The sequence below is a fragment of the Peromyscus californicus genome, unplaced genomic scaffold (genome assembly GCF_007827085.1).
Source record: "Peromyscus californicus insignis strain IS unplaced genomic scaffold, ASM782708v3 Scaffold_8__1_contigs__length_139910024, whole genome shotgun sequence".
NCBI classification, from domain to species: Eukaryota; Metazoa; Chordata; class Mammalia; order Rodentia; family Cricetidae; genus Peromyscus; species Peromyscus californicus.
In genome coordinates, this window is record NW_026294606.1 from 123,379,686 (window position 1) to 123,482,182 (window position 102,497).

General features: G+C 44.7%; 1 protein-coding gene and 1 long non-coding RNA gene across 5 annotated transcripts; both read right to left on the reverse strand.

Moving 5' to 3' along the window:
- Nucleotides 1-9,931: 9,931 nt before the first annotated feature.
- On the reverse strand, nt 9,932-73,961 carry Tent4b (terminal nucleotidyltransferase 4B). 4 transcript variants are annotated; one of them, XM_052728004.1, is made up of 13 exons: nt 73,606-73,713; nt 72,405-72,991; nt 28,819-28,942; nt 26,976-27,022; nt 25,361-25,481; nt 23,447-23,554; nt 21,659-21,787; nt 20,089-20,302; nt 18,501-18,627; nt 18,295-18,398; nt 18,005-18,192; nt 14,451-14,615; nt 9,932-12,523 (listed from the first exon to the last, which is right to left on the reverse strand). In XM_052728004.1, exons 2-13 carry the CDS (start codon nt 72,956-72,958, stop codon nt 12,347-12,349), a joined length of 2,058 nt encoding a protein of 685 aa, XP_052583964.1. In that variant the 5' UTR covers nt 72,959-72,991; nt 73,606-73,713; the 3' UTR covers nt 9,932-12,346. The 4 variants fall into 4 exon arrangements, with proteins under 4 accessions (XP_052583964.1, XP_052583966.1, XP_052583965.1 ...); XM_052728006.1 differs by lacking the exon at nt 72,405-72,991 and having other exon boundaries at nt 73,606-73,961; XM_052728005.1 differs by lacking the exon at nt 73,606-73,713 and having other exon boundaries at nt 18,005-18,051; nt 72,405-73,084.
- A 2,515-nt stretch (nt 73,962-76,476) lies between these two features.
- Nucleotides 76,477-88,188, reverse strand: LOC128102980 (uncharacterized). The gene is made up of 2 exons (XR_008215609.1): nt 81,733-88,188; nt 76,477-81,048 (listed from the first exon to the last, which is right to left on the reverse strand). It is a non-coding gene; the product is annotated as an uncharacterized LOC128102980 (long non-coding RNA).
- Between the last annotated feature and the right edge of the window lie 14,309 nt (nt 88,189-102,497).

Consider the following 102,497-nt stretch of genomic DNA (forward strand, 5'->3'; position numbering starts at 1 on the left):
CTCTAGCCCCTCGGATATGTTTTCTTAACAAGAAACATCTGGGAACAAAAAGAAAAGACTTAAGGAGGAAAAAACATGAAAGCAGAAATGAAACCACCTAGGAGGGTTAGAGACACAGAACAAAAAGCGAGAGGTGGAAAGGATGGAAGAAAAACAGACAACCAGAGGCTTTCTGTCCAGCTCACCCAATATTTGAACAAATGTGGAGTCCCCGGGAAAGCAGAAGGGATGGGAGTAAATGGGAATTCAGGATTTCCCAGTATCTGAAGGATGTGCCACGAACATTTAATGATGCAAAGACGTGTTACATTTGTTTGATTAAGTAAAATCCGCCTGCAGTCAGGAGGCTGAGTCAGCAACTCGCTGACAGGAAGTGGAAGGGAGGAGCCAGGGGAGAAGGGCTTTTAAGTGGGGACTGGGAGCAGGACAGGGGCTTTTTGGGAGAGGAGGTGAGCTACTTGCTATTTATCCTCTCTGAGAGGCAGAATTCCACCTCAACCTTCGAATCTTGAGTTCTTTAGAGGGACAGAGATTTAGGTAAGTTCTCTTGGTAGCTTTGAAAGAGTCGGTGCCTGAGGGAACAGAATCCCCTCAGGCTGCAGCCTTTGCAGCCCAACTGCTGCTGGTAGCCGTGGAGTTGCAGTTGCTGATTAGGACAGCCATGGCTTAAAAGGCAGCAACAGGCCGGGCGGTGGTGGCGCACGCCTTTAATCCCAGCACTCGGGAGGCAGAGCCAGGCGGATCTCTGTGAGTTCGAGGCCAGCCTGGTCTCCAAAGCGAGTACCAGGAAAGGCGCAAAGCTACACAGAGAAACCCTGTCTCGAAAAACCAAAAAAAAAAAAAAAAAAAAAAAAAAGGCAGCAACAGTTATAAAGAAAGACAACACCTACCAACGCTGAAAAAGATGTTTCAGACTCTGAACAGTGTTTCCCAGCCCAAAATTCTGTATCCGGCCAAACTATCAACTGAACACAAATGCAGAGCACTTTTCAGCTGTTGAGAGCATGTGCAGAGTTCCAGGAAGCTAGGTGGGCAGACACCCAGCAAAACCCTTGCAAAGAAGGAAACCCAGGAAACAGGATGAGCTGCAGAGTGGACAGGTGAAGGCCATTTCCCAGATGTAGAGGGATGTGAGATCAAGTGATGCCTGCAAGCCACATCAAGCACACCTGGGCCCAAGCCTCTGGCAGCTGAGGTGACTGACAAGCACCTGGTGCAGCTAAATAATTTGTGGTGGTTTCACACTGATGGGGCTCAATTACAAAACTAAAACTCCTGGAAAAATAAAAACACTTAGCCAGGCAGTGGTGGCACGCCTTTAATCCCAGCACTTGGGAGGCAAGCAGATGGACTCTCTGTGAGTTCAAGGCCAGCCTGGTCTAGAGGGAGTTCCAGGACAGCCAGCACTACATAGAGAAACCCTGTCTCCAAAACAAAAGAATAAAAATAAATAAATAAAAACACTTGTTCAGAAAAAGAAACCAGGGCTGAGGGTGTAGCTCAGCAGTATAGCATGTGATTCTATTGAGAGCTGCTGGTAGCAAAAGACCATTGGAGTATACAGCAGGTGACAACTAGTGTTCAGAAGGTCAACCCATTACAACCAAGGATTCTGTTGGAGGAAATCATCACACAAGGCGTTATGGAATTACTGCCTTTTGAGTGAACTGGCTGTCTCTTGTAAACTTCTTGTGCAATAACAGCTATGATTCTCCCCATTTACCGTGCATCTCCATGTAATGTGCACATGTAATCTCATGACTGCATCTCAGTCTTATGGGCACACATAACTGTGGATAGTCTAGAAGATGGTTTCTTATTTAACTGTACAAATTTTATGATTAGGAACATATGCTTCATAACTAGGTCTATTGTTCCATGTGGACTGTAGATATTTATAGGTCTTGTTCCCCATCCTTAGCCATTGACAAGGCAAAGTTGGCCAAAGTGTCCTTGTAGAACTTTCACAGAGTGGAATTGCAGGTATCAGGCCTTGTTGGATCAAAACCCTTCAGAAGAATTGTAGTGAACCAGAAGTGATAGAGCAGGTGTCTGGCCTTGGTATATCTTAGTCTTTCAAGAGATCAATAGCACCGATGTTGCCCTAAGCTTCCTCCACCGGCACCTCCCCACTCTGATTCAAAAAGCAATTAACACTTTGCATTTATTTCTACATCAGTTTTTAATGCAAGATTTTAGGTTCAGTAGACTAATTATGTATAGGTCCTGAGATTCAGATGACTAACAGAAAAAAGCTGTTAACTGACTAATCATGTCCAGATATTACCAATCACATAAAATAGTACACATATTCTTTATCTTTTCCTTAAATCTCTTTTTGGTTTAATTTCTTCCCTTGAAACCCTTGTAGCTATCCCTTTAAGAGATAGCCAGAACTTTTTACAACCTATAGCTGTGTCAGTCACCAATTAAGCTGACCAAGTCTTTGCCAAGTGTGACTCTTACAGAATCCTTGTCCCTGAGAGTTTGCATTGTAGTTTTTACTAACAAGTTGTTAATGAATGGGTATGTAATGTATGTATGTATGTATGTATGTATGTATGTATGTATGCATACATGCTTGGGGAAGAACAAAGGAAGAAGAACTAAGATAGAACAATGAGAGAACAGCAGAAGAAGGGACAGAGAGGAGCTAAGTATGAGAACTGCAAAGAGGCTGTGTAGAGAGAACTGATTTACAGGAATAAAGTGAATGGACTAAAGAGCTCTGTGTGCTTAGATTCATTTGAGATCCCTCAGATTAATTTCTTTGCCACTTGGTAGTGTCTATTTCGGACCCTGGGAGAAATCCACCGGCAGGTAGCAGTGGGGAATTCGATATGATTCCAAGCACAACATCCTGGATTTAATCCCCAGCCCCTATGTCCCATGCCCCAGTCACTTTATCACACAGCTCTGTTGGTAAGAACAGCATTTATAGTCATGGTATCGGAGACACTGAACACTGTGGTAAACAAACCACTAGAAGGAGGCATGGGCATTGGGGGATTTAAGGACACTGGGAAGTCAACAATTTCAAAACCTAAATACTGAGAAGTGGAAGAATCATGCCATTGAGAGGCAGCATAACACCCCCTCACTCCTAGCTAAAAAGAACTCGCCTAACTTTGGAAGTGGCTACCCCAGAAGTTAGGAAGACATTTAGAATGTGTCAGTGTTATGACAACACTGGTGCTCTGCCCCTAACTATTTACACTTTCTTGGCAGAACCCAAGACCCCCCACCTCTCCCTTGCCCGATGCCTCTCACTGGAGAAAAGGCTTTTCCTGCCTCCTTGCCTGTGGGGATGTCCTGAGTACTTAAGCCCAGTACTTGGAAGCACTGTTGTGTTGAAGTGGATTTTAAACAGAAAGGCCTGGTGCAATCCTCTTTATGGCATTTTGAAGAGTGCTCAAGAAAAGCCACATTCCTAGTGCCCTAAGTGCAAAGCTTGTCTGCAACCTAAGACAAGTGGTCAATCTTCTGAAAACTGATATACCATTTAGAGAGGCCACTTTTAATAAGCCCCTCCTTTCCTTTTAATGTTCACATTAAACATTAAGACATCTTTCTAGGGGCTGAAGAGATGGCTCTCAGGGGACCTGGATTCCCAACTCTTTAGGATGGCTCATAACCGTCTTTAACTCCAGGTTCCGGAGATCTGATGCCCTCTTCTGGCCTCTTTGAGCATTGCATGCACACAGTGCATAGACAAGACACAACTAAAATACATCTTTTATTTAAGAAAAAAAAGGGCACCGTTCTATTCATATCCATCCTTTGGGCAGTTCCTCTTTAATTCCACAACTCCAAAAAGGCATTACTTACCAGCTTTAGATGCACACTCTTATTTTAGAATGAACACTCTCCCTCCCTTCCTCCTCCTCCCCCTCCCCTCTCCCAGGTGGATTATTTCAGATCCCTAGTTCCTTGGGTTTTGAAATCATCTTTTTTTTTTTTTTTTTCTTTTTTGGTTTTTCGAGACAGGGTCTCTCTGTGTAGCTTTGCGCCTCTCCTGGAACTCACTTGGTAGCCCAGGCTGGCCTCGAACTCACAGAGATCTGCCTGGCTCTGCCTCCCGAGTGCTGGGATTAAAGGCGTGCGCCACCACCGCCCGGCGAAATCATCTTCTTAGACAGGGAATTGAAAACATTTTTCTTCAAAGGCAAAATGTTCCCAATTAAAAGCCAAAAAAAGTTGCATTCCTTAATCAAGCTGGTCAACCCAGACTGTCTCGCTCACTACCACAAGAGGCGTTGCAGCAGAAACTCCAGCAGCATGACTCAGGAGTGTGATCCAAGGAAAACGGCTTTTAAAATTTGTGCACCTAGAACTTAGAGATGACTCTCTGGAATTCCCCACAGCCAGGTTGGCTTTTATTCTTTTTCTCAGATTTGTCCCCAAAAACTCAGGTCAGTTCTGCCTCTCTCTGCTTCAAATAGCTGGAACCCAGTTATTCTGTCCCGGGAGCCCTTCCTCCTTCCCCTCATCAGCTTTGCCCAAAGCAAAGTTGATTTTCTTTCGTTTTAAGATTTGTTATGTATACAGTGTTCTGCCTGCATGTATGCCTGCAGGCCAGAAGAGGGCACCAGATCTCATTATAGATGGTTGGGAGCCACCATGTGGTTGCTGGGAATTGAACTCAGGACCTCTGGAAGAGCAGGCAGTACTCTTAACCGCTTAGCCATCTCTCCAGCTCCGGTTGATTTTTCTTAAAAGTGGAAAATGGCAAAAGGAACAGGGTGCTGCTCTGGGTGGCTGTGCTGCACTGTGACACTGAACTTCTAGGGAAGAATCACAAGATAGGCTGGGACATAGCGCAGCTGGCAGAGGGCTGGCCTACCATGCACAAAGCACTGGTGTGATCCCCAGCGACCAGCAAACTGGGTGTGGCCGAGAGTGCCCGAATCCCAGCATTCCAGTGATAGTACAAGGTCATCTTTTGATACATAGCAAGTTTGAGGCTAGCCTGGGCTACATAAGATCCTAGCTGGAAAAAAAAAAAAGATGAGAAACTTACCAAAGCAGCTTACAAATATTTTCTGGAAAGAATGTTAATACTGAAGCAGGTGTGGAGGTACACACCTATTATCCTGGCCCTGAGGAAATAAGGCAGTAAGACCCCAGTTCAAAGTCAGCCTAGCCCACACAGGAAGTCTGTGTGTGGAGAAAACAGAGGCCTTTTTATTTTCTCAGTAAACTTGGTTCAAGAGTGTCATCATTAAACAAGGTAAGTGCTGGGCATTGCACAGAAGCCCACTGGTGTCTTGGTGTCTGGGCATTTACCATTCTGATTTCCTAAAGCAACCTCCACCAGCCAGTGAGGACTAGTTCTGCACATGTGCAGACAGCATGGAGCTGTCTAACTGAAGAAACCCCCCAACAGACACTGATTTGGGTAAAAGCACCAAACTCAGCTTAGGCTGCACCCAATACTAAAACTTAGCTCTTGGATGGCTAAGCAGGACTAGGGAGTCAACGGCAAACTGATACTCGATTTAGATATTTACCTGTATTTCTTCACAATGGAACCTACACATGCATACATTCACTGTCTAGGTAGATGGTGGAATTGCCCTGTCATTTTCTGTGAGGATCAGCTGGAAAGTTGTTGGAAAGCTTTCCAGTTTTGCTTCCTCAGGAAGCTCTCGAGGGAGCAGAAGGAATCTGCTAGCACAGTTGGCTTCTCCCAGCCAGTCTACACACTGCTGAGCAGCTTGATGCCAATCAGCTTGGTTTTCTCAGTGGGGTCTGAGGCAGCCAAGGGACTGCTAGGTCCTAAAAAAACGGTTGATAACCCTGCCTCTCAGACAACCGTTTCTCTCCCTCCCTCCCTCCCTCCCTCTCTCAGGCTGTACCGAGACTCAAACCCTGGGCCTCCAGCATTCGAGACAAGTGGTCCATCATCGAGTCACATCCACAGCCTCCTTCCTCACTGTTCTGTCCAAACAGGCTGTGTACCTTGCTCTACCAAATCTACAGCAAAGTATTGCAATTCCTTGCTGCAGTAAGTTTACCGAGCAAGGTTAAGACTGGGCAGAGTGGGGCCTGCCTCTGATTCCAGCACTTGGGAAGTGGGTTCCAGGCCAACTAGGGCTACCTAGTGAGATAATATCTCAACAAAACAAAACACAAAAACCCAAAACTGGGCTATCTGCAAATAAATTCTGTTTCTAGCTTTGTACCAGTTATGTGGGCAGGGCTTGGAGCACCCTTCGCTGAAAGCATTTATAAGAAAAGTGAGTTTGACCATCACACCGTATGAGCAAGGCAATGTCCACTCTAAACAAGGCTGTATTTAGAATTTGTCTGAAGTAGCTAACCAGGTTTTACATGAAAGCTCATAGCAGCGGTTCTGAAGATAAATGAAAACACAAAGCCTTTATTAAACTGCAGATTGTGAATAAGCCCCGTGGGATGGGGTGTGTGTGCATAGAAGTGTAATTTATAAACTTTCAAGGTAAACAACTGACATCTTTGAAGACACTGTGAGCTTAGAAAAAGCTTCCAGGTGTGAAATCCACTCAGTTCTCCATCACTGGTGCCCAGTCACATGGCCTCAGGAAATGTCGAGATTTCATAAACCATTTGTATCAAATCTCTGTCTGGTAAATTCCTTAGTGCCTCTGCAGCGGTAACTAGACAAGACTGGAGAGTTGAGGACTCAGACCTCCAGCACCTCATGGGCGTCGGCGTTGCTGAACACTGAAGGCAATGCTATCGGAGAAGAAAATAAACAGAGCCCGTTAGACACAGACCCGCCGCACCGCACTTCTAAGCATGCGTCTACAGGATACACTACCGGAGAAAGATGTCCACCCCAGTGGCCTTTCCCACTCTACGTCCAGAAACAACACTGGCTGCTACATATTCTCCCCTCTCTAATGATGCACACAGGAGCAGCACCTCTTAACAGTCAGGAAAATGTGGAGAGTCGCAGAATTGCTGGACTTTCAATGACTTGAAATTCAGTGTAATGTAACAGAGGGAATCTTAAAAGCCAGAGACGGGCTGGAGAGACAGTTCAGCAGTTAAGAGCACTGGCTGCTCTGCCAAAGGTCCTGAGTTAGTTCAACTCCCAGCAACCACATAGTGGCTCACAACCATTTATAGTGGGATCTGATGCCCTCTTCTGGCATAAAGGTGTACATGCAGATAAAGCACTCATATACACAAATAAATAAATTAAAAAAAAAAAAAAGCCAGACACCAGGGTTAGAGACTAAGTTTCACAATGGTGAAAGTGATCTAGAAACCCAAGGAAAGAGGAAGCGGAGTTTGTACTCCAGTCCAAGAATGAGGGTGACAACTCAGGTTTGGGTACTAAGTCCTAGGAGACAAGCACTGCACCCCACTGGGTACTGGCTGCAGCATGCTTCTCCAAGCCCTCCCCCTCCCATCTAGGAACAACCATTATGAGCCCCACCATCTCCATAATCAAGGTCCTCCAGATTGCCTAACAGAGACCGTCTCCATCAAGCTGCAGGAACACAGTCCAGGGAGTGACAGAAAGAGGAACTGAATGGAAATGTATGTCCAGCTCAGACAAAAAAAAATTTCCCTTTTTAAAAACCTGAAATGTGGGGCTGAAGAGATGGCTCAGTGGTTAAGAGCACTGACTGCTCTTCCAGAGGTCCTGAGTTCAATTCCCAGCAACCACATGATGGCTCACAATCACCTGTAATGAGATCTGGTGCCCTCTTCTGGCCTGCAGGGACACATACAGGCAGAATACTGTATACATAATAAATAAATCTTTAAAAAAAAAAAACCTGAAATGTGAAAATAAAGCTACCAACTACCAATAAACATATTCACCGCAACACACAAGCTCGGAGAACCCTCCTGTTCCGCCCCCCAAAGTCGAGGACAGACTTAAGCCTCACCAGGGCAGCCAGCTGCGGCCACCTCTCTCTTGCCTCTTGTAGACCAGGGATTAGAGCAAACTCAGTAGATCACTTAAGCAGACGTGAGCCAAGCACATTCTCAAAAACAACAAAGCCCTGATTAGAGTGAAGTGAGCAAGGGTTAAATAACCAGGCCGTCTTAAGCAGGCATCCATGGAAAATCTGTCAGGTCTGAGCTATGAGCAATACTGAAGGGCATCCTCAAGTATGCTTGTCAACATTTGCTCCACCCAGGAACACTTTGACAAAAGGGCAGGAAACTACTCTGGAGCTCTTGAGGTTCAGAAGAGGCAAGAGGATAATACTCCCAAGGACCCTGCTCCTAGATGTACGCTGCATCTTCTCAGTATTCCACTAGATAACTGCTACTCGATGGAAATTACCACAGTGACTGTAACATGTGACTCAAGCAGCCCTACAGAAGCCTTGGCTCACAAACTGCTTCCTGTGGATGGTGCTTTCTCTTTAAGACTGTTTCAATAGCTGGGCAGAGGCACACACCCTTAGATCCAGAACTCGGGTGGCAGAGGCAGGAGGATCCCTTATCGATCCCGTTTCAAAACAACACAAAGATTGTCTTATGGGCTTGGAGATCATCAAGATAACATTTCAGTATCTATCAGTGAAACTGGGAACATCTAGTATCTTATTCTTAAAGTGAATTGTAGAAGAACCAATTCTCTATGAACAGTCTTCATTTCTGGGCAACACACAGAGACCAAGCAAACAGGATGAGAGAACTGAGCAGCTCCAAATGGCTCACCAGCCAAACTCCAGGACTGCAAAGGATAACCCAGGAACACAGCATAGTGGTAATTTCTAGATGGCACTCTTTCAGTGTATCACCACTCATCAGGAAGGGTACCCAAAGAACACGCCACAGCATCAGGGTCCTGCCTGCCCATTTCTACCTTTCTTCTGAATCTCTTGCCTTTCTGAAAGCCCCAAGTACTAGCCCAAAGGCTACTACACACAATTCATACCCACTATCACACAGCAGGGAATGAGAAGAGAACATAGGACACTGAACACTCCAGAGCAAAGAGTCCATTAAAATGCCCTTCCCAAACAGAGCAGTCACACACACCTTTAATGCTAGCACCTGGGAGCTTGAGGCAGGAGGATCTCGAGTCTGAGGCCAGCTGGACTACAGCCTGTCTTAACTTCCCAGTTAGAAATTCTAACTCCACCCCCCAGGACAGCATACCCCCATGATCCATGGCATTATCCAGGAATATCTGGGATGATTCACACAACCTAAATGTGAGAGAGGATCCCAAGTTAAACCAAGGTAAGACACCCTCAAAACAGGACAAACATATAATGTGGTCAATTGCTTAAGACGGGAGGGAACACACATAAAAACCAACACTCTAGGACTGGAATGATGACGCAGCAGTTAAAAGAGTGCTTGCTGCTCTAGCTGAGGACCCATGTTCAGTTCCCAGCACCCACAGAAACAGCTGCCACTCTAGCTCCAGGGCATCCATCACGCTCTTCTAGTCTCTGTGGGCTCCTGCACTTACAGGGTACACATAAATTCAAGCAGGTACTCACATAATCTTCTAAAAATATTTCAAAAGCTGAGATTCTATAGCTGAAGGCTAGACTTGAGAACTAAGTGTAGGCTCCTCAAACAAAAGACACTGGAGACCAGGAGCCATCCTGGGCACACTGTAACTCCAGTGAACAGAAACTTTCTTCCAGGATCAATTTACCCAGAGCACACTGGGTAAATGCCTCGCCACCCTCTACGGAGTGGTATTTAAATGTTCCTTATGACAGATAGGCACACAAACACGACCACCAGAGAATGTCACCACAGGGAGGCAGTATTTGTAAAATTCCCAAGAATGCCAACGAATGCTACTGACGATTCATGGGTATGGAAGGACCGACCAGAATGATGAAGATACATTTCTGAGATAACTACAAAAATCTTCATCAGAAGTACTGAAATTCAAAAAAGACAGATGGGAACCAAATACAAAGATAAAACGTACAAAACAAATGAACAGGCAAACTAAAAGTTCTTGAAAGTATTTTACTTCAGATTGAAAACTGAACAGCTTCCATACTGTTCATTCCAGATACACAGTATTCACGAATACAATGCTGGTCATCTGAGGAAATGGATACACACCTCAATTCTCCTTCATGCTTTTTCTTTTAGAAAGATACTGTTTACCAAAAAGAAACGTCAGCAGTACAGGAAAAACTATTTTCCCAATAAATTTACGAAAACCTAAGATTCCCAATGGAATCAAGATTATCTTCCCGCTACCACCACCTTAATATAATCACATGCTTATTAGACACTAATATTCCCACCCTAAGAGTACATTGACTTTCAACAATGAGGGTGACTCTTTAAAAAAACTTCAGTGTGGTAAATGTAACACGGATCTCTGCAGGTGTTAAGTGTCTGAAAGAGGCAGCTAATACTGGATTTAATATTATTTTATAAATAATTGTTCCCTTAGCAGTAAACATAAGTCTACACATTCACAAGCCCTACAAAATAAATACTGTGATTATGCACAATATGTTATGACAAACTAGTTTCAAAACAACAAAACTTCAACATCTTGATAAAAATTCTGATCAGAATAAAATGTGACTCTAAAATTTAAAACAGTCAAAATAATATCACATTTAAAATCTTCCACAGTTTACATAGTACTGTGAGTTTCCAGTTGTGGAACACATTTTCCCATTGTAAATTAAAATATGAACATATTGAAAATTGTTAATTTCAGCAATGACACTGGTTTTGGTCTGACTTTATAGCATTATTCTCATTACAGAAAGTTGCACTAAGTGTCCATTAATGGTCTGATTGGTCTTCAGTATTTCATAAGTGTATATAAAAGAAATCCCTAAAAGCCAACAGTACTTCACACATACATATACAAAGGAATCTCATCTCGGAAATGGCCGTACTGAACAGAGCCACACACACTGATGCTAGACACGAGGGCTTTCACCTCCCAAACCACTCTGGTAACAAGCACATACAATCCATTATGTTAAATATCCCACCTGAGTCTCAGACTCAGCAGGCGATGAGTAACAGGATTACACGTTTGCACTCACAGCTGACCACATCAAAAGTTACAGGATGATTAACACAAGCCTGGGTTTACAAAGTTGAATTAAAGACAGCAATTCCATTAACGGAGAGGATAAAGAATGGGATGACAGAAGTATTTGGTCTTAATAAGGCAATACAAAATCGATCCATTATCAAAGACCATTTAATTTTTAAAGATCGACAATACCAAAAGCATAAAGTGGAGTATAAGAAAATAGTTTTGTATAAGTGTGATTTAATTAAAGCTGTTTACAGTTACTCTCTCCCACAGCAGTAAGCATGGACTTAGAAAGGACGAGAGATGTCACAAGCACAGAGCACACAGGGTCAGAGGAACCAGCATGCGAGGTCTGGGGCTAGAGGTCGTCACACTGACAGGAGCAGCCCAGGCCCAGGGTGGCCTTCTGTGTCCTTTGGAAGAAGAGGGGAGGGAAAGAGACTGCGGAGGAAACACACACACACAGTCCTGCTACTGCCCAGTGCCCAAGAAGACAGCAGCACTTAGAGAACTGAGTTAATTCTCGGAGATGACGAGAGAATGTTCAGTGTATACACAAAGTACATAGTACATTTTTTTCTTTTTTACAAAATAAAATAAACATCATTTGCCACCATAAACCTTTTCTTTAGAGAGGAAAGAATTTCGCAGCAGGTCACACGGGTTCAATGAAGTCATTTCAATGCTGAGGAAAACGAATTGAGGAACAGAGCTAATCACTTCCCTGCGTATGAGTGTTAGAATGACAACTCAGATTATTCTTCAAACTAATCCTGAGAAAAAAATCTGTTTACAATTCAAACAGTAATGTTATGTAAAAAGTATTAACAAATCCACTATTACAAATATCAATTTCCTATATGGTCTTCTATATATACACACAATAAAATGGGAAATATATGCAAAATTATTTAAAAAAAAACATGCACAAATCACTTCCCCTCTTGGAATCTGACTTCCTATGAGATGCTCTTGTTGGCCTTCCCACCCATCTCCTTGAAACTGCTTTTTGTTCCTATCACCCTCCCCACACTGAGTACTAGTCCCTATAACTCTGCATAAAGCCAATGAGAAATACATTTATTTTACATTCAAGCTTTAAATCTTAAAATGACCCTGTTGTAGCACATGACTTATCAAAGAAGCAGCCTTTTCCCCTTTTTTGCTTGCTTTTTGTTTTTGCGGTTGTCAATCTTCATGATCCATTCCGTGGCGAGCTGGGAAAAAACGCAGTTGCTAAATCAACGTCTGAACAGTGTGAGGCTCCTGCGGTCCCAGGAGTCCCTGTGCAACTGTCCTGAGCACGAGATCATTGCACACAGAAGACAGTCCGTCGCACAGCGCCGACTATCTACAAAGGTCTGAGAGGGGCGCGTCCCTCTTGTGTTTCCTCTTTTTGCCATGGTAATACTGGGTATTGGATTTGCCTTGATGCTGTTTGCTTGCCATCAAGGCACCATGGCTTGTTTGGGCTGTACCTTGGAAGCCTTTGCTGGAAGAACGGAAGAGCCTTGCTGATCCATGCTGCAGAAGAAGAAAGCAGTGAGAAATACAGCACGGCTATACACTGGCAAACCTGAAGCAGGGCAGCTCTCAAAACTAGACACGGGCATGCACGCCACTTACCACGGACCTTTCTATCCCCCACCGCGTGTCTGCCAATTTGAGACAGTCTCACTGTCACCCTGGCTGGCCTGGAGCTTCCTCTGTAGTGCAGCTGGCCTCCAACTCTCAGAGATCCCCTGCCTCTACCTCCCAAGTGCTGGACTAAAGGGGTGCACCACCACTCTCGGCTACCACAGACTTTTTTAGAGGCTAGAAAAGGAGGTGAACTCTCTAAAGAAGAGACCACTAACTTCTCTTCCCGACAGCATGTGCACAACATGAAAGCTTCCCCAAGGATCCTACCACTCACACCACGTGCTAAGCTTCACGACCAGAAGAGGCTGTCAGACCTACACAGTTTACAGGCAGGTCAGGGGCAATGGCTGGCTGCTCCTTTCCTGTTCCCGATATCGGCCCTGTGGTTCCTACTGGCATTCTCTTGGACAGCCCTGTTACTATTCACGGCATCTGCATTTGGTGCCCATGCTAAGGCTGTGGATGTACAGTGGACTGGGCAAGTCAAATCACAGTGATGGGAACAGTCACCTCTACCACCAAGAAGCCTTTTCCCAGGGTCCCTGCTACATCTGTGGATGAAGAGAGAACTTACGCCAGAGACCAGTATCAAAAGCTTCTTCCCTTTGCCTCATTCATTACTTATGGCTAATTAGTAATACTGTTAGGCAACTGAAAATACTTAGAGTATCTCTGTGGCCTGTTAAAGTCAAAGCTAATGTTAATCAACTGAACCTGTCTCCCAGCTAATTGGCAAAGTAACAAGTATCAAGTAAGAACAAAGGACACGCTGTTTCTAGGGATGTGGTAGACATTCCAAGCCAGTGGACTTCAAGCACAGCCATGAGGACCATTTATCAGCCTGCTCTATGTTCAGCTACACCCTCAGACCCAACACAAATTTTTTATGCTCAATTTGTAAAAGGGGGGCTTGGCTGGCACCAAGGTCTTAAAAAGTCCTGCAGAGATCTATGTTACAACAGTATCTTACAAGGAACCTCAGGATATCTGATCCTAGAACAACTGCCATGCTTTGGAGGCAAATGACAAAAGAGTTTGTTCTTTAACAAAGAGATTTCTTTAAGATCATAATAGCCACTGTTCACAAGTAAGAAATTCTAACTATATGACGTGATATATGCTAGACCTTTTCTAAGTGTTCTAAGCATTTTTGTAATAATTAGCATTCATTAGAAATTTAAGACATACTATTTTTGTCATCATTTTATACATAAGGTAGGTAAAGAACTAAATCTATTCTGCAGATGGTAACACTCTGCAGACGTAACACACAGAGGGGTTAAATGGAATGTTCAAGGCCACAGTCCCCATAGCTGATGAGCAGGAATTTAAACTCAGGCCATCAACAACCTGACCCCATGCCATCAAACAGAGTATATACTATTCTGCCTTGTTATGATTTCTGCTTTTTCCAGTTGTATTTCATTGTTTGCTCTTATTATGCAAGAATTAAATTTTTGTTAATTAGGATACGTTTATGTGGTTTTAAATCCATAGAAACACAACTGTTATCTGATCTGTCCATATCCATCAGGATATGTTAACAAGTGTTGATAAAATATACCCTGTGAAATATGAGTGTTTAGTAAAGGCATGAGAATGTGTGGGTCTGATGGAGTTTTATGACACAGAAAGAAGCAATGCCCTGGGAAATTTAAGTTTATCAACTGCAGCACGTATAGACAGGATATCCATCCTTATTACAAATAATGCTTCAATAAATAAGCATTTTAAAATTGGAGGAAAAAAAAAAGAAATTCTACCTGTCTGACACTGACCACTAACAAGGACAAACACACATTCTGCTCACCTGTGATTTGTTGGTGCTGTTGGGTGTGTTAGTGGTTTGGGTGCTCTGCATTTTCCCAACTGTCTGTGAGACCTCCAAGGAGACATCCTGTGAGCCTACCCGATTGCCAGTGGGTGGACGGCAGAGCAGCTGTTTTGGGGTTTTGCATGGCGTTGCATCAGAATCCTAATACAAGTCACATGGGTTATATAGAGCAATATGTTAGTGACTTTCAATATTTAGTACTTATGCTGGGTACTCCAACTCAGTCCTCGTGCAAGCACTCTCACACTGAGTCACTTCCCCAATCCCTTCTCCAAACATCTGAATTGGCCTACTTTACCATGGGCTTTTATTTATGGCCAAGTCACCGACCACATCTAGCTAATTTGTTAATCAATTGTGAATGGGTCTACTTAAGTCCCAGTTGATGTGAGCTTTTATTTATAGTGAGTTACAGAACCATGGAAGACCACAATAAAGAGGGAGGGACTTAGGACCCAGGCATGGCCCAATACCGTCAATCAATCACAAGATGACAAGTTTAAGGGGTTCAATCTGAGCATCTACGATGCTGAGCCTTGTCTAAGCCCCACCTAGCTTCTTGACTGCTTTATGCTGGCACCCTCCCTGACATGTCAGAGTCCCAGCTCAGTCCCTAATCCCTCCCCTCTTCTCAAGGCAGTCTTCTACCTCCTTGAAGACTTCTACTACCTTCTTTCTACTCTTCTACCTCGAGTCTGTACCTTGCTGTAGGATATCTACCTTCATTTTCACTCCCTCTCCCAAAGGACCACTCCAGAACCCACAGACACAGGGAGATCCTGCACATGAATATTCATGACTCCATAATGATCTGCCACCATCCATCAACAATGTGAAATTATATCTTTCTTTTGCATTTTTTTCTTTGAGACATGGTCTTATTTAGCCCGGGCTGGTGGCCTCCAACTCACTATGCATTGGAGGATGTCCTTTAACTCCTGCTCCTGACTCTCCCGCCTCTACCCTCCCTAGTACTGGATTATAGGCTTGTACCACCAATGCAGTGCTGGAGACTGAACCCAGAGAGCATGTAAGTAAGCACTGTGCCTCCAAGACCCTCACAGAACTTCTGCAATCACATATTCAAGTCAAATCTCAAAGAAAAGGCAAACCCACCTTAAACTTTAATTAAGTAGATTTAAATTTTTTTGATTAAAAAAAAACTGCCGGGCAGTGGTGGCACACACCTTTAGTCTCAACACTCGGGAGGCAGAGCCAGATGGATCTCTGTGAGTTTGAGGCCAGCCTGGACTACAGAGCGAGATCCAGGATAGGCACCAAAACTACACAGAGAAACCCTGTCTCGGAAAAAAACAAAAACAACAAAAAATAACATAAAATGTAATTCACCACAATGCAGAAAGAAAGTGGATTAGAGGTTAGAGGAGAGGCTACTAAGTATCATGGGTATTTGTTTTTATTTTGTTTTCTGAGATAGCATCTCTCTACATATCCCTGGCTGTCCTCAAATTCACAAAAATCTGACTGCCTCTGCCTCCCAAGTGCTGGGACTGACACTATGTGCCACCACACATGGCTAGAAATATCCTTGAATTAAGAGTGAAAACAGCCGGGCGGTGGAGGTGCACACCTTCAATCTCAGCACTAGGGAGGCAGAGGCAGGTGGATCTCCATGAGTTCGAGGCCAGCCTGGTCTACAGAGTGAGTTCCAGGACAGCCAGGGCTACACAGAGAAACCCTGTCTCAAAAAAAACACAAAAAAACAAAAAACAACAATAACAACAACAAAAAAACAACCTACTAAACTGTAATTTAAAAAATATTTTAATTTTATATGTGTGTGTGTGTGTGTGTGTGTGTGTGTACATGCGTACCCCGAGAAGCCAGAAGAGGACCCTGACCCCTGGGAGCTGGAGCTACAGGCAGCTGTGAGCTGCTTAACATTGTTGCTGAGAACCCTGAGTTGTTCTCTTATTAAATGGTGAACTTTCTGACAGGCAAATTTTATCAATTAAAAATCCACTTAGGGAGCTCAAAAACAAGTGAAAATAAAAACAAGCTTAAGAAAGTCAAAGAATGGCAGTGGCACACGCCTTTAATCCCAGCACTTAGGTGGCAGAAGCAGGCGGATCTCGGGGTTCGCGGCCAGCCTGGTCTGCATAGTGAGTTCTAAGACAACACAGAGAGGACTGGAGAGATGGCTCAGAGGTTAAGAGCACTGACTGTCCTTCCGGAGGTCCTGAGTTCAATTCCCAGCAACCACATGGTAGCTCACAACCATCTGTAATGAGATCCAGTGCCCTCTTCTGGCATGCAGGCATACACGCAGGAAGAATACTGTATGCATAATAAATAAATAAATCTTTAAAAAAAAAAAAAAAAAAAGACAACACAGAGAAACCCTGTTTCCAGAGAGAAAAAAAAAAAACAAAAAAAGTGAAGGACCAAGAACAACAAAAAAGAATGTTTTATGCTGAGCAATGGGAAACCCTGTTTCAGAAAAAAAAAAAAAGTGAAAAAAGCCAAAAAAAAAAAAAAAAGTGAAGAAAGCCTTACAAATACTATCATACATCGTGTGATCGCTTTTCTGTGAACGCCTACAGTAAAGTATGTTGTTAGAAAATCCTTTAACAAGGGTGCCCTCTGGGGGTGACTGGGGACATTTTCTATCTATCTTATATTTCTGGGTAACACATGAGTGTGGGTGATAACTTAGTGAGACTATGACTAAGATTCCCTTTCAAAGAGACAAATAATCTACATTCACTCAACGATGTACACCAGTGAGGCTCAGGCGAAGGACGACAACACCTGCAATCTTCTTTGAAATGGATCAAGAAGATGCACTAATTAATGGACAGAGGGGTAGGAATATAATAAGTCAACTTCTTTTTAAACTTTATTTTATGTGCACTGGTGTGAGGGTGTTGGATCCCTTGGAACTGGAGTTATAGACAGTGCTCCTAACTGCTGAGCCATCTCTCCAGCCCATAATAAGTAATGTTAATGGAGCATGTAACGGCTAAAGATGTCACTAAAGTGCTTCTACTTTCACTATATTTTGAATTTTCTTTGTTTTGTTTTGTTTTTCCAGACAGGGTTTCTCTGTGTAGTTTTGGTGCCTGTCCTGGGTCTCGCTCTGTAGACCAGGCTGGCCTCGAACTCAGAGATCTGCCTGGCTCTGCCTCCCGAGTGCTGGGACTAAAGGCATGAGCCACCACTGCCCGGCTGAATTTTCTTTTTAAAAAATGTTGAGAAAAAGCCGGGCAGTGGTGGCGCATGCCTTTAATCCCAGCACTCGGGAGGCAGAGGCAGGTGGATCTTTGTGAGTTCGAGGCCAGCCTGGTCTACAGAGCGAGATCCAGGAAAGGCGCAAAGCTACACAGAGAAACTCTGTGTCAAAAAAACAAAACAAAACAAAACAAAAAAAAAAATGTTGAGAAAAAGCCCAAGAGTGAAAGCTATTGAAATTTCCCCTGGTGGGAAGGGAGCAATTCTCGCCTCTGAGTAGTTAACCCTACATGGAACAGGCAAGGCATCCAAGTGCGGGCTGCGTGTGTCACACTTACCACGTCACTAGAGCTGGACTGCGTGGCGGAGGAGGAGGACACTGGACCTGATGAAGAGTTTGAAGAGTGTTTACTAAGAGTTTCCGAGGCTTTACTTCTACATTTTCCAAGGGCTTCATTTTCTTCAGACAGATTATTATTACACTTATCTAACTGCTGAGTATCTACTATCAAGGGAACACCATTTCCTGAAAAAGTGGCAAAAGATTGGAAAACGTTTCTTCCCATTAAATACAATACAGAAAAAGCCCTAAGCCCCAGTCCATCATCAAGGAAAAGGTCTTACTCACCATTGCATGACGGCTCAGACCTATTCTGCAAGCCCCACTGTTTGGATATCCAATCTCTATACGTGGCGACTTCATCCGTCACTCTAATTATTCTACCTAATATGCTGCATGGGGTTGAAAAAACAAAACAGGTATGTACATTAGCTTAAAGACAAGAAGTGCCAACCCCTTTTGACACAACGGGCTGATCTGGGCTAGTCTTTTACCTCTCTGTTTCGTTGTTGGGATAGTACTTTGCAATCGGTGACACAGCATGACTCAATACCACATAGGCATAATCAAAGGCCTGTTTCACCTGCATGGCCCCATAGGAACTCCTTCCAACATCATTACCTTTAAAAGGAATGGATACAGAGAGAAGTGAGCCTGGCTGGTTAGTACGAACGAATGCTGATGAGCCTTTGTCAGAAGAGCAAGGGCACTGGCTGCCTGCATACGCGTTAGCCCAACAAGGATTCTCCTGCCACATATACAAACAAACAGCTGGCTAGTCCCTCAAAACAGAGCCACGCTAACCTGAAAACAGGGGGCTGGGAAGGCTGCTGTTTGCTTAGTTTTGTTTGGTTGTTCTTTGTCTACATACTTCCCACATCATAAGCAAATACATGTAACTTCTTTTAAGCCACCCCCAAAGCTGGCAAAGTAGAGAAGGGCTACACAAAATTAGAAAGCAGCAGTCAGGGGAACAGAAATAAAGAGCAATCTCCTGGTACCTGTCTGCCCACGCTCACTGCTACCTAAGGACTCCAGTCTTACCTCCCTAAAGCCTGGCTGACAGCTGGCTGGAATAACAGCCCACAGGCGTAAGACGCTACAAACTCACCCCCAAAGTAGAGTCCTCTCCTACTTGGCTTTAAAGGGGTCAAGTGGATTCTATCCACAACTTATCTGGAAGTCTGCAAAGTGTCCCCCACACCAGGGCGTGTGTTTGTTTATTTTAGTGTGGTAAGAAAATATTTTGAACAAAAAGTTAAGTATAATTAGAAATCATCCATTTTTCTTTTTGGTTGTTTCAAGACAGGGTTTCTCTGTGTAGCTCTGGCTGTCCTCAAACTCACAGATCCACCTGCCTCTGTCTCCCGAGGGCTGGGATTAAAAGAGTGCCAAACACCCTAATTGTCATGCTAGAAACCCCATCCAATGACTGAGGGATCTGGATGCAGAGATCCATGGCTAGGCCCCGGGTGGAGCTCTGGGAGTCCATTAGCGAGAAAGAGGAGGGTTTATATGAGCGAGAATTGTTGAGACCAAGGTTGGATAAAGCACAGGGACAAATAGCCAAATGAATGGAAACACATGAACTATGAACCAATGGCTGAGGGGCCCCCAACTGGATCAGGCCCTCTGAATGGGTGAGACAGTTGATTGGCTTGATCTGTTTGGGAGGCATCCAGGCAGTGGGACCGGGTCCTGTGCTCATTGCATGCGTTGGCTGTTTGAAACCTGGGGCTTATGCAGGGTCGCTTGGCTCGGCCTGGGAGGAGGGGACTGGACCTGCCTGGACTGAGTTTACCAGGCTGATCTCAGTCCTCGGGGGAGGCTTTGCCCTGGAAGAGGTGGGAACGGGGGGTAGGCTGGGGGGAAGGGGAGGGGGGCAGGAGCGGGAGAACAAGGGAATCCGTGGCTGATATGTAGAACTGAATTGTATTGTAAAATAAAATTAAAACAAATAAATAAATAAATAATAAAAAAGGCGTAAGTCTTTAAAAAAAAAAAAAAAAAGAGTGCACCATTACCGCCTGGCTATGACACCCTCCCTCTCTGAAGCCCCATACATTCACCTAATCTCAATACCTGGTTGTAAAGGATCTTCAATATAAAGCATTGATGGTCGGTAGCCATCAAGCATATTTTTCTGTACTTCGTCTTTGGCCACATAGGAACCACCATCCTTTATCCGGATGCCAGTCTTTAAGTAATTGAAGTGCCGTCCATATAATTCAAAAAACTCTATTAAGAGAACACCATAGTTTGTATTGGGGATGCACGCATCTTCCCTGGGATGTAACTAGAACAGAAAAAAGAGAGAAATTGTGTTTGACTTTTCTCTGTATATGAGGACAGGGATCTAAGTGAGATCCTAACTTCTATGAGTACTACTATTATCATCAAGACTTTGGTTTACAATTCCAGTTGACAGCTTTGCTGCTACAGAAACCACACAATGCCCTATGGGTACAGACCTGGCAGGCAAGGCTGACTGTGAACCACATCAGGGAATTCACCTTACTCAGCAGCCTGGATGTTGGCAACCTTTGCCAAGCAGGCAGAACTAGGACTCTTATCCAAATAGCAGGTCTCCATTATAGCTGAAATTCCATGGCTGACTGCTTTTAAAAATATTCTTATTTTTGGTGTGTGTGTTGTGCACGTGCATAGTAAGGACAGTATTTGATGAGAAGTGTCTTCCTAAACTTCCCACAATACCTATTCATTTACTAGTTTATTTTGGTTTTGGGGGGGACAAGATCTCACTACGTTGCCCTGGCTGTCCTGGAACTCACTCTATAGAACAGGCTGGCCTTGAACTCACAGAGATCCGCCTGCCACTACTCCCACCCAGCATAGCTATTTTTTGGGTGATAGTGCTAGGGAATTAAACCCAGACTTTATGCACAGTAGGCAAGTATATCATCAAGGAGTCATACCCCTAACTGTTTTCTAGCTCTTTTTGAAACAGGGTGTCACTGTACCTGGAGGTCACTTACTGGGCTACACAGGCTGGCTAGCGAGCCCCAGGGGTCTTCTTGTCTCCACTGCCTCTCTGGTGCTGGGATTACAGGTACCTGCTGCTGCATCGAACCCTTTATGTGGATGGACTCTAGGGGCCCAAACTCAGATCTTCATGGCAAGTACGTTACTGACTGAGGCATCTCCCAGCCCATTTATGTATGCCATTGTATGTGTGTGTGCTATATAGGGTATATATGTATATGCACGGTCAAGTGCATGTCCAAGTGCAGGTGCATGTGGGGGGTCAAAGGTCTGACATCAGCTGTCTTCCTTAATCACCTTCCATCTTATATTCCGACATAGGTCTTTCACTGGACCCAGAGCTTGCAGACTGGCTAGTCTAACTGGCCAGTATGATCCAGACAGCCCGGTATTTTTGGTTGTTATTATTATTTTAGCATTCCCTTATAGAAACCAGGGCAAATATTGCATGTTAACACACACAGTGAGAAGTCTCATCCTCTCTGCTAGGAACATTTAAATACTAATTTGTAAATTATACAAAGGCATCCAGTTTAAAGAGAAGCATTCTAAAAAATACTGATTTAAAATTTTCTTCCCAAATGTCTCTACAAGTACTTTATCTTTTTTTCTTCAGTGTACACTGGTATAGCACATCCATACAACTTACCTGAAGGAAACTGACTGCCATTAAAAAGAGACTATAAGAACCAATTCCACCTGTAAATACTTCATTAAGGTCCCTCTGTAATAAGAATTGTTTCAATACTAACACCAAGTATGGCAATACAGGATATTTCTGAAAGAGAAACAAATTACATTTTCAATGAATTCCTATATTATAATAACCCAAAGCATCACCAGGGCATAAAATGGTCCTTACATTACAAAATTTAGTAGATATACATAACAGATTCAATTTTCAAAGTAATCTTTTTAAGTAATGAAAGGCTTTCTCCTCATGGTGACATAAATAGCGGCCACATGCTCTCTGGACAGACACACAGACCATCTAACCATATGACCACGATCGCAGGACAGCCTCTTGTAAACAGATAACAGAAATAGCACAATGGCCAAAGCACTTTACTGAAGGCACTAAACCAATTGTGTGTAGGTGTCTCTCCACTGCACAGCAAGGCCCCTCAATTCATTCTGCAGCAGCCCAGAGCACAAACAGTCTGGCCTGCATCATCCACAGGGACAGATCACTGCCCAGGCCTTTTCTTCCTCCCTCTTTACAGAAGGTGGGTGGGGCTCTCGGAGCAGACAAATCTGATAGCTCACACACATCTCCAGAACTCTGAATGTTCTAGGCGGAGAACACAACACTTCCCAGAGCTGGTGGCTGCAACTTTTCATGTCACCTTCTATTGCTTGTTATTAAGCAAATGATGTTCAACTTCGAATTTCTTTTCATGGAAAGCTAGGCACATATACACAACCCTCCCGAAAGGGTCATGTGTGTCCTTCCTATCCTCTGTTCTTGTAAGCCTGACGGAAAGGAAAGGAAAAGGAAAAGGAAAAGGAAAAGGAAAAGGAAAAGGAAAAGGAAAAAAGGAAAAGGAAAAGGAAAAAAAAGAAAGGAAAAGGAAAAGGAAAAGGAAAAGGAAAAGGGAAGGGGAGGGAAGGGAAGGGAAGGGAAGGGAAGGGAAGGGAAGGGAAGGGAAGGGAAGGGAAGGGAAGGGAAGGGAAGGGAAGGGAAGGGAAGGGAAGGGAAGGAAAGGAAAGGAAAGGAAAGGAAAGGAAAGGAAAGGAAAGGAAAGGAAAGGAAAGGAAAGGAAAGGAAGCAGCGTCCCCCAGCAGGAAGCCATGGTGGGCACAACTGTGGTCGCAGCACTCCTAGAGGCTGAGGAAGGAGGATTACAAGCTTGAGGCCCGCTGCAGAGTAAGATCCTGCCTCAAAATAACAAACACATACACAGAAGAAATAACTAGGCCTGGAGAACTGCTAAAGAGCTGTGAGTGCAGAGACCAGATCCCAACACTTTCAGCTCTGGGGAAGCAGCAGCAGCTGTCTGGATATAGAAAATGTTCTTAAGATGATGCTGGCAACTTCTTTAGTTTGGAGCCAATTGAAAGAAACTAACATAACCTCAAGAGAAAATAACAAAAACTCACAGGCACCTCCTGACAAAGAATTTAGGATTAAAATCGAGAAAAGGCTCCCTAGGGAGGGTCTTAAGATGAACTTGGAGATTAAAAACGAACAAGAATCACCATGTAGCACCATCTCAGCCCCCATGTCACTCAGCCTAAGGATCCAGAGCAGCGATGGCCTTTAGAACTACCTCCAACCTTTCATAAGCCCATTAACCGGAAACACAAGAAATTCGAAGAGCCATCTGTCAGCAGCAGACACACATAAAGCCAAGCAAAGGACAGAGCACAGCAGACGCCCAAGACGAACTTAGGTTTCTTAAGAGCTTCACCACCCAGACTCCATCAAGGCTCTGACCTTGGTAAAGTCTTTAATGAGGTCCGCTGCTCTCACGCCATTCTGGACATTAAAGCTGATGTCAACTTTCACTTCAGTAAAAGAATCTGTTAATTTAATAATAGGAACCTAGAAAAAGAAGACAGAAAAGTTTAAAATAGTACCAAATTAAGTGATAAAATCAGGAGACAGAATGTTACCAGCTAGGTCTGTGCTCTCTACCCTTCTCATAAGACCACAAAAACATGAAGTGTTCTCAGGACCAAGCACCAGCCAACCGAGTGGGGTCAAAGTGCCGGACATCAAACCTGATTCCCAGGGCCCACAAAAAGAGAGAACTAACTCCACCAAGTTGTCCTTTGACCCCCACACTTACTTACACGGAATATGAATGTACATATGTGTGGGAGCACACACACATAGATACAAAGTAATGAATAAACTAATAAAAAGCATTAAGTACAATGAATTTTGTTTAAAAAAAAAATTGGTTATATTTTGAGACAGAGTCTCTCTAGGTAGTCCTGGCTGTCTTAGAACTCGCTGTGTAGATCAGCATGGCTTCAAAGTTAGAGAGATCCTCCTGCCCTGCCTCCTAAGTGCTGGGATTAAAAGCGTGTGACATTATGACTGACCTCAATAAAAAGTTTTAAGTAAAAAACATGATGATTAATATATGGTATTAAGACTTTTGTTTTTAATTAGTTAATTTAGTTTTTTGAGACAGGGCTTCTTTGTGTAGCCTTGGCTGTCCTGGAACTCAGAGAGATCTGCCTGCCTCTGCCTCCCGAGTACTGGGATTAAAGGTGTGCTCCACTGAAGCACTGTACATGCACTAGGCACTAGGAACTGGAACTGGGTCTCTAAATCAACAGCTTTTCATCAAGAAAAACTACAACAGTCAGGCAGTGGTGGCCGAACTCTGTGAGTGAATTCAAGGCCAGCCTGGTCTACAGAGTGAGTTCCAGGACAGCCAAGGCTACACAGAGAAACCCTGTCTCAAAAAAAAAAAAAAAAAAAAAAAAAAAAAAAAAAAAAAAAAGAAAAAAGAAAAGAAAAGAAAAAAGGAAAAACTAGAATAAGTACTCTGCTCTACAAAAACCTAATATGCAAAATTTCAGAACTTTCAAATGCATATGTCTGGTTCTAGCTGAGCTTCCATGGAAGGTCTTTAAAAGCCAGTCTATCTCTGTTTAAAGCATGACTTCAGAGGCTTGCAAAGATGTCTCAACAGGTAACAGCAGTTGCTCAGAAAACCCGAGTTTGGTTCCCAGCACCCCCATATCGTGGCTTACAACTGCCTATAACTCAGCTTCAGAGGATCTGAGTCCATCTGCTGGCTTCCTCCCACACATGGCAAACGTGTGCGTGTGTACGCGCGCGCACACACACACAAAATACATCTTTAAAAAAGGCCTTGATTTACAAGATACTAAATACAAAGTAAGAGAATATCATCTTCTGTGTAACTAGGAGCTACTTAACAGAAACCTGTATTTTAAAAAAATAATTTATTATTATTTTTTTATTTTTAGTGTTTTAGTGTTTTTCCTGCAAGTATGCCTATGTGAGGGTGCCAGATACCCTGGAACTGGAGTTACAGACAGTTGTGAGCTGCCATGTGGGTACTGGGAATTGAACCTGGGTCCTCTGGAAGAACAGCCAATGCTCTTAACTGCTGAGTCATCTCTCCAGCTCCCAGAAACCTCTCTTTTTTTACTAATGTATTTTTATACTGAAGTCTTGACAGTATTATGCATGGAAAATTGGCTATTATTTCTGAAAGAAATGTCTAGCCAGGACAAGTTACTTCATAGTCACTGTGACATTCGCAAAATGATTCACTGAGTCACATCCCAACTGTTCTAAGTAGACTGGAGTCTAAGTTTCTGGTGTAGGTACAAGACTTACAGAGAAACAACGCTAAGAACTTACCGTTGCTTTGTCTAGAACTTTCACGGAATCCTCGTCGGCGACTTTGTGTTTCCGAAGGGCTTCTTCCAGGGTCCAGAGAGGCAGGTTCTCCCATTTCCCAAACACCACCAGATCGATGTCACTGCATGTAGTGACACATGTGAGGGGTGTAGAAGCATCAACCGGCCCCATTCTAGCTGACAATCATGCCTAGCAACTTCACGTTGGCGCAATGAGAACCCATTCCCTCTGCCTCTGATGGCAACGGGTTTCCGAAGAAAACAGGGAGAGAAGTGGAGGGTGTGGAGTTTAGCAACCCCACCCTCTCAGCTATTTCTCAGAACTCGGGCCTCGGGACATGGGTAATGTTGACAGAAACAAAACCTCAAACACAGTAGTATCAGCACGTTTTCCCATAAAGCTTTTCTCGTATTAAACATGAGGTGTGTTGTCTCAACGAGAATGGAACTTATAAATAAATACTAAACTATATAAAATCTAGGTACCAAGCTTGCTCCCAAGGTGTAAATATATACACACTCACTTCCGATCTCCCTACTTTTGTGCCTTTTCCGTATCTAAATTATGATAACTGTTCTAATCATATATATGTGTGTTTATTTAATTTTTTTGAGACAGAGTCTCACCATGTAACTCTGGTTGGCCTGAAACTTGCTATGTGGACCAGGCTGACCTCAACTCTCAGAAGATTCACCTGCCTCTGCCTCCCAAATGCTGGGATTAAGGGCACGCACCACCACGCCTAGCCATACTTTTTTTTTTTCCATTTTTCTTTATTGAGAAATTTTCTATTCACTCTACATACCACCCACAGATCCCCCCTCCTCCCTCTGGCCATACTTTCTAAAGGAGTAATTATTTTAGGTTTTGTAGAAGCTTAGAGCCTAAATAAGGAAAAATATTAATGAACTGTAATATTTTATGGGTTTTGGAAGCCAAAAATAGCCCTGGAAAGAAGAGATATGGCTAAGATCCAACCACTGTAACATGATAACACACTCTAAGTTGAGGGAAGGTAGACTACACATCCACAGGGACAAGGTGGGTGTTCGTAGCCAATGTATTAAACAAGCCTTCATTAGAAGGTCTGAGATGGAACAAGGGCTCTAAGTTACATTCTGTAGTGGGATGCTGAGATCACAGATTGACTGAGTTCTTCGTTTAAAAAAAAAGATCTCTCCCCACTCATAGCACATGACAACCAGACATTTATCATGATACCTGGGACCCAGGCTAAGTCATGGGTTAAGTACTCATCTGCAGGGCTATCCATGTTAAAGTACGGAACTAACTGATTTCACTGCTACATGCTTTCTGCACAACCTAGCCTAGACAAATGGCTGGAAGTGACATTCTACTGTAAGGCAATTCAAATCAAGTATAAAATAATGAATTTGTTCCTAAATATTCCCCATTTTGCCAGGTGTGGTTGCATATATTTTAATTCCAGCACTCAGGAGGCAGCCTGGCCTACATAGCAAGCTCCAGAATAGCCAAGACTACGTAAAGAGACCCTGTCTCCAAAAAATAAATAAATAAATCCCCATTTCTAATCTGACATAGTCAATAGACAAAGTATACAGCAATCCTTTTAAAGTTTCATAAAAATACTAACCTAGTAGGTAAATACAGGCCAGTTTTAAAACTTCCAAATATCTGGACCTGGAACAGGGAAGGAAAAAAAGAGAGAGAAAAATATCACATTAAGGTGCCTATAAAGAAATGTATGTTCTGCCCTCTACTGGTGGATTTTTAAAACTGCAAGAGCTACCCCCTCCACCCCTTCCCAATCTAGGCTTTCCTAGAGTGGGGACACTGACTCACAGGCTGTCATTCAAAACATGGCATACAATCTAGCATAGAGACCTTGAGGCCATCAAGATGGTTCAGCAGTTAAGGAGGCTTGCTATGCAAGCCTGATCTCCAGAACCCATGTAAAGGTAGAAGAAAACGGACTCTTCAAAATTGTCCTCTGACCTCCACACATGCGCCTAAGCATATAAATCTATACATATGTACACATTATACACTTTAATAATAACGAAAAATCTTAAAACAGAGAAGTTTCAAAAGTAATGTTCCAGAGGCTAGCATTCCCTTACAAAACAAGGATGGTCACAAATCCTTAATTCTGTTCTCTCTGCAGGAGTCCTCTCATGAATTCAGAATGTTTCAGTTGCTGGCAACGTGCTGGTGTGTAGGCCAGCGCAACAGAATACCAGGAGCAGTCTCTGCAAGATCCTGACATGCAATCTCAACTGAGAAAAAAGTCCATCTCAGCCTACAGAGCACAGGGGAACTCAGGCAATTTTACACGTGTCTGTAAGTCCAGCCAAGGAAAATGTTAAACCATTCTGGTGAAAAAGACCTGGGAACCTAAGCACATCCTTGCATTCCTATTTGTATGAACACAACTGCCTCCCTTCGAAAGATGAAGGTTAAAAGACCAGGGCATCTTAACCTGGGCAAATCATTCCTTGCTGAAGGGACTGTGCTGTTCACTGCACATTTAGCGGCCTCCCTATCTACCCACTAGGTGTCAGCAGTGCTTACCAAATTCTGCCAGTCAGAGCCGGCTCACTGCTTATGCTCCACTCAGGGATCACAACCAGCAGGGGAGAAGCAACCACCCAGCTGCTCAGTGAAACTCCCACACCTCCCCTTTCTTCTCTCCCTACTGCCTCACGTGTGAGCCTGTCTTTTACCCTGGCTTCTCCTGTCACCCAAGGAGGGTCTAACAAAACTAAGACACACAAATAGAGTTACTCTTTGAACACATAGAATTCTAGAACAGACTTGCAAAGAAACCATAAAAAGTGAAGTATGGGTGCCAATAACGGGATATAAACACAAGCGGAGACCCAGGCAAAAGTTCTGTTCACTGACTGGGGGAATCACGAGAAGTTGGCCAGGGGAAGAAAGAGCGGTTCCCGATGACAGGCGCGCCCTCTCCTACATTTGCCTGAGACAGTCACCTCAAGCAGCACAAGAAATGCCTTCAGCTGTAAGCAAACTGCAATGTTTATACTGACAGGAGAGAATGAAGACGAAAGCCGGGCTTTTGGAACCCTCATCCAATAACCAACTGCCGTAATGAGTTAGAGATAGCTTTTCCTTATGTTAACCATCTAAACGGAGTCTACTTTTAGCAGGTGCTACTCAGAACTCCGAGAAAAATAAAGGGAAGGAAGGCATCCGACCCCGATGTCTAATGTTGGCCTTTAAATGTCATTTAACCAAAGCGAGGCATGGTACATGTCTGGGAAGCAGAAACAGGCTATTGCTATGAGTTCAAGGCCAATCAGGGGTATGACATGGTTGAGACCTTGTGGCAAAGTAAAAGAAAAGGAGGTAGACTAACTCTACAAAAGCACTTACACTGTGGGTGAGGTCTTATGTGAGACTGACTCTGTGGCAGGGCTTTGCCTGCAGCCCCAGGTCCCAGGACAAGTACTCACGTCAGCACTGGGCCAGAGCTCCTTAATCACACTCTCGATCCTGCTCACCACCTCCATCCGCATCTTCTCCTCCTCAGGCCTGGGAGACATGTACTCATAAAAGTCACTGATCTCTTCATGCAGACTGGAGAAAAAGCACAAAGCAAGTGTGAGCAGGCCAATCCAGCAGGAAGTCAGCTTCCTGAGTAATCTTAACAGTCTTAGAATTCAGCTGGTAGCCTTGCATTTGCAGATTTTTATTTACCTTCATTTTAATATTATAACTCACACTAAGATAAATGGTAAAGTACAGAATTTAATTGAAACCAAGTAAGAAATGCCCTGTGCAGTCCACTACTGTGGGCAATGTTTTGCTTTCCTTTTCTTTTTTAAGTAAAAACAAAGTCATGCAAGCCTGGTCTCAGACTCTGCAGCCACAAAGCAGGAAGGGAGGCCCTGAGCCCAGGCAACACAGGCAGCTTCCTGACCACCGCAGCTCTCCACAAGGAGAGGAAGAAAATCACGTCGATGGCATTTGTTTAAAAAATTGAGTGTCAAATGAACAAGCTGGTCAGTGAACACCAGTGCCTTGAGAAGAACAGCCGGCAGACGAGGGCTTTGAGAAGGAGCTGCAGGCTGCTGGAGACTGCAGTGTGCAAGGCAGGAAACCAAATGCGCAAGCACAGAGTGGACAGCACATCTGAACAGAGGTGCATTTGAAGGGGAAGGCAAATGCGCAAGCACAGAGTGGACAGCGCATCTGAACAGAGGTGCATTTGAAGGGGAAGGCAAATGCGCAAGCAGAGAGTGGACAGCACATCTGAACAGAGGTGCATTTGAAGGGGAAGGCAGGCTCTGGCAAACTAAGAAGTTCCGGCTGGGCTCAGGTAGGGCTCGGTAGTAGAGAGTGTGCTCCTGGCTGTTCAATGGTCTAGGTCCATCCCACAAGAACAGAAAGAAGGGAGGAAGAGAAAAGAAAGAGAAAGAGGAAGACAGAGGAGACAGAAGAGAAAGGGAGAGAGAAAGGGAAGGGAAATTAATTCAAGCTTCCCGCTGCAGCATCAGGGAAGTTGGGGAGGCCCTGACAGATGCATCACAAGGGAGGACCTAGGGGTGGTGGCAGGGCAGGAACTCTAGAAACATTGTCCATGCATAGACATCTGGCTGGGCCTTGTGGGGTAGGCAGGGGTGAGAGCTGAGGGTGAAGAAAGTACTGGGCAGGACCAAAGGACAAAGCGAGCTGGATGGCAGAACTGAATCCATGCTGTGCAGCAGAGGGCATGAAAGCAGCACTCCTTGCTTTCAAGTTCCGGAGACCCTAGAGAGTGAGTTACACTGGAGAAGGGAAGCGGGAAGAGACTCAGAGAGGGACCCACTCCACTTTCTCTGGGATTTAGAGGCGGGAGGTGGCCAAGGGTACCCTTGGGGTATTTGCAATTAGAAAGCCCATTTGGCTCCAGAGCAGGAAGACAGAAACTCAAGGAGACCAAAATTGGCTTTGAGGAAGGAAAAAAAACATCCCAACTTTTGCTGGCTGTAACTTTAACCTCATCAACATTGATGACTTTAAAAATGTGACCAACTGAGCAATCAACTTATTGTTCTTGTCTCTTTTGATGCCAAACAAACAAACAAACAAACAAACAAACAAAACCCAAGGGCTGGAGAGATGTCTCAGAGGTTAGGAGCAGTGGCTGTTCTTCCAGAGGTCCTGAGTTCAATTCCCAGCAACCACATGGTGGCTCACAACCATCTGTAATGAGATCTGGTGCCCTCTTCTTGCCTGCAGGGATACATGCAGGCAGACCACTGTATATGTAATAAATAAATCTTAAAAAAAAATAGAATAAGTCATAAAAAAAAACCCAAACCCCACCACCACCAAAACTAAGTCAAAAATTTTGAGTCTAGTGCAAGTCCTGCCCAAGAGCAGTCATGTCCCTGAACATGTGGCTCCAGTGCTTGATGCTCCCTAGACCATGTGTTCACATGCAGGAGCCAGAAGGAATGATAAACATGACCACATACTGCCTGTTTGCCATGTAATACTAAGTAATGTCTTGATTTTAAAACTCCCAAGGCCCCAATGAGGCAGGTGGATTTCTTTAAGTTTGAGGCAGCCAAAACTACATAGTGAAAGTATGTCTCATAAAATAAAACAAAAACTCCCAAGGGATATAATGAGATGGCTCAGCAGACAAGGGCATTTGCCGCCTAGCCGGACAATTTAAAGTCTTGAATTTGAACTCTACGATTCTCGTGGCGGAAGGAGAGAACTGACTCCTGCAAGTTGTCCTCTGACTTATACATGTGTATAATGGCAAGCACACAACTGTAATAAAACCATAAACTCCCAGCTCTTCTGAGGGAATCCAGAAAGCTATCCAAGGGAGCCCAGTCAGTGCTCCTTGGTGTGTTTCTGGAGGCCTTTGAACCTTCACCTTCTTTCAGGTTTCCAGCTTTCTGAAGTTTATCAAGGTCTACTACGTACAGACAACAGCTAGAAAGGAAAGCTTACACTCTTCCTCTACACAGGCCTCCAGCACAAAGGAAGCCCAAAGATAAACAGCAGAACACACAAGTTGCATCTCAGCTTACTTCACAGTGTGCTATAGATTATGAGTTTATCTGTAGCTCTGAGTGCTAAAGCAGTTAGTTCTCTGCAGAATACTAGCATCCTAGCCAATGTGGGGAGAACCCTGAAAATCAGACTACATCCACCCTCTAAAGGCTCCCTTACATATTTTCTAATTCAAATGCAGGCAAAAACATTAAGTCTACCTGCCAGTTCAAGTCTAAGTCAGAAGACGTGAGCCAGAATGGAGTCTGTTCTCTAAACACTTTTGAGTGTGTATACCAAGGTGTAGGATGAACAGGACTTGTCAACCCGAGCCTTGCCAAGCCATCTCTATCCAAGACCACAGAGAAAAACCTCATCCAGACAGGTTTTGTACAGAGTGCTAGTGGTCTATTCTGCAATGCTGCACAACAGACAGCTTTCAGACAGGGACCCGGGGTTCCTGTCACTACAAGTGACAATAAACTTGACAAGCACGAGGCAAAGGTCCCACAAAAGGGATTTCTGAACACAGTGAAAAGGTAGAGAAAATTCTAAAATTCGCATTCAGTGCTGGGATCCTGGGCTTTCTGCCAGCACATTAACTTGAAGGGAAGTTATTCAGGGTTCTACAAGTTTTAAGACAGGATTTCCCTGTGGGCTAGGCTGCAGTTTAGCGGTGAAGTGTTGGCCTAGCGCGTGATGTGCAGTGCCTGGATTGGATCCCAGCACTACAAAAGAAAAGACTGCACAGTACTAAGTACTCCACGAACTACCTTCTCCCTTCGGCTCCTAGCAGTCATTCTACTTATTTAAAGCGCTCAAAGAACCCAGGGCCCGGGCATGCTAGGCAAGAGCACTGAGCTACATGCCCTGCCACAGCTTTGTGTTTTCAAACAGGGTCTTCTTGTGCAGCCCAGGCAGGCCTTGAACGTGATATCCTGCTGTGTTAGCCTCCCAAGGGCTGGAACACCCATCTGTACTTCTATTACTGATGTGTTCCTGCCACATCAGAACAGATGAGGAGTAAGGAAAGGTAAAAGGCCAGGCTGTTAGAGCAAAGTGTTCCTGAACAGTAAGAAAAGGAGACCCATTTCAGGCCTGGTAGGGTCCTCTTACTTGTGCAAAGCACAAGTTTGTCTTTTTCTAGGCAACTAGTACATGCACAATGCATACAGTACTAATCTTCATACATTTTTCATGACTTTCAAGGCAGACTTTTCAGTACTATTGAAAGGCTCCTTGGCCTGCATGATTTAGCTACCACAGAATCACATGTATCTAGGTGCTACTGACTAAGTACTGTAGGGACTAAATTCCATCTCTGAAGTACCTATTCTTGGTGGGTACAAGCTTTGTACTCTGATGACAGAATAAAGGACAGAGCCAACCAAGTTCTGTAAGCTTTCTTTCCCATGCCAATGCAACTGCCTGCGTCTAGGACCATCCAACTATGCAGAGAAAACAACTGCTCCTGGGTTTGGATCACGGTCACAACAGGGAGCACTGCAGAGCACCACACACCCAGTGCTACAGTTCCTCACCTACAATGATAAACTATGGCTCTTGCAAGCTGAGCCCTCAACCAAGACTATGCTAGGCAACAATGCCCTAGCTATGAAAGTTACATATTTGGTCTCTGTCCCCGTTTCCTGAAATACAACCTTACAATCTTTGGAATCATCCAAGTATTATGTGCTTTTTTGTACTGATGACTGGCTGATGGTGGGCACTCCTTGGTTAGCATCATAGTGAGGACACTCACTGCAAAGACCAGGGTAATACAGGAGGCTCAGGGCTTCGTGTTCTACCCTGCCACCTGGACTTCAGGGAAAAGAGCAGAGTTGATTATGCCTCCTAGATAAAGCTTCTCACTCCCCAAAAGGCCTGGGTCCGGCAGCACTTGCAGATTGAACTCATTGGGCCTTCCCAGAAGGAGAGCAAGAGCCAGGAGGGCACACATCTCAACTCCTCTGGTTCAGAAGCTGGGGAGCCTCCAGACCATCCTGTGCATCCTTTAAAGAGGCTTTTACAATAAAGACAACCTAGTAAGTGTGTCTTTGAGTTCTCAGAGCCGCTCTAGGACACTACACTAAGGAAGTGGTCACAGGATCCCTAGTTTACAGTCAACAACCTGGAGCTTACAATTGGGCTGGGGCCACTGGTGATAGAGGTTCTGTTGCTATCCCTGGGTAAATAGTATCAGCAGGAACTAGGATGCAGGATGCCCAGCTGATGCCTGCTACAGAACTGGTAGTTTGCCTGGTGCAAATAGGAAACCCTACACATTTGGACCCAAGGTAGTCTCAGAAAGGTTTGAGAGGCCAGGAGAAATTGGGTCTAATGGTTCTACCCAAGTGTCATCCATTTGGTAACAGTATTTTCCTTGTACAAGTTAGAGTGGGCAAAGAATCACAGTCCGTTAGAAGGACACAGAATGTGCGAACACTGCAATAAAATGAGGTCTGATACGAACCCCGTCCAGGCTTCGTAAAGACAAGGACCTCATGCTACACGAAAGCACTGATTCTAGCTACCCGAGAACTATTAGTGACTAGGCTGAGTTAAGTCTAGGCTCAGAGCCACACTTTTGAGACGGGCACATGGAAAAGCACACACACTGCAGTGGGAATATGAATTACCACAATCCCTCCGAGGTTCATATCTTTTCCATCCCCACCCCCCACTCTCATCCTCCAGAAATATTCCACAGGGTTAAGGGTATAGGTACAAGGACGCAGAGCACAGTACTCAAAATCAGAAAGTGTTGTATTGATTTTTAACAAGGATCATGGTCTGCTAAGTGATACAAGTCTTAACACAGTCCTGAGATGTGTCTTCTTTACAGTCCCCATGGGATACGTGTGTATGCATATGTGTATGCTTCTCTTGGATATGTGTGCATTTCCCTGTTCCCACAAGATCTGTAACCTGCTATTAAAGTGTTTCAATTCAGCCAGTGACTTGGGAGAGAAGGGATTTACTTTTTTTAATGTTTACATTTATATGACCCATTTTTTTAAAAAAATGTACATGTTAATGGCATTGTATATTTTTAAAACTAAATCTTTATAACAAGGAAATATATCTATTAAAGAAAACATAGGAGAAAAATCAAATTATTCTAAGAATCTTACCCTGCAGACCAAAATGTTACACCTGTGTAACTGGAGAGCTCGAGCAATCACAGAAGGGATTCTGTGGTGAGATGGTGGGCAGCATGGCCACCAGGGGGCAGGGGACCCCAAACCCAGGCCTCAGTGACAGCACACTGGTACAGACACCACTGGCTAAGAAGTTGTGGTCGGCCTCACGCATGTTCATTGAGTGTCTGCTGGTGTCAGTTCTACACACTCAAACTCCAGACAAAGTTCCAGAATTACTACAACTGCTGTGGTATTCTCCTCCAAGGCGGAACTGACAGCTAACATCAGGGACTCACAGCTTTCTATACCATTTCATTTTTCTCAAATATCCCAAGACACTACAGAGAACTGAGCCATCGAGCCCTGCAGAAATCACAAAGCAATGTGAGTGACTCCAGCAAGCTCCCGAATTCAGGGTAGAAACAGAAACATAACCAACTCAGGAATTCCAGCTATCAGCTAGACACCTCTGCCAGGCTGTCACCTCAGATGCCACAGGACCTGAACCACAACTCGTCTTACTCCCAGTCCCAGCTGTCCCAGAACTTCCTTTCCCAGTCCACCTTTCTCCACACACCGATCTGACAGCTGAAGGCAGGCTGGTTGGTTTTCAGCAGAGGAATTTGGCCCAAGCACCTTGGACCACATGTCCTAGGCCCTCTCTCTTCCTCAAAGTAGCAATTTAAAGAACCTGAGCTTTATGCAGCCAGCCTGTGCTAGAGCAGGCACTTTACATGGCTTACCAGCCTAGGTCCCACCTGTAGAGTGAGGACAGCAAGAGTACAGATCTCGGGCAGCTTCTGACTGGACCTCTGTGTCAAATAAGACTTAACCCAAGGTTTACTGTTTACAGAGCACAAAGCAAACCCTCGGGAACTACGCTGTTACTACAACAGACAGTTTCCAAAGACAATTCAGCACAGGTGTAATTTAATGTGTGTACAGGTCTAATCCCAGTCACCATAATCTGTGGTTTTCTGTTTTTTTTTTTTTCAGTTTATTTTTTTTTTTTTACTGTGTATGGGTATTTTGCCTGCATGTCTGTGCACCACGTGCATACAGTATACTCAGAGACCAGAAGAGGGCATCTCAGATCTCTGGGGACTGAAGTTATAGATGGTTGTGAGCCACCATGTAGGTGCTGGAGAACACAGGTCCTCTGGAAGAGTGGCCGGTGCTCTTAAACCACTGAGCCACTGCTTTAGCCCCCACAATCTTTGTTTTCAAACTTTTGCTTGTTTCAAAGCTTTGGGGGAAGAAAAAAATGAAACAAAAATATTTAAAAGAATGAAAAATGGGAAAAAATATTAAAGAGAATGAGAAGAAAAGCCACAGGCCAGGAGTGGTGGTGCATGCTTTTAATCCCAACAGAGGCCAGTGGTTCTCTGTGAGTTCTAGGTTAGGGCTACACAGTGAGAATCTGTCTTTAAATAAACAAACAAATAATTAATTAAAAAACGGACATGCTCAAAGCATATAATCCAGCAATCCAGGGAGCTAAAAACATGCTCAAAAAAGCCTATACCAGGACATACACAGCAGGCTTTTCAGGCTGCCCAAACCTGGAAGCAGTCAACGTGTCTGTCAGCAGATGAACTGCACAGTCCAGTACATCCACACAAAGGAGTACTACCTAGCACCGGAAAGAAGTGAGCTACCAAATCAGGACCATGGTGGAGGATTCCAACATAAGACATCTTGGGAAAAGTCAAACTGAAGACAGGGAAAGAAGGACCAGTGGCTGCCAAGGGTTGAAAGACAGAGCAATGAAAACAATTCTATCTGATACTGTAACAGTGGATCCACCATTCCACAGAATGTGAAAAGTTCCCAGCAAATACTGACACATACCACAGCCCACTTGCTAACATGTCAATGCAGATTCAGTAACTGAACAAATGTGCCGTTCTGGTGAGGATGTCATGGTAGGGACTCAGGAGGGGCCAGGCCAGGGTTATACAGGAAATCTCTCTACCTTCCACTCAATTTTGCTATGGACTTGGTAAAGCTAAATATAAATTCTACAGAAAAAAAATTTTAAACTATATTTTCTTCCTTCCAATTATTCTTTCTTTCTCTTTCTTGACTAACACTCATTTGGGATTATTGTGAAAGACATGGAAGTACAATAGTGTACTTCCATGGATCCATTCCAAGACCCCAGCAGATACCTAAAACCATGGACGGGTGCATATGCCAAGTTTTGTGCTAGATACATACACCCATGATAAAGCAATTTACAAATTAGGCATAGTCAAAAAGCAAAATGGGGGCCGGGCGGTGGTGGCACACTAATCCCAGCACTCGGGAGGCAGGTGGATCTCTGTGAATTCAAGGCCAGTTTGATCTCCAAAGCGAGTTCCAGGAAAGACGCAAAGATACACAGAGAAACCCTGTCCCGAAAAACCAAAAAAAAAAAAAAAAAAAAAACACCAAAAAAAAAAAAAAGGTAAAATGGAGTAATTATACTAACACAAGTTATATGACTACAGTTTTCCCTCCTCCCCATCTCTTTCTCTGGAAATTTCTTTACTTAGCTGGGCATGCTGGCATATACCTACAATCCTCAAACTCAGAAGGTGGGGGGCAGAGGAGTCTTGAGTTTAAGGTCAGGCAGGAGACAGTCCTCTTTGGTTTTGTTTTGTTTTTTTGAGAGAGGGTCTCTCTATTATGTAGCTCTGGCTGTCCTTGAACTCACAAAGTCTGCCTGCCTCTGCTTCCCAAGTACAGACAGTCTTATTTAAGAAAAAAAAAAAATGTTTGTAGCCGGGCGGTGGTGGCGCACGCCTTTAATCCCAGCACCCGGGAGGCAGAGTCAGGCGGATCTCTGTGAGTTCGAGGCCAGCCTGGGCTACCAAGTGAGTTCCAGGAAAAGGCGCAAAGCTACACAGAGAAACCCTGTCTCGAAAAACCAAAAAAAAAAAAAAAAAAAAAAAAAAAAAGTTTGTAATTCTTACAAGGCTGAAATATAGCTTAGCAGAAGAACTAATCATAGCATGGTTAAGCTCCTCAGAACAGAAAACAAAATCAGTAACGCTTTTGATCTTTTCACTGTGTGGTTTCTCTTCAGCACACCCAGACTGTCAACATCACTCCTTACTGTGGCCATTTCTAAGTAAAATAAAGGTTACTTGGGGTTGCCCTAAGAGTCTGTGACCCAGACATTTGATATGGCAGCTAAGTGGCTATCTGCTGAGTAGTAGGCACAGTACGGACACACTGACAGAGGCATGGTCCAAGTCCTGCCCAGACAGAGCAATTTCAACATGCTATCACAGCAATGTACAATTAAAAATGTAGAAATTGGCCGGGCGGTGGTGGCGCACGCCTTTAATCCCAGCACTCGGGAGGCAGAGCCAGGCGGATCTCTGTGAGTTCGAGGCCAGCCTGGACTACCAAGTGAGTCCCAGGAAAGGCGCAAAAGCTACACAGAGAAACCCTGTCTCGGGAAAAAAAAAAAAAAATGTAGAAATTATTTCTAACATTTCCCAGCCAATGTTTTCATCTTGGCGGACCACAGAAGAGAGAGCACAGAAGAGGGAGAATACTATCATCTTTTCTCCTGGCTAAGTGTCTAGTACCCCATACAGAACAATCCATCTGTTTCTCAGCTACTGGGCACATACTGTTCCTTCTACACACACAATGGCCTATCCCCTACTTCCCTGATTCTACTACCAAACTCTTTCCTTAGGGAGACAGTTCTACTTCCAACTGGTCAACAAGATGTTGACAAGACTATACAACAAAACCTGCTGGAGGTTCTCGACAGGAACAGTCATGGGTGGTCCATTAGGGAAACATTCCTTGGTTGTGGCACAGGATAGGGCACAAAAACATAAGCTAAAGAACCAACAACTATCAGCAAAAGAAAGACCAGGAGAAGCAGAGCACATGAACTTCCTTTGGGGTCACCAAGGCAAGTATCACCCAAAGCTCTCCACTCAGGAACTGCCTCTAGTTTGCCTTTAAGTTTGTCAATTTCTTTCCCTTGTATCTGAGTATCTTGATTCATACACAAAATTTCTATTTTATACATAAACTCATTTACACTCACTTATGGGTTAAATCTTGGATTTTCTTTCCAGTCTATGGCTATATATGTTCTATATTCTTGGGCTTAAAGTATCCTTTAAAATTCTTACATGAATTGGGACTTGGAGAGACGGCTCAGTGGCTAACAGTACTTGTTGCTCTTGCAGAGGACCTGGGTTCAATTCCTAGCACCCTCATGGTCCACAGATACCTCTAATTCTAGTTCCAGGGGATCCAACTCCTCCTTCTGATCTCTTTGGGCACCAGGCATTCAACATGGTACATATACATGCATGCAGGCAAACATTCATACACATAAAAATAAGTGTATATATTAAAATAACTAAATAAAATTCCTATATAAATCTAGAGAGTTATCAATACAAAACCAATGAGCCCTGAGCTCACTCTTAGTTCCCACAATACTATTCTTCCTGTTTCTTCTCCCAGATGCTCTTTACAGTCATCTTAACAAGTTATTACCTATACTCCTGCACAAACTGGGATTTTGTTTATTTGAATTACATTAATTAACAAATTCATGAGTTGGTTTGACATCTTCCGTTTTAGTCATCTATTGTGAAGGTATTTTAATTTTAATTACAGTTACTTGGAGGGGGTTGTAGTAGCCAGTCCTTTCCTTCCATTATGTAGGTACCAGAACTGGACTCAGCAGCAAGTGCCTTAACCTGCTAAGCCATCTCACCAGCCTTCCTGCGACTTTCCTCACCTCCCAACTTCACTGCCAATTACCCAGGGCTGGGGAGGTTAGCGCACACGGAGAAAAGCTATGAATTTTACATACGTCTTTTATAACCAAACGGACAATTTTCCCGCTCTTTACACTGGTTAGATAGCTAAGGTCAAACAGCAGTGGTGACAGCAGAGGGGATACCCTGTCCTTTGATAGCAGTGGGGATAGCAGCACCCCCGTCCTCAGATAGCAGTGGGGATACCCCTGTCCTCTGATAGCAGTGGTGACAGCAGCACCCCCGTCCTCAGACAGCAGTTGTGCTGAAAAACTAAGGTTCACTCTCTAAGTGTGTGGCTTCCTCCAAAAGAAATTTCACAAACAAACCACAAATTTATTAACAAAAATATTTAAACTAAAACAGTAACCCACTACATTAATAGATCAATTTTTTCTTTCATATTCCCAATGAGATAGCATCCTTCTTTTTTTTTTATTTTTCAGGAGAGAACATAGCACTGGCTTCCTAGAACTTTTCTGTAGACCAAGCTGGCCTCAAACTCAGAGATCTGCCTGCTACTGCTTCCTAAACAAAGCATGTGCCACCAATGCCCCAAAAATGGCAAACAAAATATAAATAAAAACAACATATCTGATACTTTAATTGAACAACCAAATAAGCAGATGGGAGACATTTTTTCCCCTAAATATACACATTACTTAAAGATTTCCTACAATTCTGTGATTATCTTGGACCAAATTTCTCTTAAATAAGCATGCACATTTTACCATCTAATTTGTCCTAAATCTCGTCTATAGAAGGATTTTTATCTATACACAGTAACTTGTGAAGGCCTGTCTGCCCCCCTTCCTCTTTCCTCCTCTCCCCAGCATGGCCTGGCAGGATTAACACTGCAAAGGCTGTCTGCTGTGCCTACATCCCACACACACTATACGAAACGACTCCTCCTCGGCGAGCTCACACAAACAGCCAGCAGTCATTCTAACCTGAAAACAGGCTTAGACCTTTGAAACCCATGGGCAAAGGAAGAGATTCCTAGAAAGCTGTTACAGCTTCCTTCTGAAATCTCCCCCACAGGCTCATGTTTGAAATGCTTATTCCCCAGATGGTGGCACTATTTGGGTGGGTCTAACTAGCAGAAATGGGTACTAGGGCAGGCTTTTGTAGGCCCTGGAACCCCGCCATGCACCCCTGACAGAACTCTGCCATGCCTTTTCCTCTTCAGTTGTTTCTGTCAGGTTCTGTGGTCACAACAATGAGAAAATAACACAGCATGCTAAATGGAGCTGGGGGGCTATATTTTATTCTAGTTTTTATTTTTTGGAGACAGGGTCTTATGTAACCTAGTATCTTAGTTACTCTTCTATTGCTGTGAAGAGACACCACGACCAAGAAGAATTTATTAGGAGCTTGCTTACAGTTCCAGAAAGTGAGTCCATGTTCATCATGGTGGGAAGCATGGTGGCAGGCAGGCAGGCAGGCATGGCACTGGAGCAGTAATTAAGAGCTTACATCTTACTGGCAAGACGGAGGGAGAGAGAGAAACTGGGCCTGGCATGTGCTTTTGAAACTTCAAAGCCTACCCCCAGTAACATACCTACTACAACAAGGCCACATCTCCTAAAACTTCTAAACAGTCCACAAACTGGGAACCAAACATTCAAACCTATGAACCTACAGAGGCCATTCTCATTCCAACTACCAGACTCAGCTTCCAAGTACTGAGAATACAAGCATGTGCCACCACACTTGGCTTTATTTTTTACTTTATACTTTTAATACATACATATACATACATACACACATATATCTACACACATATGTATATATTATAAAAATTCTGCAAGCACTTAATAACTGAAGACACCCATAATAATGGCCTCATTCAGTCTTAGTAGTAGAAAATAAAAAATTTAAGTATTGCAGAATGTTCTTCTTCATGTGCTAAATTTTTTTTTTTTTTTTAAAGATTTATTTATTTATTATGTACACAGTGTTCTGCCTGCATGTGTCCCTGCAGGCCAGAAGAGGGCACCAGATCTTATTATAGATGGATGTGAGCCACCATGTGGGTGCTGGGAATTGAACTCAGGACCTCTAGAAGAGCAGTCAGTGTTCTTAACCTCTGAGCCATCTCTCCAGCCCTCATGTGCTAAAATTTTACTATTGATAAAAGTATGCTAAATAGGTAGGTATGAGTGCATACCTACAATTCTAGAAATAGAAGTGAGAGTATCAGGAGTTCGAGGTCACCCTCAGCTACATAGTGAGTTCAAGGCCAGCCTAACTACACGAGACCCTATCATAAAACAAAAAAACCCTCTGTGACTATGCTAGACCTAACTTAAAGTCAACCACTATCACTCAGAGCAGCTTGGGGATCTATATTTGTGCTCTGCTATTATTGGTTCATTTTATTACATCATTCTGACTTCTCCCTTCAGCTTCTGTTCTGCTCAACACAGTCACTAAACGGACAACAAACTCACAGAGTATCTGAGGTTTTCACGGAAGAATGAAACCCATAATTCTGATGCCGACTCCGAGAGCTACATGGAGAATAAGAATGCCTTCCACACTCCCGCCCGTGCTGTGCAGAGGCTGTGCCTGGACCAAGACTCCAGCTACGGAGGAGACTTCAGATTGTCCGTGGGCTCTTCCCTAGTCTCTGGTTCAATAATTCAAAAATATTCAATAAATATCCATAATGCTGTTAACACTCGGAAGACTCTGAAAAAGTTAATTTCTTTTTTTTTCCACATGGAGAGTTTATTATAATAGAGAGATAAAGAGGCAGAGAGACAGAGAGAGACAGCGACAGAGAGACAGAGAGAGAAAGGAAGAGAGAGAGACAGAGAGACAGAGAGACAGAGAGAGAGAGAGAGAGAGAGAGAGAGAGAGAGAGAGAGAAGAGAGAGAGAGGAAGAGAGGGGGGGTGCATACCTTGTGGGAGGAAAAGTGGAAGGAGAGAGAGGAAGGGAGTAAATTTCTTTCTTTCTTTCTTTCTTTCTTTTTTTTTTTTTTTTTCGAGACAAGGTTTCTCTGCCTCCTGAGTGCTGGGATTAAAGGTGTGTGCCACCACCGCCCAGTGCAAAAGTTAATTTCTAATCATAAGAACTTTTATGGGGACCAGTCCATTTCCTTAACACAGAAAGAATAAAAGAGAAATAGATCTTTAGAGATTTCCTCATAGCAACCTAACTATTAGGCTTCTCTGCACATCAGAAGCCCAGGTTCTCTGGCCTTTGAACTCCAAGATTTATAGCAGCAAACTCCTGAGCCTGCAAGGCCTTTGGTCTCAAACTGTCAGCTGCATCTTTGGTTCCCCAACTCTGAGACCTCTGGCCAAAGACAAAAGAGTTACAGAGTATCCACCTCCCGGCACCTCCGGCTTCTAGGCAGCCTGCTGTGGGATTTCTTCCGAACAAATCCCTGGTCTGTCTCTATCCTGTTGGTTCTGCTCGGTGGAACTCCTACTACAGACTTGGTACTGAGAGTGGGGTTGCTGCTATACATCTGCATAGGTGCAGGAACCCGGTAATGGGCAGGGGCTGCCCGAGGCTGGAGGCACTGGTTAAAAAACGCTTCGGCTGCTGCGAACCGAGCACTAAGAACAATTCTAGTGGGGCTTGGAGGACAAGAGCGGCAAGCAGCTCCACATCTACACCAGCCCTTTGACTCTGGACTTCTCAGCTCCAGAGAAAATGAAAGAAACCTCTGTTCTTCGGAAACACCTGTCTCTAGTGTGCTGTTACGGCATAAACAAGAAGACACCACCTCCCTTCATTTTCAGTCCCTGTGCGTGGAAGAAAGCCAGGAGGCTACGTCTACTGCCTGTCACTCCATACACGTCCAAGTCCTCCAAGATCTTCCTGGGCTCGCTCAGGCACAGGGCAATGAGAGTGTGTCTCCAAGACAGGTCCACCAAAGCAGCAATCATTTAGCAAGGTAGCCCCCAACCATCCTCCTTGTCCTTACAGACAGCCTTCCCCCCCCCCCCCCCCATCTATGTTCCACAAGGCACTTAATGGCAGGCAATGTGCTGAGCACTGTACCAGGTCTTGGTCCAATCGCATAAGCCTTGTTACATCAGATATACATCCCATCGGAAATTCCAGGGTCTTCTACTATGAACTTAGCTCTTTTTGCCATCAACTTGACTACTTAAGTACTGGGCCCTTTGCCTTAACCAGAAAATAAATCTCCAAAAGTTTTAACAAACCACATTCCTCACCACCACCAACATCCACTAATCCCTGTATAACATAAGTCATACAGCCCACAAGTTAAAAATGCTTTTACATTTTTAAATGGTTGAAAAGAAGTCAGAATTACACCAGGGCACAGGAATCTAATTTGGGCTGGAGAGTTGGCTCAGTCGTTAAGAGCACTGTTGTTGTTGCAAAGGACCCAGGTTTGATTCCCAGCACCCACCCAGAGGCTCACTACCTCCTCTGGCACCAAGTATGAATGTGGTGCACAGACACACATGCAGGCAAAACACTTACACACAAAAGAGTAAAAATAAACTTTAAAAAACGTTTTTTAGCCGGGCGGTGGTGGTGCACGCCTTTAATCCCAGCACTCGGGAGGCAGAGCCAGGCAGATCTCTGTGAGTTCGAGGCCAGCCTGGGCTACCAAGTGAGTTCCAGGAAAAGGCGCAAAGCTACACAGAGAAACTCTGTCTCGAAAAACCAAAAAAAATAAATAAATAAAAATAAAAAATAAAAAGTCTATATAATTCAAATTAAAGCATACATAAATAATGTTCCCAGAATACAATGCCCCTGACTCCTTTCCATTCTGTCTCCAGAGTGGAGCAGCTGACAGAGACCACAGGCCTGATAGAGAGTAACTACCGCCTCTACAGGTGACGTCCACTGACCCTGCAAACGTAATGTGGCCGAGCGATCAAGTTACACTGTGTGTGTACTTGGCCTGGGCTGCCTGATATCGGGAGTACAGACAGCCGGGGAGGAGAGCGGCGGTTGTCAGAAGTGCTGTAGTCACAACCGCCGACGTCCTCCGCACTCCCAAGGGTCTGTGGTACTGCTACTCAGCTATACATCAGACCTAAGATGCAGTCACATTTCACTAGAGGCTACTGGGATGACTTCTGAGAAAAGACAAACCAGGAAAGTGTTGACAAGGATGAGAGCAAACTGGAACCCTCGCATGCTGCTGCAGGGAACGTAAAATGGAACCGCAGCTGAGGACAAACTAACAAACTTAGAATTACACATAGGTACACACCCTAAAGAACTGAACACAGGACCCCGAAGAGATTTGTTCACAGCAGCTTTATTCATGATAGCCGGAGGCAGAGCGACATTAACTCAGACTATGAACGGACGGACGGACGGACGGAGGACAAGATGAATGAACCTTAAGCACATTGCTATGCAAAGTGAAATGAGCTGGATTCAAAAGGATAAATACTGCTTGAGCCCATTTATATGAGGTCCCCAGAGTAGTCAACTCTCAGGAACAGAGGTAACCAACAATCATGGCTACTGGGGCAAGGATGGGGGAAAAAACAACTGTGTTTAACTGTTAACAGTGATTCAGTTGGGGAAGATCATTTCTGGAGATGGACAACGGTGACAACACAAACTGTATGCCTTCAAATGGTTAGGTGCTGGAATTTTGTATAGTAAATATGTGGTGGTTTGAACAGGAATGGCACCCAGAGGCGGTTCATCTATTTCAATGCTTGGTCATCAGGGAGTGGAACTACTTGACGGGGATTAGGAAGCACGGTCTTGTTGGAGCAGGTGTGGCCTTACTGGAGGAAGTGTGTCACTGGGAGTGGGCTCTGGGGTTTCAAATACCCAAGCCAGACTCAGTCTCTCTCCTCTCCTCTCCTCTCCCTCTTCCCTCTCTCCCCCTCCCTCCCTCCCCCCCCCCCCCTTCCTTTCCCCCTGCTGCCTGGGGATCCAGATGTAGAACTCTCAGGTCCTCTCCAGCACCATGTCTGCCTTTGTCCCACCACACATCCCACTATGACAGTCATGGACTAAACTTGTGAAGCTGTAAGCCAGCCCCAATTAAATGTTTTCCTTTATAAGAGTTGTTGTGGTCAGGCGGGCGGTGGTGGCACACACCTTTAGTCCCAGCACTCAGGAGGCAGAGCCAGGCAGATCTCTGTGAGTTCGAGGCCAGCCTGGTCTACACAGTGAGTTCTAGAAAAGGCTCCAAAGCTACACAGAGAAACCCTGTCTTGAAATAACAAACAAACCAACCAAAAACAACAACAACAACAACAACAACAAAAGGAGTTGCTGTGGTCATAGTGGCTCTTCAGAGCAATAGAGCACTAAGACAATATATTTTATACATATTAATGTAATTAACTACAAGATTTGTCATTAATAAAATGTGATGTAGCCAACTAATGAATAAAAAAAGACATGCTACAACATCGATAAGCCTTGAACACACAAAGCCCACACACAATATAATTCTATTACATGAAATGTGAAGAACAAGGAAATCCACAGAGACAAAGAGCAGATTCTTGGTTGCCAGGGGCTGGAAAAGGGCAGAATTTCCATTTGGTGATAAATGTTCTGGAACTTGATAGTGGCAAGTGCCACACAACACTGTGATTGTACGTAAAGCCTCCCTGGTACCCAGGACTGAGACTAGCTTGGGCAACAAAGGCTCTATCTAAAATAATAAAAAATATAAAACCTAATTTTATAACTTACACACAAAACTGCCATCTGACCTGACAATTTTACTCCTAGATATGAATCCGAAGGAGCTGAAAGCTGAGATTCAAATATCTGTACATCAGTGTTCAGCATTATTCACAATAACCAAACAGTAGAAACAACCCAAATAGTGGGATGTGGTGGCACCTACCACCTTTAATCCCATCACTTTGGAGGCAGAGGCAGGTGGATCTCTGTGAGTTCTAGGGCAGTCTGGTCTACAAAATGAGTTCCAGGACAGCGTGGGCTATATATACACAAAAACCTTGCCTCAAAAGAAATTAAAAAAAAAAAAAGGAAAAAACGAAAACAACCCAAATATTTAAAAAGTAATGGATAATGGTGGGGCTTTGATAGAGCGTTTGCCTAGTGCATGCAAAGGTTCAATCCACAACACTTAAAAACAACCACCACCATCACCAAGGAAAAGGAAGAATACATCTTCATATACTCAGTACTCAATGGCATGGCATGGCATACTCATAAAAAGGACATTCTGATACACATGAGCAAACCTTTAAGTCTTTATGCTAAGTGGGAAAAGCCAGACACAAAAGGATAAATATCTCATGGTTCCACTTCCATGACAGACAAGAATAAGCACAATTTAGACACTGGGAGAAGGGGAAAGGACTGGAGAGGAATACTGTTCATTCAGTTGAACAGTTTCTATTGTGATGACAAAAAGTACTGTACACAGACAGTGGTGAAAGGTGCATAAGGGAGCTGGAGTTACGGCTCAGCAGTCAAGAGCACTGGCTGCTCTTCCAGAGGACCCAGGTTCAATTCCCTGTACCCACATGGCAGCTCAACCGTCCGTAACTCCAACCCCCTCGGACACTGCACATTCATGGTGAACGACATACATGCAAGGAGAACACGCATACACATAAAGTAAAATAAAAGTTAGAAAACAAAAGAAAAGAAAGTACAGGATATAAATGTGCTGAATGCCACTGGATGATATATTTAGCAAGTTAAAATCAGGCTGTGGAGACGGCTCGGTAGGTAAAGTACAGGTCATGCATGCCTGAGAACCAGAGTCCAGACTCCCCAGCACCCACTGAGACTTACATAATTCTACGCTGCCTTCCTGGAAGAACCAAGGCCATTGACTGCACCCCCAAGATCACTGCAAAAGGAGCCTTGGCCTTGGATTCTAAACCTGCTTCTGACACACATCTGTGCAGAAGGGTCCCTATACCTCCTTCAGCCTCGTTTTCTTCACCTTCACATGGACATGACGATATCTGTCTGCTTGAAGTGGCTTGAAGACAAGTGGCAGATGTCAGCATTCTGACCCAACCTGCAAAAGACCTTGTAAGCACCTGGGGCTCCATGCATTCCACCAGGCCTGGCAATACATGGACTTTAATTTCTATTCTGTAGCTCTACTTCTCAAATGAAGTTCTCATAAAACACAAAAATATCTAAGCGTTGTCTCACATAAATAAATTCCCTCAAGTTGTCCCCTGAACCATGTATCTGTGGTATATGTACATGAGAGCATGCGTGCGCTCTCTCTCTCTCTCTCTCTCTCTCTCTCTCTCTCTCTCTCTCTCTCTCTCACACACACACACACACACACACACACACACACACACACACACACACTTTTTAAAGCAAGAGAAACCACTACTGTAACGTCTGTAAGACAAGTCATGGCACATTCCTATGGAAAGCACCCCTGCTCTCCCTGTAGCAACAATCACCTCCTGGAAAGCAGGAGTGTACCACACAGTGTGTAGATAGATCTGAAAGCTGCAGTCCCTAAGGAGGGAAGAGGAGGAGAACATAAGTATAAAAAGGAACTGGAGCTCCTTAAATTCAGTGGTAGGTGCTCAAAATTCAATATGTTACTCTGTATCCTCACCACATGCTTGAACATTTTACTTATTTATTTTATGTTTATACTTGTATTGTGAGGGTGTCATATCCCTTGGAACTGGAGTTACAAACAATTTTGAGCTGCCATGTGGGTGCTGGGAATTGAACCTAGGTCCTCCGGAAGAAAAGTCAGTGCTCTTAACCACTGAGTCATCTCTCCAGTCCCCTCACCACATGCTTGAAATAGCTTAAGTAAAATTTTAAATGCGGCCTGATGTGGTGGTACATGTCTGTAATCCCAGCACTTTGGAGGCAGAGGCAGGAAGATGTCTGTGAATCAAGGTCACCCTGATCTACAAAGCAAGTTTCAGGCCAGCCAGAGCTACAATACTAAGACTCTTGTCGAAGAATAAACAGATTTTTGTTTGTTTGTTTGTTTTGTTTTTCCAGACAGGGTTTCTCTGTGTAGCTTTGCGCCTTTCCTGGAACTCACTCTGTAGCCCAGGCTGGCCTCAAACTCACAGAGATCCACCTGGCTCTGCCTCCCGAGTGCTGGGATTAAAGGCGTGTGCCACCACCGCCTGGCCATAAACAGATTTTTTTAAATGACTAAAAATTAGACCAGTGAGATGGTTCTCCAGGGCACCTCCACCAAAGCTAACAACCTGAGGCGGTTCCCTAAAACCCACACTGTAGGAGAGAACTGACTTCAGAACCTGTTTTCTGATCTCCATACATTCATTAGACACACACACACACACACACACACACACACACACACACACACACACACACTGTAAAAAAATAAAGTGTATTTTAAAAACTGACTAGGGACTGACGAGATGGCTCAGTGATTAAGAACACTGGTTGTTCTTGCACAGACTGAGGTTCGGTTCCCAGCAACCGTATGGTGGTTCACACCTGTCTCTAACTCCAGTTCCAGGGAATACAGTGCCCTCTTCTGGTCTCCAAAAACATCAGGCACACACACAGCACATTTACATACACTCAGGCAAAACATCCACACATAAACTAAAACAAATTAAAAAAAAAGACTAAAGAAAAAAATTGAAAAAAAGACTAAATATAAAGTTCATATAACAAGGAATTAAAACTGTTCTTAGAAAAAAAAACCAACAAACAAAACTAAAAGGAAAACAGAAAAAGGCAAATCAATAAAATTTAAAAATAAAACTGCCCTCAGGCATTCTAGTCAGTGGTTCTCAACCTGTGGGTCTCAACCCCTGGGGTTCAAATGACCTTTTCACAGGGGTCACCTAAGACCATCAGAAAACACCAATATTTACATTACGATTCATAGTTTCTTTCTTTCTTGTTTTTAAAGATTTATTATGTATACAGTGTTCTGCCTGCATGTATGCCTGTACGCCAGAAGAGGGCACCAGATCTCATTATAGATGGTTGCGAGCCAAAATGTGGTTGCAGGGAATTGAACTCAGGACCTCTGGGAGAGCAGTCAGTGCTCTTAACCTCTGAGCCATCTCTCTAGCCCCACCTCCCATCCCACTCCTTTTAATTAAAGCAGATGTGAGCATGGTGTATATTAATATCATAAGGAATTCAAAAGAGTACCAAAAAACCAAAGCAGGAATATCAATACCCCAAGACACCAGCCCAAAAATAACTGAAAACATATACAGGCATGAAATCCTGAATGAGAATGCTCCCAGACCTGTTTGTTATTCCTAATAGTCAAGAGCTGAAAACCTAAATACTGATCAATGAGTAGATAAACAAAATGCAACATATCCAAATGATGGATTGCTCAAGTGATACAATCTGAGTGAACTTTGAAAACATCCTAAATAAAAGAAACTAGACACAGAAGCACATGTAAGTACAACTCCATTAATATGAAATATACAGAACAGTCAAATCCATAGAGAAAGAATACTGACTGGTGGCTGGTTGCCTAGGGCTGGTGGTTTGGTGAGAAATGAAGAAGTGATTCTTTAAAAAAGGTTCATTTTGTAGGTGAGGGAAGTATTTCAAAACTTATTTTGGTGATGGTGGATAACTTATGAATATACTTATAAAACCACTGGAACTAGCCAGGCGGAGGTGTCTCACGCCTTTAACCCCCGTACTTGGGAGGCAGAGGCAGGCGGATCTGAGTTCAAGAGGAGCCTGGTCTACAGAGTGAGTTCCAGGACAGCCAGAGCTACACAGAGAGACCCTGTCTCAAAAACCCAAAAAGAAATAATCAATAATAATAATAATAATAATAATAAATCAATAATAAATCAATCACCCACTGGAACGGGAATACATAGTACCTACTTCAACGCTGTCATTTCAGGTAAATAAGCTCGTGGTCTAGCCAGTAAACAGACGGTGTGCAGACTACACCTTAACCTACCACCTTGTGTGCTAAGACATCAGTAAGATCCTGTATCTGACTAGTTTATGTCAACTTTACACAAGGCCAGAGTCCTTTTAGAAGAGGAAACCTCAATTAAGAACATGCACCCCTCACACTGGCCTCCAGGCAAGCCCTGAGCATCTTCTTAATGACTGATTGATGGGGAGGGCCCAGCTCACGGTGGCTGGGGCCACCCCTAGGCTGGTGGTCCTGGGTGCTGTAAAAAAGCACTCCTCTATGGTGGCTACATCAGCTCCTGCCTTTGCTGGAATAGCTGGAATAAACCCTTTCCTCCCCACATTGAGTTTGGTCATCATGTTTTATCACAGCAACAGAAACCCCAATCAAGACACCAGGACACTGCCACTCAATTCAAAGAAGTGTGTGTGTCAAGGGAATGAAGTACTTACACAAAGACAAATTAACTGTTATTTTATTTAACAGGCAAGTTGTTGCCGTTTCTGAAAATTTTAAAACTTTTGCAAACAACTTTATGCTAAAGCCCACGAGGTACTTAGATATCCCAGGATCACCACTAACTTAGGGTGTGGAGAGCTTTAAGGTGAGAACAACCTAATCAGAGTCCAGAAGTTTCCCTCCACGTCTCCAGGCAGCTGAGCTCTCTCCTGCACACTGCTGCTTTCACAGGATAAGATTCAATCACCCTCACAAGCTCAAAGCCCCTCTCAACCACTACCTCCCTCACCAAGAAACACTTATCGTCCTTACATTTACCCTGACCCCAAGAGCTCTGCTTCATTTTATGACAGATTATTCACTTCATTAAGACAGAGCTGTTAGTTTTGGAATTAACAAGCTCCTCATTCACTCATTCATTCATTCATGTTACCGAGGCCAGAACTCAGAGCCTGGTATACAGCAAACAAATGTTCTACCACTGACCTGTCCCCACCACCCCTTATCCAATACCTATACATGGGATCTTCTTGCCAAGGACAGACAACTTTCTAATTTGGTGGTACCAAGTACCCTATTTCTTCACCTTCAGATAAGGGTGATTAATTAATGAGAAAAATATAATATACTAGTAAAACTTCGAAGTAGAATGAACAGCCCAGGTAACTCACTCACATAGAGAAATACATACACATCAACAGCCCAGGAGGTAAAATCCGACAAGTACTACCCCAAGAAACAGAAAAAGTGAAATTCTACTCTTCATGGAAGGACAAGAGGCTCCCTCAGAGGCCCGAGTGCCAGCCCCACTCAATCACTGCTAGGCCTCACAATTTTACGGCAACATTCAAAAAGAAACCAACAAGCTTATTCTCAGCAACACAGACGGAATAGCTGAAAAGCAAATGCTTTGCATATTTCTAGAGCTTCATTTACAACAGACAAGAAGAAAGCAACTTAGATGTCCAACTGTAGGGATGCTTAAAGAACGGCACACTCATGGAGGCAAAGACACACACTCAATATTACATTTTTTTAAACTTTTTGCTTCATACTTGTTGATGTTTTGACACAATCAGTCCAACTACGATCACCGGCCAGCCATCTTCACATCACTACCCTAACCTAGCAGTTTAATAAAATTTCTAAGCTGGGTGGTAGCACACACTTTTAATCCCAGAACTTGGGAGGCAGAGGCAGGTGGATCTACAGTTCAAGGCCAGCCTGGTCTACAGAGTGAGTTCCAGAACAGCCATGGCTGTTACACAGAGAAACCCTGTCTCGGATAAACCATCCATCCATCCATCCATCCATCCATCCATCCATCCATACATACATACATACATACACCCATACATACATTTCTAAACTAGTACTCAACAAACCTGTGCTGGACCTGCAGACACAATTAGGATCTGAATGACCTGCCCTCCCCTACCCCCCAAAAAAATCAGTGAGATCTAGCAATTCCTGAGTGTCCCCTCACCTTCGTCATCTCTGGAGCACAAGCCAGCTACAAGGCACTTAACCTATTGAACATTTCAATGTTCAGCCCTGTTCTAGAAGCACAGAATGACACAAGGAGGCACACAGAATGGTCGCAGCAGCAGGTTAGGAACACAGAAAACACTTTAGCCCTAGCCCACAGGAAAGTGGTTAAACAAAGTATAGTACCACAGGCCCCAGCCACCCTGCCCCGGGACCTGCAGGGTTGCCTTTAGTGATTTCAGTTATCCACGGTCAGCTACAGTTTCAAAACTAAACAAGAAATTCCAGAAATAGGCAATTCCTAATTTTTAAATTTGTTGGCATTCTAATTAACAGTATCACTTTCTATAGTGGAGCGAGGGACATGCAGACGCCCTGCCCCAGGCTTACACTCCAACAGCCTTCAATACACCTAACACTGGTTACAACAGAAGAAAGAGTAGCTGCCCTCTCATCAAACAGCCTTTCAGTGAAAAGGTAGGAAGTCTTTGGCTTTGGGAAAGAAAAGAACATCTGCTTGCTTAACTTGCTAAGAGCGCTTGTCTGAAACTGTGAAGAAGGAAAGGAAACTTACGTGGTAAATACTTAGGTCAGGAAGGGGATTAGATTTGTGGACAGAAGACGTGACTAAGCAACATGTTCCCGGAGGTTGGAGATGCAGCTCAATGGCAGAATGACTGCCCAGCATGTAGGAGGCCCTGGGTTCAACTATGCACCAGATACCAGGGCCGGGAGCGAACACCTAAAACCTAGCGCTGCAGCGGGGGCGCAGCGGCATCAGAAGAACCAAGTCATTTCCTGCTACACAGCAAGTTTGAGGCTAGCCTCGAAACCTGAGAGCCTACCTGAAAGGGGCGGCGCGGGGGGTGGGGTGGGGATCTCAAAAGGAAGAAAGGAAAAAGGGAAAGGCATGGGGGGGATTGAAAGGAGGCCAAGAGAAGAGAAGAAAAAGAAGTTCCAAATGATGGCGGCATGCTACATCAGAAAAGCTGAGACAAAGGGATTTCTACAAAGACTCTCAGACAAGCCACTTACTGCAAGGGAGACATGGGCACAGAGATTCAGGAATAGGCTTGCACTGAACACTGGCTCGTTTTGATGTTTAAATTGTGTGTGTAGAGGGTATATACACAGGTGCCTGCTGAGGCCAGAAGTGTTGATCCCCCTGGAGCTGGAATTACAGGCATCTGTGAGTCATGCTACATGGGCACTGGGAACCAAACTTAGACCTTCCTCAAGAGCAGCAAGCATTCTTCATCTCCGAGCTTTTTCTTAACCCCAGTGTGTTGTCCTGAAAGGCATCACAGCATGGATGTGTGTGTATGTATGGATAGATGGATAGAAGAAAGCACGGAATATGGTATAGGGTTCAGCCATCAACTAGGGGTCTGAAAACCTAACCCCACGAGGGAGAACTACTGCACAGCCCTAAAACTGACCTCTACGGAGCATTCATACAACTTCCACACAGAAAAAAGAAAAAAATCTTTTAAGACAGGTTACATGTGTAGAAGTTTAAAAACACCACATATATAAATTATAAAATAACACCTTTCCTTTGGATTCTGTTCAGTTTACCTGGCAAGGCTCCTCAGAACAATGGAAACAATTACCACCTCCCACAAACAGGCCAGAACTTAGAATTCAGGTTATATAAGACTCCAATCTTTCCTTTTTCTGTTTCAAGTTTTTACAAAGACAATAAATTATAAAATGTATACATTTAATACATTTGAAGAAGTCTCCAGATCATCAACTATAGGTAGCTTATCTAACAGTCCATTAAGGAAATTCGAACCATGAGTCGAGATGGGTTGAACTGCTTAGTAAAGGAATTCAAGGCACATGGTAGTCAAGTGTAGACACCCAGGCACAACCTCCTCCTCTAACCTAGTGCCTCACTTCAAAGCAAGCCCAGCCAAAAGGAACAAAAGACCCAAGCCTTTGACGGCAGGACCTTGTTTTATTTCTCACTAGGTAGCTTTGGCTGCTTAGGACTTGCTTTGCAGACCAGGTCGGTCACAGATATCGCCTACCTCTGTCTGTCAAGTGCTGGGATTAAAGGCGTGCCCTGCCTAGAGACCAAAATTGAGAGAAATTTCACAATATAATCTCAAATTCCTCAATAAGCATTTTTACTTTAATTTTAAAAACCACAATGTTGAAGCCTGAACCAATCCACTTCATTAAGCCAGTCTCATTGCCCACATAAGTTTTGAAGTTGAAATCACTGGGTCTGCTCTTAGTACAGAAAAATGAGTGCTGAGGGGAAGTTACGGCATCCTGAGGTGGACTCCTGAGCGCCTACTCCCATCCCAGCTCCTGTCACAGCAATGAGTCTGAGTCACCTCAGCACACTGCGTGTTCTTGACAACTGCCTGTCTTTAGGATCTTTGAACGGCAGTTCTCAACCTGTGCCACATGGCTAGTTTACAGAATATGGTATCAGAACCACCAACTGTACACCACCTAGGTCAGTCTCCTAGGAGAGGGTTCCAGTCATCGATTTCTTGTGACTTAAAGACACCCGTTAACAGACACCACTACCTGCATGACTTCAGAAAAGGCCATGGGCATGGATGGAAACCCCAGATGTCTTGTTCAGGTTGACAGGACCAGATCCCCGTGGTTCAGCAGCAGCTGGGATGAAGCAGCCAGCTCCAGGGAAAAATTATCAGCTGCGGAACTTAGTGTGCAAAAATCACTTAACATCTCTGAGGCTTGTGTCACCTACTTTGGTGTTGTGTTTATTTGAAGAGCTGAGGATCAAACACAAGACCCCTTGAATGGTGAGCAAGCCATCTATCACAGCTATGCTCCACTGACACCTAAAGATCCTTCAGTCTCAGACTCTATAATGAGTCTACCCTGTGCCTAGGAAGAAGCAGAGCAGTGATAGCACACATGTGTTCTGCGGTATCAAACTCAGTCCAAACATGCAACTGTGTGCTACTTACCATACCACAAAATGTCCTAACTGAATGTAACAAGGTCTATCGAAACAATGACAGATGAAAATTAAATAATGCAAAATTTTGAGAGCTGGAAATGGAACTTAGTAGCAGAATGCTAGAGGTCCTGGATATCATCCCCAGTTATTCCCGTTCAGAAAATTGTTTATGCCAGATGGTAGTGGTAGCACACGCCTTTAATCCTAGCACTGGGAGGCAGAGGCAGGTGGATCTCTGAGTTTAAGGCCAGCTTTGTCTAAAAAGTAAGTTCCAGGACAGCCAGGGCTGTTACACAGAGAAACCCTGCCTCAAAAGAAAAAAAAAAAAAAGAATTTATTTTTTCATTTGTTGAGGTTTTTCAATACAGGGCGTCTTTGTGTAGGCTTGGCTGTCCTAGAACTAGCTCTGAAGACCAGACTGGTCTCAAAAATTAAATTTTTAAATAGTTTCTTTAAATGCTTTCCACTCTCCATACCATTCTGACCGTAAATAAATAAATACATCTGTCCAGGCTGGAGAGATGGCTCAGCAATTAAGATTACGTATTGCAGAGGACCTGAGTTCTGCTCCCAACCATATCAGCTGGCTCACAACTGTAACTGCCTGGAACACCATGAACACCAATACTCATGTACACACACATAAGACAAGAAACCTAAAAATATTTTTCAATCTTTCCCATTTTCAAAAATAATTATTATATGTGTGTGTGTGTGTGTGTGTATACACACACTATCTATAAAACAGAGTTTACCATTACAACCACTACTTCCCCCCAGTACTAGGACTTGAACACAGGACCCTGGGGATGCTAACCAAGTACTGTGCTATGAGCAGCACCTCCAGCTGTCAGCCATTTCTACGTCTGCAATTCTATGGCATTAAGTACACTCACTCACCTTGGGGTGTAACTGCTACCACTATCTACCTCCTGAACTTTTTAATATTCCCCAAGTGAAATGCTACGACTCATGATAACTCTATTTCCTCCTTCGCCCCCGCCTTCGGCAACAGTCCTGATTCCTGTCTGTGGGTTTCGCTGCCTAGGTGGTTCCTGTAATACGCCACGCTGTGCAATACCTGGCCCTTTGCATCTGGCTTTTTCATGCAGCGTAATTTCTGGCAGCATGTGCCAGAATTTCTCTTCTTTTTCAGTCTGAATAATATCCCACTGTATATCTACACCACATTGTTTATTAATTCACCCATCAATGGACCCATGGGATGCATCATTCTGATTTTTTAATCATTTGGCATTTTGAAGCTAAACAGACAAAAAAGAGAAACTGATATTGCTAGTATTTCTCAAGAAAAAAAAAAAGCCATTCGGCTATAAACCTTAACAAACAGGCTGGAGAGGTGGCTCATGGGTTAAGAGCACTAGCTGCTCTTGCAAAGGACCAGGGCTCAGTTCCCTGCACCCATGTGATGGCTCACAGGTATCCAAGGTTCCAAAGGATCTATCGCCCCCTTCTGGCCCCTGCAGGCACTGCATGGGCATGGTGCACAGACAGACATGCAGACAAAACACCTACAGCCATAAAATAAAAATACATTTTAAAATACACATGTTTTTATTAAAACAACAACATAAAAACAGTCAAATAAGCCATGGAATTAAACTAGAAATCATAACAGAAACACAGCTGGAAAATCCCAAAATACATACCTGAAGATTAAATATACCTCTAAAGTAACAGACAGGTTACAGAAGTCCTAAGAAATACTTCTAACTAAAAGTATCTAACTAGAAGTTTGATACTCCTAACTAAAGGAAAACATAACATCAAAAGTTGTAGGGTCCTGAAAAAATAAAGAAAACATTTACAGTAGTAAAGTATTAGAAGAGAAGATCTAAATAAACATCACAAATTTTATGTTTTCACTTAGGAAACTAGGAAATAATGGAGAAAATCAACGCAAAGTAAGTGGTAGAAAACAAATCTACAGTAGAAATCAGTGTCACTTCAGCAGCACATAGGCTAAGAATCAGAATGGAACAGAAGAGTAAGACCCCTATAAAAAATAATAAAGTAGAAATCAATGAAACTGAAAACAAATACAAATCAGAGAGGACAAAAACCTGATGAAAACTTATTCCGTAAAAAATATAAATAAAATCTATAAATTGAGCCAACAAGATAGCTCAGTGGGGCTGGCTGCACAAGCCTGATGTCCTGAGTTCAAAGCCCAGACCCGTGGTTAAAGGAGAAAACCAACTCCCCCTATAAGTTGTCCATCATCTTCACACGCATCGTACGGCACGCATGCACGCACGCATGCACACACAAACACATCATATATACACTATAATAATGGCTGCTATTTAAAAAAAAAAAAAGCTGGGAAGCCGGGCGTGGTGGGGCACACCTTTAATCCCAGCACTCGGAGGCAGAGGCAGGCAGATCTCTGTGAGTTCGAGGCCAGCCTGGGCTACAGAGTGAGTTCTAGCACAGACTCCAAAACTATACAGAGAAACCCTGTCTCAAAAAACCAAAAACCAAAACAAAACAAAAAAAAGCTGGTAAACATCTAGCCAAATTAGTGGAGAGAGGATATAAAAATTATTAAGAGAACTAGTTGCTTGTTTCCAGTACCTACATGGTTGCTTATAACCACCAGTGACTCCAGTTCCAGGAGACCTGATGCCTTCTTCTGGCCTCAAACACCAGGCACTCATCTAGTGCACAAACATTCACATACATAAAAATATTAAATTACTAATATTAACTAATAACTAATATTAACAGCTCAGCAGTTAAGAGCATATGGTGCTTTCAGTTCCCAGCCCCAGGTAAGGTGGCTCTGGACTGCCTGTGACTCCAGCTCCAGGGAACCCAACACTGTCTTCCAGACTCTGCAGACACAATACCCATCTTCACAAACCCATATATAAACACACATTCATATACATACAACTGAAAAATAAATAAATAAAGACGAAATGAAATGCAACTAATCAGCACTGGTCCTACAGCCATTAGTAAGTGTGTCATGAAGAACACTATCCACAGATTTATTAGGTTAAATGAAACATACTAATGCTACGAAGTCAACTTAAGTAAAATGCTAGGCATGGTGCTGCACATTTACAATATCAGTACTTAAGAGACTGAGGCAGGATAATTTATATGCAAGGTTAGTTCAAAATTCAAGAATAACATCCATTACAGCAACTAAGGAAGAAAAATTCTATAATCATATTAATACGCAAAAAAAGGCTAAACTAATATACCTTCACAAAAAAAAACCCCAGCAAACTAGAAAAGGGAAGTTCAACTTTATTTTTTAAAAAAAAAAAAAAAAAAAAAAAAAAAAAACAACCCAAATTAACAGTGTTAAATTGGATGCTTTCCTGCCATTAAAATTAAGAACAAGATGCCATGCAACAGTGACATGCCTTTAATCCCAGCACTCAGGAAGCAGAGGCAGGTGGATCTCTGAGTTCGAGGACAGCCTGGTCTACAGAGTGAGCTCCAGGACACAGAGAAAACAAAAAAAAAGACAAATAAACAAAAAGACAAAGACTCAAAAGCCAGCATAATACTAAAGGAGAACAGAGTGGGAGTACTAAGAGTTCTTCACCTCAGCCGTTAATGACATTAGGGAGCTGGGGCTGGGACAGTGCAGAGCATTCAAGAGGCCATGAGCTCAGTCCCTAGCACCACTGAGCCCTATAATCCTAGCACCTGGGAAGCTGGATCAGGAGGAGTAGAGTTCAGTTATATAGTGACCTCTAGGCTATCCTAGGATATTGATCCTGTTTCAATTAAAAAAAAAAAAAAAAGTACTGTGATAGTACTAAAAAAGAAAAAAAATAAACAAAATATAGCCAGAAACACACATACATATAGTTCACCAAAGTCTGACAAAGAAGCAAAGGCAATTCAGAGAACACAGGACAACCTTTCATTCCATCAATTAACAACAGAACAAGGGAGTCCCACTAGAAAGTGAGTCTGGAGTCGTTAAGACAGTACAGCGGGTAAGATGCTTACCACCAAGGATAACAACCAAACTTTGATCTCAGGACCTACAAGATGGAGAGATTCCTCCAAGTTATTCTCTGACCTCTACACATGTGCTCTGGCACATGGGCACACACACATACATGTGCACACAATAAATTAAAAAAATTTTTAAGATTCTAGGGAGCTTGGCATGGCAGCAAATGCCTTTTATCTCAGTACTCAGGAGGTAGTAGCAGGTGGATTTCTGTAAGTTCAAGGCCAGCCCGGTCTACAAAGTGAATTCCAGGACCGCTAGGGCTACACGGTGAAACCCTGAGTTTAGAGAACTTATCCATCTTAGAGAGGCCTGGGTTTGATTCCCAGCACCCACATTGGGTGTGGTAACTCACAAACACCCACAACTCCAGTTCCAAGGGATGTGCATCCTCTTCTCACTTCCTCAGGCACTAGGCATTCACATGGTGGGCATGCACACATGCAGGCAAAACACTCACACATATAACATCAAATAGATAAACCTAAACAAAATCCAGTTCTAAACACATCTTATACCTACACACACAAACACACAAATCCTTAAAATGGGCCACAGACCAAATGCTAAAAAAAAAAAAATGTAAAATTCCAAAAAGGATGGGTAGGTACACACCAGTGGTCCTACCTGGAAGGCCATCAAGCCATGCAAAGACACTGGAAGAAGCTGGTCTGAAAGCTCTACACCCTGTATGAGTTTACCTAGATGACATCCTGGAAAAAGCCAAATTGTGGAGATGGTGAGGTGGACAGTGTTGCTAGGGCTCAGGAAGAGAAGGGGAGGTTACCTGAGGATTCAGAGAACAGCCTGGACAACACAGTAAGAGTCTACTTAAGCCGGGCGGTGGTGGCACACGTTTTTAATCCCAGCACTTGGGAGGCAGAGACAGGCAGATCTCTGTGAGATCTAGGCCAACCTGGTCCAAAGAGGGAGTTCCAGGACAGCCTGGGCTACACAGAGAAACCCTGCCTCGAAAAACCAAAAACAATCAGTATCTCATACCTGTGATCTAGCACTTGGGTTGAGGTAGCTTCAAGACCAATCTGGACTAGCCTGGGCTAAATAGCACGACCTATCTCTAAACAAACTAGTCAATAAACAGAGCAACTCCTAAATTATAAAAAAAATCTAGATGTTCTTGGGTTTGGAGATGACCTTCTAGACATAATCCCAAAAGTACAAACCCTAAAAGAAATTATTTGTCTATACTGAAATTAAAAACTTTTCTTGGGGGAAGCAGTAATGAAAGCCACAGATTGCAAGAAAATATCTGCAAAACCCTTATCTGATAAAGGGCTGATATCCAAAATATGCAAAGAATTCTTAAAATTCAATAATTAAAAAAAAACCCAAACAAATTATGGGCAAAATACCAGAACAGATACTTTTAGTAAATGTGTATGGGTGTGCGGCAGGGAGGAGAGGGGGTGAGTGGAAAAAAAATCAAATGCTCTTAGTCTATGTTTTATACAACTACAACAGAATATCCTACCAGGTAACTTATAAACAATAAAATGCACTTGGCTCATAATTCTAGAAGCTGGAAGGATAAAGAGGATTCAGTGCTGGCACATGCCTGTAATCCCAGCACTGGACAGTCTGAGGCAAAATTGAAGTACAAGGCCAACCTGGGCTATACAGCAAAAACCGATGCTTCACAAAAACAAGAAAGAAAGAAAAGAGACAAGTAAGCCTCATCTGGTGAGTCTTCTGCTCCCATGACAGAGGCACCGCCTGGTTAAGACAGCATATGAGAGGGAGAAAGTTCAACAAACCACTCTCTAGACAGCAGTGTGAGAACGCTAAAGGGATGGATGGTTCAGTGGTGCAGTGCTTGCCCTGCACGGGTGAAGACCAGAGTTCAGATCCTCGGAACCCATGTAAATGCCATGTGGGCATGGCAGCCTGTATGTAATTACTGCCTCAGAAGCCAGAGGCCAGGGATCCCCAGAGCAAGCCTGCTAATGAGACTAGCCACATCAGTAAGCTAAGGGTTTGACTGAGAGACCCTGCACCAATAATGTGGAAGAATGATTGAGGATAAGTCTCAGCATCAACCTCAGGCCTCCACATATATGTGCACATATGTGCATACACACACACACACACACACACACATGCATACTATACACACATGAAAATGGAGAAAGGAAAAAAGAGAACAGTAACATCAATCTAGTCATGAGGGCAGAGCTCTCATAATAACATTTATTTATTATTAATTTGTTTCATGTTGAGACAGAGCCTTGGGCTGGGATGTATCTCAGTGACAGAGTGCTTGCCTAGCATGAGGCCCTAGGTTCAATCACTAGAACCTCTTCCCCCCCCCCCAAAAAAAAGGCAGGGTCTTGCTATGAAGCCCAGACTGGCCTTGAACTCACCACCTTCCTGTCTCAGCCTCCCCACATCTAGCTGTCAATCATCTCTTACAGGTCCCACCTTTCAACATTGATGCATTCAGATTATGCTTCCAGCACATGGACTTATGAAGGAAATCAGAGAACCACAAATTAAATTGTTATCACTATTCATTTACTAGAATGGCAAAAGGCCAAAATAATAACCAGGAGGAAGACATGAAATAACAAGAAACTCCATTTTCTGCCTTATGAATGAAAAATGATACAGCCACTTTGGAAGACCCCTAGGCAGTATTTTTACAAACTGAACATAATCTTACCATGTAACCCAACAATCATGTTCCCTGGTAGTTACTCAAAGGTGCTAAAAGTACGGCCACACGAAAACTGGCAGAGGACCGTTTGCAGCAGCTCTGGGCACAAATGCCAAACTTGGAAGCGACAAGGTAAGTAGATAAACAGACTGGTAGGTCTACACCAGGGGTGTTATTCAGACTACAGGGACATCAGCTACACCAACACAGGAAGACACAGGAGGAGGCTGCCAAGTGAAAGGTACTGTAAAAGACTTAGTGACAGCCACTTAGAATACAGTCGGGGAGGGGCAAACTAGAGACAAAGGAAGGACTGGTGTCTGCCAGGCGTTCTGGAAGAGAAAAAAGGGGATGAATAGGTGGAGAAAAGAGAACTGGGGGGGATGGGCACTAGAATCATCTTGTCACACACTTGCCCAAGCTCTACGATCTGTCCGACCAAGAGTGAATCCTATTGCCAAACATGACTGTACTTAACAGCACCTGGTTCATCAAGTTCAGCACTCTACTTGAGACATGAGTAATGGGGGAAATCAGGAGCCGGGGGCACACGGAAACTGAACTTTCTACTCACTTTTTCCATAAACCTAAAACTGCCTCCCAAACCTACTGAAATACATATGCCTTGGGGAGCAGACAAAAAGGAAGAGAGACTCTTCAGACTGTAGGAGTGTGTGACTGCCATCTTGCCCAGGATTGACTGCTGCCTCCCTAAAGAAACTCCTGCATGCTCCAGAAGAAACCAAAACTTACTTAGGGCTGGGACTAGGGGCTGGGACCAGAGTCTCCTCAGAGTCTTGCTCCCCTAAGGCCACCCTGCTGCCACACACCTTACTCTACTATTATAAGTGGTGGCCTTTAAAGTGTCTGAGGGAAAGGGGACACCAGACGACTTTACTTCCTGGAGGAATTCTTTCTAACCGGCCTATGGGTTCTATCAGCCTGAAAACAAGAATGATTTGTCCCAAGGTTAAAAACATTAGCACCGACAAGGAAGTATAAGGCTAGTTTGAAGAAAAACAAACAAACAAGCAAACACTGCTTCTGAATACTGAATCGAGGCTGTGTGAATGTCTCCTGGGCATAGCCTCACAGGCCATAGATTCCATACGGGTTTCCTTGACTGCCACAGATCAAAAGCCAAGGCATGGGCAAAGGGCTCTCATGCCATGTCCAACCACAGTGGGGAGAACTTCCTTCTCCTCTCTCTCTCTCTCTCTCTCTCTCTCTCTCTCTCTCTCTCTCTCTCTGTCACACACACACACACACACACACACACACACACACACACACACACGCACCTTACACTTCTCCCTCATGCAGAAGTCCTCCCTCCCACCCCCATCCTCACTCAAGCTGTACTCCAACAAAGAACTGCACCCTCATGATGACCAGAGTCAGCCAGGGAAGGAGATCTTCTCTTAGAAGTACCGGCTATCAAGGGAAAAGGATCTAAGTAGAATATGAGCTTACAATTCTAGTACATTAATACCCCCAGCCAACCATCATTAATGGCTGCTAACATCGCAAAAGACAGCTATTCAGTCTTTTTGTTGTTGTTTCTTGAGACAGTCTCTCAACTTAGCCTTGGCTGTCCGGAAACCAGGACATGTATAGGCCACACTCGCCTTGAATTCAGAGAGGTCCACCTGAGCTCCAGCGTTGGGACTGAAGGCCCACACTACTGGAATTTAGCTGGTGTCAGATCCCCCACTGGGACTGCAGTTACAGCCAGCTGTGAGCCACCATATGGTTGCAGGGAATTGAACCTGGGTCTTCTAGAAGAGTAACCAATGCTCTTAACCACTGAACCATCTTTCCAGCTCCTATCTGCCTTTTAAAAACATGTATCATTCACCTATAAAGCATTCATGAAAAAAAAAAAATCGAAACAAGTCTCTAGTTCCAATTATGAATTTAAAGAAACTATAAGACCAAACGAACTAAAGTGGCATAATGGAAATGCAATCCGAAGAAGGCAGACATCAGGGAAGTTTACAGGAAACAGTCACCGAGATGGCTCAGTAAGAGTGAGGGTGAGTGCCTGCTGCCTAAGCTTGAGAATATGAGTTCAGACCCCAGCACCCATGTGAGAGCTACACGTGACCCTGCATGCATGCCGACAACCCCGTGCTGACAGGAGAGAAGACAGACAGACAAGACAGACCCCCACAGCTAGCTGGCCAGCCAGCCTAGCAAAAAAAAAAAAAAAGGGGGGGGGGGGGAGACCCTATTTCAAAGGGATACAGTGGAAAGCAAAGGAGCAGGGCACCTCGTGTACTCTCGGGCTTCCCCATTTGCACACACAGGCACAAATGTCCAAATAAATAAATGCACACAAACACACAACACATCCAAATTATCTCAACTAAAGGAAAGAAAAAAAATAACCTAATTTCTTCAACAAATTTAATAGAGAGGAAAACAGATGGCAGAGAAATCTATAGATTAAAAGATTTAAATAGCAGAGAAAGAACCATATTTGGCTCCTGCTTTGAACAAGCTGTTTTTAAGAGGTTATTATAGGACAATTGGGGAGACAAACAGTGGATGTTTCATTCCACTCCATGAGTATAAGCAAGCACAGTGGCCAACACCGGCAATTTCAACAATTAGGAATGCTGAGGCAGGAGGATTGCCAGGCGTTTGAGGCCAGCCTGAGCTACATAGTGAGATTCTTATTCTCTCTCTCTCTCTCTCTCTCTCTCTCTCTCTCTCTCTCTCTCTCTGTTATTAATTTATTACAAAAATAAAACCAACATTAAGGGTAGTGTTGTGGCATACAGCTGGAGTTCTGACTAGTCAAAAAGCCCAAGCGGGGAGACCACCGCCCCATTCAAGACCAATTAATCTGGCAGACAAACATAGTAAGATCCCACTGAGAGGAGGGAGATGAATACTGCAAAGACACCCCACACACACATAAAATAAAATTTAAGAGCAAAATCTGAGTAAGTCTTGGGAATTGAGGCTCTTTTCAATGCCAGGATGGAACACAGGACTTTGTGCATGTAAGGCAAAGGTTCTACCAGCAAGCTGCAATCCCAGATAAGGAAGACTGAGATGGAAGGTGGGGAAATGGCTCACTAGGTGGAGTTATTCCTCCAAATCTAGGATGACCGCAGCACAATAAGCTGTCTGATATCACCTATTACAAGAACTGTACTACAGTGGCCACAGCAAGTGCTGGAGAGATGCAGGAATCCGGACCCCTCACACAGGAACTTGGCATGATGCAGCCGCTCTAGAAAATGGCTTAGTATCCTCGACTAAAATCTAGTGTACAGCCGGGCGGTGGTGGCGCACGCCTTTAATCCCAGCACTCGGGAGGCAGAGCCAGGCGGATCTCTGTGAGTTCGAGGCCAGCCTGGGCTACCAAGTGAGTTCCAGGAAAAGGCGCAAAGCTACACAGAGAAACCCTGTCTCGAAAAAACCAAAAAAAAAAAAAAAAAAAATCTAGTGTACAAAGTAGAGGGAATCTAAGGAGATGTCTTAGTGGGTAATGTGCTTGCTATGCAAGTATAAGGACCTGAGTTTAGCAGCTAAATAAAAGGTGAATGGCAGTGCCTGTCTGTAACCCCAATGTCACCAGGCACAGATGGATCCTGGGGGCTTAATGTTCAATCAGTCTAACCAAAATAGTGAATTCCAGGTTCACAGAGAGATCCTGTCTCAAAAATTAGGTGGAGAACAAAATGAAGATATATAGTGTTAACATCTGACCTCCAAATGCACGTGCACATACCACATGTATACATACACACACACACACAAAAAAAAAGTATAAAAAGTGGTTGGGAGCTCTTTAAACTAAACATGTACTTACCATATGGCATTGGGCATTTATTCCCCCAAAATGAAGCCTTATGTTCACATAAAAAATACACAAATGTTTATAGCAGCTTTATTTGTAACAGTCAAAAACTGGAAACCACTTTTCTGGAATATCCTTCAGCTGGTGCATCCATACAATGGAATACTACCAGGTAACAGAGGAACTACTGGCACTTAAGGCAAGCTGAATGACTCACAAAGAAATTTCAGTGAAGAAAACAGCCAAAGTTACAGACTATAGGATTCCATTTAATTCACATTCTCAAAAGGGCAAATTTGCAGAGATGGAGAACAGACTAGTATTTGTTAAGGGTTAGGGACAAGAAGGATGTATGTTCCGATGGAGATCAGAGAGATCTGAGTCGATAGAATAGTTCTATCTTTCTTATTGTTCCTCATGAAGGAAACATGATGAACATCCAAGATGAAGATGAACCTGACCCAGTTCTCTATCTTGACTGTGGTGGTGGTACGAATCTACAAATATGGTAAAGCTGAACACAGCACACACATACAGGCATGTGAAACTGGCAAACTACAAAACGTCACAGATTATGAGAATGGTAGTTCTGAATTAACTAGTAATTGGGACGTTACTACAATGAAACTGAGCAAATAGACTATGATGATCACTCTACTAATTTCTATAACTTCCTATTAATTTATCAATTATCTCAAAAGAAAAAATTAATGCATATATATATATATATATATATATATATATATATATATATAAAATGGTTTCTATTTTCTTGAACACTTCTACTTAATAAACTAATAGGAAAGCAAATATTTCTGCACTAATTACAAACCACTATTTTAGGAGGGATTTGAACTAGAATTCCTATGTTTTATTATTAAATACTAATGTAATCTCTGAGCTAAATGGCTCCACGTTCAACTTTTTCTTAAAATCTTCAACTCAATTTCCTATGTGGCCCAAAGTTCTAGTATATATAACATCAATTTATCAGAATTTAAAGGTGAATGCAAATTAATGAAAAGCCTAGCTTAAAGAGCTACATGTACTCTTCTAATCTAATGTAATAAACGTGAAGCTGTTTTAGTGTTCCAGAGCGCTAAGTCCTCAGCAAATACTCTCAAGTTAAAAGAACATTCTAACGTCCTCTCAACTCCTCAGGAGGCTTTGAGCTTATTGAGTCAGCTCTGTAGAAAAAAAGAGCACAACCAGCTGCTAATAAGTGGACCAACAATCTTCAAAAACAGTGTCTTCCATGGCCCATCACCCTAGCAAGAATACACCACACCTATGTGTATGTGATTAGTAGTCTGTAGTGTTGTGGGTGTGATCCTGAAATAGTTTCCGCCACTAAATGCTAATCTACCAGTCAAGAGAGCAGAAGAGAAAGCTGTGTGAAAATGTACAACAGCCAGCTTTTCTAGTTCCCACAGAGGAAGTGCCCATGAGTTTTCTCAGCTTCAGAAGCTATAAGAATACCTACCTATTCATTGCCCTCATGTCTACCCCAGTTTTACAATTTTCAGGTTGTCTGAGAAAGAACTCATCAAGGAAGACAGCCACCTGGCCAGTCCAGTGTCACCAAAGGAATCCATAACATTGCTTCCCAGAGCCTTCTGAGCTCCTATACTATGACAGGTAGCTGTTTCATGAAAGAAACTGAGATAGGGCCCCAGCAGACTGGATCCAGACGTCTCCCTTACTGGTCTACCACCCTTTTCCTGCCTCTCTTTCCCCTACTGTCCTAAACCACCCACGGAAGCACAAGGTAGACTCTAGAAGGCTCTAGCTCTGTTTCCCTTTGCTTCTCAACAGCTAAAGATGCAACAGGAGTTTTCAAAGACTGCTCGTGCCAATGACCCCAAAAGAGACAGCACTCACCAGTCAGACCCTTCCTCAGAAGATGAAGTCATGCCATGAAAGCACGAATTATAGGTAGCACGGAATCCACAATATGTCATCATCATCATCTTTTTTTTTTTTTTTAATTGGTTTTTCAAGACAAGGTTTCTCTATGTAAAAGCCCTACTTGTCCTGGAACTCACTTTGTAGACCAGGCTGGCCTCAAACTCACAGAGACCCACCTGCTGTGCGCCGCCGCCGCCGCCGCCGCCGCCGCCGCTGCCGCCGCCACCACCACCGTCCAGCAAGACTTCTAAATTCTTTCCTACTCAACCCGTATTCATCTGCCTGATTGATCAGAAGCCCAGCAGGAACACCAATCCCACGACAATACTGAAGAATAAGCCACAAGCCGACACTAAAGAGAAGGACTGGTACACAGTGAACTGGATGATGGTGCTGTGGGAAGAATGCTGTGGCCTGGGTAAATAACACAGCCTTTAGACCTAACATCCAAAGCTGTGTGGTTATCAAGCCCAGCACTGAGCCAGGATCCTTTCTTAATCTGTTCCTCCCACTCACATTCTTACCTCCTTAGCTCAAAAGCTGATTCCTTAAACTTGCATTTTTAGGGTGCTAGAGTGCAGCTTGGTGATAGAGTGATGACTCCCTAGCTCATGATGAGAGCCCAGGTCCAACTCCAAGAACTATCCCAACATACAGAAGTAAAGCCTTTTCCCCTGAAGTCTCCTTGATATTTCTTTTGTTAATGCATAGTCCCCAAAACACGACTGAGAAAGTCACTTAAGCCTTGACAAACTAGAGACTTCCCAGGACAGCCACACAGCCTCATCCTCATGAAGGTTGGAAAATATCAGGCACCTTCCACAGAAGTTTCTGAACACCAGGTCAGGAGCAAGGGCTCTGGCTCTTTACCATCCTTCCTTCTTTACCACAAGCACCCTTAAATCTCTAAGAAAAGAGCGTCTGGCTGGGCCTGGTGGCACACACCTTGGAAGGCAGAGGCAGAATGATCTCTGAGTTTGAGGCCAGCCTGGTCTACAAAGCAAGTTCCAGGACAGCCAGAGAGAGAGAAACCCTGTCTCAGAAATACAAACAAGATAAAAACAAAACAAAGAAAAGGGCTTCTGGCTCATTTCCATGGGCAAGAAAGTGCTGATGGACAGCATTCTGTGGTGGGACCAGGTACGGGGAAACAATTGGAAAAGTAAATAAATAAAAATAAAAAATAAGGGGTTGGGGACTTAGCTCAGTGGTAGAGTGCTTGCCTAGCAAGCTCAAGGCCCTGGGTTCGGTCCTCAGCTCTGAAAAAAATAAAAATAAATTTAAATAAATAAATAAATAAATAAATAAAAGGAAGCCAGGCCTGGTGGCTTAGGTATTATCCTCGCTACTCAGGAGACTGAGGCAGGAAAATCATAGGATTAAAACCTGCCTGGGCTCCAGAGTGAATTCAAGGCCAGCCTGGGTAACTTGACTGAGACCCTGTCTCAGACAGTGAAAAAGAAAGGAAAAAGCTCGGGGATATAGCTCATTGATAAGAGGTTTTTGTATAACACACACAAGGCTCTGGGGTGAATCTCTGGTACCTCCAAAATAAATAAAGAACAGAGCAAACGCAAATACCCTCTGGGCTTGGATTTGTGGCTTCAGGGGACAAAGGCTGGAGCAGTACATCCAGAGTAGTTTCCTTTAGAAAAGAAGACATACTCATTTTTTTTCTTCTCTCTCTTTTTTCTTTCGTGGCATTAGTAAGGATTGAACCTAAAGTCCACACAAATGCTCTACCACTGGGCTACACCCCCAGCCCTAGTATAGTACTCCACATGAAGAATGTTCCTATCCAGTGAGCAGAAGGGAATTCACTCATAAGGGAAGGGTTAAACATAAGCTAGTACTTGCAAGAACATGAATCAAGTTAAGGAAGAACCAAGACTCACGAATTAGGCAATTTGGGGAGTCGGGGTTCAAACTCTTAAAGTTTTAGGGGCACACAGGGAGTCTAGTCGACCACCGCCACAAGAAATACAAGACATAAAGGAGAGCAGGGGACAGTCAGTCTCAGAGCTCTAACACCCTGTCCACATGCTGTGTGTCCCAAGTCCCTAGCTGGAGAGTCAACTAGAGTCCAGGAACCGTAATATGTTCACCTACCCGCACAGTTAAATCCCAAGAACACAGAAACAGTTGTATGAGTAACACTAAATGCAATGTCAAAATAGCGTTCAGAGCTTCCTCTGTGATTGAAAAACTCCATCCTATAGGGAAGCTCCTATAGCAGGAAGGCAGACAACTCGGAAGTCCCCGAAACCGACCAGATTCACTAGGCCCCTCCCTGCCACAGTAAGCAATAAAAGCTGGGAGTCCCTCTCAGGGGAGCAGAACCCAGCTGCAAAGAAGACTCTCAGATGACTTTGAGACAGACCAGCCTCCTTGGAAGAGGTTTAGACCAACTGAGGCACCTGTGAAGGACACAGTCCAACCTGTTAACCTGCCTGCAGGCTGTGCGGTGTGCTCCAGGTCCCCAGCTTTGTGAGCTGTCACTCATGCTGGGGTGGGCTTTGGTGACGCAGCTGTCTTTGAGTCATTTCTACTTCTGTAAGTGACCTTTCACCCACATTCCTTTAAGTCACCCCAATAAAACTCATAGTTCACCAAGGTGGACCTTGGTAATACCCATACTTTGATCTGTTGTGAGTCTCTGGGGTGAGCAGACGAGTATGCTGTGCCTCCCCAGGGAAAGTTCTGTCACCTAATGAATAGCACGATACTGAGAAGTACACTCAGAAGTCCAACTGTTTAAATTCCTCTATTTAAAAGCAAAACGAGGCTGGCAAGAGGGCTCAGGAGGCAAAGTTGCTTGCCATCAGTCAAGATGAACAGAATTCGATCCCCAAGCCCCAGAAGAACACCAGCTCCCAATATGTTGTCCTATGGCTTCCACTCCCTTACCTTGGCATGTATGTGCACACATGCACATGCAAGCACACACATACAAAATAAGTCAATGTCATTTTTTAAGTAATAAAAAAAATAGCAAAACTCCCTTAAAAGCTAAAAAAATAAGGCCACATAAATCAAAACAAAAATCATTGGGAACCCAGAGTCTCTTAGTAAGCCTTCTTAGAACTGTTTGATGTACCTCTCAACACTAGGAAGTCTCAGAATGGAAAAATGAACTCCTAACTGCTGGTGTCTTCTTCTGGGGGCGGGAAAGAATAGGAAGTCTGATGGGTGATAAGCCGCTTAACAAGTTTACAATCAGTTTTTAAGCAGTAATCCCTCAGGGAAATGAACATTCCTCCCTGATCCTTCTGAGGGCAATACAATATCCGAAGCTTCTGTGTGTGAACCTTTTCAGGATTTACGTTAAACAGTAACGAGAACAACTTCTCAGCTACCAGAGGCAGCCAGCACTTTGGATTTGTAGTATCTTTTCTAGAAACAAACGAGCCTTCAGTAAACTGCAGTTAGGGACCTTCCAGAGACTAGTTGACAGTGATCACCTAACCAGAGCTCATTCCTGAAGACAAAACCACTAGAGCCCTCAGAGCAATCTGTTGTCACTAGACCACAAGTTCAGTTAGCTTGCAAAGGCCGACAGGATGGAACCACAAGTCTAACAAAAGGTGATGACCATGGAGAGCGCCCTTGAATCGGGGGCAGAAATGACTGAGCCATGGAGGATCTCCTCTGGAAAATGAGGGCAGCTATGAGGCGTTCCCCAGCACCAGTCCTGAGCCACGTGACTGCACTTTTCCACAGAAGGTCAGAGTTGTGGTAATAGTAACTACTGAGCAGACACCAGCCCCCTGCAGCAGAGGGAGCCCACCGACTCATTTGACCAGAGCTCCACACAACTCTCTCTCCTCGCCAACCAGGGCAGACCTGAATGGGTGAGCTAAGCAAGGTTCACACGGGATTACTAATTGATTTCCTGAAGCCTCACTACAGATCAGTACCTGAAAATGAGAAGCAATTTCCAGGCTGGTTTTCCATACTAGAGCTACACAAACCACACACCATACTTCTCACACACACCATACCACAGTCCAAAAGCTTCATTTTATCAAAATAAAAAAAGAAAGAAAGAAAAGAAGAGAGACTCAGCAACCTAATCCAGCCAACACAGGGGCTCTTCCCAAAGGGAAACCAGGCTGGAAACATTCCCAGCTTATGTACATAATTCACTAGGGCTCAGGTAAGATTCCATTTTGTAAGAGATGAACTTTAAACACAAAGTCACTGGTGGTGCAACATTCACACACTTAGCACCACCGTCACCCCTAAATGAGAACCACTGCTGCCTCTGCCACAGTGACAACCTCACAGCGAGAAGCTGCCAACCATGAACTCCTGGAAAGTTCTATCAGGGCTCGGAAGAGCTCACCATCTCTGCCAACCTAAACGTAGCTGTCACTCACTGCTTTCGTTCACTACAATCCAGGCAACACAAACGCAAGAATTTTTTTTTTTTCTTTTTAAATAAACATAAAAGGTGGGCCAAAGGGTCAAGAGCAGGCAGTGTCTTTCAGGGCTGACAAGATTCTTGTCGGGGGTTGGGGGAGGGGAAGGAGCATTCTGGATGTTTCTATTCTTGGCAAGAAGAGGACCTCCTGGTCCTAACCATCTAAAGACGCTAAGGCAAGAACGTTCTCAGGAAGTTAATACCAGCCCAGCGCTAAGGGATGAGCTTCATCTTGGGGTGTGGTGATGGGGACCAAGGTGTGGAGGGCAGGAAGGGATCAGCCGGCAGGCTGAACTCTAGGGCATGAGGAGGCGGCGGAAGAGCAGTGAGAAAGCACGGGGAGGAAAGGACAGTTAGGAGTGAAGGAAGGTGGGATGACTACGGAGGAGAAGTGGACAGCTAAAGGGGATTCCAAAGAAAGCTCCGCCGGGGATGGAGGAATGAACAGCCACCGACGCTCCCCACCCGCCAGCCCCCTGTGGGCGTGTGCCCCGCTGCGCGTGTGTGCCGACCCTCCCGGGCGGGCGCAGGCCGCGGCGCCAGCACTTACCCCACGACTCCCTGGTTGTAGTTCCTCCGCTTCCACGGGGTCCCGCTGTACACGCCCCCGCCACCGTCCGCCCGGCCGCCCCCGGCCGCGCGCCCTCCGCTGGGCTGCAGCAGGCTGTAGTTGAGTCCGTAGGTGCTGGCCTTGTTGTCGCGCTTCCTCTTGTTACTGCTGCCTGAGGCCGGGTCGGCGGGCTCGGAGGTGGGGAGCGCGGCCGTGGGACGCGGGGACGAGGGCGCCGACGGGACCGGCGACGCCGAGGGGCCTGCCGCTGCCCGCCGTGCCCAGGCCGCCGGCTGGTGGTGGTTGTTGTTGTTGTTGGTCGTCTCCAGGGGCAGGAAGTCCCGCTGCTCCGCGGGCACGGCGAGGCCGCCCAGCGGGCGCTCACCCGAGCGGAACATGCCGGCCGGAGCCGGGGCCGTGCCGCCGGGGCTACCGGGGCCGCTGCCGCTCCCGCCGCTGGCCGTGCCGCCGCTCGCGCTGCTCGCGCCGCTGCTGTGACAGTGGTGGTTGAAGTAGAGGTTCCTCAGCCCTTGGGTCGTCTCCCAGATCTGCATCCACAGACTGTTGGACGGTCCGAGCTGCTCTGGCTGGAACCAGGCGATCCTCGGATCCATCAAACGGCGGCGGCCGCTGCCCCCGCCCCTCCCGGCCGCCCGCAGGGCCGCCGCCGCCGCCGCCTCAGGCGCACGCCCGGTCTCGGCCGCCGCCGCCGCCGCCACCCGGGTTCCGCCACGGGCGGCGCGGTCGCGCAGGGAGCCTGGCCGGCGCCGGCGGCGTCGCTCCCGCCCTCGGGGCTCGCAGGCCCTCCCCCCTCCCTCCGCCCCTCCGCCGAGCCCCTGTCACCGGGGTTCCCGTGCAAATGGCGGCGGCGGCGGCGGTGGCTCCCGAGATGGGCGAGCGGTGGCGGCGGCGGCAGCAGCGGCGGCGGCGGCGGCGGCGGCGGCGGCGGCGGCAGCGGGACGCGCCTGCTCCGTAGCGTCCGCGCTGCTCGGCCCCGGGGCGGGGCCTCCGCCGGCTCCGCCCCTCGCTCCGCTCCGCCCCGCCCCGCCGCCGCGCTCGCCCCGCCCTGTCCCGCTGCCCGCCGACCGCGGGCGTCCCGAGGCCGCACAGCGCGTCACAGAGGCCGCGGCAGGCTGCGGGCAGCGGGGCCGCAACCGCCCGGTCAAACGTCCCGCGCTGGCCTAGTCAGGGTCGCACGTACCTGGGCCTCCGGGCACCTCGGACGCGCGCGACGACGCCCGGCTCCGGTCCCTCTGCCGCACCGCCGAGGGACACGAGGCGGCTGCCGACTCCGCGGAAAGTGACTGGTTTGCGCCGCCCCACCTCGATCCGGACGGCCCGCTCCGCCCCTCGGTCCGGGCGCGGCCCCGGGGCTCCCGGCCGCGCGCCGCGCGCGCACTGGAAGGGCGGGCTTCCGCTCAGGGGCCGGGCCTGCACGCGGCTGCACGCGCACCTCGGTTCCGGAGCGGTCTCAGAGGCACCCTGTGTCGCGCGTCCTCCACCACCGCCCGACTCGAGGGCCACGCAGCACGGTCGCTCCATGATGCGCTTACAGGCTCAAAGCCCCTTAACTTTCGTAACTAAGAAAACTCGAAAGCCTTTTAAACCTAAAATGACTCTACCGTTGCCGTTAGTGGATGCTCTCCATAGAGTGGTCATTTGTGTAGCTTTCGCGGGGCGCGAAAAATACCCACCCCCAAAAGGGGAATTTTCAGTACTTTAAATCAGCAAGAGAAGAGAGGGACACTTGAAGCGCGAGCACGCTTCAAGCTTGCTGCAAATTCCAGAACAAGTCTCTGACACGGGTTTTGGCTCTGTGCCCAGCTCAATATCCTGGAAAGTTTAGATTGTTGTTGGTTTTATTTGTTTACTTATTTTGCAAAGGATAAAACTTGTTAGTCGGCCGGGCGGTGGTGGCGCACGCCTTTAATCCCAGCACTTGGGAGGCAGAGCCAGGCGGATCTCTGTGAGTTCGAGGCCAGCCTGGGCTACCAAGTAAGTTCCAGGAAAGGCAAAGCTACACAGAGAAACCCTGTCTCGAAAAACAAAACAAAATAAAAGCAAACAAAACTTGTTTGTCACAGAATGAAGCATTGATCTACGTTTTTTCTTGCTAAAAAAGAATACAATGTCCCCGGGTTGGGCTAATTGTAACTCAGTTGGTAGAGTACTTTCCTAGGACACAAGAAGCCCTGACGTTGATTCCAGATCCTCCAGCTACGAAGCAACTTGGAATACGTTAAGAATCTAAACACACACACACACACACACACACACACACACACACACACACACACACACAAAAGCCTACTGTTAATAACCACTGTGAAGACATTGTTAAACTTGCTTCCATTCTTCCCCAAATCTCTGTACATGTCAAGTAGATATACTCAGTTATTCAGCACATTTCCCCGAATGTCTGATAACAATTTAAATGCTACCACCACTGGTATCTTAAATTTTTGTATATTTTAATTTTTTTTCAGTTACAATAGTACCTACCAAAAGTTACTATTTGTTGTGTTTGAGTGATTTCTTCTTTCAGAAAACATAAAGAACTACTACAGTGTTGCTAAAATGACCAAATGAGACAATACATAAAAGTACTTTATATGGGCTGGAGAGATGGCTCAGCATTTATGAGCACTGGCTGCTCTTCCAGAGGACCCAGGTACAATTCCCAGAACCCACAGGGCAGCTCACAATTGTCCAGTTCCAGAGGATCCAACACTTTCACACAGACATACTTGTAGGCAAAACACCAATATACATCAAATAAAAAATAAAATAAAATGTACTTTATAAACTCAAGTGTGGCTGCGCTGCCATACTTACTGATTTTGTGAGGCAGTGGGGAATGCTGGCTGCTCACCCCTGCCAGGCCCTGCCTACCCTCGCCTGGCCCTGCTCACCCCTGCCAGACCCTGCCTACCCCTGCCTGGCCCTGCTCACCCCTGCCAGGCCCTGCCCTCCTCTGCCTGTAACTTAGCCACTCCTCCAGGCTGTCATGTCTGGATGTCTATCCTTCATGCAGAGCTGAGTTAAATGACCTTAGAGAAGTGAATCAACCAGGGCATGTGTCAGCTTTGCATGAATTTACTGCCTGGTTTGAGGAAGCAAAACGAGGTAAATATCAAACTCAAATGGCGATTCATTCAATTACTTCAGCAAATATGTCTCGGGCAGTTATATGCCGGGTTCTGAGGATACAGCAATGAACAGCGCTGATAAAATTCTTGCCTTCACGGACCTTGTATTCCAGTGTGTGAGGCATACAAAGTCAGACACTGGTCAATGCTATGGGGGGGTGGGGGAGACTAAAGGGATAGTGAGAGCATGCTATTTTTAGATGAGCTAATCAGGGAAGGCTGCTCTGAGGTAGTGATATTTGAGGAGGGACTTAAGTAAGAGACTAGGCCATGACCATCTAAGGAATGATTTATTAAATGGAGTAGCAAGTCCAAAGGCCCTGAGGCAGAAATCTGCTTTGTGCATAACATAATAAGGCAATTTAATTAAATATTGAATGTGTGGCATAGATTCATACAGTATATATTCTAGAAGAGTCCTTAAAAATCATCCAACCCAGAGATGGCTTGTTTGGTAAAATGCTTCCCATGTAAGCATGAAGACTTAAATTTGATCCCCCAACACCCACATAAAGAAAAAAAAAAAAAAGGCATAATGGTTTGTACTGATGATCCCAGCACAGCTCATGTGTGCAGTGGCATGCGACACACACGTACACGCACACGTAAAAAGATGCTGCAAACACATAAAATTATCCAGCCTATACCAAGTATAGCAGCACAAAACTAATCCCAGATAGTTGGGAGGCTATATTACTCAAAACAACCCCCATTACATTGACAAGGAAAGAAGAAAAACACACACAGCTATTACAAACCTGGGCATTTTTCTCCATGCTCCAGGATCCTGTTTGTTTTCAGTGTGCTTTTTCCTGTTGGGGGGAATGTTGAGCTGATTGTCTTAACTTGGGGGATTTGTTGAAGCACTAAAGTCCCACACAGTCCAAATCGAGTCGAGAAATGAAAATTAGATGAGAATCACACAAATTTAAATGTTTTTACTGACTTATTGAATAAAATGGGAAATCACACATACAAACTGCCACATGATAATTTTGTCATTAATAATTGTCATTATAATTAATTCTATGACAGTACGTGATTAAATTAATCATCTCTGGTTAGTAGAACTGTGAGTGACACCTATATACTAATTAGTATCTTCTGTGTTTAAGTTGTGAAGCATTTGTTTCAGGTATTAATAATCTGAGACTTACCCGCATTTACACACATACCGCCTTTAATACAAAATATATACCATCATCACATGTCATTTTTCTCTATCATAAATAAGAGGATTCCAAGCACAGAAATATTTTCCAATAACTCTTCAAATAAGCAACATGAAAGCCTGTGTCTTATTGAAGATAGTCAAAACGTTTTCTACTATTCAAGAAACAAATCTTAAGTTGCTGCTGCTCAGGGACCTTTGGTGTGTGGACATATTTCTGATGGTTAATTTTACATGTCAAATATTATTTCTGTGAGTGTGGCAGGGTGTTTCTCTCAGTGGAATAAGCATTAGAATCAGTGACTGAGTAAAGCAGATGGCCCTCCCTCATCCAGTCTCCATCCATTCATAAGACCTGAATAGAAAGAAAAGATTTAAAAAAAAAAACTGAGGGAAAGGAAATTTGCTTTCTATGCCTGATTGCTCCGGCTGGAACACCAGACTTCTGCTTTCAGCTGGGACTGAGGCCATCAGCCCTCCAGTTCACAGGGATGTATCACTAGCTCTCCTGGACCACCAGGGTGGAGATAGCAAACCATAGGATTTTTCTAAGCATATGGATCATATGGTAATATTTTATTTGTACTAAAATGTGATTTGTATGTTAATAAATAAAGTTGCCTGGGGGTCAGAGCTAATAGCAAGCCTTAGCAGAAGCTGGGCAGTGGTGGTGCACGCCTTTAATCCCAGCTCTTGGGAGGCAGAGCTAAGGGGATCTCTGTTTGTTCAAGGATACAGCCAGCATGGAGACACACGCTTTTAATCTCAATACCAACCATAGAAGACCTGGAGGTCTGTACAGATGGGCAGTGGTTGGGTTTACAACCAATGAGAAGGCAGAACAGAAACTCTATAAAAAGACAGACACACAGGAAGTGGGTCTCTTTTTTCGGAGAGGTAGGACAACAGCGAAAGTGAAGGGTAAGGTTTTAGCTTTTAGCTATTGCTCTGACCTCCTGGCTTTCATCTCTGTATTGGCTATGTGTTTCTTATTTAATAAGACGGTTGGTTACATCTACAGGATCATTTCTTTATAATGCAACAATGTGTGTGTGTGTGTGTGTGTGTGTGTCCTATTCTGTTTTTCTGGAGAACCACAACACAGACTCTGGTCCTAAAAATGGCCCCAGAGGAACAGAATATGCACAGTGATCTCTAGCATTAGTGATGGAACCCTTAAAAGGTACAGACTTCTTAGAAGAAGTTGGATTACTGGGGACATGCCCTCGAAGGGGATATTGGAAATGTATTTGTTTTGACAGAAGTGGGTTGAGGAAGGAAGGACTTATTTAGTTCCTGATTTCAGAAGGTTCAGCATATCATGTCGAGAAAAGCATGGTGGCAGGGTCTGCTCATCTTGGTCAGTGGGAACTTGAGGCAGGTGATCACGTCACAGATGAGCCAAGAAGCAGAGAACAAGCAAGCCAGAACCAGAAGACATAAACCTAAAGGTTCCATAACCTGCCAAAACAGCATCACCAGCTGGGGACCACATAAATGTTGAAACCAATAATAAGCCTGTGACAGATATCCCACATTCAACCCATAATGGGCTCTGGCCCGTTTGTCTCTGTCTTACTTCTGTTTTCTGGTCACCAATGAGTCAAGGGATTTTGTTGTATGTCCCCAGCATGATGTACTGCCTCATGACAGGCTCACAAGCATTTGGCTAACTAGCAATGAATTGACCCCTCTGAAACTATGGGCCAAAGTCAATCTTTCCTCCTCGAAAGCTGATTATCTCAACTAATTTGTAACACTAATGCAACGTTACAGATGAGTTCTAAATTGGATCCAGAATTTTTCGAATTAGTATTGTAATCTGATTAGATATAAACAACTCTATGTCTAGTACAGTGGCTCTCAACCTTCCTAATGCTGCGAATCTTTATACAGTTCCTCACGTTGTAGTGATCCCCAACCATAAAATTATTTTCATTGTTATTTCATGACTGTAATTTTGCTAATTTGTTTTGTTGTTGTTGTTGTTGTTGTTGTTTGGTTGTTTGGTTGGTTAGTTGGTTTTGTTTTTGGCTTTTCGAGACAGGGTTTCTTTGTGTCATCCTGGCTGTCCTGGAACTCACTCTGTAGACCAGGCTGGCCTCAAATTCACAGAGATCTGCCTACCTCTGCCTCCCGAGTGCTGGGATTAAAGGCACTACCTCCTGTCTAAACTGAAAACTAAACCACCTAATGTAGGGCTTTCCACGATCCTGGGATTAATAGTCCCATGCTCTACCAACTGAGCTAGCCAGGCAACTTTTCCTACTGTTGTTAATTGTAATGTAAATATCTGTGTTTTCCAATGGTCTTAGGCAACCCCTGTGAAAGGGTCATTTGACCCCTAAAAGGAGTCAGGACCTACAGGTTGAAACCACTGGTCTAGTAGTAAGGAGAGTTCTGAGGGCCTGTAGAGTGATCCAGCTGTAAAGATGTATACAACATGAAGGGCTGCAGCTAGAGCTCAGTGACAGAGTGCTTGCCCAGCATGCATGGGGCCCTGGGGTCACTGCTTAGCACCACATAAAGCAAGCATGGTGGCACATGCTTGTAGCTCTAGCACACAGGAGAACCAGATGTTCAAGACCATCCCTCAGCTGCATAGTAAGTTCAAAAGCAGCCTGGGCAGTAAGAGACCCTCTCAAAGAGATGTGGGGAGGGAGGGGAAAAGAGAGAAAAGGAAATACAAAGTTGGATGTATATGGTACTTCCAAAACTTCAGAACGGAGCTGGAGAGATGACTCAGCTATCAGATAAGAGTACTTGCTGTTCAGGCATGATGACTGGAGTTCAAATGCCCAGAACTCATCTTAAAAAGCTGGAGGCCGCTACACACACCTGTAAACCCTGACCTGGGAGGGTGAAGGAAATACCAAGGCAGGAGAATTCCTGAGGCTTACTGTAGTGGTATTTGCTCTGCCCATGACCTCGGGCTATATGGTCCAATGAAGGCGGCACTTCCTGCCAGTGTACGTGACCTCTTATAAAGAGTTGGAGAAAGGTCACATGCCCCTTCTCCCTGCTCCTGCCTGCGTGGTGGATTCTTTCCCAGTCAGATCAGAGGATGACTTCTGCTGTCTACTCCATTCTGTATTCATGAGTGTATTTCCTCAATTGATATCTTAATAAATTCTGTTACCCATTTAATAGGCTCACGTGGATTGATCATAATAGCTTGCTGCCCAACACAGTTCCAGGTTCAGTGAAACACCCTGTTTCAAGGAATGAGGCAAACAGAACGGGAAACCCCACATCATCCTCTAGCCTCTCTTCTCACACATACATATCACTGTGCACACACATATGCACGTACACAAGAAAAACAGTTCTGAGACCTAATGAATGTAATTAACTTAGCTGGTTACTGCTAATATGGCTGGACAATGCAGTACAAGATAAGGATGCTGTCATATAACGAACCTTCCTGGGGAGACGCAACACACACATCTTCTCACCCCAGATAGGGATCGCACCATAGACAAAAGTACGGTTACCACCCGAGTTCAACCTGGTGAACCAATGAGTTTTATTGGGATTACTTATGGGAGTAGAAATGACTCAAAGACAGCTGCATCTCCAAGGCCCACCCCAGCATGAGTGACAGCTCACAAAGCTGGGAACCCGGAGCACACCGCACAGCCTGCAGGCAGCTCAACAGTTGGACAGTGTCCTTTCTAAGTGACTCTGGTCTAAACTTCCAGGCAGCTCAGCTAATCTCTAGCTCTTCCAAGGAGCTGGTCTGGTCTCGGAGTCATCTTTGCCACTGGGCTTGTCTGAGTCTTTTTTGCAGCTTGACTCTGTCCATCTGAGCGGAACTCTCAGTTTTTATTGCTTACTGTGGCAGGGAGGGGCCTGGTGAATCTGGTCGGTTGCAGGGACTTCCTGAAGCTATTTTGAGTAGTTTACCTTCCTATTTAAAGAGCTTCCCTGCAGGATAGAATGTTTCAATCTCAAAGAAAACTGTTACACCACACTCCACCCCTTTCTCTGGCTCTTTCATTTTTTTTTCTTTCAAGACAGGGTTTCTCTGTGTAGTTTTGGTGCCTGTCCTGGATCTCACTCTGTAGACCAGGCTGGCCTCGAACTCACAGAGATCCACCTGGCTCTGCCTCCCGACTGCTGGGATTAAAGGCATGCGCCGTCGCCGCCAGCTCGGCTCTTTCATTCTTTCTGCCCCCTCTTCCACAATGATCGCCGAGCCTTGAAGGTGGTGACTATAGATGTCCACCTATGGCTAATAAGTAGACCAACGTGTCACAATACTGTCACTTGTTCTCAGGAGCTTCACCAGTGGTTATGAATTGAGGCTGACAACAACAGCGATCTATAGGCATAAACACATGTTTAGAAGGCAATTGGACAGGCACATCAGATTTATCTAAAATAAAAAAAACAAACAAACAAGTTCCTTTCCCATTGGGACCTACAACTGCCCTAGCCACAAGTTTTTGTCTTGGCTTATAGTACCAAAGGTGAACTCTTGTGGAGTGGGCTTTAAATCAAATTGGAAGGATGTTAGTCTTACCCACAATAGCTAACCCACGATTGCACAAACAGTCATATCCTGCCTAGCATGTTGGTAATTCAGCACGCAGGGTCCCCAGAATGTGGGTGACAGTTCTCCATCAGCAGCCTGCATGGTCCCCTCTGGCACTATGAGAGCCACTTAGAGTAAGAGCTTCCAGTTGAGTCCCAGAATAATTTCTTCATGTCCTATAGTCAAAGCATGTACATGTGGCGTCTTCAGAAATAGGATCTTATTGTCTAGTTTTGGCATACCATCACCAGCAGTGGTGACAGCCTTTATGATTTGTGGGCCCCAGGGGCTTCCCTGACCCTCACAGGGAGGTAGCCCACCCCTGGCACTGGGGTTTTCATTCAATAACTTTATGACCTCTGGGGGTGTGCTTTTTCACCCACGTAGCATATATTTAGGGTTTTGTTTGTTGTTTGGTTTAGTTATCTTAGCTCCAGGAGGGTTGTAAGGTAAGTAGAAGTAACAGTGTACCTGGTTGTCTCTCCAGTGGTTTTCCAAATCTGCAAAACACTCAGAGGTTCATCTATCCAACAAAACCTTTTCCGGAGGATGAGCAGCAGGACAGGGCAACATCCAGAACCATCATCTCATAACAGACAGCAGGTTACAAAGATAACCATGGTGAAGCACTCTGAAAGTCTGTTGTCACCTGTTCTCAGAAGGGTCAGGTGACCCCAGAAGTTCACAATAAGAAGACAGTAAAGTAGAACACAAGCACAGTCTAATACAGCGGGGAAAGGCTCCATCCATGTGTACTGATTGCTTCCTCCACAGATAGATCGTGGTTGGTTCAGAGCAGGGATATTAGCGCCTGTAATCTTTGATCATTCTTTCTAAGCCATTATATTTGCATATCCTAGAGCTCTTTCACAGGGTCTCCCTATACTTCTCCACACCTCAGAAACTCAGTGGGCCTGGCTTACTCTGCTCAGATCTGCTCAGGGACAAAGGTGAATGCGGCCCTGCTTCCCCTGCTGCAGTTGCTGGCTCCATGGGTCAGAGTGGCCCTGAGCTGGCACGGTGGCCATAGCCTTCTCATTCACCACACCTGGCTGCTACAGTAGTTCCTGAGTGAGCAAACAATCTCCTCAGCACAAGCATTTTCTGGAGGGAAATGTCCCCATCTGCAGGTTGTATTTTCTTCTTTTTCTACTAAAGGTCAGACTTCAAGGCTCTCTTCTATTGCTTTCAACATCTCTTTCTCATTCTCTCGTTTATCTAATATACCTGCCAAGTCAGAGGCTAGCTGGGAGGATGCTAGTCTCATCTCCCTTTCTGGTTGCAATTGTTCCTTTACATTAGCAAGTTTCTGCTTGGCCGCCATCTTGGCCTCAGATGTATTTCTAACCACACACAATGGAGGTCAGGCAACCTTGCTTGCTGACAGTCTTGATCCTTGTGTGTGCTGATCTCAAAGACTGCAAGATTTCCTCTAAACCTTCAACTGTTTTCAGGGCATCTCCATATTCACTTGGGGGACCCCACTCATCAAGCAGGCATGCCAACCCACACCACACAGACAACTGCCACCCTGGGATTCCTCCTACAGACACTGCTAACCCTGACGGCTCAGCCTTAGTTGCATGTCTCACTACCCATAGCATGAACCATGCAACCGCTGTCCTAGGACAAAGGCATACTAACACACACCATACAGGAAAGGGTAATTCTGTAGGAATTTCTCCCGTGGATGCTCCCCACCCACCTCGGGCTTCTCAGCCTCCATTGCATGTCTTGCTACCCATAGCTAGGAATGTGCACTCACTCCTCCCCAACTCATCTTTGGTTCTGTTGTGTCCCTGGTCAGGTGCCAATTATGCTGTGTGACAAAACTTTTCCGGGGGAGACACAACACACACATCTACTCACCCCAGTTAGGGAATCCATGACAGACTGAAATACGGATCTTGCCAAAGTTCAACTTAGTGAACCAATGAGTTTTATTGGGGTTACTTACGTGAATATGGCTGAGGGGTTCCTTACAGGAGTAGAAACGACTCAAAGACAGCTGCATCACCAAAGCCCACCCCAGCATGGGGGACAGCTCACAAAATCTGGGAAACCTAGAACATACTACACAGCCTGCAAGTAGCTCAACAGGTTGGACAGTGTCCTTTCCAGGAGCCTCAGTTGGTCTAAACCTCCTCCAGAAAGTTCATCAGGTTCCTGCTTCTTCTAGGCAGCTGGTGGGGTCTCAAAGTCATCTTTGCGGCTTGGCTTGTCTCAGTCTTTTTTGCCACTTACGTTCTTTGTGTCTGAGAAGGACTCTCAGCTTCAATTGCCTACTGTGGCAGGGAGGGGTCTATGAATCTGATCAGTTTCAGGGACTTCCTGAAGCTATTTTAAATGATTTACCTCTCTGCTTAAAGAGTGTTCCTGCAGGATAGAATGTTTCAATCTTGTAGAAAACTGTTACACAACAGATACCCTCAAGAACTCAAATTAAAAGTTCCCAGGATAAATGACTTAGCAGGGGTTCTCAACCTTCCTAATGTTGCAATCCTTTAATAGAGTTCCTCAAGTTGTGGTAACTGCCTGCTGCCAGCATAAAATTATCTTTGTTGATACTTACTGTAATTTTGCTACTGTTATGAATCATAATGGAAATATCTGATATGCAATCCTTGTGAAAGGGTCATTTAACTCCCACAAAAGGGGTTGGGATGCACATGTTGACAACCACAGACATACCCTGAAGGAGACTTACCTTCTGTTGGTGTAGGCCTGACCTGAGACTACTGCAAATCAAATGCTGGACCTTGTCCTGTGACTGGCCGAATTCTGAGGCAAACTGAATTCCCAGCCTCCCAGTGTATCTGCTGTTAAAGTGAGGTGACAGATTGGGGAAAGAACAGGATGCTGTAATGTGTTTGTGTGGAAGGATCTGGAGCAGGAGCGTTGAGCCTGAAACACTGATGAGTCTTCATCACCAGAGAGGCCTTTCCACCCAAAGTAGAAAGAGTCCTCCAGCCCTACTGGCCTCTCTACCAACCTCCTCATCCTCAGTTCAGGTGAGTAACTGAGAATTGCTGGAGAGACACTGGCCTCCCTTGAGGCAGATTCTGTACAGAACCTTGCTCACTCTCCTCAGGAACCACTCCCACCTTCCTCTTGGCTTCTAGGCCTATAACTAGATTGAAGTCCCAACAGGCCACTAAAGGTGAAGTACAACTTACAAACCATGAAGAGGTGTGCCGCATTTCAAACAAAACAAAACAAAACACTTGAGCTTACTAATAAGCTGTCCATAGACAGAAACGGAGGTGTGTGTGTGACGACGAATACTGAGAGTGTGAGACAAGGCCATAAGGGACACGGAGCTGAATGTGTTGATATGGACTCACCACACAGAGACTCTGCCGCCTTTCTCTTTCTCCCTGTCTCAGTTAGGGATTCCATTGCTGTGAAGAGACACCATGACCACAGCAACTCTTATAAGGAAAAATGTTTAATTGGGTGGCTTACAGTTCAGAGATCTAGTCCATTATCATCATGGTGGGACACTGCAGCATGCAGGCAGACATGGTGCTGGAGAAGGAGCCAAGAGTTCTGCATCTTGACTTGCAGGCAACAGGAAGTGGTCTGAGACACTGGGCATGGCTTGAGCATATATGAGACCTCAAAGCCTGCCTCTACAGTGACACACTTCCCCAACAAGGCCACACCTACTCTAACAAGGCACGCCTCCTAATAGTGCCACTCCCTTTGGGGGCCATTTTCTTTCAAACCACCACCACCCCCTTCTTCTTCCTTTTCTTTCTTTGTACATGTGCACGAGAGTATACATGAATGTATTAGGGATTAGATCCAGGACTTTACACTTGCTAGAAAAGTTCTCTGCCACCAGCATATACCCTCCAAACTCATCCTATCTTCAGTGTTATAGTTCGAGGAATTAGAAAATGCCATTTACTTGGGTGGTTCAAACATGGACCAAAATGAGGCCCAGATGGAGCAAGTTACAAAAATATGCCCTGTCTCAGTTTACCTTAAAGGAAAACACTGAAAGGCTTAGCGAGATTGGAGTGTTTGGCATAGGCATGTTTCATAGGTTTCAAATGAAACCCATACTGTAACAACACAAAAGAGTATGCCAGTACCGGAATACAGTTGTGGAGGCAGCCTAGCATTCTTGAAGGGCTCTGTATTTGCTCTTCTCTACAAACCAGAGCTTCTAAATGGGGCTGTCATCACAGAATTGGGAATCTTAAATGCAGCTGAATTCCTCCTTCCTACCCAGGTGGCAGTTTGGACACTTGAACACCAAAGGTGGAGTGGTTATGGCTTCCATAGCAGAAAACAGCCAAGACATTGATCAGGCTATTAGAACTCACACAGACCTTTGGTGTTGGCTGGTAGATCATGGTGTTTCTAGAAGTAAATCAGGTGGCACTAACATGTCCTGCATACATGTCCTGCACAGCTCTAGAGATTGACCTGACTGGGACTACAAGGGACGAAAGAAAAGGTAGACCCAGGGACACACATAACAGCTGGGATAGGATGGACTGGGCTGTCTGAGGAAGAAGTTGCAGTGCTGCAGATGCTCAGCATGCTTATTGCATACAGAGGGGAACGAGGAGGCAGGTATAGCGCATCCTGGCAGGAACAGACTCAGTAGGGAGCCGTCTTCAGGCTGGGAACAATCTGGGGGAGAAAGCTACAGTGGACATTTTCTACACACACTACCAACATTTGTACTCCAACCAGAGGAAGGCTGTGACACTCTCTTGGGGCTGAGGCACGGGATTCCTTGTTATGGCTGTGCCCATGTTAACAGTACATGTTCACTCTGGATTTCACATCTCCCTACATGGATGACTAATTGTTAGAGTCTCTTTTGATCTGTATAAGCAGAAATGTTCTAGGTGAAATAACCACAAGTCTCACTTGAATCATAAGAACATGAAGTATAGCCCCGCAATGAATCCTGGACTTCAATAGACCCAGAGCCTCCTTGAGCAAAGTGGAGAGCTGGGCCCCTTAAGGAAGGACCCATTTCAACCGATAATTTGGGGGCTGGAGAGATGGCTCAGAGGTTAAGAACACTTGTTGCTCTTCCAGGGGACCTGGGTTCGATTCCTGACACCGCTAAGGCAGGTCACAAACAGCTGTCACTCCAGTTCCAAGGCATCTGACACTTCTTCAGACCTCCAAAGGCACCAGGCCTACAGGGGGTCCACATACATACATGCAGGCAAAACAACGATACACATAGAATAAAATAAATAAATGAACTGAAATTTTATAGTGCAACTTTTTCTCCGGTCTTCCTCAAAGAGACCTGTGGTCTCTCACCAGGGAATAATTACGAAGATAAAATACATAGACATTTCTGGATTGACTGAATAAAACAAACACTTTTGGATTGACTGGCCCTGGCTATCAGCTGACTCTGTTCCAGCATGCCAATGTATTACTGTGGCCACCAGTGAAGGGAAGAGCAACCAGAGGCCAGGTCATCGGTGGAGTCTTAGCGGACATCTGCCCCATAGCTGGCCTGGTTGGGCCCTTAACCTGTCTTGTTACTTGCCAGTTCTAGAACGCAAAGTTGAAATAGACGCAATCAGTACCTACCAGGATCCTCACATTGGTTCCCGTTCCTATACAGCGATGGAGGGTAGGGCAGGAAAAGCCGAGCAGAGGCCATTAGAACCGCCTCAAATTAAGAAAGCAGTGGTTTGAAAGAAAAAAGAAAAAACAACAACAACAACAACAAAACATCATCAGCAACAACAAAGCTCTGGGCTGGAGAGGTGGCTCAGAGGTTAAGAGCACTGGCTGATCTTCCAGAGGTCCCGAGTTCAATTCTCAGCTACCACATGGCAGCTCACAACCTGGTGCCCTCTTCTGGCCTGCAGGTGTACATGCAGGCAGAACACTGTATACATATTAAATAAATAAATCTTAAAAACAAGACAAAAAACCAAAAAACAGCTTTAAGCCACTACTGACCTTCGTAGAAACTGATCTCTTAGCCAGGGCCTTGAAGGTTGGTTCCTCAAGAACTGAGTGTGTTTGGGCCACCAACTCGGCTGAGCCGATAAAGTCACCTGTTGCCAAGCCTGACAAGATTGAACCCGCAGGGTAGAAAGAGAAATTTAATTTCTCTCAAGTTGTCCTCTGAACTCTACATGCATGCTGTGGAGTTCATCTTGCACCCACACACATAAACATGGACACAAAATAAATAAAATGTAGTTTTTAAATTATTTTAGGGCTGGAGAGATGGCTCAGAGGTTAAGAGCACTGGCTGCTCTTCCTGAGGTCCTGAGTTCAAGTCCCAGCAACCACATGGTGGCTCACTACCATCTATAATGAGATCTGGTGCCCTCTTCTAGCATGTAGGCAGAACACTGTATAATAATAAATAAATAAAATCTTTAAAAAATTATTTTAGAGGCTGAAGAGGTGGTTCAGAGTTTTAGAGCACTTATTGCTCTTGTGGAGGATCCAGGTTCGATTCCCAGCACCCATGTGGTGGCTCATAACCATCAGTAATTTCAGTTCCAAGGGATCTGACATCATCTTCTGACCTCCAAGCACTGTAGAACATGGTGCATTTTCATACATGCAGGTAAAACATTTATACATATGCTATAAAATAAATACACCATTTTCCAAAAGATATTGTTAAAACAAACATGAAAAAAATCTAGCTATGGGCTGGAGAAGTGGCTCAGTGGTAGAGGTACTGACAACCTGAGAGCTGAGATTACAAGATTGTGGCAATATCTGACAGGAAATAAAACTCCTTTCAAGAAAAGACATGGAAAACGTTATCTTCTAGATTTTTCCAGACTTAGTTTAACTTATGATTTAAGGTGAGACCTAAAGTGAAAGTTTTCCAGCCCTTTCATACTGCTTTACCAGTTGGGTATTTATAGTTTGTTAAATTATAAATTAATGTACACATTTAACTTTTTTTTTTTTTTTTTTTTTTTTTTTGGTTTTTCGAGACAGGGTTTCTCTGTGTAGCTTTGCGCCTTTCCTGGAACTCGCTTTGGAGACCAGGCTGGCCTCGAACTCACAGAGATCCGCCTGGCTCTGCCTCCCGAGTGCTGGGATTAAAGGCGTGCGCCACCACCGCCCGGCACATTTAACTTTTTTAAAAGATTTATTTATCTATTATGCATACAGTGTTCTTATCTGCATGTCTCCCTGCAAGCCAGAAGAGGGCACCAGATTTCATTTCAGGTGGTTGTGAGCCACCATGTGGTTACTGGGAATTGAACTCAGGACCTCTGGAAGAACAGCCAGTGCATTTAACCTCTGAGCCATCTCTCCAGCCTAATGTACAAATTTTAATGAAAATAATTGCATGATATGGCATTATCGCTTCCTTCCTTTTTTTGTTTGATGGGACAAGATCTCACATATCCTAGGCTGACCTTGAACTCACTAAGGAGCTCAGGATGATTTTGAGCTCCTAATCTTCCTGCCTCTACTGTCTTGTGGATTACAATTTGTTTTATTTTGTTGTGCTGGGGACTGAAGCAGGGCCTCACGATTGCTAGGCAAGACAGTTTACCACTGAGACAAATCCCCGAACCCCGGCCCCAGTGTGGAGATTACAAGGATGTGCCACCATGCCCAGTTTGCAGCTGTCTATGTTGTTGAAGGATGTAATGTTTTGAAAGACTGTTATAACTTTAAACTTAATGTCCATTTTCGTACATTCTTGAGAGAAAAGAAAGAGGAACGTTAAGATGACTCTTTGAGATAGCCTTGTGAAAATCTTTTCTGCTTCCTGTCTAGAGCTGCTCTGGGAATCTCAGAAATGAATTGGTTATTCCTTTACTTTAACAACATTCATTCAACAGCAACAACTGGATTCTTCCTATTTTATGTAAATGACTTGAATTGTGTTTGTGTTAAGCAAACTTAAGAAATTGCTTCCTACAAATTAGAGCAGGGACTGTGTTTCCTGCTTCCATTCGTAGTAAATGGAAGTAATTGGAGTCAGTGGCTCCTTAATTCAAAAAGAATTTGTTCGTTTCATGAATATTGCAGAAAACATCAAAATTTTGGGTGACTGTGTTCTCGTAATTAAGATTCCTATGCAAGATTAGAGAGGATAAAAATACATTTAAGCAAATACTGGAAAGTACTTGCTTGTAATTTTTCACTGCGTTAAAAGGGGGGAGGGGAAGGCTCAATTAAGTGGACCAAACAGTTCCATTAAAGACATTATCTCTCTCTTATTGGATAAAATTTGAGGATATTCCCCTCTATGAAGACATGACTTAAGTTGGGTGTGGTGTTGCCTATAATGCTGTCACTCAGAAGTGGAGGCAGAAGGATCAGGAGTTCAAGGCCAGTCCTGGTTATTTAGCAAGTTCAAGGCCAGTGTGGGCTACAGGAGTCCCTGTCTCAAACAAACATACAAACAAAAACTAATGACTTTTTGTAAGGTAATTAAAATAGTATGTGCTTTTAACTCAAGGAGGCAGTAAGTGCAAACAGCATTAATGTCCAATGTAGTGTGTGGGAGCCCGTTTTCAGGTTCCCCGTGGCTTTACCCAGCAGGTCTGCATAAAGAGGATGATTAGTACCACTGGCCTGAGTGCAGGTGTCTGAGATGGTCTGCACTTGGCTGTGCTGGGGGGAGGTCTTTTGCTCCAACCCTTGGCATCTCTATAAATACCCTGGGACAGAGACAGTCGGGGCCCGTTGGAATAGGCCCTCTCCAGGTTATCCTTTATTTTCTGTTTATCTCCACAATCTAAATCCTTCTATCTAATATTTCCTGCTGCTTGCACTCAAGAAAACTCTGGGGAGCTGTGGGGTTGGTGGGTAAATGCCCCGCAATAGTGACACATGCCTTTAATCCCAGCACTTGGGAGGCAGAAGCAGGCTGATCTCTGTGAGTTTGAGGCCAGCCTGGTCTACATAAAGAGTTCCTGGACAGCCAGGGCTACACAGTAAAACCTTGTCTTTAAAAAACAAACAAACAAACAAAAACAAACAGAAGCTGGAGAGATGCCTCAGCAGTTGAGCAGTTGCTGCCCCTTAGAGGACACAGGTTCAGTTCCCAACATCCACGCGGTGGCTCACAATCATCGGTAACTCTAATTCTAGGGTATCTGACACCTTTTTCTGACACACGTAATGTATTTACACAGAAACAGTCAAAACACGCATATACATAAAAGTGTTTTAAGGAAATTAAGATTTTTGTATGCAGGGCTAGAGAACTGGCTCAGCTGTTAAGAACACACACTGCTCTCACAGAGGGAGGACCTAGGTTGAATTTTTAGCACCCATGTCTGAGAGCTCACATCCACCTGTAACTCTAGTTCCAGGGGATTCAGTGTCTTCCTCTGGCCTCTAAGGGCACATATACATTCCCACTCCTGCCTCCACATACACATAATTAAAAATAAATCTTAAACCAGGCATTATGGTGCATGTCTTTAATCCCAGCACTCTGGAGGCAGAGGCAGGAGGACCTCTGTGAGTTCGAGGCCAGCCTGGTCTACAGGGTGAGTTCCAGAACACTCAGAGCTATATAGAAAGACCCTGTCTCAAAAAAATAAAATAAAATTGTTATGCCTGTGTCATGAGCCCCCCAGAGACCACCAGGAGTCCGAGTTTGTATGCAAAAGCAAAGAGCCTTTATTGCAAGCTCGAGCTTGGGCTCTCCATCCATTCCAACACAGTGGTTGGATGACAGAGAGCCCTGAGCTCAGTTATGGCAGGATTTTTAAGGAGTAAAGAATTGTGGGGGTAGGAGAATTCTGGATTCAGATGGGGATTGAACTCCTGATTGGGCAGAAGTGAGGTAACAGAAGTCTTACCAAACAGGAATTGGTACTGATGTTGCTGCAAGGAAATTGGCAACTTATATACAAGTTATGTAAGCTCTCCTTATAATTCTAGAGCATCTAGTACTTGTTTGTCTCAATCCTGATTGGTCCCCCACAGGGTGCAGTTTGTGGCTTTTCCTGGTTATTGTAATGGTGAGGCATAGTCCTAGTATTGTTAGTCTGCAGCCTGTCATGCTGCACTGATGTTAAGTCAGGCCTCTTCAACAAGGAACACTTAAAAATGATTTTGTTTGTGATTCTCCTTTATGTGAACTACAGGCTAGCTCTAACCGCAGCCTGTTTCTTATCTTAGAGAATAGACCACTGTTCAACTGGTGTCATACATGGGAACCCAGGAGCCATCTGGAGATCTTTCCACCCCTCCTCCATGACCTATGCATCATGCACTCACTCACGGTGAGAGAGAGGATGACCAGTACCACTCCTTCCTGCATCCACGACTTTTTTCTCTGTAACTTTCCCTGAAGACTCATCTATCTACCTGTTCTGTCTCCTCACTTCTCACACACTGACACTCCCTTCAGCCCAGTTTCCCAGCTGGTAACTCATGGAAACAGCTCTTGCTGAATTACCTGTCACTAAGCCATCTTTCCTCCTGTCTTTAGCCTACGCTTCACACTGCGTTCGTTTTCTGCCATTGTGACAAAATACCTATGCCAATGAGCTGAAAAAGAGAGCCGGGCGGTGGTGGCGCACGCCTTTAATCCCAGCACTCGGGAGGCAGAGCCAGGCGGATCGCTGTGAGTTCGAGGCCAGCCTGGGCTACCAAGTGAGTTCCAGGAAAGGTGCAAAGCTACACAGAGAAACCCTGTCTTGAAAAACCAAAAAAAAAAAAAAGAGGAACAGTTTATTCAGGTGCATGACCTTAGGCATTCGGCCGACTCCATCGCTCTTCTGTAAGGTAGAATGTCATGCAGGGAAAGTATGCCAGAGCAGAGCCACACACATCATGGGGACCAAGAATTGAAAAGGAAAGACAAGAAGAAGCCAGGCCCCCAGTACCCCCTCAGAGGTCACTCCCCCAGTAACTCCATTGAGACCCACCCCAGAGGATCTGCCTCCTCCACAGTGCTGTGGCTGGGATCATGGTGTCAGCATGTGGACTTTGGAGGACATTCTCACATCATTGGTCCCTTCTACCTCTGAGAACATTCTTGCCTCAAGCTGATGCTTCCTCTCATGCTTTCATTGTGTTTCTCTCAGGTGCTAGATTTCTTCAAGGCTCCGACCCCATCCTTCCTTGAACTTTGTTCCTCAGGGCGGGATGGAGCGCACCTTCAATCCCAGCACTCGGGAGGCAGAGACAGTTGGATCTCTGTGAGTTTGAGGCCAGCCTGGTCTACAGAGTGAGTTCCAGGACAGCCAGGCCTACACAGAGAAACCCTGTCTCAAAAAACAAAAAACAAATACAAAACTTTGTTCCTCTTGCTATACTAGTGGTTCAAATGTGTCCTGCAGACCTTTCTAGGGAACACATGGTCCAGATAAGTTTCCCAAACATTTAAAAAAAATGTGGCTTGCCTTTCTTGACTGCTTTTGGGCACCAAAATGGCAATGGGTAAAATGGCCAGGAGCTGGTATGAATCAAGGCTCTAGCACAACCTACACTAGCGGTCACTGTATTTCTCCCTCAGTGTATAGTAGGCGTCACTGGAATATGTTGGGTGCCCTTAAAAAGAGCTTAATGAATTAGGGACTGGAGTGTAGCTCAGTGGTAGTAATATATGCTTAGTATATATGAGGCCCTGGGTTCAATCCTTAGTACTATACCAAAAAGTTAGTTTCAGGGGAAAAAGTTCATTTGGGGCTAGGAATGCAAGTCCTAGCACGCACAAGGCCTTAGATTTAAGCTTTGGTACAATAATCATAACAATAACAATAATAATAACAATTGATTATAGTGGCAGGTATATGGACATGCACATCTGCAATCCTATTATTTGGGAGGCTGAGGCAGGAGGATTACAAGATGGTGCTGTGGGATGTCTTTTTGTACGCTGTGAATATATATTGTTCTCATTGGTTGACAAAGTTGTTTAGCCAATGACAAGGCAGAATAAGGTTAGGTGGTACATTCCAACTGAAGATGGAGATGAAGAAGGGTGGAATCAGACATGCTGCAAGCTGCCACCAGGAAAAGTCAGATGTGAGAGAAAAGGTAATGCCATGAAGCCAGGTAGCAAAACATAGATTAATAGGAATGGGTTGAGTTAAGATGTAAGGATTAGCTAGCAAGAAGCCTGAGCCATAGGCCATGCAGTTTGTAACTAATATAAGCCTCTGTGTGTTTACTCGGGATTGAGCAGCTGTGGACCAATCAGACACAGGAAAACTTCACCTACAAGTTGGAGACCAAACTAAGTCATAAATTAAGATTCTGTCTTCAAAACAAAAATAAGTCAATGCAAATAAAAAACAAAATTCGTGGTTCTTGAGAACATAGATGTTGTTTCTATTATGTTTATTTATTTATGCATGCTATGAAACAGCGAGAGAGAGAGAGGCCTTGGTGGGTGGAGTCAAGGTGCCCCACCGTGAGTGAGAGACAGAGAGACCGTGCAGACAGTGCTCAGTGGAGAGTTTATTTGGTGGGGGGAAGAGAGAGTGGAGAGAGAAAGAGAAAGAGAAGGAGAAGGGATGGGGGAGGTGTGCACTACCTCATGGTGAGAGGAGGAAGAGAGGAGAGTGAAGGGGGCAGAGTCCTTTCTTAAAGGGAATGGGAATGTAGGATAGCATCAGGACGCTGGGCAGGACAGAGTATTATTTGCTTATTGGCCAGGAGTCTAAGAAGTGGGTCTGAATGCTAACAATGTGTGGATGAGTAGCTTTTCAGAGGTCAGAGGACAATCTGTGGAAGTCAGTTCTCTGATTCCACCATGTGGGTCTCAGGGGTCAAACGCAGCTCATCAGCCTTGGTGTCAAGCACCCTTACCCACTGAGCATCTCTCCAACCCTACATGTTGTTTTTATCACCATTTACTGAAGAGAGTTGTTTCTCTGCTTGCACCTTAGTGGAAAATCAACTGACTATACAATCATTGGTCTATTTCTGGACTCAGTTTTTTTTTTTTTCCAGAGCTGAAGACCGAACCCAGGGTCTTGTGCTTGCTAGGCAAGCGCTCTACCACTGAGCTAATTCCCCAACCCCCTCAGTTTTGTTCCATTTATCTATATTACTTTCCTTACATTAATGCCACATAGACCTGTGACTTTATAGGAAACTTGTAGATCATGGTGTGTCCCTGCACACAGCCAACAGGATAGTCTTCGGCTCACCTCTTTTTTGATCCCACCTGCAGAGCATGATTATAGAGGCTTCAGGTATCTCTGGGTGTTTTCCTACTCTTCACTGGAATGTGTATATTTATAGACAGTTGCCAATCAGTCTCCAACAAGGGCCTCCCACCCCAGAGGACTTGTCTAGACCCAGCCTCCCACCTTCACTGCCCTCAGTGATCTACTGCCCTTGTCTCTGGAAAACCATAAGCCATAACCTTCCCTGAGATTCTCTGCCATCTGCCCATTTTCCAGATCGAGCAAGAGTGAACTGGAGGTTCCAGATGAACACTCACTGAACACCATTCCTGACTCTCTCTCTCTGAACCACTCCCCCTCAGAATCTCTGACCAAAGAGAAGGCACCAAAAAGCCCAGTTCTGCATTCTTGGCAGCTACGGTAGCTTCTCCCCTGAGGTTGCCATCAGCCCAAGTCCCCACCCAAGCATTCCAGCTTTTGACCATACTTGGGCACAAACCCAGCTTGAGGACATGCCATCACACCTTGCCTACAGGGTATAGAAGCTCTCTGCTTTGGTTCAGGTGTGTGACTTCTGCCCCCATCTCTGGGGCTGGAGGACTCCCCCGGGAGTTGCTTTGCTGGAATAAACCTGTTCTTTTACTTTTCAATTTGGCTTGATCTGGCTTACTGCATCGGTGGAAAAACCTATTATCGGGGTACAGAAAACCTATTATTCAGGCACCAAAACTAGGGAAGAGTTGAGTCTCTTGCTGGGTGGACCGAGTCCCCAGCCATGCGAGGGGCCACTTCTCTTCCTTCATCTTCCTCTCCACAGGACATGATGGACTTTGGACTCAGGGTAATTCATCATTTTCCAGCCACTACTTCCAGAGTACTGGGTGTCTCTCTCCAAGTCCAGGATCCCCAGGATCCCCGGGATCCTTTGCCAAGCCATGGCCACACTAAGGCAAGCCCAATACGTCAGAGCAAGGATAGTCTTTGCTCCGGGGGACCTTTGTGTGAGGGGAGGACCTTTGTGTGAGGAGACGTCCTTCCCAAAGGCTACCCCTACCACTCAACCCTGGGCTATCATGGTGGACACCTCACCCAAGTCTGCAGTCTCTGGCACAGTCTTGGAAATGGGCAATGTGGGGTCGGGTCTAAACCCAATCCTTGGTCACCCCTGGGGTGTCTGCTGCAAAATTTATTCAAATTGGGGCTATCTCATGCCATACACCCAAAACAAATGGTTTGAGCTCCCTTATCCAGGGTTTGTGAGCTCCGCACTCCCGGCGCTCCCTCTGTAGCCAGTGCCCGATGGCCCAGGTTTTGTTGGCCAGGGCTGTGGCAGTTCCAGAAGCCTTTTCACCCCGGGACTCACCCTGAGCCCTCTGCTCCGACTGAGCTGCCCAAGTCACTCATCTCTCTTCTTCCTCTTGGCTTTCTTGGCTCATCCCTGTTCTATCTGTCTATCTGTCCATCTGCCTGCCTCCCTCATGTCTCCACTCAAACACAGTCTGTCACTCTTTTACTCTCCTCGTCCTCCCCATAAACCTCTTGCACTGACTCTGTTGCGTGTGGTGTGTTCTCTTAGTGGCATGCCTTGGCAGGGCCTGCTGAAAGGTACCTACCACTTTGCCTTTTTAAAAAAATCTTTGTATTGTTGCCAACACCTCCCTAGGCTCTCCTAGTGTTTGGTCTGGCCATGGTGGGATCCTACCCACCGCTCCACCTGCAGTAGATCCTATCCCCCTGTTGCTTCTGTCTGCTCTCCCACCCTAAACTGCATAAATGTCCTGTCCTTACATTTGTTACAACGTGGGAGTCAGCTGGAGAGACCAGCTGCTTCGTGCCCAGCACATGCCTGTTTGCCCTCATGGTGTTCACTGATCTAAACCTTAATAAGATACGTACGGATCATTGAGTCCTGTTTCTCAGCTGCTCTTTCCCTCTGCCCTGCATTACCATGCATGTGGACACATACATGTGTGATTGTCTGGTTCCTGCAGCCTCTGCACCCACAGGGACATCTCCTCTCCTGCTCTCTCCCGTCTCCCAGCCACCTGGGAGATTCACGGCTTAAACTAGGCAACTGTATTCCACATGGCTCTGGCTCTTTTGGCCTACTGACCCACATGGACACCTCCCTTTTCCTCTCCCTCCTGGTTTCCTCTTGCCTTGCGGCCAGCCTGATCACCCCACAGTGTTCTACTTTGATACCCCCTCTCTCTCCTCCTCCACAGACTCAGATTTCATTTTATCGGCTTGGCCTCAATGCAAATCAATGGCCCAAACTGGCTAACTTGATTTCCAAATTCTCACAAATCGTTAACTGCTACTGCCACAAAAGGATCCCCAAATACTTTATACCTAAACTTGCTCTGCCACATTTCCAAAGTCCCTTACCTCTAAAGCTCTACTTCCTCACTCCTAAAAATCTTTTATTCCTATGATTTCTTTGCATGCTGTTCTATATCTTAAGATTATACTGTAAACTCTTATCTCAGGATTTGTAAGTTGCTCATCTGGCATGGTTTAAAATCCATATAATTTGTGACAAAGTCTGTTTCCCAAGGAAAGTTTTGTTTGTCTGACTGATAGAAAAGTTTTGTCTATTTTTGTATGTGTGGATGGATCCGTGCCTGTAAGTCTTTTTGTGGGTATGGAGCCACACAAAACTGTGTCAGGCTCAATTAAGTGTGTAAATGTGGCCACTGCATGTTTGTTTCTGACTGGTCTTGGATGTAGAGTTTACTATGCTCCCTGAATAATAGCTCAGCTGTTACTGTTGAAACTAGCTGCCTGGGCTCAGAATTTGTCTATGGGCTTTCTGACCACTAAATCTGATGTAATGACAGAGATTCATACGTCATTTGGGTACAAATAATATTAAAGTTATTTTATGCTGTTCACCATTTTGACTGATGAAGAGGGATGTCATGTGACTTCACCACCATCTTTATTAAAGGTGACCACATGGGAGTGGACCTATCAAGAAGACAACAGGTCTTTAGGATATTTTGGATTAGGATGGATTTTGTATGATAATACTTGTCCTGTCCTGAAAACAAGGTTTATGAAACATAAAACAATGCTTGTTTAATGAGGTATTAAAGCTGCACCTCCATGCATTCATGTTCAGGGACATCTTGCTGGCAGCCAGATTTTGTACTGTAAGAGTAATCCACTTGGGATACCCCACCCATGGCAGCCCCAGTTGCAGGCCACCAGGCAGGACTCCTACAGGCAGGCCTGACCACCCCCGTCCCCACCGGACCCTGTAACCTACAAGCCCCACTCCACCCCTCCAAACCCACCCATCCTCTGAGACCGCTGCTGCTCCCTGAGACACAGACTCCAACAGCTCTGATTGGACCAAGAGAGCCTTCATCCAATAACTGATGGAAGCAGATGCAGAGATCCACAACTGTGCACCAGGCCAAGCTCCAGGAGTCCAGTTAAAGAGAGGGAAGAGGGGTTATATGAGCAAGGGGGGTCAAGATCATGATGGGGAAATCTACAGAGACAACTGAACCAAGCTCAAAGGAACTCATGAACTTTAGACTGACAGCTGTGGAACCTGTATGAGACTGAACTAGACCCTCTGCATACGGGAGACAGTTGTGTAGCTGGGTCTGTTTAAGGGGCCCCTGGCAGTGTGAGCAAGATCTATCCCTGCTGCATGAGCCGGCTTTCTGGATCCCATTACCTATGGTTGGACACCTTGCTAACCCATGATAAAGGAGGGAGGGGCTTAGTCCTGCCTCAGCTGAATGTACCAGGCATAGCTGCTCTCCATGGGAGAACTTACCCTGTTAGAGGATGAGAGAGGGATCTGTGGTTGGTATGTAAAAAAAATTTTAAAAAGAGTAATTCACTTGGTATTGACTTTAGAGACACTAAATTGTTTACACTGTTGAAGCTTGGTTTTGCTTTCTACAAATTATGGTTGTGTTCTAGTCTTCATTCTTGAAATAAGAAGACCACAGCTAGACACCAGAGACTGAGGTATTCCCATCTTATGATGCAGTGAGACAGTGACCTAAGCAGTCTGGCAAACGGTCTCTCCTTACCTAAGGTCTAGTCAGGCTAACTAACAGAGACTGATTTAGGAATGTATGTCTAACCTTCTTGCTTTTACTAACGTTGTTAAGCTGTAGCTAGTTTGGTAAACTAAGCCATACAGAAAACTGTTGTGTTCTAAAATGGTGTACTATAAAAGGATCAGGAAAGATCCCAGTCTGTTTGTGGACTGTTTATGAGTTAAAAGTCTTATCTTGATATTAAAAGAACTTCCATTCAGAAAATGTTATTTTTTTAAGGCTAATCTTAACAGGGATAAAGTTATAAAATCCTAATCTTTTTTTTTCCCTGAGACAGGGTTTCTCTGTGTAGCTTTGGAGCCTGTCTTGGAACTCACTTTGTAGACCAGGCTGGTCTCAAACTCAGAGATCCACCTGCTTCTGCCTCCCGAGTGCTGGGATTAAAGGTGTGCGCCACCACCGCCTGGCTTCTCCTTTGTTTTCAAAGTTAAGCCTAAAACAAGTTAACTAAAAATAAACAACATTTGCCTAGTTTAGATATACTTAACAGATAATGATCCTCAAACACTTCAGTGATCTGAGAATATGGCATTTAAAATGTTTAATAAAAAAGCTTTTCAGGATAGAGAGACATGCCAGCTCCTGGCAGCACCCCTCTCTCCTCCAAAGAAGATGGATGAGGACAGAAGAACCTCTACCCGGAGGTTGATTTGAATGTAGCAAAGCCAGTCATGGAGCTGGAAAAGACTGCCTTTCACCTCAATTGCTGCCAAGACCTTGTCCAGCCTGTGGACAAGCAGGACACTGGGGAGTTGATTGCCCTGCTTTGCCGAGACAAGGTAGGCCGGTCCCCCCAAGTTCCTACTCCACAGGAAAGCCTGTAGATATTCTGGACTTGGCAGCTGAAGACTGATACTGCCCTGGGACCTCTGCCCCCAGTGACCACGGGAACTTGGGGTAGCTGTCTAGGTAGCCAGTACGTCCCTGTCTTTTTTTGTTTGTTTTGTTTTGTTTTTTGTTTTTCAAGACAGGGTTTCTCTGTGTAGTTTTGGTGCCTGTCCTGGAACTCACTCTGTAGCCCAGGCTGGCCTCAAACTCATAGAGATCTGCCTGGCTCTGCCTCCCGAGTGCTGGGATTAAAGGCATGCACCACCACCACCCAGCCCTTAATAAACTCTTATAGTGGGCTTTGTTGTACCTCGTGGCTTTTCTCGCAAGGTGAACGATGCTGCTTAATGAATAACATTGCGCTGATTAATAACACCTGCATGTTCCCGGGGACAGAGTGCTGCTACTGTATCAACGAATCTGGCCCAGGGGAAACTAACATTGAATCACTCCACAAATTGTCTGAAGAACTTCGTCAATCCAACCAGGGCACGTCTCCATTCCATTCTTTCTGGCAATCTTCACTCTTACCATGGGCAGCCCCATTCATAGGGCCAGTGGTTAAAAATCTGTCTACTTTTTCTCCTAGCAACTTGCCTTCTCTGCTTCCTCCAGGAACAGACTCATGGGGTCTCCAGGGTGGCGGTTAACCAAATGCTTCTTCACCCATACCTCCGACTGAGCATGAACTCACTGACTCCAGACTCCCACTACCCATGTTGTTCCTTGCCAACAGGATGTAGCCAGATTTGAACAGGCCCCAATATACCCAAGGTTGGGATGCTTGGTTGGAACCTCCGGCTCACTCCTGCTCAGTCCAGAAAGCCCTATTCCTGTCTCTCTTTCACCAAACCATGCCCTCTCAGAATCTCTGAACGAAGAGAAGGCACCAAAAAGCCCAGTTCTGCATTCTTGGTGGCTACGACAGCTTCTCCCATGAAGTCGCCAGAAGCCCATGTCCCCATCCAAGCATTCCAGCTTTTGACCACAAACCCAGCTTGTGGAGGACATGTCATCACCCTTCACCTACAGGGTATACAAGCTCCCTGCTTTAGTTGGGCCATGTGACTTCTGCCTCAATCTCTGGGGTTGGAGGACCCACCTGGGAGTTGCTTTGCTGGAATAAACCTGTTCTTTTACTTTTTCAATTTGGTTTGATTTGGCTTACTGTGTCAGTGGAGAAACCTATTATCGGGGTACAGAAAACCTATTACTCACTTCTAGTTTTTCCCAAGCAAAATACACTATAAAGTGAGCACCTTATCTCTGTCAACCACCAGAAGATACTTATTCTGTTCTCTTCAACCATTTTATGAGCACTCTGCTTTGGCAAGTTCTTTCAAGATGTTTTTCTTTTCATCTCTCTCTCTCTCTCTCTCTCTCTCTCTCTCTCTCTCTCTCTCTCTCTCTCGATGGGGTTTCTCTGTGTAGCCCTGGCTATCCTAGACCTCACTCTGGAGACCAGGTTGGCCTCAAACTCAAACTCAAGAGATCTGTCTGCCTCTGCCTCCTGAGTGCTGGCATTAAAGATGTGTATTACCATGCCTGGCTTTGAGATGTATTTCTTAGTAATAGGTTCTCTGTAATTTGATAATAAGTTTCTCTGCTGACATAGTATAAGCCAGAACAAGCTGAATTGAAAAAGTAAACAAACAGGTTTATTTAAGCAAAGAAATTCCTGGGTAAGCACCCTTGGCCTCAGAGATTGGGCCAGAGAAATCACACACCCAAATTAAAGCAGGGAGTTTATATGTCCTGTAGGCGAGGGGTGATTACATGTGAGGGGTGATTACATGTCCTCCACAAGCCGGGTTTGTACCCAAGTATAGTCAAAAGCTGACCGACCACTTTAGGTGGGGTCGTGGGCCGCTGGCAACTTCAGGGAGGAGCTGGGCTTATTGGCGCCTTTTCTTTGTTGAAGATTCTCTGAGAGGGTGGAGTTTGGAGAGAGGAATGGGGCTTTCTGAACAAGCAGGAGTGATCTGGAGGTTCCAGCCAAATACTCAGAAGCTATTCTGACCAGCTGATAATGTCCTGCTTTTCTCAAATGTGTGAGTTCTTCAGGATGTGTGGGATTGGGCTGGAGTTGGCTTAGCAGTTGAGAGCATTGACTGTTCTTCCAGACGACTCAGGCTCTGTACCCGGTACCTACATGGTGATACACATCGTCTGTAACTCCAGCTCCAGGGGATCGATGCCTTCTGCTGGCCTATGAAGGCACCAGGCATGCATGTGGCACATATATATATATACACATGTAGGCAAAATACCCATATACATAAAATCTAATAATGATGATGAAATTATGTGTGGGATCTTGAAGCTGACCTGTGCTTGCTGCATTACTACCACAGGCTTCAAAACACAAAAAAGGACCTTTGAGCTTTTGTTGCAGGGACAAAATCTTAGAAGCAGAGCCTACATTTCTTAATTTGCTCTCTAATTTCATTAAAGAGAACATCGCGCAGATCAAGAGGGCAGCAGCTTTCACTGAGTCTTTCTTCTTCGGCAGCGGTTCCTGGGATGAATCAGTAGTGCCCTGCCTTTCTCCTTCTTAACAAAATCAAGCAGGGCACTGACATGCTCTTCTGCAATTCTTCCCGAGCCATCGCTGAGTGCCAGAACTTGCGTGGGCCCTGGTTCCATTCACCATGAGCCTCTATGTTTCTTGTTTCCCTCCTGGCTCTTCCTCCTCTTCCTCCCCAGTGTGGGACCGCTGTCTGTCTCTGCCCTTTCTATTTTACTTTTTCTTCTTTCCTGTACCGTTTTCATTATTCTCAGGTGGGATCTGAATAGTGAGTTGAAGGGGTTTCGTGTGTCAAGCCTCAAGAGCCACAGGCTTTATAGGAACCACTTATTGCTTGCTTCTTGGGACTGACATACAGAAGTGTTATGGGACTCTTATTATGTATGTGCGTGTGACATGTAGGAGTGTGGACCTGGAGATGTCATGTCATTTGTGGAGGTCAGGACAACCTTTGGGAGTCAGTTCCTTTCCATCATGGGTTATGAGGATTAAACTTAGACCATCAAACAGCAAACATCCCCACCCACTGAGCCATATCACTAGCCTAAGGAAAATTACTTTTCTTAATTAAAAAATTTGTTTTAGCTGAGTGATGGTGGCATACACCTTTAATCCCAGCACTCGGTAGGCAGAGGCAGGTGGATATCTCTGTGAGTTTCGAAGCCAGCCTGGTCCACAGACCAAGTTCCAGGACAGCCAGGCTACACAGTG

Excerpts from the sequence above, each read along its gene's own strand:
- Tent4b (XM_052728003.1), bottom strand. The coding sequence starts at position 73,018 with ATGGATCCGAGGATCGCCTGGTTCCAGCCAGAGCAGCTCGGACCGTCC. Across the intron at positions 14,616-18,004 it reads AGTCCAGCTCTAGTGACGTG|GATTCTGATGCAACGCCATG; the intron begins GTAAGTGTGACA and ends GACTTGTATTAG. Across the intron at positions 12,524-14,450 it reads ACAGCACCAACAAATCACAG|CATGGATCAGCAAGGCTCTT; the intron begins GTGAGCAGAATG and ends CTTCTTCTGCAG.